Genomic DNA, 144,179 nt, shown 5'->3' with positions numbered 1-144,179 from the left:
GAATACTCGACGTTTCTAGCGCTTTCTTACACACCTCTCTTCTCAGCGGCAGTGTACTGACTTTTGATTCGTTGAAACGTCACCACGTGCCGTGGACTAACCATTGAGAGAAGAGTTCGCGTCACAAGCGATGAGAAAAGAGAACGCTCGCTGGTGAGGCAGCTCACTTTTCCTGTATGAGGTGAGTGGGTTGCCACGGTGTGGCAAAACAAGACCGATACGTTAGCTTCTGTAACTTCAGAGCTCAATTTCATCAAAGGAAGTGCAATATGTTTTATTTTGCGAATTAAAAGTTAAAATCAAAGATTACATTTATTTTGTGCAATAAATTGATGATGCCAGACGTAATTTAAGGTGACAGATTTGAAGATGTATGGGGAGTTTTTGAGATGAACATGGCAACCCGCTTCTTCGGCAACCGTGATATTATGAGAGGGCGGGGCCTCAGCACTGTCGTCTCATAGTAGTTTCTGGAACCTCATGGTTACACCATGGAGAAAGTGAGTATCGTGAATTAGCCTTATTCTCCAAAAATAAAATTCGCATTATTAACAGACGGCTTCACAGCTTATATCCATAATCTAATTTATTTGATACTGGTTAATTATTCGTATCTTGTATCAATTGACTAGCCTGTAAAACACCGGGACTGCAGTAGTGCTCATTGTTAGCCACGATGCTAGCTTACTAGCTATAAAATATATGCTTAAAAGAGATTTAAAACCGCAAAATTGGCTTGCTAGTTTCTTTAATTCCAAATTAACAAATTATTATCCTGAATGATAATTCGCAACTAACCCAGCGTGTAAATACTACATAGTATCACCTACATAGCAAAGCACATACGAGCCTAGGTTAGCTAACTAGCTAGCGCATTTCCCGACATGTACAGGACTGAGAAAACTCACAAGTGTCATTGTATGAGGTCAGAGCTCTCTGTTATAATCTATACATTTATTTATAGCATATATACATGTGGGAATTTCTAAATTTCAAAAACAAAACAAGCACCTGCGAATGTGTCAGGCTAGCTAGCTGTTCGATTCATCTGGAAGTTTCTAGATGGTCCAGCTATTAACCAGATGCTGAGTTTTCAGGTCTAGAGGTCATCTTCAGGAGTGGATTCGACATCATGTTCTGTTATCTTAATGAGATCGCGGTTCGTTTCTGTCTTGTGAGGCTAAAATAGCTGTTTGTTAAAAGGTATACAGTTTGTTAACTAACTAGATCCTGGCTAGCTAGTTTACTTAAGTTAGCCACGTGCAGTAGTTTACCAAGACAGGCATGGCATAGTATAAGCCTGACAATGTCAGACTTTAGGAGAAGCACAAAAGAAGATTTTGCTTCTGTTGTTATCTAGATTGATCAATTATCATCTAGCTTACTTGCTAGAATGTGGCTGCTGTCAGTGGTCAGCTGTCGGTGGCATTTTTGACACACATGGAGGAGCAAGTCCTGCACCTGACACTCAAAATAAACACTCGTTACAGCGTGTTTTGTTAAACTATGCATACAATTTAAAACAATCTCTATAGAACAATACATTGATGGACGATTAAAGCACAAGAAAGTGCTAAAATGGTCTAAGAACAACGCAACACTCATCGAAATTGCCAGAGCTATGAATATTCATGAATATGCTAATTGGGAACGCCCCTCGTTCTCCTGTCTCTACAAATAGCAAACCAACGAGTCTCTATATGCATTGTTATATCCGATTGTATTTATTTAACAGTAACAGACCTATCAACTTTTGATGTAGGGGCGCCACATTTTAACATCAGGGAACGCTAGTGTGAGTTCAGAAATGCACAAAAGGCAGTCCTGTCATCACACCGAAGAATGGCCACTCAATATATGAATCTGTAATGCGTTGGTGTTTTGGATTTTCTGATATTGAGTGGCACCTCTGGAAGCCCCAGCCTTCCTCCATCGCCACTAGCTAAAAAATTAGTAAAGGTATGCATACGGCCATTTTATCGCTGTACTATGAAGTCACCAGTAGGCGTTCCTAGTACTGGTTGCTATACAACCCCCTGGCACACTTCGAGGATGTTTACCCGGCTTTTTTTACTTCATTGCAAATAAACCAATCACAGATATGACACAAAATAATTCTGTTTAATAGCTGAACATTCTGGCTTCGTGAAACACACCTTAAATAACTTAAATGAAATGATTTTAATTAATGGCAAATTATGGAGTCACTAAATGTTGAGGAACAAATTATGGAATCACCTTGTAATTTGCATTTATACCAGAAATGCCAGCACAAGTCTAAACATGCAAATTAGTCTGCAGTTAAAAGAAAGTTCTTACAGACCTTGGAAACAATGGCCTCAACATAAGAGTTTTCAGTTGAAACAATTGGAAGATGATTATTTAACTCCTTCAAGAAGCAAATGCAACACAGCAAAAATGTGGCAAAAGATGTTGGTTGTTCCCAGTCAGCTGTGTCTAAAATTTGGTGCAAGTATAAACAAAATGGGAAGGTTATAAAAGGAAAACATACGGATAGACCAAGGAAGACGTCAAAGCTTCAGGTAGAAAACTCAAAGCGATACACCTTGAAAATAGAAAATGCACAACAAAACAAATGGGCGGAAACAGTCAGTGTTTGTGATAGATCTGTGAGAAATCGGCTGAATGAAATGGGATTTATGTATAGAAAAGCCAAATGAAAGCGGCACTAACACTTAAACAGAAGAATACAAGGTTACAGTGGGCTAAAAAGAAGCAATCATGGAGTGTGGATCATTAGATGAAAGTGATATTCAGTGAGATATTCAGTGATTAATCATGAATCTGCATTGGCCAAGGAGAGAACTTTTGTCTGGTGCCGTTCTAATGAAACATACAAAGATGACTGCCTGAAGAAAACAATCAAATTTCCCCACTCATTCATATGTGGTTGCATGTGAGGTAAAGGACCAGGGGAGACCTCAACAGTCAACGTAGAACGCACCAGCTCTCAATGGAAGTGAATGGTCTCTGGTCAGTTTGTTGCTGCGAGTCGCTGTAACGAAAATAAATAAAAACGGCCTCAAACTACGCTACAATATTTTAGACACTTCTCTTCCAGTTTGAAAGATGTGCTGATCGCTTTCTGTCTAGACAAGTGTAGAATGTTTTGTGTCCATTGACATGAAATAAAATCATTAGATGTTCAGCCTGGCAGACATTAGACAATTATATAGTTAACATCAATTAATTTTTTATTAATGATGCAGTGAAACATTGGCCGCTGAAATTTTTGGGCTGGAAATGTGCTTGTGGTTTGACTGGGGGGGGGGGGGGGGGGGGGGGGAGATAAAATAAAATTTCACACGAACATTCTTTAAGGTTTTATTAACTAACAACATTTAGTACATTATTTCACATTAGCAAGTCATGAAATTTATAATTAGTGTTAATGAAATAAGGTAAGGCATGTACCTGAAACACACTGTTGATTCAAACCACTGCGAAAAATAAATTTCCACTTAAAATTAGCAAAAATTTTGTTACTACATGTTGCTAAATGTTGAGAATTTATTGAACTCCTCCTGTTATCCATGTGTAAATATTAATACATGCTTTTCATCCTCACTTCTGAATTTTACCATTAACATGATAAATATTGTCAGTCAACGGAACCTTCATTTTACCAAAATGTGACAGCCACCAAGCTTTATTTTATAATCTACTCTGGAAGAGGAAATGACCGTTTCTGAGTTCTGCGCTACATTAAAGCGCATTTCAGACATCCAGTAGAGACGTTTAATCAGTCCTTTTCATGCACTGTAAGGTCTGCAGTCAGAGGCCTCTCTATCTGACCTGTTCAAATTGCAGTGCAAGAGTTTCTCAACGTCTGCCATCGTACACTTCATGTTGGCTTTAACGTGGAGCTCGGTAGAAGTGTTGGAAAAAACTTCGGTTTGAACCTAAGTGTTATTCTCCTGTTGAGCTTGTGGCCATTCAGTTTTATAAATTCTAGGAAACAGTAGCTACTTGAAGCTTTCTCACCTGTTTGGAAAATCGCAGTTGTTGAGAATAGCTCAGTGTTTTGTACTATCACAGCACCTGTTTCTACTGGTTACGTTTGTACATTTAGCTGCCTGCTGTAAACACTGGATTGTTTGCTGTCAGTAGGGGTGACGGATTTGGCATAAAGATCATATTTCGATAAATAAAGTTGTTTTTCTGATACATAAGGAAATACAAAAACTTGAACCACAAATTTGCTGCTTTGTTGACGGAGTGTTGATGTACCGATGATACATCTGAGCATGTTACAGCGATGTTTTAACAATTTGTAATGTTTCATCTGACACAGTTGAAATATATATTATATGCCTGTTGACAGGTTTTAAAAAAAATGTTGACATCAGTACTTTTGCTCCATTATATCACCCTAGTCTAACATTAGTAACAATTTTTTGGCTTATTAAAGAATGTCAAAAAGGTAAGTGAGAACAGGAAACAACTTAAACATAAATATAACTTGATAAAAAGTATTACAAAAAGGGCATGCTGAGCTTTAATAAATGCTAGTTGAATTGTTTGACATATTGCTGTGGTACAAGGGGAATAAAACCCTTAAGGTGGTGCTGTTACAGGGAAATAATCAACTTAAGGGTGGTAGCAGTGTCTCCACTTCACGTTGGGCTACATTACACCATCCCGTCATTGATTATTTTCCTATAACAGCATGCCCCTACGTGTTTTACTCCTTATTTAATTTAAATAAAGATAATCATCATGAATTAATGTTTCAGGTTTATTTCCAAACTACACTATAACACAAATGAACCATCACCTTATAACAGAGTAGTCAAGCTTTGCCTATTCTGCTTGGAGCATGTTTGCTGTTTTTTGTTTTTTTAGCATTTTCCCCATGCAGTTGAAATATTTTGGAAAGCATACTTATAAATCACCCACAGAGTGCAATGCACTCACAGTTAATCTTTACTTATTCTAGCAAATGCAATACAATACATGCTTCTTTCTACCCTCAGGTATCTCAGCTGAAAGACCAGGGTAATAAGGCGCTGAGCGCAGGGAAGATCGATGAAGCAGTGCGCTGCTACACTGAGGCTCTGGCATTGGACCCAAACAACCATGTCCTCTTCAGCAACCGATCTGCTGCGTACGCCAAGAAAGGCGACTACGAGAACGCCCTGAAGGACGCGTGCCAGACCATTAAGATCAAGCCAGATTGGGGCAAGGTAAATGATGCAGTTAGTGCATTTGAGGACTGTTTAGCGCTCTGTTATATCAGCTCTCAAGAGCCTAGCAATGGTAAAAGCACAATGGCTTTCATTGTAGTTTTCCCGAGTATAGCTGCTTCATTCCTGTTTTCTGACACAGCTGACATCCAGTGGTAAATGGTAAATGGCGCACTTATATAGTGCTTTTATCCAAAGCGCTTTTTTTGTCTCTCATTCACCCATTCACACACACTTGCCCACCAATGGTAACAGAGCTGCCATACAAGGCATGGCATCGGGAGAAACTTGGGGTTCAGGGTCTTGCCCAAGGACACTTCGGTATGTGGAGTCATGTGGGCCGGGAATCAAACCGACAACCCGCTCTACCACCTGAGCCACAGCCGCCACCAGTGGTCCATTAGCAAGCTGAATACAGAGGAAACGTATTGCTCCTTAATGGTTTGACCCTAGATGATTAATTCAATTCAATTCAAACAATGGAAATGGTCTCAAAGCAGCTTAATAGAAACATATAAACACAGGATACCGATTTTAAGTGTGTGAACTTATCCCTATTGAGCGAGCCGGTGGCGACGGTGGCAAAGAAAAACTCCCTAAGATGATATTAAGGCTTTATAGTCTCTTACTAACTGTTACGACCCCGGTCTATGGTCGAGGTGTAACATAAAAGAAAGTATAAACAAAAACAGTAATGAGGTTGACACCGTCTTTCAAATCTTTGATATCTACAAATTTAATGATTACAAGAAAGAAGGGCAAAAAAATCCAAAACAAACACACACTACGAAAGCAAATGTCTTCAGGGCTGGGCAAGGCCAAAATAATAAACAGAACAGTCGCTATCTTGTCCCATATCAATTTAAATAACCTAACAAAAGAAGGGTATTTAAAAAGAAAATACAGAGTCTAACCTGACTCCCTAACTGAGGCAAAAACAGCAAACAAAAGATAGACCCAAAAATAAATGGCACCCAACCCCTACAGCTTTCGTGATAATTGGAGAAGAAATATTTACAATAGAAGATATATTTACAATAGAGGCGTTCACTTAGCCACAACACGACAAAACAGGGGAATGGGACAACACAGTATCCTACCACTCACTTCTTTCACTCGTACACAATACAACAAGCAAGCGATTTCACTCAAACACCGGAAAAATATTCGCTACTCAATCGTACGCACGCAATCACAGACACACCACACATCCGCATTCCTGCCGATATATCGTTCTTCCGCCTTTTTAAATGACCTACAATCTTCTCCTCTCCAATCCCGGTGCAGCACGTCAGCACGTTGAGTTAGGGCGGAGCGACCTGTGAGAGCGAAACAGGGAGAGAGAGCACACACAATACGTCTCCTGATGTAACACTAATCTTAAAGGTGTTTTAGATACAAAAGCGATTTGTCTTGCCATCTAGTTGAGTATTTTCGATTGCACAGGGACATTTGGTGCAATAAATGTGAACTGTATTTTTAATTTGATTACCAGTCCACTTTTCATTATACACTACCTGTCAAATATTGTTGACCTCCCTGTATTACCATTTTTGGTTAAACTTCAAGAAATGGGTTCAAGAAAATGTAATAACAACTAAGTGGATTTTTAATTTCTTGGTAAAACACATGGAAAAGTCCAGTCTGGATCATAGCATGTACACCTTTAACAAAGAACTCATTTAGAGTCTCATAAAGTCTGAGAGTGGAAAATCACGCTGTCCTTAAATGCAAAGCTTTTGACATTTGATATGTTGCTTGTTGAATTCTTTCCCTATCGACTTGCTGGCAGTGGTTAAACTGTAATAAAACCAGTGTTCAAAAACGTTCAAAGGTTGGGTAGGGAATGCAGAGACGGTACTGACCGTGCCCTTTGGTGCTAGAACGTGATGAAATTCAAAATGTGTCTCTTTCCTTAATCTAGTCCTCACGACACAATAACCTTGAGGTTATGATGATAAAATATTAAATCTCATGTTTTTTGTGCTTTTAGCAGAAGAGAGAACTTGAACATATTTGATTGCTCTGATGTGTTTATTTCAGGGTTACTCACGAAAGGCTGCAGCCTTGGAGTTTCTGGGAAAGTTTGAGGATGCCAAAGTAACCTATCAGGAGGGTCTCCGTCAAGAGCCGTCCAACCAGCAGCTAAAAGATGGTCTTCAGAACATCGAGGCGCGACTAGCAGGTACACAGACTTATGTGATTGTAATAACGGAGTGCTTTAATTACATCCCACATTACAACTGATGACTGATTTTGATTATATGGTGTGTTCAAAGTTGTGATTTTGACACTGGAAGTTTAGCACAGTACTCTCATGGTTGAAGTGAATAAGGACGTGAGAACGTTGTTGCTAGGCAACTGGGTGGTATGAATGCCTAATAAGGCTAATCATTTTGCTGGCAGCTGTTAACTTTTTTTCTCTTTTTACGGACAACGTCAAGGTGTAGTGATGGTCGGGATGAGACAAAACCATGCAGAATATAAACATTTTCCTCAGATGAGTTGGAAAATTACTATGAATGAACGACCATGCTTATGCTACACTAGCATTGACAACTAGCCCGACTTTAATTAACCGTATTGAGACGCGCGCAAAAAAAGAAGCATCACATCTCTCGAAGTCAGGTCTATCAGAAAGTTATTACATTTTAAAAGGTTGTATTTTAACAAGTTGTATATTTGTCCTCTTGTATATTTTGTCCTGTTGCTTCATTCTTCAGTAATCTGTTTTTGATGTGTCCCTGTTTTATAGAGAAGAAGATGATGAACCCCTTCGCCATCCCCAACTTGTATGAGAAGTTGGAGGGGGACGCCCGAACCCGAGCCCTGCTGTCCGACCCCAGCTACAGAGAGCTGCTCGAACAGCTCCGCCAGAAACCGTCTGAACTCGGCACGTAAGTGTTCACTCGCACCGTTTCAATATCTCACTCTGACAAGTTTGATCTGCAGGATCGTGCTAGCTGTCTGTTTTCACATCTGTTCAGGCTACGTTGACATGTGAGAAATCTTTCTTTCTTTTTTCCCCTTTAGTCCTTTTTACTCCCGTCTTATTTTCCCTCTCTTCTTTTCCCCCCCGACACTACTATCTGTCTAGCTGTCAGTCCCACAAGCCTAAGCTTTGGTGCTGTCCTCCTTAATTACTCTCCTTTTCTTGCTAGGCATTCAGTTCTCACTGCTGTCTAGCTCATCCACTCACTTCCTTTTAACTTTTCTACATGCTGTCCATTCCAATTTTCCTCCATCATTCTCTCCCTTTTGACTTCTGTCTCTGTGTGTCAGGATCTTCTTTTTTTTTTTTTTTTTGTCCTCGGTTTATAGTTATATATATTTCTCTGTAGGAAGTTGCAGGACCCACGTGTGATGACAACCCTTTCAGTGCTGCTCGGATTCGACCTGGCTGGCATGGATGAAGATGAAGAGCCGACTCCACCCCCTCCACCTAAACCCAAAGAGGCAACCCCGCCCCCTCCCAAAGAGGAAGATCTGCCAGAGAACAAGAGATTGGTACAAACTCTAAACATTACATAAAATGTAATGAGTGAGTAATTGTTTGTGCATACGACCTCCCCCAGTGTAATTCCAATAAATCCTGCCTCGTGCGCAGTGATTATTTCCACCACCAGTGCTGTTGCCTAGCAGTTCTTACTCAATCATTTCTCACTTATGGACACACAGGTGCCAACATCTGTAGCACTTTATGATTTTGGATCCCTTGCTAGATGCCTGAAAGTATGCTTATCTATTTGTTTGCTTGCTTAGGTAAAGAAGTGATCAGATCAAACAAAACTAAACTTTTCCCACTGGAAGTCCCAATAAACAATAGACATACATTTCCTTTTGGTAGCGGTTGTTTTCACTCTGTGTCGACTTTATCTAGGCTGTATTTGACCCATGAATTCACAGGACTGTCTTATTAGCCAGTAGAAGCTAAGTAGGCGGGACTATGTCAGAAGGGTATTGATCACACCAGACTTTGCCTTACTGTTTTCTGCTTGGTACACATCTTTAAAAAAATTAGACATCTCAATCACACACACACACTAGGGCTTTTGTGGTAAAATCGATTTTTTCACTCTGCCTGCTTGGATTTTCTTGTTAATGCTGTTGGCACCTATGTGAAGGCTTGAGAACCCAGATCGAGTCAAAATGGCGACATACATCCAACAGAAGAGATTTGTTGGATTGCTGCAGGGGGGAAAAGTAACACATTAATGTGTTTCAAGTTTGCTACGGTGACGTGCAGTATTTCTTAACTGGCTGATCTGCAGACTGAGGCGGCACAATCGTGTCATTTGTCATCTGGAACTTCCCTTTGGGCGTAGCTTCGATAAAGATAATGTCTGATGGAGTCTTGATCTCTCTTACAGGCGTTGAAGGAGAAGGAACTTGGCAATGCAGCATACAAAAAGAAGGACTTTGAGACTGCACTCAAACACTATGATGAGGCGTGCAAGCACGACCCCACCAACATGGCCTATCTGTCCAATAAGGCTGGTATGAGAAACACCCACACCTCTTTATCCTCTTGAATTATTCTTATCCTTACACTTACAGGCTTACACATAATATATGCTGCAGCATGACCATGATTTTCCTGGCCCAGTCAATTAATTTAGTTATTATGAGAATATGCTCTAATTCTTAAAAAAAAAAAAAAAAACAGATAAGAATTTGATCATCATTGGTTAAGGTTGTGAAGTTCACTAGAGCCCTTGAGCAAGGTTCTTAACGCCTCACTGTTCAGTTCTTTTATTGGATTATACACCGATCAGCCATAACATTAAACCCAATAACCGGTGAAGTGAATAACATTGATTATCTTGTTACAATGGCACCTGTCAAGGAGTGAGATACATTTAGGCAGCAACTGAACAGTCAGTTCCTGAATTTCATGCGTTGGTAGCAGAAAAACAAAACAGGCAAGCGTAAGGATCTGAGCGACTTTGACAAGACCCAAACTGTGATGGCTAGACGACTGGGTCCGAGCATCTCCAACATGGCAGCACTTGTGAGGTCATGTTCCTGCTGGACAAACAAGTCCAATCCATGGAGGCCGCACCTCTTACAGGACTTAAAGGATCTGCTGGTAACGTTTTGGTGCCAAGATACCTCAGTATATTAGGCGGGTGGTCTTAATGTAATGACTGATGAGTATATCTCAGTCATAAGTCAGAATGAGCATTTTTCATATGACTGAATGTAAATTTGACGGTCAGGCTAACTTGTCTATTTGTGCTACCCAGCAGGAGAAGCATGATTAAATTATTATGTGGCTGTGTTAATGGAGAATGGAGTTGTTTAGCAAATTGCATGGGGCTAAACAGGTCAACAATGGTGTTTATTTAATTGTGTTTATATTCTGAGCGCCTACGCTATTTGGCTCTGCTTCCTGCACACAATCAGAGTTGAGCAAGTGGATATAAGGGGAACTAAGTAATGCTTAAATCATAATCATAATCATGATTTGTTAATGTAGGTTACTTATAAGGTAGTATTCTATCACTTGCCCACCGTCTGCGGATGTTTGATTTCATTATGATGCATGCACGAGCACATAATAAAATTAACCAGTTATATCACAATTTTCCACGCTTGCGGTTGCATAAAAGCCATAAAAAGTTCAGCCATGTATTTTACTTGGAAATATGTTATACAAGAAAAAAATGCATTGATCGCCGTGATGTCTTGAAAAAATGGAGGCTTTCTGGATTAATTTTGAACTCTACATGGTGTTTATTATTGTAATGTATAAAAATCTACCATTATGTTATTAATCTTTAATAACAAGCCTTTATTAGATCTTTTCTTTTTCTAAACAGTTAATATGACCTCATTTATTGTAAATTTATCTGAATTTCTCTTATATTTACATACATTAACCCAGAGCTTGTATCCTGTTTCTCTTCTTTTTCTTTCAGCTGTGTTCTTTGAGAAGGGCGAGTTTGAGAAGTGTAGAGAGCTCTGCGAGAAAGCCATCGAGGTGGGCAGAGAAAACCGTGAGGACTACAGACAAATCGCCAAGTAAATGTGTTTACGTTGTGTTTCTCTTGAACTCCAGCGCTAAATTGCAGTGAGTTGAGTGGTTATATAATTCCAGTGTTATTTCACAGACTCGCGTTCTACCCACACAGATATGCCTCATGAGCAACAGCCTATCTATATTTTGAGAAAGCTAAATTAACCACTCAAGTTATACTGGCAGTAAATTACATGGTTCCCACACTATTGTACATGTGTTTTCAAATTTTCTCTCAGGGCCTATGCCAGGATTGGGAACTCTCTTTTCAAAGAGGAGAGGTATAAGGAGTCCATTCAGTTCTTCAACAAAAGTCTGACTGAGCATCGCACTCCAGAGGTGCTGAAGAAGTGCCAGCAGGTGGGTTTGCAGTTTGAAAACACATCCAGAGAATACTGCTAGGACTTGCTCAAATAGAGCACTGTAATGGGGAACAGTTTTTCAGAACCATCTGAGAAAGGGAAGGGGGAAAAAAAGTGAGTCGTTAATTAAATGAATTGATTGCGTCTTATCTCAACAGGCAGAGAAGATAGTGAAGGAGCAAGAGAAACTGGCTTACATCAACCCAGAGGTGGCACTGGAGGAGAAGAACAAGGGCAATGAGGCTTTTCAGAAAGGTGTGTGCATACAGGAGTTTGAAATACTGCTATTTATTTATTTATTTATTTATTTATTTATTTATTTAAACTTGAACCTTTATGAAGGCTCATCTTGATTTAGATGTCTCTGAACTTACTTTCAGTGCTAAAGCATCCTGATTCTAGGTGAAACTGTATAAATTCCATGTGCTGTCTGTGTGTGTTGTGTAGGTGACTACCCCCTGGCCATGAAGCACTACAGCGAGGCCATAAAGAGAAACCCCAATGATGCCAAGCTCTTCAGCAACAGGGCAGCCTGCTACACCAAATTACTGGAGTTCCAATTGGCCCTCAAGGTGCATTACAGGAAAACACCCTAATGCTTAGGGTTTTGAGCATTTTTTTTTTTTCCCACCAATTGCACATATGCACACAATATCTTTTGAGACGTGAAGTTCTGGTTTGTCTTTTACAGGATTGTGAGGACTGCATCAGACTGGAACCCAGCTTCAGTAAGTCTCCTCAGACAGGTTTCAGTGTTTACAGTGAGAATAACAGGAACCAAGTTGTTTCACAACATGAAATATAGCTAGAATCAGTTAAAGTATGATGTTAATAAGTTAATAATATAATTGTTGGAAAATTGCTGCCCTACAAGAGGAATTGATGTGAAACACTTCAGGACTCACTGTGATAGAAAAATAATCAACAATGGGGTGGTCACACTAACTCAGGATTTTTTTTTTGGGGGGGGGGGGGGGGTCATGCCACATCACACCACCTTGTCATTGATTATTTTCCTAAAACAACACCCCTAGAAGTGACACGTTTGCCTTGCACCTCTCTGGGGTTGGGGGTTTGAATCCCGCTTCCACCTTTTGTGCGTGGAGTTTGCATGCTCTCCCAGTGCTTCGGGAGTTTGCTCCAGGTACTCCGGTTTCCTCCCCCAGTCCAAAGACATGCATTGTAGGCTGATTGGCATTTGCAAATTATCCATGGTATGTGAACGGGTGTGTGCGATTGTGCACAGTTGGGTTGGCACCCCGTCCAGGGTGTTACCCGCCTTGTGCCCCAGGTACCCTGGTATAGGCTCCAGGCTTCCCTGTGACCCTGTGTATGATAAGTGGTATGGAAGATGAATGGATGGTCATTTCTGTTTGTGTGTAGTTAAAGGATACACACGCAAGGCAGCAGCACTGGAGGCGATGAAGGACTACTCCAAAGCCATGGATGCCTATCAGAAGGCTTTGGAGCTGGACTCAAACTCCAAGGTACAAAATCAGGGAAAAACAAAGTTTTTTTTTTTATAAAAAATAAAAAGGAGAACAGTCACTTCAAATTCTTGCTTTTATGAGATTTCACTGGTAACTATAGCAGTTTGAATATGTGTAACCCAGGACAAATAAATACAGTCTGGAATACAAGAGATGGCCGCTGATAAAATCACACTGGAAGGGGCTGTGTAAATAAACACGTGAAGGATTAAATTTATGAGCTGAATTTTCCTCTTGATTGAGACATTTATATTTAGAATTTTATTGTGACTGTATCGGGATTGGTGGAAAGACCAGCTCTGTCACTGCTTATTTGGAACAGACAGTTATTCTATATTTTAGTTTCTGATTTTTGTGTGTGTGTGTGCGCACGCACGCGCGTCCATGCAGGAGGCCACAGAGGGGATGCAGCGCTGCATGGTGAGTCATTCCATAAGGAATGATAGCCCAGAGGACGTGAAGCGGCGGGCCATGGCTGATCCGGAGGTGCAGCAGATCATGAGTGACCCAGCCATGCGCATGATCCTGGAGCAGATGCAGAAAGACCCACAGGCCCTCAGCGAGTAAGAAACATACACATATAATAAACACACACTTCTTTCTCAGCTGGATTTAAAGCTGCTCGGTTTCTTCATTTATTCCTATACAGCCAGATTGTATTCAGTATGTAATGGATCTATTTATGTAGGATCAGCAAAACCATTGTTATACCCTATGTAATGCGCACGTATAGTAAATATGAAGGCAATTTGGAAAAAAGTGTACATACAGTATTGAAATAATTCCTGCAGTACAAGTAATAGAATTTACAGCAGATTTTGACATATTTAGGAATCTTAAGAAACAACAGGAGAATTGGGGACAGCAAATGTGTTTTTTTTTTGTTGTTTTGTTTTTATGCAGTACGAGTTTGTAGTGTAGCACTACTTCTAATATTCAGTCTGACAAATATTCAGTTTAAATAGCAACTCTTAAGTAATTAAAACTCAAGTGCTGTTTTGTAGTAATTGAATAGTGTTTTATCAGAAATTCTTGGACATGATGAAGTAATTTAATTTCCTCAAAACAATTTTTACGTTCTGTGCATTGGTGCAGAATTGTTCAAGGGAATCACAATGCACCTAAGAATAGATATTGTTCCATTTCTAATATAAAATATATAGTCAGCATTACCTGACCAGTCCCCTTCTGCTCTATACTGTTCTTCATATAAAGTGTAGGCTGTAAACATTACTGCATATGTGTATATTGAATGTGTAACAAGTTTACTTGTAACACGGTCTTTGCACCACTTGATTGTTCTTGTCTCCTGTCTGTCCCTCACTGCAGCCACCTGAAGAACCCAGTTATCGCTCAGAAGATTCAGAAACTTATAGACATCGGACTCATAGCCATCCGGTGATCGTCAAGAGAGCAGAGGAGAACCAGGGCTACCACCATCCAGATCAACACCACCACAAGACCTCAGAGGAAAGAAGACTCCATTCCAAAAAAAAATAATAATAATAATAATGTTTGCTCACCAAATTGTACAATCACCCTCAATATGTCAAAAACATTTTATTTACATGTAAGGCCTTAGCTTTTCATTAAATGTTATGTGAATCATAACATGCAACGCGACATTTGCTTCTTAGCACTCCAGTACCAGCGACATTTGTCTAACATCTAGTCAGCAGCTTCTAATCATTAAAAGTCTAATTTTCCTCAGAATGGCATATTTTAATAACCTTTATGGATTCAGTACAAAACGGTGCAACCATTCTGAGATTTATATCATCATGTTGTGTGTGTGTGTGTGTGTGTGTGTGTGTGTGTGTGTGTGTGTGTGAGTTTTGATGCCTATAGATGCAGAACACTGCAAAACACGACAGCAAATCTCATCAGATATCTTGATGACAGTCAAATTTATTTAGTATTTCCTATTGTAAGTTCGCAATAAACCAAATATAAGATTAAATGTATTTCTAGACATTTTCACTTATTTCAAGCTTCAAATCGTGTGCTATTGGCAGATCATTTGTGCTTCTTTCTCGAAATGATGCTTAAAGTTAGCAAAATTATCTGCCAATAGAACAAGTCTTACAAGCTTGAAATTAGTTTAAAAAAATGTCTAGATTGGTTTAGTAATCTTATATTTGGTTTCTTGTAACCTTTATAATAGAAAATACTTGATGGATTTGATTATTGAAGGTATTAAATTGCCCCCACCCCCCGTGAGGTGCCAACATTGCTAACATTGCATTATAGCAGATAAAGAGAAAAATCTGAAATTTACAACAAAACGGTTATCGTGTCTGGACGAGATGGTTCAATACTAACATCATAAGGGGAAAAACAGCACATTCTACCTTGCACTTTTGCACTGATTAGAGACCGTAGCCCCACTCTAGTTTTCTGTTCGTTGACAAAACCGTGAAATTTCACCTTGATGAAGTCGGTATGAACGTGAAAGTAATCGATAGCAAGCACAAATGTGTTTTGTTTTTTTTTTGTTTTGTTTTTTGGTTGTTTTTACTTCTGGCCTGCTTTCCTCTAAAATGAATTGGATTTTCTGCCAGAATTTCACGTTTGGTCTGAACACTGCTTCAGAAGCAGTAAAGTGTCTACAGTATTGCCATAGCAGGGGGTCAGAAATCATTAATGCTACAGCTAAACCGAAGGTGTTGGTACCTATGTTGAGGAATTTTTGAGAAAGTGGCCCCTACTTCTCACAGATTTGAGTGATTTCTATCTAACAGGTCTGGGTAAGAGTGCATATCTTTGATCAGCTCCTTATATTTACAGGGAAATTAATGCTCAGTTGTGAGTAGTGATGAAATGAGTTGTGCTTCTTGCTCTGGTTGTCTGGATGGGGTTGAAACGCACTGTGAAACTGCACACATTCTCTTCTAACGGAGAACAGTTTGACTCCTATCAAATCCACTTGCAGTATATCTAGATATTTGATGTGACGCAATTAAAAATGCTTGTTTCTCAGAAAACGCTGTCCATTCTTAAATGTTTATCGATGCAGTATGTTGGAGATTAAGCTGGTTGTAAAAAGCAGAACCTGATCCTAGATTGGCACTCTTAGCGTTGTATATCTGCAATCCCAAATGTTCATATTCGGCCATGAATCAGCCATGATATGATGATGGGATAATACTATATGCAAGGCTGGGTGGTTGCTGAAGTGTTTTAAGGAATTACGCATTTTGGCACCAGTTTACATTGTGCCATCGAGTCTTCATTATTTCCAAATGCAACATCAAAGTCTTGGTGCCTGCAAGTCTGCAAACCTCTCGCTGTTGTCACTCTCATCTGTGCTTCAATACAGGGCATAATCTGACATGTGGATGTCTTTGGCTGCTTTCATTCTCAGTGTATTTTTCCACTTCAATAAACTCTGATACATACCACACCATCCAGTTGAGTTGCTCCTTCCACAGTTGATAAAGCAGGGCATAAATGGCTGCCACTCAATTTATAAACCTCTTACCAAGTCCTAAAATAGAGCTGTATGTTGTGATACATATGCATAAACTAGTTTTAGGATATGTAGATAGATGGACAGCACTTGTCAAAACAGAGTTGTATTTTAATTATGTAAGCGAATCAGTGTTCTGGTAAAACAATGTAACCGCAAATGCTTTTGATCATAATGTATCTATTCTGGAAAAGACATGACCCTTAAACTAAAATGTTGATGTGTCGTAATTGTTCTGAAAAATATATCTGAATGTGTTTCTAAATCAAACTATGGTTCTTGTCTGTTTTAGATCTGCATCCCAAACTTCACTATCTCAAAACAGATTGTAATGCTTAGGGAACATGGCAACATTTCCAATAATGTTTGATAAGATGTGAGAGCAGATTGCAAAGGAACTGAAAGCATTCTACCATCCAGACAATCTCATGATCTTTGAAATATCAAAGACTCAATATAGTTTAATTCAAGGGTTTTGAGGGTCAGTGTAAATGTCAGTCCTAAAAATGGTCAAGCAAACTGGGTTTAAGAAATGTTTCTTAAATTATGGGTGAGTGATTGATAAGCATGGATTCCATGATTGGAATATCTGAGTATGGGGCCAGGTTTCTTATTTGGTTCATCAGTGTGATGGACACTTTATATACAGTAAAAAAAAAGGGAAAAAAAAATCCCAGTGTAAACTAACACCCTTCTACCCTTAGTAAATACCCCAGGAGAACATCATCTCCCCCCCCCCCCCCCCCCCCCCCCCCCAAAAAAAAGCATATAAACTATTATGCCCTGTGGAAAAAAATTAACCATCACAGAAATTCTAATGGTTTCCACTATAAATAACATTACAAACCATCAGCTAACCATTAAAAACATTTCCATTATGATTATTGGTACAGACCCACAGGGACATTACAGATTCCATTAAAATCAAGACAATTACCGTTATAACAATAAAAACCATTACAAATTCTATGAGGGTTTCAATTGTTGCTTGATATTTTTTTTCAGCAGGGTGAGTTCATAGGTGCATTGTATTTAAAATAGTACAATAAAAGCACAATTACTTACAATGAGTTACAATTAAATGCTTACCGCCTCAAGCACCACAGATGGGATGCTTTCTGGAAAGGCTGACTAAATGATCACAGATGACTTCAACCAAATTCTTTGACATTTTGCTGACAAGAGAGTGGTCTTCAGTCATATTCACAGAGGGTGGCTCCTAATTGACTGGATCATGGCTAATAATATTAAAGATCAGTGCAGAAACATGCTAACGTGGTCGAATGAAAGTTTTATCCATCATGCATATGAGAGAGAACTTAAAGCTGCAGTATCAACCTTTTTTTGGTTAAAAATGAATAAAAATCAATTATTGAGCAAGTACGGAAAACAAAATCAGTGTTCAAAACTGTGTCCTTATCTTACCCCCATTCGCACCATTAAGCTTATAATAATGATTTATAATTCGAGCTGTCGGATCGGATTTCACAAGAAACGTCAGTTTGGCGTCATTTGCGTGGCCTTAAAAAGAAAGAAGAAGAGCCGGCTACTATATTATGTGTGTGGGGGCTGAGGATGGTGTGTTTGTAGCTTGTCCTTGCAGCAGTTGCTTAGAATTTAAACTTGTCATCTAGTTGGCTGTTTTTAATCTGGATAGTTCTAAACAGTCATCGGTGACATCTGGGGAATCCACTGTTGTCACAACCAAGAAGTCTCGAACTGCGGAGAGCCTGCAGTCAAAAAGGGAAAGCGACAGAACCCGAGCTAAAACGAGAATAAATATCGGCATAACTTTTGAGAGGTGGTGAAAACTCCGAGATGTGACGGGATTGAAGACATTTCAGTGGCCTCATCTCAAACCATCAGATTCATCCGTGCCGAAGCACAACCCACGTTTAAAATTAAAAAAAAAAAAAAAAAAAAAAAGTCCACAAGTAACTTGCAGTTTTATTTTTCAAACAGAGATGGCGATAGAGAGGCAAAAGTTCAATACTGCAGCTTTAAGCAGTGTTGCATTGTGTCTGCTTTATTTGTCTGGCACTTCATATTTTGTCCAGCAGGGGGCAGTACATTGCCAAATCAAATTTCTTGCCTCTAATCTGATGTCACTCATAGTGTACTTGTGTGTTACAGTAAATTGTCTTTTTAAAATTAAATAACTGAATAACTAAATAATTGTCTTTTGTAAATTCAGTAGCAGTTTGCTGACTGGATTAGATCTTGTACAGTGTTTCTGTCTTGCATTACGTGTAACCAAGTATGTGCAATTTTTGTTGTTCATGGCTGTATTGTTTCTCAAAGCTGTACACAAAACAGGAAAAGAAACCCTGTTCTATGAACAGCATGCTTAAGAAATGAGCTAAAAGAGGAACAGTGTACTGTGTGAAACCATTGCTGTGGCGCGTGTGTGTGTGTGTGTGTGTGAGTGTGACAGACAGTGCAGGAAAGAGAATGACAGAGAGACAAGAGGAAGTGACAGAAGAGTCAAACTGTGGAGGAGAGAGTGACAAAGACCAAGGGCGTAGTCTGTTAAATACGACTGTTGAGTACCACAAACAAGGTAAGAGAGAAAAAATGGTGTGTATGTGGGTGTGTGTGTGTGTGTGTGTGTGTGTGTGTGTGTGTGTGTGTGTGTGTGTTCAGTAAGAAGAGGAGTGGAAAATTAGTTAGGCCTTGAATACCTCATGGACAAGCACTCTCAGTACAAGTCACATGGTGGTTCATTTCAATGAGTTGAGAAAAGTAAGAGGCTTTGACCAGGTAATCTGATGATACTGCAATAAGGCTGTGAAACAGTGTGATTTTGTGGTCTTGAATTCAACACTGCAAAATCCAGTCTACTCTGAAACTACTGGATTAGCAAGGCCAATTCATTTGTTTGTGCTATACACCAAAGACATTTGGGTTTGAGATCTAAAGATGGATATGAGACGAGAATTTAGGATTTCAGATTTTATTTCCTGGTGTTTACATCTAGACGTGTTAAACAACATAAAACTGAACCTTTTGTATCAGACCACCTAATCTTTAGGTGAGCAAAAATACAGGAACAGATAAGTCTTGAAGTAAATGAAAGTAAATAACACTTAATATTTGGTTGCATATCCCTTGCTTATAGTAACTGCATCAAGCCTGAGACTCAGTGACATCACCAAATTGTTAGTTTCTTCTTTTGTGATTCTTTTCCAGGCTTTTACCTCAGACTCTTTCAGTTGTTTTTTGTTTCTGGGAGTTTCTCCCTTTAGTCTCCTCTTCAGGAGGTGAATATCTGCTCAATTGGGTTAAGGTCTGGTGATTTGACTTGGCCAGTCTAAAACCTTCCACTTTACCACCTGAGAAAGTCCTTTGTAAAGTTTGCCTTGTGTTTTGGATCGTTGTCTTGCTGAATGATCGTTGTCTTGCTTTTTTATTTGTTCTGCTACTACCATCATGAGTAACATCATCAATAAAGATCAGTGAGCCTGTTCTAGGAGCAGACATGCAAGCCCAAGCCATAACACTACCTCCACCATGTTTCACAGATCTTGTATGTTTTGGATCATGAGCAGATCCTTTCTTTCTCCACACTTTGGCCTTTCCATTACTTTGGTAGAGGTTCATCTTGGTTCCAGAACTTTTGTGGCTTATCTCTGTATTTCTTTGTGAAATCTGGCTTTCTGATTCTTACTGCTGATGAGTGGTTTGCATCTTGTGGCCTCTATATTTCTGCCCTTGTAGTCTTCTTCAAATGGTGGATTGTGATACCTTCTCCCCTGCCCTGGCTGTGGAGGTTGTTGGTCATGGATTGTTGTTTTTGGGTTTTTCTTCACAGCTCTCACAATGTTTCTGTCATCAACTGTTGTTGTTTTCCTTGGCTGACCCATTCAGTGTCTCTTGCTCAGTACACCAGTGGTTTCCTTCTTTTTCAGGACATTCCAAATTGTTGTATTGGCTATTCCCAATCTTTGTGCATTGCCTCTGATTTTCTTTGTTTGCTCAGCTTCAAAATGGCTTGCTTTTCTCCCATAGACAGCTTTTTGATCTTCATGTTGGCTTATCCTTTTTAACAACAAATGCAGTCTTCACAAGTGAAACTGAAGGCTAAAACCAAGAGCAGATGTTCGGAGCTTTTTTTGCTGTTTAAACAATCAATCTAAAAGGACACACATTGGTAACAAGAAACATCTGTCAGTCGCAGTATTTTTGCTCGCCTACAAATTGGATGGATACAAAATGTGCTGTGTTCTATGTCGTTTAACACGTCTACATATAAATACCAGGAAATAAAATCTTAAATTTTAAGCTCTCTTCTCATACTCATCTTTTGATCTCAAACTCAAATGTCTTCAATCTACGGCAAAAAACATGATTTGTCCTTGTCGTTCTGATAGTTTCAGAGGGGATTGCATAACCAATAAAAAACCTTTATAGAACATTTTCGTTCTATAACAACTTTACTTCTGACATGACATGACATTATTAAGGCATAAATGTTTTTTGTAGGTTTAAGAAAGCTGAGCCTACTGTATGAATATTGTAATTGATTATACTAACAGAGATATAGTATAACAAATTGTGCTACAGCACTGTTAAATCATCACATCTGATTGGTCAGAAAGTGTTGATTAATTTTCTGTAAGTCAAGTTTCTGTACTGATAGCTAATTCACAAGCCTAATAAGAAATGAATTAAAAACATGTTATTTACCAAAACCTAGACTCGTTGATAGGGTGAAGTTTTCTGTAAGGAGATGTTTATTTAACACTTATGGAAGGTGTCAGTGCTTTTGTAACAGTCCGAGCTGTTCCTTTAAGTTTTTCGCCACTGCAAGATGGATGAATTTGCATTTTGAAGTTTCCTTGGTAACATTACAAGCTTTTTTTGTCTTATTAATTTCCGAGTGAGAGAAATACAGAGAGGCTGGTGAAGGAACAGCTGTTTATAGTTGCTGTAATGTAATAATAATAGAAACTAATGTGTTTTAAGGACGTTCCACAATATCAGGGCGTATCACACCACCCCATAGTTGAATATTTTCCTTACATGGTCCACTTTCACTTCGTTCTGCCTTTCTGACCCTTTCTTTTTCTGTGTGTATGTGATTTTCTTGTATGGTGATGCTTCTCAGCATGGCAGTGTGGGATCTGTCCATCAACGTAGAGGAACTGGGATCAGAAGCTCCACCTCTTAAAATCAGCGTCACATCTGACCTCCATATTGGAGGTGTCATCCTTAAAATCGTGGAAAAAACACGTGAGAATTTTAATGTCCTTATAATCACTGACCATAATTATGTAGGTTTACAGTAAGCTGCAGAATTATTAGCACCCCTCTGTGAAAATGAGCACATATGCAACGAGTGGGTTTGGTTTCAAAATTTTCAGTACATCATCAGTTAATACCATACCTCTACTATGCTAATACCTCTTAGTGTAATGTCTAGCAAGGTGAAAACACAAGGTCAATGCTGACCTTCCACCTTCAAGCTCTACTGTTGTGCATGTAGATTTCCTTCTTCAATTCATACCACGTTTTTTTTCATGTCCTGGTGCTGTGCTGTAGAGATTAAGAAGGACTGGTCAGATCATGCGCTTTGGTGGGAGCAGAAGCAGCAGTGGTTGCTGAGGCCGTCGTGGACGCTGGATAAGTATGGGATCCATGCTGATGCTCGTCTTTGCCTCACACCCCAGCACAAACCCCTGAGGTTGGTTTTGCCCAATAAACTCACCCTCAGGCTCCTCGTCTGCTTCTCTGGCCCAATGTTCCGCAGTGTGATGGGCATCTGCAAGCTGCTCAGTAAGTGTGTGTGTGGGTGAAAATATAGAAATACAGATTTTGTTTTCATTGCATACATGACATTTCAGCTTTTTCTTCTTCTCCATTTTCTTTGCATGATCACTCTCTCCTGCAGATATTCGTCATCCAGAGGAGCTTTCACTTCTCAAGCCAGCAGAAGAGAAGAAGAAGAAGAAGCAGAAGGGTGAGGAAGAGCAGGTGTATGACATCACTTGTGCACCCTTGCCTACAGGTATCTATATGTCTGTCTGTCTGTCTGTCTGTCTGTCTAAAGAGACATAAAAATGATAAAATGCCACATTTGTATATATATATATATATATATATATATATATATATATATATATATATATTTTAACATACACTATTTGACCACTACTTGTGGTGATCTCTGAAATCTGTCCTTAGTTTATACAAACCTTTGCCCTCAGTTGTTCAGCCATGATGATAAGCAAAGCATCTCAGAAAATCTCAGATGTATGAGATGTAGACATAAATTTCTCACTTAATATGTACTTTTTTCTATAAACAATGACATCATATAATATTTATGCATATTAATATTTATTTTTTCTAAAATGAAATGACATCTTTAAATGTTGACCCTCGTGTACTATTTTGTGTATATACCAGTGTACTTGTGTAACAAACTGTAATGCACAATCTAAATAGTCATAGATTTTCCATTATATGAGCTATAGATGGCAGCTATTTAGAGCTGTGTGAAATGTTACTCTATTTCTGCTTGGGATTTTGCAGGTTCTATTGTAAAGCTGGCCAATGGCATGCCTGTGTTCTTCGCTGAATCTCCTGAGTCAGAGGCAGTGTATAAGATGATTTCAGTGAGTCAGCCAGCTCCAGCCCCTGAGACCATCGCAAAAATGTACAAACCAACCAGCAAGGTGGATAAAGCGCAGGTTAACAGCAGGTTGGCAAAAACGCATTTAAAACTGGATTTATTAAAGAATACTTGTTAAAAACGAGTTCCATAATATAAAATGACTGATGCAGCTATGTAAAGAGCCGTGTGCAGTGGTACAGAGTCTTATTGGGTTAAGTGTTTGACTAGCCCAGCTGAGTGCTTGGAGGCAGCAGGGTGTTGAGTAATCTGACTGCCTCAGGTTAGAAACTGTTGCGGCGGATTCTGCTGCTGGTGGCATGGTTGCTGCTGAACCTTCTGCCAGATGGCAGGAGGGTGAATAGTCCATGAGAAGAGTGAGAGATGCGTTGCGGATGTAGCGGTTGTTGAAAGAGCTGTCGATGGTGTGTAGAGAGACTCCAATGATCTTTTCAGCTGTCCTCAGAATTGACTGTAGGGTCTTACGAGCGGAGGCTGTGCAGTTCTGAAGTCTATGAACAGCATTCTTACGTCATTGTCCTTTTTTACCTAGATGGGTCAGAGACAGATGGATGGTAGTAGATATGGCGTCCTCTGCTGAGCAGTTGGGACGGTAGGCATACTGAAATGGGTCCAGTGTTGTGAGAAGACTGCTCTTTATGTGTTTCAAGACTAGTCGCTCAAAGCACTTCACAGTGATAGGCGTGAGTGCAACAGGCCGGTAGTCATTCAGTTGGGGGTTTGAATCCCGCCTCTGCCCTGTGTACGTGGAGTTTGCATGTTCTCGCTGTGCTTTGGGGGTTTCCTCCAGGTACTCTGGCTTCCTACCCCAGTCCAAAGACATTTCCAAATTGTCCGTATTGTGTGTGATTGTGCCCTGAGATGGGTTGCAACCCCATCCAGGGTGTCCCTCGTCTTGTGCCCTGAGTTCCTTTGCCCCCCCCGTGATCCTGTGCAGGATAAGTGGTACGGAAGACGGATGGATGGATGGATGTGTGATTTGCTTCTCTTTTTAAGGGATTCTGTGCTCTCTGCTTTATCTTAAAACGTTGTCCTTCATTAAAATGGAGTGTATCATGCATCCATTCGTGTATCATGACGATTATTGGTATAAATGGCGTATTGTTTTTCCTTTCTCAGGTGGCTCGATTCATCTCGCTCTCTCCTGCAGCAGGGCATCAAAGAAGACGACAAACTCCTTATTCGCTTCAAATACTACAGCTTCTATGACCTAGCACCGCAGGTGGTTTGAAAATGCAAACCTGCCGTGTTTTGATGAAATATTAAGCTCGCATTTTTTTTTTTTTGGCCTTGAGAGCTTATGATCATGTGTGCTGATTGTGTGTGGTGTGTATCTCTATATGCAGTTCGATGCTGTGCGTTTGACTCAGCTGTATGAGCAAGCCAGATGGGCCATTTTGCTGGAGGAGATTGACTGCACAGAAGAGGAGATGATGCTTTTTGCTGCCTTACAGGTAGAAACAAAATGAAGATTCATCACAGTTCTTTGTCAACTTGATTTTAAACTGTCAACAACATTTTAAATTGGGAAATGTATTTTAAAACCCAACAGTTAGCATAATAGCAGTGTAAACAAGGCTCATCCTGGGTGTGTGTGCGTGTGTGCATAGGTATGATGTATCAGGAGTCTATGCGACACCTCATATGCTACAAGTTTTATTTGTATTTCTTATTGTATTCAAGTCAACATTTTATGAGAGTTCTTGAACCAACAAGTTGCACCAACAAGTTGCAGTGGTAATGTTTCTCAAGTACAAAGTGGCACTAGCGATCCTTGCAAACTATAATTAGCAACAGTGATTTCATACAGTCATACAGAGACTTTTAGCAAGTTACTATCATCTCGGAGGAAAACATTGATATTCAGTGTTTTCTGCTTGTTTGTACTGTCTTTGTGCCTTTACATTGTACATACAAAAGCCACATGCTAAAGAGCTAGCTAAATTGTTAGCCTCAGATACTCTGAATATTATTTGACTATTAATCTTAAAGCATATTTATTTTTCAGCTAATACAGAGAAACTAATAAGAAATGTATCCAGTTAGTTAAGTAAGAAATATACACTCACTGACCACTTTATTTGCTCGTTCATGCAATTATCCAGTGTGGCAGCAGTGCACGGCATAAAATCACGTAGATATACGTCGAGAGCTTCATATATGTTAATATCTCCAGGTTTACGTAAACAGCCGTAAGTAAAAGGCTGATGTCATTTATTAGCTCTCCAATCATAGACTTCAATCAAGGTCTTTTTAAGAAATGTTGCTCTTACATATGCACTAGCAGCTCCATACACCGTGCTAGTCTGAGCACAATTCAAAATCTGGGAAAAATGCATCCTTTTAAAAAAGAAAAAGAAAAAAGAAAGCATTCTATCATTGTATCACTGTATCAGAAACTCTTTAACATTTGAAGTCAGCAAAATGCATTCACAAGTACAAGCCAGACTATGTTAAGTACGGTTTTACTGATACAGTGGACGTGAAACCACAGCTTGTCGAGTGTGGTGAGGTTTTGGTCAACAAGTCAGTGAAGCATCCAGCATGTGTGGGTAAACCAGTGGATTTTTTTTTTTTTTTTTTCTTATGAAAGCAGGCCAAGGTGACAGTTGGGCCATGGATGACTGTCATTAAAAAAAAAGTGTGTCATAGTTGAGAAACCCTGCTTTAGAAACTGCTGATCTCCTGGGATTTTCCCACAAAACAGTCTCTAAAGTTTACACAGAATGGTGCGAAAGACAAAAAACATCCCGTGAGCATCTTATCAACGCCTTGTTAATGAGAGAGGTTAGAAGAGAATGGCCAGATACGCTTTACAACAGTAGTGAAAAGAAAAGCATCTACAACACATTGAACCTTGAAGCAGGGGGGAAAACAGGTGATGTGTTTTCCTTATAATAGTGTTCCTAATTATGTGGCCGTTGAATGTAAATCTACACCTGCAGACCTGTAAATATGATCTTTACATTATCTGACACTTTCATTGCGGAGCCAAGCATATAATGGTTCTGCATTTTAGTATCATGTTACATTTCACAAATTAAAACCTGTTAATTTTGATCCAAAGTTAAGAAGATGTTAATAATAGTGGAATAAATTCTTTCACCCTGATACATAATTATTAACCTCATAAGCTTTCTATGTGTGTTTACCCCTCTAGTATCACATAGGGAAAGCATCCCTGACCGAGCAGTTGGTTGAGTCTTGTCCCGCCATGGATGACCTGGACTCAGCACTGCAGTGCCTGGAGGTCAAGATGGAGGCAGAGAGCAGTGCAGAAGAGATGCTGGTACATATAAACTACACCACTGCAATGGATTTACAATATGAATATACAATAAACTGAGTATATGTAACCAATGCAAGAGTGCTAATCCAATGCTAATCCAAATTAAAGAAATGGATGCAGAAGATGTAGAACAGCACAATATTTGATGTCCTTTAAGAGCTTGTAATCTCTGTATACAGTGATATGAAAGCTATGATGATGCTAAAACAGTTTACTTAAGAGGATTGTTTATAAGGCTATATGACACATACATATATATAAACCCTTCATGATAACTAGAGTCTATACCCCGATCAGCCATAACATTAAAGCCTCTGACAGGTGAAGTGAATAACATTGATTATCTTGTTATAATGGCACCTGTAAGGGGTGGGATATATTAGGCAGCAAGTGAACAGTCCGTTCCCGAAGTTGACGTGTTGAAGCAGGAAAAATGGGCAAGCGTAAGGATCTGAGTGACTCTAACAAGGGCCAAATTGCGATGGCTGGATGACTGGGTCAGAGCATTTCCAATACGGCAAGTCTTGTGGGGTGTTCCCGGTATGCAGTGGTTAGTACCTACCAAAAGTGGTCCAAGGAAGAACAACCAGCGACAGGGTCATCGGCTCCCAAGGCTCAGTGATGCGTGCAGGAAGTGAAGGCTAACACATCTGGTCCAATCCCACGGAAGAGCTAATGTAGTACAAATTGCTGAAAGAGTTCATGCTGGCTATGATAGAAAAGTGTCAGAACAGACAGTGCATCGCAGCTTGCTGCGTATGGGGCTGCGTAGCCTCAAACTGTTCAGAGTGCACATGCAGTCCTCAATCCGATTGAGCATCCGTGGGATGTGCTGGACAAACATGTCCGATCCATGGAGGCCCCACCTCGCAACTTACAGGACTTAAACAATCTACTGCTAACGTCTTTATGCCAGATACCACAGCACACCTTCAGAGGTCTTGTGGAGACCATGCCTCGATGGCTTAGAGCTGTTTTGGTGGCACAAGGTGGACCTACACAACTTCATGCAGGTGGATTTAATGTTATGGCTGATTGGTGTATAAACATGTATGAAGACATCAGCTGTCCTAACGACCACTTTTGTCCATTTTAATCTCAAATTCAAGCTGCTGGATGTAAGATTTTGGAATTTTCCCCTAGTCGAAAAATACTACGCAAGTGCTAATTGAAAGATTGCTTCATGACATGGTTGTGCTCCATCTCATAGCTGTGAATGTCACATCAACATACATTCAACATGAAGACTATTCATGAAGACTATATCAAGACTGTTTGAAACAGCATATGATGCACAAAGTAGTATAGAAAGGAAACCAAGGTGTAGCAACATATTATTTATTACTGAAGCATGAGGTTTGGGTTTTGTAACTCTGAGGATATGTATAACCTGCTGTCGTATTGTGAGGATATAAACTTTACTGTGCACATTAATATGACTGTCAATTTTTGCAAGCGCATGAACAGCACATAGCATACAGAATAAACCAGTCACCTAACGTTAAATAGCTAGCTACAGTACATGCTCTGGTTGAAGAGAAAATGTTGGCTTGGCTATACTCTCACAGTGCAATGTAGAGCACCAGACAGCTATCGTTCACCAGCTTCCTGCCATACTAGCTAACAAATAAATGCTATCTCTGTTGAACATTTTTCTCTTTTTCTTTTCTACTCCCTTGTTCTTTCTTTCATCCTGATACTCTTGTCTGTCACCATGTAGTGAGACGTCTTTCATGCCTAAAGTTAGGGTGTAATGACATTTCACATCTGTGCTGGTGTATGACATGTGAGCACAAATTACAACAACTTAGCAACTCTTGAGCATCATAATGCAAGTTAGCAAGTTAGCGCCTTGCACGGCAGCTCTGCTACCCTTGCTCTGTGTGTGTGTGTGTGTGTGTGTGTGTGTGTGTGTGTGTGTGGGTGGGTGTGAATAGCTGAATGTGACACAGTGTAAAATGCTTTGGAACCACTAAGGTTAAAAAAGCGCTATATAAGTTCAGACCAGTTACCATAATATACAGTATATTATACAGTATTGTCCCCTAACTCAAAAATCATTCATGTTGTAGCTTTAATATAAACAAGTACATTTAATATGACAAGTCAAGTGGCAGGGTTTTGTTGTTGATTTGTGTTAGAACATTATGACTCAGTTATTCTGGGATGTTATATTTAGATACTGGTGAAGATATGACGTGTCAAACATCAGAACCAAACTTGACATTGTATTATGTTTTATGGAGAAAAAAAAACATCTCATGAGCAGAAATGTGAAACGATTATTTCGAGCATGTATATAACTGCGATAATTATGCACGTGAATATTGTAGCTGTTAAAATATTGTAAAATATGCAACAGAATTGTCAATGTTACCACCAAGTGCAATGTAGAATTATTTTCTTTCTTTTTTTTTGTTTCTAATTAACAATACTTCCTGTTAGTCGTCATGATGTTTTTTTGTTTTTTTTTTAATGTAATGCTTGGATAGAACTGTGAAAGCCTTGAGTCAATCAAGTGTTATGTCTAACTAAACCCAGTCTTTATGTAGCCTTATGAACACTGGCCTTAATATCATTTTGCAATATACAGTATAACTCCTTAAAGAGCCTGAAGAATGTAACACTGGGAGTGTGCAGTAGTCAAGTGGGTCACCTTATTTATCACTGTGTCAAATCTTTGTGTCAATGCAGGATACTATGACAGCACCGGAGCTGCATGACTATCTAAAGATTTTCAGGTGAGATAAAGCCACCAAACACATTTTCATAATGGAGGAAGCATGTATTAGCCTAAATAAAGAGTCAAGGAGTAATTCCTTTAACAGTTATATGTTTATTAATTATATAGTTATTAATAATATCAGTAATCAATTAATAATGATGTGAATTCTCATGCATGGATATAAAATATAGATAATAGACATTTTCAATGACAATAATTGTCTGGTTGTTCAGTTATTTATCCTAAAGCAGATACTACTATTAATTATTCAGCAACTCAAGTAAAACAAACGGGAATGGGTTTTTTTTGTTGTTGTCATGGGTGAGATGAATGAAAGTCAGCCCCCCCCCCCCCCGCAAAAAAAAAATTAAAAATCAAGCTTTGATTATCATATCATATCATGCATGTTCATTTCTGTCTAGACCAAAGAAGCAGACGCTAAAGAAGTACAAGCAGTTCTGGTTCACCTTCAAGGACACGTCCATTTTGTACTATAAGAGTAAGGAGGAGAGCTGCAAAGAACCAATACAGCAGATGAATCTTAAAGGTAAGAGTGTTTGTGACTGTAGATACAGACACACACGATCCATGCAGTATACACTCATAACACACTTACACACACACACTAATAAAGCCTCTTCCTGGCAGTGGTGGCTCAATGGTTGAGACTCTGGGTTAGTTATCAGAAGGTCAGGGGTCAAGCCCCAACACTGTCATGCTGCTACTGTTGGGCCCTTGAGCAAGGCCCTTAACCCTCTCTGCTCCAGGGGTGCCATATCATGGTTAACCCTGCGCTCTAACCCCAACTTCTTAACAAGCTGGGAAATGTGAAAAAAGAATTTCATTACAGTACAGTATATGTGACAAATAAAGGCTTCTTCTTCTTAGGCTGCGAAGTGGCTCCTGATGTAAGCGTAGCTGCCCAAAAGTTCTGTATCAAACTGCTGATTCCTGAACCAGACGGCATGAATGAGGTCTACCTGCGCTGTGACAATGTGAGTGTGTTAGAAAACTTGCAAATTAAATGCCATAGCCAGAGATAAATACCCATAACATTGCTGCTAAAAAGTATTAATCTCCATAAGCGGAACAATTCAGCGTATTAGTTGAATTATTTGAAATGTATAGCTGAAATGTATAGCTATTCATGATTTGGCTAAAATCCGATGCTATGATTAATGCTAATAGTACTCGTGAATGTATTACATAAACTAGAGAGAGATTCATTTCAGTGGGATTTGTTTACTGGTGCTTTGACATGAAGTACAAACCACTTTGGTTCATGGGAGCATATTTTCTAGGTCATTGCCATGTGACACCTCATTCTAGAAACCCTCATATACCACAGCAATTTGCCAACAATTACATTTTTTAAAATGAGTAAGGAACAACGTGTGTTTTAAAAAATCCGTTTATAGCTACCTTTAATGTTGTGGAGCATCCAGAAAACAAGTTAATTCCTGTTATAACTGTTATCAGCTAGTCCCTCGCCAGAATCGCTTTTTTTCTTTCTCTTGAAGTTAATAAAAGAAAAAAAAAAGATGCTTGTCCTGATACCAAGAAACCAGAAAGCACAAAGTTGTCAGTCTTGAAGAAACTTTTTGACTGTCAGAAAGCGCTGACACTGGAGATTCCTTCCATTACTTTTAAATAAACATCGCCTTACAGAAAACTTCACCATATCAGCAATGATGTTTTTATTTGTGAAATAACAACATATTTTAAAATTAGTTTATTATTTGTTTTAGATTATGTTCAGGAAGATAGATGTTAGACAGACGGACAGACAGACAGATAGGTAGATAACTGGACGGACAGACAAAGACAGACAGATAGATAGACGGACAGACAGGCGGACAGATAGATAGATAGACAAACAGACAGATAGATAGATAGACATAGTTAGATAGACAGCTAAACAGATAGATAGCTAGACAGACAGATAGATAGATAGATAGACGGACGGGCAGACAGTTAGATAGACAGCTAAACAGATAGATAGCTAGACAGACAGACAGACAGATAGACAGACATAGATAGATAAACATAGTTAAATAGACAGCTAAACAGATAGATAGATAGCTAGACGGACAGACATAGTTAGATAGACAGCTAAACAGATAGACAGTTAGACAGACAGATAGATGGAGATAGATAGACAGACATAGATAGATAGATAGACATAGTTAGATAGACAGCTAAACAGATAGATAGCTAGACAGATAGATAGACGGACAGACATAGATAGATAAACATAGTTAGATAGACAGATAAACAGATAGATAGATAGCTAGACGGACAGACATAGATAGATAGATATACAGACAGACAGACAGTAAAACCAGACCAAAATGTTACTTGGAAAAAAAAAAATCTGTCAGCAGAAAATGTGCTCATTTTGACTGTCTATGGGGAAATGTTAACCAAATATGGAAGCTATCAGGAGCCTACTTCCTCATGTACAATTACCCTTTCCACATTTTATAATACCCACATGGGACAGCTCTGTGATTATCGTCATTGTTGCGTATCTCTGTGCAGGAGCAGCAGTACAGCAAATGGATGGCCGCATGCCGTTTGGCGTCGAAGGGAAAGACCCTGGCTGACAGCTCTTTCTCTAGTGAAGTCCAGAGTATTCAGTCTTTTCTGGCCATGCAGAGGACCACGCCAGGAAATAAGACAGCCCCGAATGACGAGAGCATCAACACACACAGCCTTGTCTCTCCACGCTACCAGAAGAAGTACAAGCCCAAGCAGGTATCACCACATAGCCTTGTTTTATCTTTCTAACAGAAAAAGTCGTATTTTTCATCATTATTGACTTGCGGCCACGCCCACACCAAACAACGTTCTCACCTTCCTACCAGATTTCCCCTTGGGGATCAATAAAGTTCTATCTATCTATCTAGCTAGCTAGCTAGCTATCTATGTGTCTAGCTATCTAGCTATCTATCTATCTGTCTGTCTGTCTGTATCTATCTATCTATCCATCCATCCATCCATCCATCTATCCAGCTATATACACTCACTGGTATTTTTCTTGCTTCCCTTCCTCACATCTGAGCTCTTTCATCTAAAGACAATTTATTTAGCATTTTGGAAGAAGTCTTCAATGCCAGCGCTTTGCAACAGAAAGAAGTAAAGCTGTAACTTTATGTCTTCAGGACAGGACCTTGTGTTTGCAGTTTGTAAAAACGAAAAGCTGCATTTTTGTCAAATTAACTTGAGAGAAAAAGAGAAGCTGGTGAGGGAACAACTGTTCATAGCTGTGATAACAGGAACGATAACAGGAACAGCAGACAAGTGTTTCTATAAATGGATAACAAGTATGATGTGAAGTAGTGCTGACAGACTGCTGTGGTATAAGAGGAATAAAAACACTTCAAGATGTACTGTTATATGAAAATAACTAACTCTGCTTCAGGTTGCATCACATCAAGTGTTGTTGATTATTTTCCTATAACAGCATGCCCAGTTGTGTTTAATGCCTTACTAACTGAATTTGTTGATACAGAAGTAGACTTACTCTTTCCTCTACACTGTTTCTCTCTACTAGCTGGCCCCTCGTATTCTGGAGGCGTATCAGAACGTGGCACAGCTCTCACTAACGGACGCTGTCCACAAGTTTCTGCAGATCTGGCAAGCGTTGCCTGACTTTGGGCTCTCTTATTTTGTGGTCAGGTAGGCCAACTCAAGCACTGCATAAAACACATGGGAGACAGATCAAACAAGAGGATGAGGTCAATTTGACAGTAATACACTGTTTTCTTCATTTTCTTCCTACAGGTTTAAAGGGTGCCGTAAAGATGAGGTTCTGGGTATCGCCAATAACCGCCTGATCCGCATCGACCTGACTGAAGACGAAGTGATGAAGACATGGCGGTACAACACGATGAGACAGTGGAACGTCAACTGGGACATTAAACAGGTGTGCTGCTCTGCTCCATTCGCTCCATGTCTTCATCCACACACTATCACTTTGAATGAAATCTCCACTACCAAAAAAAGGGGCGTGTCTGAAGTAAACTCTTTAAGTAACTTTTGGATTCTGCTTCGGATTCCAGGTCGCCATCGAGTTCAACGGTAACGTGAACGTGGCCTTCAGCTGTGTGACGGCAGATTGTAAGATCGTGCACGAGTACATCGGAGGCTACATCTTCATGTCCACAAGGAACCGGGAGCAAAATGATACGCTGAATGAGGAGCTCTTCCACAAACTGACAGGAGGCCATGAAGCTCTTTGAGAAAACAGACAGTCAAATGATGAGACACCAGAATTTGTCAGGAAAAACTGCATTATACCCTGAAAATGGCTTTGAAGTCATCATGAATGACCTTAGTTAAAGCGAGCAAGCAAAAAATTGATCATAAGAGATACATTTTCTGCATCCAAAAGCTTTTCTTTTTTTCTGTGACCCACTAATCCAGCAACACTATTGATCCTTGTTTGGAAAAAAAAAAGAAAAGAAAGAAGTTATTTTCTGTCTTTTCAGGGTCACTTTTTGTCATCAATTATGGAGCTGTTGTCATCAGTCATACCGAAATAAAACCATAAACCACCAAAGCGATGTTTCTGTAGGTTCCTGTGGGTATTTTGTATTTAGCAAACTCGCATCTCAAGATCTAGAAGAACTATATCGAGCATCTTAACAAACTGGTCTAAATAAGAGATCAGAAAGAGTGAGTTAGGGTTCGGCAGGGTTGTATGAGCTCCGAGCGAACGTGTGAACAGGAATATGTTGCGGTGAAAAGGTTGTTTGCTCAGGAAACCACAACGCTCAGCAAAACACCCAGCTGCGAAAAAAATAACACTGCGCCCCCTTGTGTGTGTTCGCGTATAGACAATATTTACACCCACTGGCCACTTTATTGGAAACACCTATATACCTGCTCATTCATGCAATTATCCAATCAGCCAATCATGCGACAGAAAAATGTATCCAAATTATTCTAATCTAATACATAAGGAATACAAAATGATGGGGTGTGCTGTTAAAGGACACTAATAGACGGTATGGTGCGGATCTACCTGACACAAAACAGTTAATGTTAATGTCACCCCAAAGTTGATTATTTTCCTATAACAGCATGTCCCGAAGTGTTTCATTCATCTTATACCACAGCAGTGATGGGCTCCGACAAATAAAGTCAGTTTTCAAACATTACATGCTGGTAATCTTCGCTAACCCTGTACTTGTAACCAGTTCCCAGACTTTTATTGTACTGTTGATATTATACTTTCAGACAGATGAACTGCACACAGAGATTCCCCAAACACATTTTCAGCAACAACAGATTGTTTTACTTGTCAACAGTTATCAGTACCGTGATGTATTAGCATACACTGACCTGAGAACAGTGTAGGTTAATAAATCTTGGTACTGTTCTCAGGTCAGTGGAGGTTAATATATAACTGTACTGTTCTCAGGTCAGTGTAGGTCAATATATCTCTGTACTGTTCTCAGGTCAGTGTAGAATAATATATTACTATACTGTCCTCAGCTCAGTGTAGGTTAATATATATTAGTACTGTTCTCAGGTCAGTGTAGGTCAATATATCTCGGGACTGTTCTCAGGTCAGTGTAGGTCAATATATCTCGGTACTGTTCTCAGGTCAGTGTAAGTTAATACATCTCGGTATTGTTCTCAGGTCAGTGTAGGTTAATATATAACCGTGTTTATATCTTGGCCCAAATCTGCTGAAAATTTGCAGTAATTTTGAAAAACTGCAAGCTCTGAATATTGCGGAGGTTGCTTGATTTTACATTAATTTCCGCGATAGCAAAATCACTAAATCCTGGAGGGACTGAATAATGCACCTTTAACAGAATGAAAATTGCACCTGTAAAGCCATATTAGAAGTCACAGAGGACTAACGTCACTAACACAACGCTTGTTATTACAGAACAACCAAGACATCAAGGATGACTCACAACCTCTAATATGATCTACTAAAGATGAAAAATTTATAATGAACTAATGAGATTCAGAGGTATTTCACATGTGATCAAATTACAGCTATATAAACGTTCCAATGAAAAGCGGTTCCACCTTGTGGCATTTAATGAAGACTATAAAGAGAATTTACATGACACTTCAATGGGAGTGAACTGTGTAAGTGTAAATAGGTGAGAACAGAATATTTCACTGATGACACGACATTAAAAAAAAAAACTGCTCAGGAATAACTCCTTGTAATCAATATAGTTAATATTACCGGGGAAGAAACACGAATAGAAATCTTTCATGTTACAGATCTCTAATCATGGACTAGATTTTACAGAAAATAGACTTTACCTTAAATTAAAATACTATGCCACGAGTGTTTCACGGTTTACATTCAGTTTTTTTTTTAACCATTTAAAATAAAAAAAAAATTATAAAAAAAACAAACAAACAAACAAACAAAACCCAGCTGTACACGCATCCAAATTTACATTCTTGTAACAGTTCGACATGGCTTATTTTTTACGGACACCCCCATGCAGTTTTTTTTTTTTTTTTTTTAAATTCCCCTACACAGAGATGCAAGTTTAAAAACATCCTTTACAAAAGAAGAGAACGGTGTATGTTATGTACAAATACTAAAAAAACAAACATCAGGTTAGCTTTAGCTTGACGTTGCTTGTGCGTAGAATCCACAGGTGGCTGTGCTGGTAAAGGTAAAAAAAAAAAAAAAAAAAAAGAAGAAAAAAAAAAAAGTTACTGAGTCATTTGATTCGACACTCTCTTGTGAGTGCATAGGAGGGGGGAAAGTGTTTTTCCTGGTGAATTAATTCATAAAGACCCAAAGCACGGACGAATGATAGGACCGACCTGTGAGAAGGTGGATGAATCTGAAACACCTCAGAACAGCGAATCCACTTTCTCTGCTCAAACACTAATTTGAGGAAAAATTATAAAAGGGTACACAAGGACAAATCTGATGAATGGTGATCACATAAGTACGATCACTAGAATAATGGGCAGTAACAATTTTTTTTTGTATTTTTTTTTTTGTCTTTAAGTCATCTCTGATTAGAACAAAAAGTGAATCAGGGCCGGTAAATTTACTCCTGCAGTTTAGTCTATTAAACCTTGCAGTTCTCCAAGCTTTAGTCCCAGAGGTCACAAATCTCTACCACTTGCCCCTTTTGCTCCAGTCTTTCGGGGTAAAATGCAGGCATTTAGGGTCGATACGAAGGTGTCGCTTTTGCATGGCACGTTCATGACCATCTACGATGTCCTCCGAGAGCGTGAGAATGTACTGCCCCTGAAAAAGAGTTGAGAGAAGAGCGAGTGTATTAATTCAATTCAATTTCACGCTTTTAGCAATAGTCCGGATATAGATTTAGATCGCTAATGAACAAGCCAGGGGTGACCGTGTCTAGGAGAAGCATCCTGAGAGGACATGAGAAAGAAACATTGTCCCTAGATCTCATCAACTCTCAACTTGAACACTTTTAATTTAATCGGGCAATTTTAACGTTTCCACAAAGTCAGCGCAAGAAAATGTGATTTCCATCAACTACAGAGTGAAACTACAATATCCAAAGTTTACGCCTGTAACGTCCAGTGGAAATAAACAAGGAGACAAACCAGCAGGTTTTATACACCCAGGTATAAATTGTTTCATATGACATTGTGGATGTTTTTAAATGAGCATTAAATGATTACCTTGTAGTAATTGATGAGGTTGAGATACTGTAGAGTTGATATTACATCCTCTTTCTTTACACTGGTTATCTCACTAATTTCACTATGAACAAAATAAACAAAAATGCATCACTATTCACATAATCCAACAACACTACTGGAATTAGACCAGAAAGTACTCAGTATCATCTGGTGCTGCGTCCCAATCCTCTTACTATCCGTAAATAGCATCAGAGATTAGAATTGGCGTGTCCAAAATCGTAGTATGTTGAAATGAGTATACCGAAACGATGGTCCACTATTTACTATCTACGGTAGATTTTTGAAGTGTGGATCTGTGAAAACTTTCAGCCAATGTTGCCCAAAACTCCTTGCACGAGGGAGGAGGAGTTTTATGACCGTTTGCATCGCCGAATTCAACCTGCAAACATGGCGGACGAGTGTAACTTCGGTGATGCGTATATTAGAGAGGTGTAAATGAAATGTGTAAAAAATATTCCTTATATAAATAACATAAGGAATTATGAATGAAGAAAAGCTTAAATGCAACGAGGAGTTTGTTTACGGTGAGTGAGCATAACTACGGGAACAACATTCTCTTCGTCTGGTATGTCCCAGTACTTGCATACTCTTTTTGCTACACACTCAAATGTATGTCATTTTTCTTCACAAAAAGAGTAAACACTTTTAGTGCATAGCATAAGTAGGTGAATTGGGACGCAGCACGGTTCTCAAAGTGGATCACAAATAGGGGAAGGAACGGCTTACTTGATGGTGATTTGTGGTCTTTCTCCATTATCTGATTTAAGGTCCATGAGGATCTCGAGAATAGTCTGAGACCAATAAGAGCGGTATGATAGCAGGCCCAGATCAGACAGGGGCTTCTCCGGGGTTCCCGTCTTACCTTCAACCTTAGAAAGCTCATAACCTGAGAGACAGACAGAGAGGACATGTGAGCAATTTCATATTTGTCCTTAACAATTAAACCTAATGGACACGGCTTCTACAGAAGAGGACATGAATAAGATATGTTAGATTGCAGAGAAATTATTCTGCAACAATCTGGTGTGACTCTACATTATGGAATTTAATGTTAAGAATGTTATTTAATGTTAATGTTATTAAGAATGTAAAGTAAGAGTAATAGATGGCATCACAGGCACTTGTATATTTCACACTTAATCATAATATCAACGTTTAGCCCATAGAAATCATTTTCATTTTTGAGTAAACAGCTTGAGTTGTGGAACTTACTGAACTCGATCAGCAGTTTGCCGTAGCCTCTCCTCTGATATGGTGGTAAAGTCAGAATACAGGCTACGTTATAATCCTCAGTCGATTCTTTTTCCTTTAAATAGTAAAACAAAAAAACAAAAAAAGAGCATGGTTAAGACTCCACCAGCAGGCTTACCCAGTATTTTAAACATGCAAAAATGTTTTCATTTGGAATACAGTTTCAATCACATGATTGAGTGGAGTTTATTTTACTTTCTCTAAATTCGCATGATATACTGTTTGGGTCAATAAACTCTGCAAACTCTGTGCAACCTCTTTTGTGTAGTAATTCTTTTTCTCCATATTTTCTTCCTAATTTTGTCCCACCCACAAGCCAGTTCTCCCCTACCAACCGGGGTGGGTGAGGGCTAAGACATACATCCTCCAAGACAGGTGAAGCCAACCAACCGCATCTTTACTAACTGGTGCTCATGCTGTGTCACAGAACAGTGTAACACACTTGGAGGAAAAAGTTATCTGTCCTCTGTCACATACATGAGCTCACCGGCATCCACAATTGGCTAGTATCACTGAGATTGACTGGGGAGAAAGAGCATGCCATGCCATACCATCCCACCCACACAGACAGCACAGCCAATTTTGTTCTCTTGGCATCATTGTGATTGTGCAGTAATTATAATCGGTGTTCTTTAACTTACCTTAGAAAAGTAGCCAACTATATGGAAGCCCTTGGAGTCATACTCAGTCATTACATAGAAGAGGAAGGGATCTGTGTCGTAGTACAGGGTCTTATGGTCCAGAAAGCATTTTGCCAATAAACACAAGTTCTGTGAATATGACTATAAAGCAAGAGACAAGGGAATACAATGTTTATAAAAATGTATAAAGCGGTGAGTTTTGAAACCACAACATACACTTTCAAGTCGGCCTGAGCGATGTTAATATTTTCAACAAAATTTGTTTTACATGTCGCCAACCGATCTGCCTGGCCAAATTATATGGCTACAGTTTATGATGAACTTAGATTAATTTTGATTTGGATGACAAAATCTGGTAGTACATTAGCTGGTGATATATTACAAGGCATCAAAGAAATATTTTTACCTTGTTTTTCCTACCGTCAATCTCAAAGAAGGAGATAGTCCCTTTGCGGTAGATTTCATTTCCAGGAGGATGTCGGAGATTGCATTTTGTCTGCTCACAACAAAAACATAGTAAATACAGTACTGTGAAAAAGAATTTGCTGATTTCTTCTGGGGTTTTTTTTGTGTATATCACACTAAACAGATTTAGATCTTCAAACGAAATACAACATAAAGCAAAGGCAACCTGATTAAACACACAATACAGTTATTTTTTTTTCACCAAAGTGAAAATCTAATTGCCCCCTTAAACTTAAAACCTGGTTGTGCCACCTTTAACAGCAATAACTGCAACCAAACACTTCCAATAACTGGACATCAGTCTTTCACTTACTTCTAGGACTAGGACTTACTCCTATGCTTTGGATCGTTGTCTTGCTGTATAATCCAGTTGCTCTTGAGTTTCAAACTTACTGACTGAAGACTGGACATTCTCCTGTACAATTTTCTGGTAGAGAGCAGAATTCATGTTTCCCTTGAATTACTGCAAGTTGTCCAGGCCCTGAAGCAGCAAAGCATCCCCACACCATCACACTTCCACCACCATGCTTGACCGTAGGTATGATGTTCTTTTTGTGGAATTCAGTGTTTGGTTTATACCAGATGTAACGGGACTCCTGTCTGCCAAACAGTTCCATTTTCGACTCATCAGTCCACAGAACATTCTCCCAAAAGGTTTGAGGATCATCAAGGTGTGTTTTGGCAAAATTCAGATGAGCCTTAATGTTCTTCTGGGTCAACAGTGGTTTTCACGTCACCACTCTTCTATGGATGGCATTTTTGTCCAGTGTCTTTCTGATAGTGGAGTCATGAACAGTGAGAGGCCTGTAGGTCCTTTGATGTTGTCCTTGGCTCTTTTGTGACTTGCTGGATGAGTAGTTGCTGTGCTCTTGGAGGAATTTTGGAAGATCGGACACTTCTGGGAAGGTTCACCACTGTGCCGAGTTTTTCCACTTGGAGATAATGGCTCTCACTGTGGTTCTTTGGAGTCCCAGAGCCTTTGAAATAGCTTTGTAACCCTTCCCAGACTGATGTATTTCAATCACATTCTTCCTCATCATTTCTGGATTTCTTTCAACTTTGCCATAGTGTGTTACTGGGTAAGACCATTTAAATGCCTTTATGCTGTTGAAAAAGTTTTATTTAAGTGTTGATATGACTGAACAGGGTTTGGAGTAATCAAGCCTGGTCACATCTAGTCCAGCTGAACTCCAGTATGAATGCAGTTTCATAGATTTGGGAAATTAGTAACTACAGGGGCAAATACATTTTCACACAGGCCCAGTTGGCACTGGATAACTTTTTTGCTTCAATAAATAACATTATCATTTAAAAATTGTATTTTGTGTTTACTCTTTGCTTTATCTTAGATTTTGTTTTCATTTCTGAAACAATTTAGTATGAGATCTACACAAAACAAAAATCAGCACTGTACCTTTTGACCATGGATAAAATGAGCAAGCAGCACATTACTCAACATTAATCTAAATTTGAGTAGATAAAATGTTCTAACTAAAACTACACAGGTTAAAACCATTTAATTGTAATCCAATATAAACATCAAATATTACTGCAAGCTATTTTATTTGGGGTGAAAAATATATTTCCTTCTAATGCAGTTAAATGAGTCCAAGAGCTACATTTTTAGAAAAATGGGGGGGGGGGGGGGGGGACACGACAGACACCTGCACAGGATGTTGACCAACAGCAGAGTATATTTAGCACATTTTAACATTAAAATAATTTAGTAGCTGCAGTTTTGCACTGCTGCCATGACTGGTTCGTGGTTATTACGTTTTTTAAAAATATCATGATATGAAATTATGGCTATATTGCAGGTAGGCCACACTACACTGATTACTGCTCTATAAAGGTCTTTGGCCATTTTGAATTTCTCTTAACAGTAAATCCAGAAGACTGGACTTGTGTTATTACCCCTCGGATAAACAGCAATTTATTTTATTATAACAGACATCGAAACATTTTAGCAGTATTATATGAACGGTACACACTAACTAGATAGATCAAGAGTAGCATTAAGACAAATCCCCAATTCAGTAAAGCTTTTGTAAAGTAAAGCTTTTACAAACATACCAAATGTCTCTGCAGACACTTTAGGCTCTTGAGGTACTTGAGGCAGAACTCGCAGAGGTAGAGGATGGGCAGCGTGGTCAGCTCCTGCGGGTACGGGGAAAAATACCAGGGCTTGAGTCGATGGCGGCCTAGCTCAATGCAGTCGATGTTCTTCATGCGCGTGATGATATCGTCATGGCTGCGGTCGGACACCAGGCTCCCGGTCATGCGTGGCGCAGAGGGGATACCATCCGAGCTGTCCTGCGAGTCCTGACATTACACAGTGGGGAAATTAGAGAGAGGACAGAACACAGTGTGACCACAGCAAAAAATAGCACCACCTCCACAATTTAAGAAACGGCTGACTCAAATTAAATATCTCTAAGACCTCGGGTTTACAGAGATCTTAAGATCCCAGGTTTACGGCAGTCTTAATTCTAACTATCCTACCTGCTAAATTCAGGGTACAATTTGAGCGGAATAAAATAATTTTATGATTCTCTGCAACGAAAACTTATATAATGTTAATTACTTCAATTAATAAACTGTTCATTTCCTCCTAGCTCTTGGTCGTGCCCCCTAACCCTTAAAAAGATGGTATAGCCCTGCACTTCATTTTGAAAATCATAAGTTTAAGGTCGACGACACTCAAACGAGACGAGCAACTGTCCTCTGACGTTAGTGGATCCATCACGTTATTACAGAGCCCTGTTCACTACCTTCTGACTGTCACAAAGCAAAACAGACAATGATAAATAAATGAGACGGACCTCTCCTGGCGGCAGAAAGCCACTGGCGCTGCGAGGGCTGTTATACTGGAATACCTTTATCATCTATTAGAAAAACACAAGGGGTTGCAAAAGGCTTTGGGACACTTGCATTGGACACGGGAGGAAGAAAGGTTACAGCATAACAGATTGAAATTTAAAAGAAACCTCCTGCATTTTTTTGTGATTAATCTCAATCACACGTGTAGTGTTTGTAAAATTACAACATTTCCTGTTTACTCAAAACTCAATTATAAAGTAGGTGTTATATTTTGTAAGTAAATGTTTAAGCCAAACATTTTTTTTTATAAATCCTTCAGTAAAACAAATTTGTGAATTAATCTCAAACCAGTATAATTTGTTCTGTTAGATGGGACTTTTTTCTGAGAGAGAATAATTTGTACTTTAAATCAACATAATAAAATTCATGTCATCATAAATAACAGGATTTATTTTGTCCTGTAATGCTCCAGTTTTAAATAAAACGCCACAGGAACAGATTTGGTACATCACGGTACCCTCTAGAAAACTTTAAGCCCTTTGCAGAAATTTGTGTTATGCAGTTGTTGCATTTTAAGCGTTTACTCACAGAATTAAACGTGAGTTTAGAGTTGACAGGTTTTTTTTCTCAATACTGGAAAATGTGTCAAAATTAATGTATTTAAATCAGTCATAAACTTAACAGGTAGACTGAATTTTGTTTGGGGAAAAAAAACAAAACGGAATATTCTTATAAAATAAAACCATGTCACAATCTGGTAACGTCAGAATGGGGTTTGATTTCTGGTCTTTATTCTCAATTGATTCTTGTATGATGTGTGAGATTTGATTTCAGGCATGTTGTTAGTCCTAGGCAGGTTTTACGGCACATGGTAGATTTAACATTGTGTTTAAGCCTCTCCTGGTGCTCAATGTCTAATCTCAACCTTAATTCTATTTGTCCATGGTTTTCTTGGGGAATTTAAAACTTTTCAAATGTTGCCTAGAGTTTAAAACTCAGTGTTGAGTTGATGGATGAACGTCTGAAATGGTAATGTAATACTTGATGTTTAAAAAAAAAAAAAAAAAAAAAAATACAATAAGACTTCAGTCACATGAAATACGCTTCAGATAAAATAAACATGACATGCAGACATATGGGCTTAAATGGATAATAAGGTATTTATTTAATAATGATGTTTGATGAGGAAATAAAATGTAAAGATTGCTGAAGATTGGGGATTTGGACTGCGGTCCTAACCTCATCCGTGCCACAGTTTTTCCTCTTCCTGCCAGGCTGAGACGGAATGAGACGACGCGCTGTGCCATTCTGCTATAGAAGAGAAAGCACACACATACAGACACGCACACACACACGCACACCCATTTCTTTTCATTTGAAATAAGTGAAACACTGTAATATGTCACTTCAAAACAGTTCTGTGAAGGGATAGTGAGATACTGTACTAATCTTAACACACAACACAGATGATATAGGGTGTGAGTGGATGCACGAGCAGAGCAAGACAGACAGACAGACAGAGAAAAGACAGTTTGAACAGGGTATTACCGTGGTGAGGGAGATGAGCGGCTCGTGCTCATCTCTGGATTTGGTACTGAAAGTTTCCCGGACTGTGGGATACACAGATGCCTGTGAGACCTCTGTTGAACTTGGAAGTGAAGGCACTGATGTCGCGGCAGTAACTTGCGATGCTAAGGAGACTGACTCTGCTTTCCTCTTCTGTAAGCCAAGCAGAAATAAGATCAAAACTAATTTTGTTCCTGACAAACAAGTACATGTTCACACATTTCGTTACCCTGACAACATCTGATTATTATAAATTTTTTTAACAATTTGCTAAAACAAATGGAACAGACTATATTACTAAGCGTCATGGTTAATAAACACTGCTAAACTGCACAAAAACATTTACACGTTGGCTTTCTGAATCCTGAATCACTCTCAAGAATGTTTCCACTGCTTTCAACATTATCAGCCTATCTGTCCAGCATAAAGGTGCTTCCTCCATTTTCTGATAGCAGTGATTAGTTATTATGTCCAATACAGTCTCATCATAGAAAGAAATAGTAGGGCTGTAAACCTTTGGCTTGTTGATTATACAAATTCCTTGAACCCCCTTGAATGTTTCCACATTTTGTAGTGCACTTAATTGGGATTAAATCCCATGAATCTGTACAAAATATCGCATAATACTGAAAATCAATACAGTTAGCAAAATGATTTACAAATAAAACATGAATGAAACTGCCTATAGAGCAAAATGCTGTAATTGCAGCCATAACATGGTTTTACTAGGTATTAACCTAGGGCACGAATACTTTTTTTGTTGAATTACCCTTAAAAAAAAGAAAGAAAAAAATCAATACATTTGAATGTTAGACATACTGTGTAACTAGCAATTCAATCCTTATCAGTTCCAGGTTGTAACGCTAAAAATACAGAAACGTTCAAGGGGGTGAATACTTGTCTAATATTAGTGCACTATATCTAATATTAGCATATTAACATTAATTCAACATGACCGGGAAAATTAATCCGTTTCCACAATACAATATTGCTCACAATTTTTCCTCCCACAATCATAGCCATAGGCCCGAACAGGATTCAAACTCGCAACCTTCAGACAAAACTGTAAACATCTGCACCACTTGTGATCCCCAACTCAATAGCACTGATGAAACTATATGAAACACTTTTACAAATAATCCAAAATAAAACAAGGCAAAAGTCACCATGTCACTTTAATCACTTCCCACCCACGTCATGTGTCAAAAGTCAAGAAAATATTTCATTAGGTCTTTTTCTTTACTTTTTTAGCACCATATTATACCGAGCCCATTCCTATTTCTCACTTTAGTTGAAAGGGTGTTTTAGTGTAGAATGGGCAAGATTTGGCTGTACCGGTGTGGGTAGGGTTTTGCCTCTGGAAGGTGCTGAAGCAGATTGAACGTTGAGATCTAGACTCTTCCTCTGAATTTGAACAGAAAGGAAGAGAGCACAGTTAAAGGTTACAAATCATGTTTCTTTTTCTCTGACAATCTGATTTGCCTCAACAGAGACCAAGACAGGAAAACATTGGCAACTGGCAAATGTAACAATTTCACAGTGTTTTGGTGACTACAATTTTGACCACTTCTTCTTTTGTAAGATCAGAGTCTAGAATTGAGCCCCAAAGCTGGCCCCAAGTTAGTGGTGCTCAAGAAGTGGTTAAAAATAAAAAAAGAAAAAAAAAAAACAGGGGGGTTGGGGTAAGGGATTAAAATAATGTAGGCAATGGGTCAGCAGTGATCTATCATGGCCTTTCTTACCACATCTCGCTCTGGCGAGCTGGGCCGAGATCCAGGTAGGCCGTTCTTCGTGGGTGTCTTCGCCTCCTTCTTAGGGAACTGGAGCTTTTTCATGTCCAGCCGGTCTGGAGTGACCCACTCGTCCAACCGCTTGTTGACTTAAATCAAATAATGTGCATTAGCTAAGACGTCACTGATAGGGTACGTAGCAAGTCTCGGCTGAATTTTATAACAGACTATGCAATAACGTGTTTTCTATGTCACATTATACAATGAAGACCCTCTAATCATAGACCTTCAATTAAAGTAAATTGCTACATTTTACATCCTCAATCAGTAGGTCAGTGAGCTTGCCTCATTATGAGTTCTAAGCCTGCAAATCACCAATCTCAACTCATGAACAAAGAATTCTACTACACTGTACGATTTTTGTCTCTAACAGCAAAACCAGATCTTTATAAGTCAATGCTGCTACAACAACAAAAACAGTTCTTTTTTTTTTAATGAATCAGCACAAAAATAAGCAAGTATGTGTACATCCTGAAAAAAGGTACACAAGGTACTGTACTTAAAACACCTCCATCCTAGTCATAGCTAGTCAAAGATGTTATCTGGCTAGGTTTTTTTTTGTTTGTTTGTTTTTTAATGTACTTACAGTCAATGTAGTGAACATAGTAGAGCTTTTTCCCAGGGACCTCTTTGACACTGAGAATTTCCGCCAATGCTAGAAAGAAATAGGATTAGACAAAACATAGGATTACTAAAAAATTCAAACAAGCTCCCGTATTTCACCCCAATTCAATTTCTGACTGATTTTGTGGTTAAAAATAATGAACAGTCGCTCTTGAATGACCCAGATGGGTATCAGTAGTTATTGGGTAACTTGTAGCAAGAAGAAAGTAGATTAATGATCGCTGTTAATGCCTGTTGTACAGCTAATATGGATCGCTATGTGCTTTTTAAAAATAGCAAACAAGGTGACGGTAAAGGAGGACGATTATGTAGCTGAAAAATTCATCAGGGTTTCCCAGGTGCTACAATTTAAGAATATTTTAATCATCAAAGTTTATTAATTCATATACTGGTCGCACTTTTTAAATCATACTAAAAGTTTTGCTTAAGGACACAACCGTGGCAAGCTGGCGGTGCTGGGTTTTGAACCCACAACCTTCTGATCAGTAGTCTATAGCCTTACTCACTGCCCGATCTCTCTTTTGCACACTCTCTTTTGTTAGAGTGCACATTTTAACCAGATGTATAAAATAGCCTACGTGTACTTTCACATCGACTCTGATCAAGCTGAAATATACTGCTTTTGAGAGCTTTTCATATTTGGATTCATGAATATGAATTGATTTCTAAATTTCTAGGGTGGAAAAATAATGACGTTTTATGACAAAAGGAAATCTAATTAAAAGACTGCTTCCTTGTTTTCCCAAATGATTTAAAGTTAATAGTAATTCACTGCACTATGAACTATGATGAGCTTATATTTATTAAAGGCTTTCAATAAAACTTCGTAGCGTTTATTTTCTCATGACAGCAATTCTAAAATAATACTCGCACCTCATACAGACTGAATTTCGAGTCAAAATATATGCACTCTCTTCAATACCGGTCTTTTGTTTACATTCACAGGCGCCCGTGTCCGCTTCACTGTGCGCCGCCATGACAGCTGCTTTATTATGCAGCTAGCGTGTTAGCATGAAGGCTAGCAGCCAGTACTTACGCCACTCGTCTTCGTTTTCTTGATTTTTTCTGAGCACGGGAAGACGACAGCCCTCTACAATTTCCGGCTATCAAGAAATAACACGTTAAAATGTAAACCAGCCTTGCCACAATTAGGTATTTATCTAATTAAAACCATCAATTCGGCTAAACAAAAACAGGGATTCATCGAACACTCACCACCGAGTCCGCCATTTTGGTCAACAGTGTGAACCTAGGCGCGCAAAGAATTGTGGTATGTCGGACTGAAGCCAAGAAGAGGCTAAAGCTGGAGAGAATTTCTGAAGCAGCAAATATAATACATATATGTACACATTTATCAAATGTAAAATTCAACAAAAGAGCCGAATTAAAAAAAAAACTGAATTAATCCTTGAACCTGAATATTAAATTTGATATGAGAATGCGTTAAAAAATTCCAAACACTTATACATCTACTGAAAATTATAACCCTTGCAGTGTACATTTTATGCAAAATGTAGTCTATCATTCAAGTTGTGCTGTGTATAACACGAGAGAGAGAGAGAGAGAGAGAGAGACCTTGGATCAGCAGGACTGACCTCGTTAACCTCAGGTTCACCTGATACACACGCTCAGTGCTTCAATAATAAATCTTATTTTTATATGCTTTACGTGACAGAACTAAATTGAATAGTTGTTTTTTTTTTTAAAACAGTTTGTGGATTAAGGATTTTAAAATGTGGGCGGAGCCTTAATTTGGACACTCGTCCCCTGACTGACATTTACTAAACCTTTGTCTGTGTGTTTAACCCTTGACATGCATCAGTACAGGTGTTATGTCAGATATGTTTCCCCGTCGGGATAGGTTTCCCCCGACCCCGAGATGCTGTGCTGGTACCCCTGAGGTACTATGGAAAGTTTTATCTGTAGAATGTTGTGTTCTTGAAGTGACAGGTATATTTCATGACTGTGTAGTTATATTTTGAAAATTGGGTAAGAGAACTTATGTTTGTTGCCTTTTTTTATGTCTTTATTAACACAAACACATTGTTATTTCTTTCAATAAATAATGTTATATTTGAGAGAGAGTTTTCATTTTGAATATTGTAGACTTTTGGAAGAAATGTGTGCTCACTCACATAATTGATTTTCTAGGCTTTAAAAGGCACCAAACCTTACTGATCATATTTCTCTTTTTTCCCCTTAGTAGGCCTACAGATTTTTAAAATATTTTTTTATACAAATGTAATTGTGTGATTTGGCCACAAGAGTGCTCCATTGTCCACTTTAGTTCAGCTGTTTGTTAGTACAACTCTGGAGATTGGGATCTGAGACCATTCCTCCATACAGAATCTCTCCAGATCCTTCACATTTTGAGGTCCACAATGGTGCAGTCTGGATTCGAGTCCAATTATGAACGAAGTCAGACTTGTCACGCACTCGTAAATTTGTACTCGAACTTGACACAAACCTGGACATTTTGGACCCAGAAACTTTTCAGAGTACATTTGAGTCCGCATCATGTGTAACACCTCCATGGCCCGGACCCAGTTGCACAAACCCTCACAGACAGACGAGACATTTTTGATCAGCACAGGTTGAAAATCAGGATTGTCAATAAACATCTCACGGAACTTCTTGATGTTGGCGGCAGGAATGTTGTCTTTGTCAAAGGCTTTGAGGTCTTCCAGGAACTTTAAGTCTCCCAGCAGCTTCTTGGATGGCTCTTACCAGAACCTCCAGGATCAGGTTTCCTCTCAGATTTGAAGCCCTTCATTACACAGATGGACTCCATGATGAGTTTAACAGAACCAGGTGGGTTGTAATGTCATCAGGTTTCAGTGTGTTGAGAGCCAAAAGCTCTGAACACACATATGGTTTCCTCACCTTAAAAACCTCTACCTCCACCTGAGGCGAATTCAAATAGTCTGCACTGAGTTAATTTTACCCAAGGAGCTGGGCTGATGTGTCGGGGTGGGGGAGTGGTGCATTGATTCAGCTGTCAGTAAGCTGGTGTCTGGCTATGCATCTCATTTGCAGCAGGTCATAACAGCAAAAGGGTGCTCTGCTAAGTGAAGATGCTTGCCATGAAGGGGTTGAATAACATTGAGACTGGAGAAGTCATGATAAGTTGTATTTTCAGTTGAATTTGGGGAAACCACTTGAAGCATTCATTGTGTTGAACTATTTCAATTGCTTTTGTTTGATTTGTTCATTGCAAACAGCTGAAAGTCTGACAATAAACCTGATTTGCAATGCGGGTTGAATCATTTTGATTGCAGCTGTATAGTTCGATATACTGCACTATTAGCGTCAACTAAATTAGATTTTGCATTTGTTTTTGATAACTGCTGAAATAAAGAATAATTATTGATCGTGGTAGAAAAAGACACTTTTCTTATACACTTTTATTTCCAGTCCAGGATTTTGAGATTGCAGAAATTAATGCAAAATCTATTTTTTTCTAAACTACTGCAGATTTTCCACAGATTCGGGCCAAGGCGTGTCACGTAACATCACAACGTCCATTCAGTAAAAGTCGTCTTCGATTCACATGCTAACAGATCAGCTGGTGAATAACAAACGGAGGAAGAAAAGTCCCAGAAAACGCGGAAAAGCATTCACAAAATATATAAACAGGCTTCTAAACAGACGAAAAACGGAAATGTAAATATGTGTTTAGTAGTCGAAATTTATGCTTAGATAACAAAGCAGACTGCAGATACGAATAATTTGCCGTTTATTTGTAGAGTAGGCTCATATAAAATTGCATTAAGGGCAATGAATTGCTTTTTCGCTGCCAAATGTGATAATTTCAAGCCAGTTCTTATTAACACTGAGAGAACTACTCATATGAACACTCATGACAGAATAATAATAATAATAAATAATAATAATAATAATCATCATCATCATCATCATGATCCTCGTTATTATTATTATTATTATTATTATTATTATTATTATTATTATTATTATTATTATTATTATTGTTGTTGTTGTTGTTATCATCATCATCATCATCATCATCATCATCATCATCATTATTTTCTTACCGCTGATAGGTCTACTGATGTTTTTTTATATATAGGCCACTGAACATGTAGAAACAAACAGGCAATTGCATATCAAATTGTAACAAAAAAGGCAGACTTAACAAACATTAACAAACATTCGTTGAAAAAAAGTTAACATCGCTTCTTTTTAGTGCTGAAAATAAATAAATAAATAAAAGGGGGAGTAATTATATTTGGGGTAAGGTGATATTACAATAGTATGCTCTTAACTTACCAAAAATAATTTTAGTGTTGAAATGATAAGGGCGTTTTCAATCAGTTTATAATTTATATGCTTCATATGAATGTTATTACGGGTCATCCAGCATAACTGAACCAAAAACAATTTTACACAACAACCCAAATCCCAAAACTATAACTGAAAAAAAAAGGATTGCCTTTTGAAGGCTGGAACTCATTCATTACTTTGAAGTGGAGTTCTTTCATTTTGGAGAAAAAAAAATGGAACTCTAAGATAATTCGTCCTTATTTCGTGTACCTACTGATGTGAACATCCGAGACAGGAGCGCATTCTTCTTTAATTTCGCGACTCCAACTCATCTTGAATTCTACGTCACATTAACGCGCCATTTCCGTTTTGTAAATACTTTGTTTTGTATGTGGTTGGTTGAAGGTGATTGTGAGTTTATTATTTGTTGTCTGCTTTATCACAGTTCCGAAATACAAGCACTAAAGCACACTGTGTACACACTTACACACAATTATCTTTACAGATATACCATTCTTATCAAAGCATGCTGTGATATAATGTAATAACAATAATAATAATAATAATAATAATAATAATAATAATAATAATAAGTATGCTGTAATAATGCTCCATTCTGGTGGCACATGCGATTCACACCAGAACCAGATGTGTCAAAAGACATCGTGGTGAGGGCTAAAGAAGCCTTTAGTTTTCGAGGTCATTGTTGTTTTTTTCAGTAATATCACCAGAGGAAAGAGGAAGATGCTTTCCTTTAGGTAGATTTGCGTTATAGTTTACAGATTGCAATATTTTCTTATCCAATACTGTGTGTACTAAGGATTGTCTTTGTCATACAGGATTTTTTTTAAATACTGGAATAAACATCAGCATATGGCACACAGGTCTTTAACAAAACAGGTAAGAAAATATACAAAGACGTGCATGAGGCAACAAAGCAACAATTGAGTGATTTTTCCTTCTATTAAACTTTTGGAAAGCTTATAATCAAGGTAATAGAGTCTCACGATCAAGAAGATATGTAAAAGATGTAAAAGATATCAACTAAAGGTATAAAAAAGCATGGGTACCACCCCAGTGACAACCAAAGGTACTGCATAATATCCCCTTTTAAGATATATATATATATATATATATATATATATATATATATATATATATATATATATATATATATATATATATATATATATGTGTGTGTGTGTGTGTGTGTGTGTGTGTATAGTGTAACTATACTGTAATGACACCAATTCTTAGTGGGTTTTTGGTTTGTTTTTGCAAGTTGTTAGAAGAGAAGTAGGTTTAGTGCTAAGATGTTAAGATGTTTGTGGTGTTTTGGTCATTGTAGTGCATTTGCATTTTGGTCATGAGATTAACTGATATAATAATATAATATAATATATATTATAATATAATATATATATATATATAATATAATAATAATATAATATATGTTTTACAAAGAGGTAAGATTTTTGAAAAAGCGAACTTAGTAATGACTAATGCTTGATAGCCAGTTTAGGGTAACAGTATCTACAATTCATCACTCAAGCTTTAATACCGTCTGGATTGCTGTTGTTATTTTTAACCCCAGAATTTCACCTGTTTTAACTGTTACTTAACAAAAACCAGATTACTGACCTTCTACTTCACTATTCATAAGCTCCTCTCTTAGTTTACACATTTAGAATGCTAGTCTATACTGTATATAGTATAATTACCCAGGCTATATAATTCACATCTGTGAAATAAACATCTATTGTTACTCTCCAATGATAACTAAGCTTATGATTTCATTGAATTGTAGCAATAATTGTTGACAACAGTTACAATTCTTGTTAAATTGTTTGACTGTAACACACGATGCGACTTTTAGGTGAATAGAATTTTATTGTTCAGAAAAGTATCATTAATTTTGTTTTTTAAAAAAAATGTCAACTTGATTAAGTTTTGTCCAAGAAAATGTAAGAATGTACATCATGATAAAGCATACAAAATAAAAACAGCAACAATTTTGTGACATGAAATAAATACATTTAATAAATAAACCAATAAATAAATCATAAATAAATAAATAAATAAATACACCATTATCCAAAGCACAAATGTACATAACGCCTATAAACTACAGCTTTTTGAATGCGTTGACGTGTCGCAAAGTCAAGTAACAGCCTGTAATAAAAAATAAATTATTACAAAGCTTTTTTTTTTTTTTTCTTTGAAGAGTTTTGGATTAAGGCACAGTCTGAGATGTTAGATCTTAGATGTTGTGTGTGAGTAAAACCATCTGTCTGCTTTCTGTTGGATGATGTTTGTTGATGTGCCTCGTGAGCCCTGGAGAGGAGAAGAAGTTCTCTCCGCAGAAGCGACACGGAAACACGTCGGGTGTTTTAGTAGCGCGCGCTGCGCTCGGAAGTTTCCTGGAAAGTTCCGGAGACTCTTCCTTTGCCAGGACGATAGACTCGGGTAGACTTGCGAGGTTGAGATCCTGCCGTAAACCTGCAGCTTTCCGCTCATGAAGAGCGAGGTGTTTCCTCAAGTAAGCCTGTCGCCGGAACTTTTTGGCGCACTGAGTGCAACTGAACTGCGCTTCATCCTCAGAGCCAGAGTCGGAGTGCTCGGATTGGGTCGTGGCGCTCGCGTTGCTTATCGCATTCGGTTGATTTTCTTCTCCTTTGGGTTTATGCCAGCGGCGATGAGACGCCAGGTTAGCCGGGCAACTGAATGTTTTGTCGCACTCGGTGCAGCGGTACTCCACGCGCACGATGCGCGAGCACTTGTGGTGCGCCAGAGTGAGCGGGTCCGAGTATCTCTCTTTACACAGCTGGCAGATGAACTCACCCAGCTGTCTGCTCGCACTCTGCTTCGAGACTTCAACAGGATCTTCTTTAATGCGTAGACCCAGAACTGGAGAGGTGGTAACTTCGTCTCGACTAATCGCTTTTCTCTCTTGAGGAGGTTTGCGCTTTTTGGATTGGCTGCTTTTGGAGTTTGGTGGTGGTGCGGGTCGTTTCGCAGAGTTGGGTACGGAGTCGATTTTCGTGCTCATTTCAGGGAGAGACGGTGATACCGGAGATCCGTTGACCGCAAAACCCCCGAGAATGGGCTCGAGGAAAAGCTCAGCCCGACTTAATGAAGCAGCAGAACCCTGATCATTGTGGTGCGTTGATGGATATTGGTTTGTGTAACCCTCGCCGTCTGGACGTGTCGGACTGAGAGAAGGAGCGCAGAATGATTCAGGTAGGCCTCCTAAACACACTCGATTCGGTGTCCTTTGAACAATGACTGAGGGAAGAGTTGTAGTGCAGAAAGAGTGAAACCCTGGACACGGGAGAACATTTGGAGTCGCCTCATCCTCGTCCCGCACTCTGTAGGACACTGCTCCAGCCTTTTTGGAGCGTTTTATCAGGAAACCCTTTGGCATAGTGGCGGAAGACGTCCAGTTAAAGTTGCTCTGTGTCGATTTGTTAAGAAGGAGCCAGTTGTGTGAACGCCTCGAGACTTTTCTGAACCGATGCTCGCCGTCTCGCCCTTTTTAAAGCCACCGGACGCGTATTGTGCGTCAGTTAGGACGCAGATGGCTGCAATCCAGACGTCAATAGCAGGACCTGGCAACATGATCCACCCTGGGGTCTCAGAGAAGAGGAGCGGCAGATGTCAGCTTCCCCCCTCCCTCCCCTATCTTCCCCTCCTTGTCGGAGCCATACACTCTGTCCTCCCCGCCACACACACACACGGCCACCACCCCACCCCCGACCACTTGCCCCGTCCTTGACGGTCCCTCACCATTATGTAAATCAGGCACTGCCACACTCCAAGATTATACAACTTTTTTATTCAACGCTCCCCTCTGGGAGTCTATTCAACGTACACGTGCCGAACCCCTGCGTCCATTTATCTTAACAGAGGAATGTGTGTGTGTGTGTGTGTGTGTGTGTGTGTGTACGCAGTGTAAATATAAAAATGACCATTTTAAAATTAAATAATAGCACTTAATATGAATATTAACTGCTTAATTCAGTTAGACTAGAATAAACTATAATTAGTAAGATTGTTTATATAATTAAATTATAATTGAATTAATTATTCGTGCAAGCATGTGAATAAGTTCAATTTGTATGGAAACTTGGCCAAATACAATATTGTTTTTCCAATAATCGAAAAAAACAACCCTCCACGACACACACACACACACACACACACAATAAAAGAGCTACAGGGAACCAGATGTACTTGTTATATTATAGATCTAAAGCATATCTTATGTAACATAATAGTAGGCATATGGCAGTTTTGTAATGGTGACACATTCATTCATTTTCCAGTCACTCTTAGACCAGACTAAGCTTAATGATATTACTTGCTGTAGTAATATCCTAAAATTAAATTATAATTCGATAAATATTTTATTATTAAATAATGCATAAATAAACAAGGTCTGGAGTGCGAGGGGGAAAAGGTAAATTGGACAGAAAATAGGCTTACTGCTAGTCCATGTATACATTTCCATTCAAATATTTGTAAAGTGAGTGAGAATGGAATCATGACTGAGGAGCAAAAACGTTGGAAAATTCCTCAGCCAACAAACACAGACCGCTCCATCTAATTTCACACCCCCAACGCCAAACGTCTGATCCGGACAATGGCAAGGGTCTGTCATCTTATTGTGGCCGAAATGAACCATTTTCATCACACGTCCACAATCTGGCGAAGAAGGCGGTCACGCGCCCGTGGCTCCGCCCACCGTTAGTGACTCTTCGATCAGCTCGCGCATTGCGACGCTTCTCAAGTGCGCCGACAAAAATAAGGGCTGAGATCGATTAGCAGGCGGGTTCAGCGTGATGAACGGCATTGCTTGGGGTTCTTTTTTTGTGTCGACTTGAATCAATGAGCATAAATCTAACGAAATGTGAACGACTGTCATATATTATTCTTTTCAGTTATTCATGCTGTTCGCCTGGTTATGTCTTATCATACTCGGACTAATCTAATCTTATCTAATCTAATCCATAGCCTATAGGTTAAAAAGTAAGTACTAAGTGTCTTAAGGCAAAACAGTAGCCTACTGGAGGGATGGAAAAAAAATTTGTGCAAAAGATTATCATCTGAAGGTTGACATTGAAACTTTCATAAGATAAAGACTGAATTATTTTATTGATTTACACTGAACCTTCCTCAGATCAAGTGGACCCAAACATGCCCCTAAAATGTAGTGAAATAGAACAGATTTATAATAAATTCAGAATTTGCAAACAATTTGATAGTTTTAGTATTATAGTACTATTTACATAAATTGTTTTTTATTTGATAATTAGTCATATTTCTCTTTTATTTGTGATCCAAATATCATTGTCAGTTAAGTAATAAGCAAAATTATTTACACACACACACACACACACACTATATATATATATATATATATATATATATATATATATATATATATATATATATATATATATATATATATATATGAATGATTAAATGCTGTGATTGTAAAAATAAATTGGCCCTACTTTATATATCCATGGAGCCAAGCACCACATTCTCACCACTGGTTGAAAAACCCCATATTTTTCTCCATTTAAAAAATTATAATTATAATTATTTTTTAAAATAATTACTTCATTTTGCATTATATCCAGACATCCGGAATTCTATAAACAATATATTTGTGCAATAATTTTAGTGGGTCTTCGGATTGACTCATCCATGAACTCTAATGAAAAGCTTCTGAAAAGCTCCTGAAATAAAACACACAACAATGTTTCTGTTGTTTTAGAAGCCAGCCAAGGTAGCATTTCAGGGATGAACCCGCATGTTTTCGCAGGATTCCCCTTTCCTCCCTCCGTCTTCTATCAGTTGCTGCCCGTTGACCCCGACACCTCCTTCCCTCATCCACCGCAAGCGCGTTCTGTCTTTCCGCAGCCGTTACGCGCGGAGTTTCCCCCAACCAGTCTGTCGTCTCGAGGGAACGCTGATTGTTATTGGATCCCCCCTCGCCCCCAGATCCCCCCCCCTACTTTTTGGCCTCTGGGGGGGGGGGATCGGGAAACAAAAAGACGGGAAAGAGAGCGCAAGCGATGTGCGGAGTGTGCGTGTGTGAGCGCGCGCGTGTATGGGTGCGTGTGTGTGTGTGTGTGTGTGTGTCGATTCCCGCTCCCCATTCTTTCACTTTTTTTCGCCTTTGTTGGAATCGGGAGGCTGCGCGTGTGCCTTCGAAGCCGCACGCCACGCGCGTACCCTGACCTCCACGACCCGGATTTGCATAAAGCTGGAAAACTGAATTGGGGGCCGGGACACACACACACACACACACACACACACACACACAAGCTAATGCGCCCTTTCAGTACTAACTTAATGAGCAGGCGGATGTGATTTCTATAATTGAGCAAAACTGACAAAATGCTCTGATTATAATGAATCGCAGAGAAGGAGCTTGGAGCATTTTACTTTTAGATTACACAAGTACGAAACAACAGAACAAAATACTTTATAGCTTTAACACACACACACACACACACACAGGCCACGTAGCACACAAAATCATATACATTACAGAATAATAAACAATTTTCTCTCAAATATAAGCCTATATTTTTCTATAACCTACCAAATGTAACTTTTTTTATTGAACTGATTTTCCCTCTGCCCTGCTCAGTGGTTTTGAAAGAATGTGTGTAGCAGCTCTTGACTGCCTCGGGGGAAACCAGACTGCACACAACAGATTGATAACACACAAATCCCTTCCGTTAAATGCCTGGGCTGGGTCTGGTATCTTGCAGATGGCTCAACACTGTTCATACTGTTTTTATTTATTAACATATAAGTGTGTGTTGTATTAAAATACCTACTTTCTAGAAAACGGATAGGCTTGTCTACTTTTATACCACATTAGATTAGATTACTCAAGACTCTTCAGCCGCCATCTTTTTTCCTTTTGGCTTCACCAGTATGTCTCCAACTCACCTAAGACAAAAGTAACTAAGCAACTAAACAAATCTTTTCATATTTTGCATTCCAATTCCAGTTGGAACCAAGAAGGGGTTTTTCAGCCTGATGCCATAGGAGAACCTTTTTAAGTTGCACAAAGAACCTTTTACTCTCATGTTCTTTAGCGAACAGTCTATTTACTGGTGCTTCAAAGAACCCACAAATGATTCTTCACAGCAGTGCCACAAGAAACCACGTTATCTTAAGTTCTCTTAAAAAAACAAAAAAACCTTAGTCAGTGCTTTAAGGAACCAAGGTAAGATTCTTAAGAGTGATTCCAAGAGAACCTTTTCCAGTCCCACAACGAACTACATAGGGTTTACTTTAACTTTTGTTAAGGGATAATACCTTGAAGAACCAATAGAAGAAATTAAAAAAAAAACAAAAAAAAAACGAAAAAACAAAACCATATAGCTCAATTCAAGAACCATGTACAATGAAAAATGGTTCTTGACAAGAAGAAGGTTCTTTGCAGAACCTGTGGTGCTGTAAAGAACAAGTGAAAAACCACTGAAGAAGTTGAAATAGAAATTATTTACCATGTTACAGTTGTACAACTATAACATGATAAATCATACATAACCAATTCGAAGAAATCAGCTGAGGTTCTGCTGGGGAACTTTTCTTTTTTTTTAAACCCTACTTTCGTTTCGGATTCATTGTACGGTGAACATGTAGCAGGTCAGGAAGCGAGTTTTTAATCTTTCTTCTTCTTCTTCTTAAATAAATATTAATGTCAGACGTGAATTTGAACGAAAGCAATTGCTAACTGTTTACATTGTTTACATAGCTACAAAATCAACATGGTGTCTTGTATAGGCTATTTTATCTATATGGCTACCAGCATGTCAGAATAATATGAAAAGAATGTATAGGTAGCCTATTGTGTATTATAGTTTTGTTTACAAACTGAGAAAGAGAGAGAGATTTACACCTATCCCTGTCCATCATTTTACACTGATTCGAATAAATAGTAAAATATAAGTGTTCGAATTGTGTCTTATTTAACTAGAATTGTATTGTTTTTTACTTATTTAACTAGATTTGTATCTTATTTAACTAGAATTGTATCTTGTTTAATTGTATCTTACTTATCTTATTTATCAATTAGAATTGTATCTTATGCTGCATAAATGACGAAACAACGAAAATGAATATATAGACTACAGAACAGGATTATATATATTTATTCACAGACTACAACACGACATTTCATACGCGCCGGGCTTCATTATGGGATGCCGGTGTCTTGTTGCTACGGGGAACGACGCCGTGAAGCGCTCTGATTGGCCAGCAGCGCCTCGCGAGCCATGTGCGTCCCGTGCCGTCCTTCATTTGCATACAGCTGTACTGTAGTTACCGCGCGTGAATACAGCCTGTGGAGAACAAAAGAAGAAGCAAACGGACAATGAGCTGCTCCGCAATCTGCTTTGGGTTTTCTACAGGAGCCCGCTGAAAGGGCTAGAGTACAGAAGGAGGGTGTGTATTGTAAAGCCGCAAATTGTGATCAATTAGGAGGGGCTGACAGCGGTTACGCAAGTTGCCAAGATGCGTGTTGGGGAATTCTTATTTGGATTCCGGTGATGAAGGGCCGGGAGGAGGGCCTAAAGCCGTAGAAACAACCACCACATAACAAGAAATAGTACAATTTTAGAGGGGGGGGGGGGGGTCGGGGGCGTGTTCCTCGGGGTTATTTGGATAGTCTTTGTTTCCTACATGGAGCTTTTCCTGATAGGGAAACCCTCTGTTGTTTTATATATAGAGTCATACATAATGCCTTTAAAAACCCTTCAGCGAAAAGTTTAAATGAAGCAACATGTTCACCCCATTTGTTGGTCCCACGTCAGTTTTCAGTTCAATTTAAAAACAGCCCAAGCACACCAAAGTGCTGTACAGCTGAGAGGAATCAAGGTTAAAAAGATGCTTAAACATTGCAGCCCAAACAAAACAAAACACTCTAATAAATAGGGCTAGATACAGTCACATGCCAAGGAGAAAGATGGATCTTATGGCAGGATTTAAATACGTCAAGGGTTGAAGCAGATCTTACTCTAAAAGGTAGAGTATTCCACAGTCTAGGGGAAACCAGACTGCATTAGTTGGTCAAATAGCGCTCAGATGCAGACCTGCCAGGAGCGAGATGCAGTAGTCCAGTCTCAAAATGACAAGGGACTGAACAAGCACCTGACTGGCTTGTGTGGATAGAAGTGGATGAATCCTTTTGATGTTGTAAAGGAGAAATCGACATGAGCGCGTCAGATTAGCATTGTGAGAGTCTCACAAATAAGATAACCAACAACAAATTTTGAAACCACTGTCAAGCCTATTTTTTCTTTCCTAAATTCAATTATTACACACAGTATGGCCATCCCATAAAAACACAAACAAGCAATCTAGAGGTAGTGAAGCAGTACTAATTTATATCAGCTTACATTATGCCAAGCATTTAAAAAACACCAGAAGTGCAAAGCTGCCAGTAAATATCTACTTTTCACTCATAAAAGTACATTAAATGCAGAAGAGAGGTAACAAAAGATTTTTTTTTTGCCATTTTTCATGGACCTATCACTTCAGACATGCCAATCAGCCTACCAGGCATGTCTTTGGACTGGGGGAGGAAACCACAGTACCCAGAGGAAACCCCCGCAGCACAGGGAGAACATGTAAACTCCACACACACACAGGGCCACAGTGGGAATCAAACCCCCAACCCTGGAGGTGTGAGGCAAACGTGCTAACCACTAAGCCACCGTGTACCCCAATGTCTAATATGTGTGTTTGTTGGGGTTTTTTTAAAACTTAAATACTCAGGTAGTTTAAAAAAATACCAACATACCTGAGATTTAACCATACTATATTTCATACAAATATATTAAAGCATATTTAATTAAACTTATTTTACCCCTATCTGTCATCTCAGGTTGACTGTGAAGTGTGACCACTGCACCAGAGCTAGTGCCAGGTTAACTCTCTCCACCTTATTGTGAAAAATAGGAGAAAAAACTTTGAGAGGAAAAGGACAGTTGAATATCCATGATTACCCCAAGGTTGCATGCAGTAGCCAAAGGTGAGATCAGAGAGTTGTCCAGGGAGATCACAAGATCCTGACATGGGGATGAATCACCTGGATGAACAGCAGTTCAATTTTGCTGGGATTACAATTCAGCATGATGAGATGTCTGCCAGACATGCTGAGATCTGAGTGGAAACATGTGTGTCTGATGGAGAAAGGAGAGGATGAGTTAATTGTCATCTGCATAGCAGTGATATGAAAACCCACTTGAGTATATAACTTCACCAAGAGATAGAGTATAGAGGGAGAACAGAAGAGGACCAAGTACTGAGTCTTGTGGGACACCAGTGAAGAGTCTGCTGGAGCAGATATGGATCCCGTCTACATAACCTGATATGACCAACCTTCCAGGTAGGAACCATACCACAGCTGTGCTGTGCCACGAATTCCAAAACTCATGAGGATGAACAAGAGAATGTTGTGGTTGACTGTGTCAGAAGCTGCTGAAAGGTCAAGGAGGATGAGGACTGATGACAGTTTGGCTGATCTAGCAGCATGTAGCTTCTCATTGATGGCCAAAACAGCTCTGAGGAATGTGCTGCTTTGAAGCCAGACTGGTTAGGATTTTGGAGGTTGTTCTGTGAGAGACAGAGAGACAATATATTGGAGATAGTGTTTTTGAGGATTTTAGAAAGAAAAGAGAGAAGTGATACCACTCGGTACTTGCTTGTCAGTACTACTTACTTGTCTGAGAGATCCAGAGAGGGTTTCTTCAGGTTGGGAATAATCCTTGCTCTCTTGAATGTAGTTGGTATATGACCAGATAATATGGAGCCACTGTTGATAGTAGTGATGAAGGGGAAGAGGTCTTTGAGAAAGTCTGGAGCATTGTGGAAGGCATTGGATCCAATGGCCAGGTGGTAGGATTGCAGGACAAGATGACTTGCATGATATTTTCTGTTGCTAGATTAGAAAAATGTGCCAGTGAAAGAAAAGGAGAATCCTGAGTAGCAGTGTAGGAATTGGGCGAGGATTGAAATTCTGGTAGATTTTTCAATATTTCCATCATAAAAGATGGCAAAGTCTTTAGCAGTCAGGAAGGGCCAGTGAGTTAAGTAGTGGAAAAAAAAAGCTGTGGAGCTTGCGAGGATCTTGTGCAGAAGTTTCCAGCTTTTCTTTGTAGAAGGCAGTCTTAGCATAAGTCACCTGTGTGGAGTTGTGATTTCTTCCACATCTCTGTCGTTCTTCATTTTCTCTACATAGAACCATGCAACTTAGTTTTTATCTCTCAGAAAGGGTTTAGAAAGTTAAGAACTACTCAGAACCTTTAAGAACCTTTAAAAAAGGTTCTTTCCCCCCTAAGAATGTTATGGAGCTTTGAAGCTGACAAAAGAATTCGAATTTTGTACATTATGTGTATTATATGTCAAAACACATGCTTAAATGAATTCTGTTGTCTGACAAAGTAAAAACTGAACTAAAACTGAAAATCATCAAAAGCGGAACTGTTTGACCTAAATGGGAACTAAATGCAGCATGTCGAACACAAAAGGAACACATGAAGCCAGACTGGTTAGGATTTTGGAGGTTGTTCTGTGAGAGACAGAGAGACAGAGGGACAGCTGATTGTAGATAGTGTTTTTGAGGAATTTAGAAAGAAAAGAGAGGTGATACCGGTCAATACTTGCTTGCCACTTGTCACTTGCATGATCTTTTCTGTTGCTAGATTAGAAAGTAAATGCAGCATGTCCAACACAAAAGCTACACAGGGGAAGCTTAACTGAATAGACAAACTTGGTTAGAATGACTTGTTCAAATCTACAGTCTTCCCTATATCACAAAAATGTGTGCCATGAAACCAAAACTACCCATATTAGTTGCTTTTTGGTCTGACATGCACTGTGAATTGTGGACCTTATTCACACAGGTGTGTGCTTTTCTAAATCATGTCTAGTCATTTGAAATTGCCATGGGTGAAGTTCAGAAAAGTTCAAGAGACATCTGAGCTCAGTCTGGAGTACCTAAATGAGATATTTTGAGGTTTTGATTTTTGGTAAATAAAAATAAAATAAAAAAAGAAGTAACATTTTTGCATTGTCGATATGGATTGTTGTGATTGTGTGTTAATTAATGACCAATTAAAACACTAAGTGTAATCAATTTTAAATTAAATATATAATACAATAAAGTGTCCAAATAGTGGATTTTCATGTATGCCATAATGAGAACCTGCATGAAGAATGCATAAAAGGTTATTTCTTTATGTTCATAAAGATAATTCCAGGTCTAAATATAAATTTCAATTTCAAAAGTTTTGTGACAGAAAAATAACGGGGGAAACGGATTTCATTAGCGGAACGAACAATTTTAAGAAAGAGGCTGTGAGAAAACAGGGCGATAGTCAAAAGCATTAAAAAAGTTCATGATTATGTAATCGCAGAGTGCTCCACAAAAAACACCGTTAGCACAAGCAGTGTCTCATGCATGTGAACTACATGACGAGACAGAATGGAAGGAGTTAAAAATAAAATTCAACACCACCTATATGATTGCATGTGAAGAGCTGCCTTTCAACAAATTTACCTCTCAGACATTACTAATGAAGGAAAATTGACTGGATGTGTACAAGACATACGTCAACAACACAGCATGTGCTTTGAGCAGGATGCATCTAGTTGAGATATTGCGTGTCCTACCAATTTTGGCTGTTCAGTGTAAACCTGGCTTTTCAGCTCAAAACTGGATAAAATCAAAAGTGCGCAATTCAACCTCGGAAGACTTGATCAGGATCAGCACAGAGGGCCCATCCCTTGAGAAGTTGAGAAGTCTGCCCATCCATTGAGAAGTCTGCAAAACACCTTTTTGTTTATTATAGGAGCCACTGGCTCCTTAATAGAATTTTTTTTTTTTATCTGGAGCCCTGCTTTTTACATAACACAATATAGACAGCTGCATGTTTACAGTTCTGGTTCTCTCTTGGCAGTTGTGACTCACATGAGCAACAAATTTATTCATTTCATTAAAACAAATCCAAACATTGAACGTGTTTTAAGCTCTAAAATAAGCTCAAAATAAAAGTATTTTAGATCATATTGCTTGACTGTTGATTTTGTTTACATATGTGACCTTGAAGTAACCCCAAAATAATCAGATTACATTACTTTCATATTGTGATACATGGATTACGTGACTGATTACATTTTTTATGAAGTAATTTGTAACTGTAACAGAATATATTTTTAAAGTAACCTTCCCAACCCTGTGTACCACCATCCTGCCAGCCCACAGCTCCAGGGCCCCTAGTTTGATCCTGAGCTCGAGTTACTGTCTATGTAGAGAATTGCATGTTCTCTCAATGTCCGTGTGGGTTTCTCTTGGGTTCTCCGGTTTCCTCCTGCTGTAGATTGGCTGAGATAAAGCGTCCCTAGGTCTGGGTCCACCAACCCTGAACAGGACAAAAGCGGTTACTGAAGATACGGAATGTAAAGGTGCAGTACCAATACTGTCCGCTAGATGTCGATTATTAAGATGACATTATTTTATTTACAGTAATGCCAGAGCTCGATCAAAACGTGACTGATATAACATGCAACAAATATATAAACTATATAAATAACGACACAAATGCTACAAACAACAACAGCTTATTATAGACCTTTGTTTTGTGGTGATACTCGCAAGAATACCGTGTCGACTTGTTTTTATGCCTTTTGACCTGCAGAGGGAGACATAACGCCATCAAGAGAGTTCAACAAAAACCGGAAGTAACTGTGGCTTAAATTCATGTTTAAATTCACAGTAAAATCTAATAACGTCTGTAGTACTATTATAGGAAATTAATCCTGTGGAAGAAATACAAATGTTGTATATTGCTTAGTATTGTGCATATCCTGTTTTATTTTAATGTACTTTGATACACAACAGCAATCAAAACTCAACCGTCAACTTAATATTTTATGGTAAGCCTTCAGAATAGTAGACAATGTTTTATTAAATATTACCCACTAATTCTGATGTCTCTTAATATCAGTAAACCCAAACGTTTTAAAGTAACTGTGTCAACTGACTAGTTGATTATAAGGGAAGATAACTGAACTTTCTGACCACAGATTCCCTAAAAGATTAGCCAGCTAGCCTCTTCTTACTTCCATTAGTGCCTTTGTTCCCTGATCATATTTGTAATATTAATTCTCCTTGCTAATTCCCTTTTTATACAGTTTGACCAGAGTGTGGTTAAACATGATCAGTTGAGACAAGCGAGAGAAAATAATGCAGTCAAATACTCTAAAATGTCTGTTTTACTGTGAAAACTGTCACCACAAGAAAAACTTGCTTCAAAATCGCAGGTTTGTTCCAGTTGCTAGCGGGTGTTGTATATGTGTGCCCATGTTATAACTGCATTAGCAGTGCCGTAAAGAGAGTAAACCTCATTGTAAGTATCATTAAGTATCATGTGTTATGAGCCACAAATTACAATTCAGACACCAGCCTCTCTCACTTCTCTTTTTTGTTTGACAGCTCTTATCTTTCTTATCATTGAGTGTCTAGAGCTGGAAGTAATAACAGCCGGATATTCTTTGGTGCCTAACGTTGGGGGTGTGATGAGGTATGTTGTATCTGTGATGAAATATGACATGTCTGTGATGATGTATGAGCATGAAAACTTCTGACAAATCCAGCCTGGCACCTGACAGCTTTGATAGTGAATTCTGTTACAGGAGTGCCAGGATGACTTACAGCAGCTCAGGAACATCATAGCTTAGAGTATATTTTCCTCTAAACCAATGAGCCTATATAAGAACCCAACCATACAACCAAGAAACATCTCCAAAGCATCAATGATAACAATATTTTACATAGTCCCCCCCCCCCCCCCACACACACACAGTCCCATTTCTTTGCGTTTCATTACAGTAATGAAATTTAGCTGTTTTTTAACTACAACAACAGACCAGATGAAACTTGGTAATGTACTGTATTTTGTAAGATGCTCTTAGGAAAGCTTGTTATGTGGTGAGTAATCACTGATTTTGACAAACCTGACAAACCAAGAATGAAAAACAATTGTGCAATTCTGAAACTTTGGGGTCATCTTTGGGGTGGGGGTTGGTATGCTCATGCATCCAATTGATGGAAAGTCTCACAGAAAATGGAAAACCTTGACTGTGATGACTGCCATTAAAATTGTTTCTGTATTTTTTATTACTTCTCGTTCAGGTCAGCAACCATCTGTTCCTTTTGTTTTGTGCTTTCCGAATGGTAATGGATGATGAAAGAATTTTACTCATGTGCAACCACATATTTGGCCAAAGGCCACAACATTTTCAAGAATGTTTTCCAAAAAAGCAATTTCACACACACTGTACTTACATCTAATTATCCATAAGGGTATAAAATATATAAATGTGCATAACTTTACATATTCTTAAGGGGTAGCAATAAATTTGCCTCTGTTTTTGAGATAAAACGCTATTATTAAAAAAGTTTTGAAAATGAGTTTTATTAGATTAATGCTCATTAGTTTCTTCAACCCTTTTAATGATCCATTTAATGATTCATCTTTGTGGATAATGTATATTTTATACATTAATTATTAGTCATTCTTTTGAAGGGTGCCATTAAATCTGGAGTCACGGTTCGAGATGTGTGTGATGTTGCTTCTTTTGGTTTGCCTCATTTTATGCTCCTGTACGTTCCTGTAAACATAATATTTTGTCTCATTGTATACACTATGCATGGGTATAAATGAGACGACAAGAAAAATTCTAGTACATTCTTTATAAAAAATAATCCGCAACTGCGTTTATGTCTGTAGAGTTTGGAGGTGAACGACAGAGAGGACGCTTCCGTTAAGCTATTGCATATAATAAATGTTACTACACTGTGACACTGAGGTGTGCTGAGACAAAATGCAACAGTACATTAGGTGAATTTTGGTTCAGCCTGAAATATGTCTGTTGTGCCCCTGGTTGGGGCAAACCATGCCACAGAGAGAGAGAGAGAGAGAGAGAGAGAGAGACAGGGAAATATTTTGGAGCAGGAGTCTGGAAAAGACAAATTAAATGCAACATAATCCTCCGTGGCGAACGGCTGTTAATTTGATGTTGAGAAGGAGGCGGGGTGGAGGGCGCTCACAGAGGCGTGCAGAATTCTGCACACACACGCACACACACACACACACACACACACTGGCAATCTGCTGCTTGACTGACACCATCGCTCTGGCATGGTGACACAATCAGAGCAGGGATGCACACTATAAACCCTATACACCCTACACCACACTCATCTTTATGGATAAGGAATAGATAATGATTTTGCTGATAGGATTTAAACACACACACACACACACACACACACACACACACACACACACACACACCTATACACCTTTACCACATCTCACAAGCTTTTACATTAACACACATACAGGCATGGAAATCTTAAAAAGGCTTTAAAATACATGTGTATTGTGTGCACTTAGTCACAATGTGATTATAAATCAATTCCTAAAGCATCTTGATCTTATTTTAATTTCCATAGCCTACATTATGTTTTCCCCTGTATATGTATCCACTTTGTCTGCTTGAACACATATTATGAATATTTTTAGTATTGTCATGGGCAAAACCTGTTCAAGCTTTATTATAGCTTTTAATTGTGCAAGCAAATTTTTATTATTATTATTATTATTATTAATAGTAGTAGTAGTAGTAGTAGTAATAGTAGTAGTAATAGTAGTAGTATTGAAAATTATTATTGTTTGACTAAAAAAGTTGTTTGTTTTATACAAATTAGTTTTTGCTCATCCATTTAAAGGATGACATGGTGCCCATAATTACGAATTATGGAGCTGACTGTATATAGAATGAAGAATGCATGAAGATGAGTAGAAGATGGTGGATATTTGATCCAAAGGAATGTTAAAAAAAAAATATCTGTAACATTAATGTTCATGATTTATTGATGAATCATAATAATAATTGACTCCTTGAGATCTTCTTTGCTTAAGAAAGCTTTTTCATCTTTCTTGATTTAGGCACGTAAGACTAGCGTTCATATTTATAAAGGTACAAAATTATAGGCTCAATAATGCTGTTAAATACTAAGTATTAAATACTAAATAATACGTTTTATCATGATGTATTGAATGCATCGAATGTTGAATCTGTCAAGATCGAATCCTGATTAATCCTTTGAGAAGAATTGACTCATTTCTCATCAGTATGAATCATCAGATCATTCGTATAGAAAGAATGAAAGAGGGAATATAGATAGACATTGTAGGTAGACCTTTTTTACTGGTGTCTGTTGCAATTTCTGTCTCTAAGAGAGCTACAGAGAGAGGGAGGAACACAGTGAGAGAGAAAGAGAGAGAGAGAGAGAGAGAGAGAGAGAAGCAGGGAGGTGGGGGAAGAGAGCAGCAGGGGATGTAATCACAGCAGCAGCAGGAGGAGGGGGTTGGTCTTAGTGTGATGTGAATGGAATCAGGAGTGAGAGAAAGAGAGATAGAGAGAGAGAGAGAGAAAGAAAGAGAGAGAGAGAGAGAGAGAGAGAGAGTACAAATCAACCTGCCTCAGTCTGAACAACGGGGACACAATAAGCCAGGGAGAAGGCTCTGAGCAGGCAGGCAGGATTTTCTTGTTCTAGAGACAATCACACTCAAAAAGGAGAAAAGAAGACAAGACAGCAACATAGAGAGAGGTAGAGAGAGAAGGAGAGTAGATAGCAGAAAAATGCTGTCATGGAAGAAAGAGGGGAGACAACAGAGAACAGCAGGATGGAATAAGGACAGGGCAAGCAGACATGCAGAGGTAAGACCATTTCTATTAAACACACACACACACACACACAGTTTGTAAGCTGATCTGGGACAAGACGCTTTGCTCATTTTTGCTGAGACCCCAATTACTTCCCCTGCCTTGTGTGTGTGTGTGTGTGTGTGCGTGCATGATTGTGAAGCAGAAATAGAAAATAAGCTACGAGAATCGAAAAGAGGATGTGTGAAACACAGTGAGGGGAAATGCTTAGGAGGAAATGATGTCGAGGGCTCAGTGCTCGCTTTCGCACTGGCTGCTGTTGTCTCAGAGAGAGAGAGAGAGAGAGAGAGAGACATACACACACACACACACACATATACACACACACTCACACACCGACACACAGCACTTTTATGACATTGACACGGAGCCACTGCAGACCTTGCCGTGAGGACTGCAAAGCTGCAGGACCTGAGGACGTGGAGCAGGTGAAGACAGAGAGAGGGAGAGAGAAAGAGAGAGAGAGAGAGAGAGAGAGAGAATGATAGAAACAGAACCAGTCCCACAAAGGTAAGATGGATATTCCTCTCTTTTTGTGCTTGCACAAAGTCAAATCTTGCAGATGGAACAAGGGATGGAGGGATGAATGTGAAGGAGGTGTAAAATGTAAAAACTGGGGAAGGCAGTGCACATGACATGCAGAAACAATAAGAAATGGAGAGATGCCGCTAAATCACTTCCGCTCTTCTGAAAGATGAGGGTGTTGTTTTCAAGGTGGCACATAGAGGGGAAAAAAAGAAAGGATGCAGATGTATTTTATTTCCCCCCACCTTTTTCCTCCTTTTCTCTCTGGAATGCACTGAGGAAAATAAAGATATATTAAAAGACGGAGGGATGAATGGAGATAAGGAGGCATCTTATGTAACCAAGAGCAATAAAGACTAGAGCAAGGGTGCATGCCTTTTCATAATGGCACTTCACGCTGTATGTGTGGGTGTGCGTGTGTGTGTGTGTGTGTGTGTGTGTGTGTGTGTGTGTGTGTGAATGCGTGTGTATGTTAGATGATGTGGTTGTAGTTCCACCGCACAATGACATGCCATTTCAGGATAAATGCATTAGCCTTTGGCGTAGGTTTGTTAACAATATAACAACCCTCTCTCTTTACACTATACATCATCTCCTGTAGTGCAGTGGCCTTGTGTATGCACGTCTCATTCTCATTTCTTCCCCCTACACCAAACCACATAAAGCCTGATCCGAGATCAGCTCCAGAATCAAACATTCCACTCACAAATGAATCATTTATCTCGCAGCAAATCAGAGTGTGTGTTAATCTGCAGCATGGCGTCAGCTCACTCAGCTGGGAGCTCTGTGTATCCTTCCGCATTTATCGGAAGTGTTGAACATATGTCAGTCTGCGTTGGTCGCGATCCCCTGCTGCTCACAACATCTCCGTTCCGCACTGATCAGGGATCAGCGTTTTGTCCACGCTCATGTAACGCACCAAAGCAAGAGATGCTGATCCAGGATCAGTGGTAAAAGGTGGAGAAATTCCATCCATCCATTCATCTGCTTTGTGGGAAGCGGCACTACAGAGGTCATGCTTGAAAAACGTGTTGTTAACCCCGGAGTTAATGTGCGCCTGGCTGGATTGATTAGATGATGGAATGTGAGCAACACAGACATTATGCATGTGCATGTACAGGCTTACAGATTGCATATACATACACACATATTCCTATCGGTTGAATTGTAAAATACTTGTAAGGAGGATAATGGGTTAAATGGTGATAGACCCACAGTCTAACCCTGAGGGATTCTACAGGGCATCCCAAAAGTCTCCATACATAGGAGACTATGTATTCCAGCACCACGTCGGTTGTGCTTCCGTCAGTGGACGTCCGCTTCTCGGTCGGTCCGTAACACTTCCAGTCTTTTTGAATTTGTTAACAAGTTTGGCAACAATGTCGTGTGAGATGTGCTTGCCATTTTTCCTTGCAACCTTGCGACAGCTTCCTGATCCAGCCATGCAAAAGTTTTCAATACGTTCATCTTCATTCTTAAAGACTCTCTGAAAAAAAAAAATTATGTAAACTAAGTATGAAAAAATTGGGAAGACATTTAGCTAAAAAGTGTTTATTTCCCCTGATAATGTATGGAGACTTTTGGGACACCCTGTAGAAATGTAAATGTGCATTGGGTGAAGTTGAGTAAATTGGGCCACTTTTTTTTTTTTGGTAGATTTCTTCACCAGTCTCCAAAAAAAGCAATGCCATACAGGTTTTTGAGTGGTGCAAAAGTAGTGTGTTAACCCTATCATCCAGTATATCATGGGTTCAAATCCCAACAATGCCACAGCCATCTGTGGCTGGGAGCAAAGTGGTGGAAAGGATAGCCTACTCTCTCCCTTTCAATCACAGTGACACCAGCCAATTGTGAGCATCTGTGAACTTATGTATGTAGAAGAGGGTTGACAGCACTTTCCTGCAGTATGAGCAGCAGTTTGAAAAGATGCTGTTGGTAGCGATTGATCGTTCATGAATGATTTTGAACGAATCTTTTATATGATTCGGGAATAACGAGTTGTTTCAGAGAGTGATTCGGTCAATTTGTGTTGGCCGTGAACGTGCAGCATCCTTCCGCTCATTTGTAACGTAAAAACCACAAAGGATCTGTCCGAGTCTTTAGAGCCTCAGCCTATGCGGCTGTCAAGTGACAAAAGAACGAACGTCTCGGACCAGAAGACCCAGTTGATTGGTGAATGAATCATTTCTGTTTCTCATAATTTGTCCTTGGTTGCTTTATAATTTTTTTCCTTATTTGGAATATGATCAAAGCTTGTGTAAGTAGACGTGTTGGGGGAATTTGGCTATTGAAAATGTAACAATTTAATTTAATTGTGCTCAAATGAATGAAATGAAGGAAATGACGAATAAAGATTTGTTTATTTTGCTGAACAAGACTCAAAGATCCAAGTCAGTAAAATGCTCCAATCTTCCCATCAATAGCTATTGGTTGGCTTCATGTGTCTTAGAGAAAGCACCTGCCTTCACCCTCCCTAGTTGGTAACTGAGCACTGGCTAGGAATTTGCAGGAGCCTAAACTGGGGGGGTTGAAGCAACGCCACACTACAGACCATCAAATCATTTGCTATCGAATACTGTTGCAAAATTCAAAGAGGACGCTTGAAAATTATCTTGCCCATTTCACCTGAAATGGCCTTACAGACAATTAGTTTGCTAGTTAGCAAGCCCGATGTATTGAACGTAATTAAATATTGCATAATTTAAAAAAACCCTCCCAAATTTTAACCTCAGTTTAATTGCTTTTGTAAGTACGTCTTTAACCAACCTGATCTCATAAGACCTTTATACAAATTTGAACAAACAAGAGTGGTTGAAACACTAACTCTGCCTACAACCCTAACCCTAACCTTAACCTTAACGTTAACCTTCATATAATTTTAGATGAACAAGTGGTGTGAATTTTACAAATTTGCAAGTGAGCATAGAAGTATTGAAATTAGCTTTTTCTCTCTTAAAAAAAGTTTATACATTTTATTTGATCGACAAAATTGCTCAATATAGTCCACTGCCTTACCAATAAAACCCTGAATTTTAACATGGCCGCCTCCTTAGTAGGTGCATGTGTGTTTTACTCTGTTACAAATAATGCGTGATACCTCGAATGCAATTTGATTTCAAAATTTGATTTAAATTTTTTTTATTAAAATAATTACATCATTAACATTTTGATTTTTGTCCATTTTTTTTTTAAACTGGGGAGAGGACGTTTGCTTGCACCCCCCCACCACATCATATTCCAACCCTACCATATTCCCACAGGGAAATGCCTATTCGCAACATCAATATTTTTTTTCTTTTTCTTTTATTCACAGTTGTATTCTAATTATTTAGCTCTAAGATTTTACAGATCTGCTTCCCACATGGAAAATATGTCATGTTATACCGGCAGTGGAAATATACTGTAGGTTGGAATGCTCTACCTTTTAAAAAATATTTTACACAAATAGAGAATTATCTTTTCCAGGTTGTAAAAGTAGAGCATACTTACATAAAGGCTCACGCTAACATTGTCACTTTCCACTCTGCAGGAGTAAAATAAATAAAAATAATAATAATAATAATAATAAAATGTCAGTCAGTAAATAAAGAAATAAATAGACACACAGACTGATAGATAGATAGATAGATAGATAGATAGATCCAAATACATCTTTACTTCTTTAGGTTGTAAAAATATGATATACTTTAAAGTAAAATACCTAACATTTTCTCAATGCCTCATTTTCACTGTGGTGAAAAAGGTTCCACTCTAAAGGAGCAAAGAAACACCAACAAAAATAAAACATAGTGTTTCAGGAAAGCACTACATCAGGCCTGTGTCAAAGCTGAATAAGGCCTACTGGGCTTTAAAGCAAGCTTTCAATTTACATAATAAATGAAGCCAGTCAAAAATGTCAACAGCAGCAGAGTGTTAGATAAGTGCAGAACCTGTGATGTATGGTCAGCTGAGTGTTAGACACACCTACTGCTACACATGCGCACACACACACACACACACACACACACACACACAAAGAAAACCAGAGTTTTTCCCCATGTAAATATCTATCCATGATGAATGCCTGTAATGTCTTCTTTTCTTTTATTAAAATCCGCACCATTAGCTATTGCATTTGTAATTCATGCTGTAAATTTCACCTCAGCGACACTGATGTGGCTCGAGTGTTTTTACAGCTCAGAGAAAGAATTTGAGCAAATGTTCATTGCAGGCTGAAATTTATAAGAAGTGCTTACATTTCTCCCCTTATCTCTTGTTATACCTGTGAAAATGAAGTCAGTGTTCAAATGTAAAAATACAGTGAGCTGTAATGGAACTTCCTTTTACAGGAAATGTTATGCCTCACTGTCTCACGCCAGAATTCTAAACTTGGTGTGTGTTAAAATGGCACGCTTAAATATTAGATGCTTTGACCTAAATGATGGGAATCGGTGCAGGCAGTACAGTACAGTAAGGCGGATGATAGAGACTTGTGTTTTATACACTATAGTGTGTTTTCTGTTTTAGACAGTTAGACGGCGGGCTGTTTGAGCTGCAATATTGCGTTAATGTGTGTCTGTTTAGGCATATGCACTGTATGTCTCACACTCTCCATCTGTCTGATCAGACATATCATTTTCTGTAGCCCAAGCTCCAGAGACAAACAATCGCCCTTTGCTGTTATAATAACCTCCACTCTTCTGAGAAGGCTTTCCACTACATTTTGGAGCGTGGCTGTGGGGATTTGTGATCATTCAGCCACAAGAGCATTAGTTAGGTCAGGCAGTGATGTTGGGTGAGGAGGTCTGGGGTGCAGTCAGCATTCCAGTTCATCCCAACGGTGTTGAGGATGAGGTCAGGGCTCTGTGCAGGACACTCGAGTTCTTCCTCTCCAACCTTGGCAAACCATTGTTGCATCTCAATTCACATAGTCATACTATGCACTAAAACTATGTACTCTTTTTGTGAAGAAAAAGTGCATACTGTTGCGTGTGCAGCAAAAGAGTATGGGACATACTAACATGTCATGTAAAGGAAGAGAACGTTGTTGCATAGATACACACACTTTCACCATAAACAGATCCCACGTTGCATTTCAGTTTCTTTCCATGCATTATTCCTTATATAATTTCTAATCTATAATTTAATTTACCATTCCCTTGGTTTATTTTTCCACATTTCATTTACACCTCTCTAAAATCTTCATTTACACCTCTCTCTCTAAAATGGCAAAGCAAACCATCACAAAACTCCTCCTCCCTCGCGCAAGGTGTTGTGGGCAATATTAGTTGAAAATGTCTCCACGGATCCACACTTCGAAAATCTACAGGAAATAGTAGACCATTCAGGTACCTTTGGGATACTCATTTCAACATACTACGATCTGGGACTCACTAATTCAAATCTTGGATACTATTTAGGACGGATAGTAGGCGAATTGGGACGCTGTGCATGTCTTCAAGGAGCTCGTTTTATCTACAAGGGCATAGTCATGCTGGAACATATTTGGGGCCCCTTAGTTCCAGTGATGGGAAATTGTAATGCTACAGCATACAAAAACATTCTATACAATTGTGTGCTTTCAACTTTGTCGCAACAGTTTGCGACCAGTGTGATGGTCATGTGTCCACAAACCTTTGACCATATCAACAATTACATGCATTTTTAATCTGTTTAATGATGAGTATCCACCACAAAATTCCCCGTGTAAGTTGTTACTATAGAAACAACACCTTTGATAATATATTAGAACAAGTGCATTATTGAAGTTTATAATTTCTGTATAACAGCATATAACAGGTCTGAAGTGTGTTACCCTGCATATACCACAGTGATTTCCCAACGATTACAATGCTTCTCTGTCTTGAAGACTTTCCCATTGCTGGGAAACGTTGCAAAGCACCAGGGGTGTTACAAAGCACTGAAACCTGAAACTCTTTCTATAAACGTTAAATAAATATGTACTAGCAAAGAAAAAAATGTCTCCACATGAATTATAATAGCTTTTCTTTGCTAAACCACATTAAAAATCTGTTTATTATTAATCTTAGATTATGTGGTGTCTGCCATGCAAGCCCCTTTGTATGAGAAACAATAGCGAGTGCATTAATATAAACGTATTGCCGGATTTACTGTCTAAGCCATGCGGTAATACTAAAATAATGCACACTTTCTGCCCAATCAGATTGGACAATTCAGCCATGCAGTAGTATAATATAAACCTGTGACTTTCCTTGCAACCAGCAATATTGTCAGAGCTTCTGTTATGAAAAATGTAATCAAAAATCATATTCCAAAATTCAACAGCAATACATATTGTTCAGTGTAGACCCAAATCGATTTGTGTGCACACGTTGTGTATCAAGATTTCCAACCGCCTCTTTAGGGTACATTTCTAGACCCCATTCTCCACTCCTCGACCTTGAACAAAAGCGAAGGCATGCTGCATTAACTGAAGAAGAAAAGACTCCTTCCATTAGTGCAGCGTTTTCCCAAAGCGCTTGTTTGCTTTGCGGACCAGGATTCTCTACCTTGTATAAGCCAGAGTGGAGCATTATTGCAATAAGGATAACAGAGGCTCGTTTGTAGCTCCTTGCACAGCAATAAAAAAGCAATGAACCATGGAGCGGAGGGGAAAATGAAGATCTTTTATTGTTTTTTTTGTTTTGTTTTTTTTAATACAGTACATGGTATACCCCTTCTGATGGGTTTGCTGCTTACAAGGATAATGGTTCATCTCGTATGGGATTTGCGCTCCAAGCTAGCTTTATTAAATACACTGGATGACTTTGGATGAATTTACATATCAAATCACTTCCATGTTCAAGCTTCCGGGTAGCTGAGTTTTGCATAAAAGCCGCCACTAAGAGGAATTTTCCTAGTGATCCCATCAGCACAAATAACATGCGTGTCTTACTGTAACTATACCCGCAATAGCCTTTCGACAACTACTTCTGTTACATTACAGCATTTAGCAAAGACTCTTACACACTGAAGAATGGACATAAAAAAGAGAATCATTAAATCCAATGCCTGCAGAAGAGTTAGAGTTAAGTGTAAAAGTTTGCGCTGAAATTTAATGCTGTTTTTCTAATCTTGTTTTTAGATGCTTTATACACATCTAGCTTTAATGTTCTTATTCGACTGGCAGATAAATTTGCTTCTTTCTATAAATAGATGCTTAAAATTAAGCGGCTCAGTGGCTTAGTGGTTAGCATGGTTGCCTCACACCCCTGGGGTTGGGGATTCGAATCCCGCCTCTGCCCTGCGTGCGTGGAGCTTGCATATTCTCCCAGATTTTCAGGGGTTTCCTCTGGGTTCTCTAGTTTCCTCCCCCAGTCCAAAGAAATTTGTTGTAGGCTGGTTGGCATCTCTAAATTGTCCATAGGGTGTGAGAGTGTGTGCAATTGTGCGCCATCCCACCCCATCCAGGGTGTCCTCTGCCTTGTTCCCCGAGTTCCCCGGGATAGGATAAGCGGTACAGAAAATCGATGAATGAATATAACACTAGATAATTCTTACTATATTCAAGACAGTTTCACTTAAAAAGATGTAAAAAATTTTTTAGTGTTGAACTGATATCATTGAACTTTTTGTTCACTCATAATATTTTAACATACATGTTTTTCACCACTTTTGTGACTTTTCGTTGTATATGCCATAGTAATCTCTTTATCTTTTTTATTTTATCACAAGGGGTATGCAAACCTTTGCACTCAACTTTATGTGTTCTGAAATGCTATTCCTATTTGTGACTGAGTGATAACTAGTTGGTGCAGTAATGGCAGTACATCCCATCCCTCCACACATATATTCACACACACACACACACACACACACACACACAACCGTACTGGATTACTGAAGAGAGAACAAAGCTTTCCAGAGCGGCTCAGATGGAGAGGATCAATAAAGTCGATCAATGTCACTTCATCAGATGTGATCGATGAGTTTCATTTCTGCTTATCTCCAACCCCCCACACCTCTTCAAAGCTGAAATGGTTACAGGAGATTTGTGTGAATACATTTCATGTGAACAAAATCAAATCGTATGCAAAAATCACATGAAAATAAATGAATTACGTGTAAAAGTCACACGATTCGTTTATTTTCAGGAAAAAACATAACATGTAAAGCATCTAAAATGTTTCAGTTTGACATGTTAATTATGTGCTCATTCATTCATTCATATGACTCTTCTGTAAGGGTTAATTTAGGAATTTAAGATTTGAATAATTGGAGGCTGTAATTTAACTTTAACCAGAGTACTGATTTAAATTAGTATTTGTGTATTTGCTTATTCTTTTAGTGCTTATGAATGGGTGTTATGTACTCTGGCAAAAGAAATGTCAGAAAGATGAATTATAAATTCCTACAGTAGCAGAATAAGGAGTGGTGCGAGAGGTTTACTCTTGAGGACAGAGCTGGTGTATGAGCGAAAGCGTCTGGAGAGAGTGATGGAGGAGGTTTAAGTCTCTCCACTGAGACCCTAATCGGCTCATGGTGACACGAATGCCTGTGTCTGCTTTTGTCACCAGTCCTGTGGCACCGTGTTACTCAAGAGAGCTCAATTCCCCCCCCCCCCCTCTCTCTCTCTCTATTCTGTCTCACTCTTTATCTGTCTCTCAGCCCTCTCAATCTCCAGCAAGAAAGCTTTCCAGTCTGTCTGTCTCTCACTCTTTCTCTCTGCTGTGTCTGCGGAAGTCATCCTCAGATTTATGTTCATCCCTTAGCACCGGCTGAGCATAGAGCCTGCATAATGGAGGCTGAGGACAAAAAGAATAGAAGAGACAGAGAAGGACAAGGTAACGATAGACAAAAAGTGAGAAATAGCTGATTCTTATTATTTATGTATCTTATTATCTGTATCTATGTCTATGTATCTATCTATCTATCTATCTATCTCTATCCATCCATCCATTTATTTTCTATACTACTTGTCCTACAGGGTCTGTGAATGTGTATGTGATCCTACAATCACATACACATTCACACACCCATTCACACACTATGGACACTTTAGACATGCCAATCAGCCTACCATGCATGTCTTTGGACTGGGGGAGGAAACCGGAGTGTATATATATATATATATATATATATATATATATATATATATATATATATATATATATATATATATATATATATATATATATATATAAATGCAGTTTCAACCAAACAGTAAACAGATCTTGCAATCAGAAATCTAAATTATGTTACAGTCTCCTATTCACACATTTGGTGGCAAATGAAACAAATCCAATGCACACATACATTTTAATGGCAACAAAGGCAAAGTTGACACTCCAAGCTTCTTTGTAAAATTTAGATTTTTTTTACTCAGATCAGAACTATCTTTCTTGATGGTTAACATTCATAATTGCATGTGACCCATATCTGTCTTTAATGTGAATGCGCAGTCCCCTGAAACACCCTCCAATGGCACATCAATATCATTATTTGTGAAACAATCCACCATAGTACAAGAAACAAATGGACACACTAGCGGAAATGGATATACTAGCGCAAGTCTGTGTCACAATTTGCTCTGGAGATCATAGCCACATTCTTTTTGGCCCTTTCTTGGATAATTGTTTTGACACTACACAGTTTTGGTAGCAATCCATTCATTTCCCCAAATACACTATATAGCCAAAAGTATGTGGACACCTGACAGTAACACCCAAAGAGGGTCTTCTCCAAACCAATGACAGTGCCCCATGCTAGGAGTCCAATCTTATCCGCAAAGGACCTGTGTGGGTGCAGGTTTTCATTCCAATCAAGCAGGAGCCACATCTGATTAATCAGTTGATCTTGGCTTTCAATAGACATAGGTGTGACTTCTGCTTGGTTAGAATGAAAACCTGCACCCACACCAGCCCTTTCTGGATAAGATTGGACATCCCTGCTCTATGCATAAAGCGATCTCCATGAAGACATGGTTTGACAAGGTTGGAGTGGAAGAACTCGAGTGGTCTGCAGAAAGCCCTGGCCTCAACCCCACTAAACACCTTGGAATTAATTGGAACACCAAATTCACACCTGGCCTTCTTGCCATCACCTCTTGTTGGTGAGTGGGCACAAATTCCCATAGCCATGTTCCAAAACTTATTGGAAAGCCTTCCCAAAACAGTGGAGGTTTTTATAGCAGCAAAGGGGGACCAGCATCATATTAATGCCCATGGTCTTGGAATGGGATGTTCAATGATCAGGTGCCCACATACTTTTGGCCATATAGTGTATCTAGTAAAGCACTAATTTCCCCAGTGCAGTGTACACTATTGCTGTCCTCCATTGTTGTTCTGCCATGCTGCTGACAGTGGATGATGACAACAACAGTGATTTGAGCATGCGCATTGGGAAAAAGCCAAATGAGTGGCTATCTGACCATTCTAATTCTTGTCACATGGCCACATATTGGATATGTGTCCATTCTAGGACCACATAGAAAAGTGGCCCAGGTCTGATTTGGATTTTTGTGTCCACACATTCCTGAATAAAATAAGATCTGTGTCACATTAAAGTGGAAATTTTGATTTTTGTCACTTTAACCTGGTAATGTGAACATAGCCAAAAACTTAATGTATTTCTAGATAGTGTAATATTTCATTAGAAAGCCTGTGTAGTGGGAATACACAGGGCCATTTTCATCCCACTGGTTTACATATTAATCTGCATTCAGGGAAGTAACCTTGCTAGTTAATGTTTGAGAAAGAAAATACTGGTTTGCTAGTTTCCGTGTGTGACACCACACTACACTGTTTAGGCACTTCTCTGAATATGAGGCAAAAAAAAAAAAAGTCCCTCGTTAACGTGACCTTTTCGACAATCGGGCACATCAAGAGGCAAAATGCAATGCAAATGCCTTTTTTATCCGCTGACAAATGGCCATTATTGTGGTAGAGCTTCAGCGCAGTGAGGAGGAAAAGAGATGATGGTTATTGCAGCAGCATCTCGTAGCATCTCACATCATCACTGTGTCTCCCTGCTGTCAGCGAGCGTGCGATGATCAAAACCACAAAATCACACTGCAAATGTGTCTGAAAGGGAAAAACAGAGACATCACTTTCAATTGAGAGAATCTGCAGAGCGTTCAGTATTAGCGCTTGATTCCTGTACTGCAGCTGAGAGAGAGAGAGAGAGAGAGAGAGAGAGAGAGAGATGATGATGTCTTCAGTGAAGAAATGATGTCTGTAGTAATTGGCATTTTAAAGCCCTCGGCTGAATTACTAAGAATAGAGAGCGAGAGAGAGAGAGAGTGAGAGAGAGAGAAGAGAGAGAGAGAGAGAGAAGGGTAGTTTAGTTGCACGATGGTTTATATTTGAGCTCTGTCCTCTCTATGCAGGAAATGCAGACAGGATGTGACCTCGTTCGTTGGTGGTTGAGCACTTTTGGTGTGGCCTTGGCATTGCCCAGGCCAGTTTAAACCTGCAGACTGAGCAGAAAGCTTTTTTTTGTGCTTTCTTTCTCTAAACCATCAGTTACTACTCCATTTCTACATCTGATCTTCCTCCCAGTTTCTTTACTCTTCTTTTTACTTGTTTATTTTTGAAAGAGGCCAACATTTCATTTTCAATATCCACTGACATCTAAGTGTATAAATACTTACAGTTTCCTCAACATGTACTGATGCTAATTATTCTTGTGTTAAGATTTATTTAGTTTTTCGTGTTTTGGGGGGGGGGGGGGGGGGCGTGTTGGATCACAGGTTTTTCAGCTGCGCTCATAACAGTTGTGGTTGCATCTGGGCAGCGTTAACAAGTCTATTTAGTTTTGCCAGACATATGAGCTAATTATGTCAACGGTTTGGGGCATTTTTGCATATATTAGCTTAGTTGTGTAAACAATAAAACACTCCGTTGAATGCTTTTATAAGAAAATATCAAAATTTCACAGTGCGAAGAGTTTTCCCAGGCTGCCACACATATTATTGTAGTCACCAATCCAATAATCACATTTTTCAGACTAGTGCTACTTTAAAGGCACTTAATTTAGATGGAACACATTGGAGTTTTTTTAGTTTTTGGGGTTTGTGCTTGCTTTGGCCTACAAATCTGGCTCTGGAGCTCTAGATCTGGCAAGCTGTTCCTAGATCAGCACTCTTCTACATTACTCGATGTATCGACACAGCTTCCACTGTTAGCAGTGTCTAGACATTACATTATGATCTCATTTAACATTGATTTCAAGAGGGATCAATGTGGTTGCATTACATTTTTACTTTTGCTGCCTAGCGGCACATAGATACAGTGACTCGAGAACCAAGAGAGTGGGTTTTCTAGCTCAGGCTTATGCTAAATACCAGAGTACACACACACACACACACACACACACACACACACAGAAGGCGTTTGTGAGCCGTTTCAATTTACTTCTGTCTGCCTCCTGACAATTGCCCGATTGTTTAAGTTCAGTTATGCTGCTCTCGAGTCCAGCTGTGATCTGATAAAGGTGCTTTTCAAGAGTGGCCAGCCGATTAAAGAGATGGAGAGAAACAGAGGAACAGAGTAATTGACAGACACAGAGAGATAGATCAGGCTTTAGTTCGCCTGTATCTTGTTAAGTTCCCACCCACACTGACAAATCACACAACTTGTACATTTACATACGTGTTTATCAAACCACATAAATAAAACACTCAGATCTGATGCTAATAGATTGCATGAAAAGAAAACAGTAGCACTGAATCTTACAGTTAGATCAGAGAGTAATACAGAGCACAGTTCATACAGTATCCATGTATGCATCCAATCAATTAATTTATCAATGAATCTTTATAATAATCTATCCATCCATTCGTCCACTTATCCTACAGGGTTGCGAGGAACCTGGAGCATATTCCAGGGAGCATGGGGCACAAGGCAGGGTACACCCTGGACAGGGTGCCAAGTGCCAATCCATCGCAGGGCACTGTAATAATATATTCCCTTGTATTTTCTCTACCTTTCTTATTTCATTTCAGTAACTTTAAGTGCTTCAAAATGAAATGTGCATTGCAGTCAAAAAAACAAACAAAAAAACCCCAACAAGCAACATAATTATTTCACATATAGGCATTATGTACTCCCAAGTGTCATAATTGAATAACCCAATGGCCCTGAGTGAAAAAAAAAGGCCCTGGGTGAAAATATATTTTAGATGCTTCAATCTGCAGCTACATTGAGTGAGTGGTATGGACAGCTAAGTATAGACCTCACTTTCTAGGTTACTTGATGGATAAATATGTCACTAAATGCTTGATCTCGACCTTTTACTGCGGTAACAATGCAGCTGTACAGTATGACATTTTGCTCGGAAAATTTTTACTACCACGTCAAGAAATTATACAAAAGAGTTTAAAATCCTTTTAATAAATGACCTATTAAAAATGCTCATTAGTTTCTTGTACACATTGCAAACACATTACAATTTCAGCATTCACATCAAAATTAAGCTTGTTGACAATTATGGCATCCGGATAATTCTATCAACAAGACGTGGTTTAATTCAGGTTTTTCTTTTATTTTGTGATGTTCAATTTCAGATTAGTAGGTGTATCCCATTTCACAATGTCCTCAAACCCCCTATATTCCTATATCTTGTACAATTTTGAGAATATAAAATATTATATACAATTCAAGAGTCACGACCAAGGTGGAAACAAAATGATCCTGGCTTTGCACAGTATTCACAATTGAACTGAAGCAATATACTTTTGTTGTTATTAATTTCTGACTCAATACTTCATCCTGTGTTTCATAGTTTCCAGTAACCATGTTGCCTTCCTACTGTGTTTACTGTATAATTAGAGGAATCTGCTTGTTATCAATCTTTTGCTGTCATTGTCTAACAATGGCCATATTTCATTGCTGCATGCTATCATTCATTGTTTCCAGTAGCCAGTGTGTGTCATTCGAGAAATATTCTAGCCGGCTGCAGTGGCATTAAAATGGCGCCGATAGAAAAAAGCAAGCGCCAGTGTTCATATATGAAACAGTCTATTCATCAGACTCTTCAACTCCTCTGGCATCAATGCTACCGCATGTAGTGGCAGCTTAAAACAACCAGTAACTAATTAGTTCTTATAAATCACTCCTAACACCTCTGTCTTCATCAGGAACCATGATTGATCTGAGATTAATGAAACTCAAGACAAAGCCAAAATGAAAATTTCTTTGTTTTTTAATTTTATTTCTTTGCTCATCACTTGTTCACCATCTGTTTGCATAACGATGGATCAATGAATCAATACCTCTCCGTGGATAAAGAACAGCTGCTTTATTTAAAGCTTTCACTAAGTAAGGTTTCAGGAGTGGTCAGAAAATGGTGGTGAATTGTCCACATGGCAGCCATTGTTATACGTAGACTGCCAGGTGCAGACACATTTAAGGAAGTGAAAAGAATAAAGAGATCTGAATTGTACGATAGGAAGGATATGCAAGCTCAGGCATGGGCACTATTTCTGGTACATGTATTTGAAATATTTAAATGCTGCTGGTGTTTCTGAGGGACTTTAGCGAGGGCACAAACATTAAAGACATATGAAAGCTAGCATCCATCTGTCATGTTATGCTATTAAATATGTGTAATTGTCAGTAAAGAAACAGAGACATTCAACCATAACTGTTGTATATTTAATAAATGTTTAGACTTCAAATAAATAGTATTATTTGCTAGCTAGTGGTGCTGATTGTGGGTTTGTATGCTAGCTTGGGAGATGGATATTAATTTGTATGCAAGCTAGAGAGCTGAATGTGAGTTTGTATGCTAGCTAGTAAACAGGATAAGTGTTTGTATGCAAGCTAGCGAGCTGAATGTGAGTTTGTATGCTAGCTAGAAAGCTGAATGTGAGTTTGTAGACTAGCTAGTAAACAGGATATGGGTTTGTATGCTATCTAGAGAGTTGAATGTGAGTTTGTATGCTAGCTAGAGAGCTGAATGTGAGTTTGTAGGCTAGCTAGTAAACAGGATACAAGTTTGTATGCTAGCTAGAGAGCTGGATGTGAGTTTGCATGCTAGCTAGAGAGCTATATGTGAGTTTGTATGTTACCTAGAGAGCTGCATGTAGGTTTGTATGCTAGCTAGAGGGCTGAATGTGAGTTTGTATGCTAGCTAGAGAGCTGAATGTGAGTTTGTATGCTAGGTAGAGAGCTGGATGTGAGTTTGTATGCTAGCTAGTAAACAGGGTATGAGTTTGTGTGCTAGCTAGTAAACAGGATATGAGTTTGTATGCTAGCTACAGAGTTGGATGTGAGCTTGTACGCTAGCTAGCAAGCAGGAAAACACTATGATCTTGTAGTTGTGTGAAACTCTTTTCAGCACTCAGGTGAAAATAACGGCAATTAAATTTTGTGTGGTTCTCTAATTTATTAGAAACCAAAGACAGAGAATGCTGTATTTGGCTGTATAAAAGCCTCTTCCTGATTTTGTTCAGATTATCTGTGTAGATTCTGAGGGACAGCAGCACAAGTGTTAGCTATCAAGGCACCACAACCATAACATTACCCTTATCACCTGAAGTGGTACTACTTATCTCATGTCCCCCCCTTACAAAATGTATTCTTAAATATAAAATGCTATATTTTGTTAACTGTATCATTATCAATAAAAATACATTTTAATGCATTTTTCCCATGCCTGTGTTGAATAAGACACTATTGTACTGAAAAACAGTTGACAGGTACCGTATATTTGGCTCCATATCTATCTTGCATAATTGAAAGAGATATTGAGGCTCAGTGTTTGCACGATATTTCAGGACACAAACCCTCACTTATCTAAACGACTACTGATAGAGCTGAGAGAGAAGGGAACCTGGTAGTACTGCAGTAATTTATTTTTCTGTCTGGCTTTCATAGTCTTTGCTGTGGACTGTATCATGCTGAGAACCAGTGGTCCATTGGCCTTCGTGTGTGTGTGTGTGTGTGTGTGTGTGTGACTGTGTGGGTTGGTTTCTTTTTACAAGTGTGTGTGTGTGTATTGTTTAACAAGGCCAGTAGGTGTAGGATTGAATACAATAGTGGTGTGGCTATTGAAAAGGGAAATAAGTTAGCTCACAGTTCTTGATGTGAGTAAAATAGATGACGAAGAAGAGGGAGGAGTAATTCAGATGGTGTCTTTCTGTAGGGCCCAGCTGCAGAGAGACGTTTTCAGAGACACAGCGCGCAGTGTGGCCAAACATAATGGTCCCAGTGATCCCAGTCTCTCTTTCTTTCTCTCTCTTTTCAGTGGGACAGCTGTTCTTCCTGCCCCCATGGGCAACGGGCCACATGTCTGCAGGGGTCTAGCACACATGCACAGACACACTGCAATTGCACAGGAACTTGCACATGCATGCACATGCACAGAGAGGAAACACACAGCCAGATTCAGACACAAGAGGAAGTCAGCGAAACTCATCCAGACACAAAGCACTCGTCATGCACATGGCCCTTGAACTTTATTATTTTTAACTTGGAATCAGTTCTCACCCGATTTAACAAGATAACATGTGTTTAAAAGAGTAGCTGATCTAATAGCCAGTGCTGTGTGACCGCATAGGGCTGCTAGACTGACACGACTCCAGCATCATCATTCGCTTCTCTGCCTAGTGATACACTCTTAAAGAGAAAGTGTAGCCTTGGCACTGAGATCACAGGAATGACAGCGAGGCACTGCTCCACAAACAACGTGAACGAGCATAAACACAGAGGGATATACACAAGTGCATGCAAGGACATACAGATACGCTTACAAAAATCTATCTATCTGCCCTAAACCCATAATTGGATTATTATTTCATCTCTTTGTTTGTTTGTTTGTTTGTTTGTATATTGACTGACTGACTGACCAATTGATTGAGTGATCATGGTGGTGAAGATCATGCTCAAGCACTATAAAGGTTGCTTTTGTTAATTAATAATTGTTGTTATTAAGTTATTACAGTTTTAAATCTAATTTAATGGTCACTTGAATTGAATGGGTTTACTCAAAAGTTCAAAAACGTTTATATATAATGTACTCTTGAACTGAAAGACCAATAAAACTAAGAAAAGTGCTGTTTATATGATATGTGCTGTTTATATCAAAAGCATTTGAACACCGTGTAATAGTGTTTGGATTCTGTGGGTGGAAAGTTCAGGAATAAAACGCTATTAATGGCTTCTAAAAATAAATGATGGTATATATTTTCCTGCCGTGACTAATGCATATGTGTTTGCAATCAAAAGGGCTCCCAGGATGATCTAACAGGAAGTTGGTTAGAGGTTTTCCTGGATGAATAGACGTAGATCGATAGATGGATGGATGGATGGATGGATGGATGGATAGATAGATAGATAGATGGATGGCTGGATGAATGGATGGATGGGCCTGGGTGGTTGTGTGGATGAACGAACGGATAGATGGATGGATGGATAGATGGATGGATGGATGGATGGCTGGGTGAGTGGATGGATAGGTGGGTGGGTGGTTCTGTGGATGGATGGATGGATGGATGGATGAGTGGGTGGTTGTGTGGATGGATGGATGGATGGGTCTGGGTGGTTGTGTGGATGGATGGACGGTTGGATGGATGACTAGTTGCATACCCAGTAAATAACTTTCAATGGAATGGGTTCAGTTGATAGGAGCCACACCAGTTTACCCTAATAGACTCAAAAAATCTAGCTAAAATACATCTAAGTAGAGGAAAGACCCATGCAGCCTAGCTAGCATACAAATGGAAACGCATAATTAGTGTGTCATAATGTAATATTGGGACAATCCCTCAAGCTTATTACTTTATTAACTCTTTTCAGGTGGTAACACTGGTTATCATACATGTTTAAGTCCACATATCTTATTGTAATTACATACTGTTCACTTTGTGGTTTCTGGAGTTTGAAACTACAGTATGAGGAACTAAGTACTATTCTGTATTACCAGTCAGAAGCCTGTGTTTCTTAACAACCCATGTCAGTCATAATTTTTTGGTTTGACATGACAAACTTCTGATTTATATCCAATGTGACTTGGTGTATCAATGGATTTAAAATACAGATAAGGCACATCTCTTAATTGATATGTAACAATGAAGCTGAGCATTTTCCAATTACAGCACGTTTTATTCATTTTAGACCAAACCAATTTGCAGGCGTTGACACTTTTTATATATTAAAGAATGCCACATCACACATTTTGATGCATTTATAGTTATGTTTAATGTTGTGGAACATCTGCGAGGCAAGGTACGTTAAAGCAGCTATAAACATTCTCTCATCAGGCTCAGTGTTTTCCCTTTCTTGGAGTTAATGAGACAAAAATGCAAGTAGGCATGTTACTGAGAAACTGCAAAGCCCTCTGTCCTGAAGACTTCCCCTGTTGGAAAACTGTTACAAAGACCTGATACTGGAAGCTCCTTCCAAAATGTTAAATAAACAGCTCTTGTCAGAAATTATCTATATCAATTATGTTTTTATTTATTTATTTTTTTAAATCTGTTTGTGTGGGACATTTGCCATATAATTCCATGTGTAATTTGATACAATACAAACAACAAAATATTAGAAGGAGAGCATTAATATAACCATGTGATTAGTTGGAACTATTGTCAGAGCCCTAACCTTGTTTTTATAGTAAATAAATCAACACCTTCTGCCCAATCATAATCAAGAAACCGTGCTGTGGCATAAAATCGCACAATTACACTTTTGCAACCTTTGCACTAGATAACACTGAGCAATAGGCTGCTTCAACTTCCTGTCCTGACGTCAGGATGTTGGTTTTATCCTTTTTGTATGTTCTTACCTGTATGTGTTTCCAGGTGCAGGAAAGGTATCATTTACAGTAAATCGATACAAAGTGTACATATGTTCAGTTGCACCATACGTGTCTTTCTAGGACTTAGATCAGTTATAGTGAAGTAAAACCAATTCCACATACCCAAATCCTTAATTATTATAGTAAAAAACAGCCATACTGGTCTTAGATGAGCTAAATAAACAATATAATTCTGAATTTCAGTGTAGATTCACACTGCAGCATGAGAAGGCTAAATCTCTGTTTTCTGAGCTCACCAATCGTGCATCTGTTTCCCTGAATGGAGACTTGGCTAGTCTTCCCATGAATAATTGAGAAATGTCTAAACCATGCCATGCTTATTAATTATTAAACCACACCAGATGTATGTCCAGGTCTTTTACTGAAGGACAGATTTTGGGTCAGCTAAATTATTGGGGTGCATTTTTTTTGTCTGTCATCAGCAGATGTTAAAAAACAGCATAGCCTAAAGGTGGGATTGACCTCGGTCTGCTGTGGGAGCCTGGCCAAATGGCTGGGTTACTGCCATGCGACACGCAAAGCTGCTTTCTCCTTGGTCATGTCCTATAATTGTTAGAATGCAGCGCACATTTTGTAAAGGTTAATGGTAAATTGAGACTTATAGTGAGACAACGTGAAGGTATTCAGGCCTTGAATACTTTAAGACCAAGTTCTTTGGTGGGGGGCCGGAGAGGAAATGCATGTGTGTGCATGTTCATTCCTGACTCACCCTTGGAGATCAGCCAGAGACTCTAGAAAACAAATTACTGCCCTTATTGCTGCTGTGCTATCTCCAGTCAATTAGCTCTGAGATGAGTTCTGTAAGGGTGTTAAGGTTCTCATTAAAGGCCATGATTGATAAAATCCCAGCTCTGGATTCTGCATCTTAGCAGCCATCTTTATAGCACTGACTGCTTTTAAGAAGGTACGATTTATGCAAATCATATGTATGTGCTTTTAATATGACCTGCAAGTGTGCGCTCTGATTAGAGCAAACCGGTTACACATATGCTCAACAACACTCCAGGAAGGGTCACAAAACATTATTAGTAATATAATGTCAGGACAGGAGAGCGGATCCAGTGCAAAGTCACCTCTAACTGGACATGTAGCCTCTTTTCTTCCAGGCAGAGGCTTGCAGAGGAAGAGAAGCAGAGGGCATGGGAGAGCGATATGTCAGCCAGACGGCCGCCGCTTACAGTACAAAATAAAAAAGAGGCATATCAAATGAATGACAAAGAGGGAGAGCCAGCCAAAGCCAATTACTTAACAGTCTTTCAGCCCTGGCTGTAATCCAAGAGATAGAGAGAGCGTGAGAGAAAGAGAGAGAGAGCAAGACAGAGAGAGAGTAGGGCCTTGCAAGCATTAGAGAGAAACAGCGAGAAGACAAATGTATTCATTGCTTTGCATAATGTCACTCAGTGTGATATTTGGTGTCACCTTCTTTCCTCCTGCAGCACTTCAGCTCTGCTTAGCTAAAACCATAGAAAAAAAAATACTGCAATACATCTTAAGCTCCATGAGCTAGTGGAAAGCAGTAAACCAATCAATATTGGGCCTTGGGATTGGCTGATGGGAACAGGGAGAATCACACTTTGTTTAAACAATTACCAAAAATCAATGCCTCTCATTGGTCAATATGGGATTCTAGTGAAGGAACCCTTCCTCATGCTGTCCAATCAGTGCTTACAATGCTGAAGGGTGTATCTAATCATCTCCCTGATAACTGGGATGACAATTTCCAACAATTTGTCAAAGGATAGCTCCATGCCTCCTACTACTTGGCCTCTTTCGGAAATTTTTGTAAATTCACCATCACGTGTTTGTACATGATCTTGTTTTTTTTTGTGGGTTTTTTTTTTTTGGCTCTCAGCTGAACAATCAGCTAATATTTTTTGGCTGCTGGCCCAAACCATTCAGGTCCCTGCTCTCTAAAGACTCCACTTTGCATAACCTCTCATGGGTGTGCATGAGTTATGCTTGGAGTTACCATTTCTAACAGGGCATTTATCACACGACAGGAAAGGAAAATCAGAAAAGAGAAATCATTAAGGAATGAAATAAGATGGAATGAATAAGGAGACTTATAATAACTTAAGGAGCCTCCAGAGCCAAACGATCCCAGTCCTCTCATCTCTTAACTTTCATCAGATATTTCAGCAGTCACAAATCATTTTCACATATGCTAGGATAATTATTCTCATGCTTATCTGAAGCTGACAGAAGAAGACTAACAGTCTATAGATTATGATTAGAGATGCATCAATGACATTTTTATCAGACTGAGTATGAGTACAGGTACATGTTTTTTGGTACTGGTTCGTACCAGTACTGATGCTTATACCAAAATGTGTAACCCTCTTGGTATTAAACAGGCATCACAGAACATTTTATTTAGCCCTGAGGTTACATAGTGACCATGAACAGTGCACACAGCTAATGTTAGCTGGTTGATATGTAAGTTAATTGAAGTGCATTAGCTAGATACATTAGTCATCTTGGATCGAGGACTGTTGCAGTGAAGAAGAGTGGGTTTTGTTTTGCTTTTGAAAGGCACCTCTTTACAGCTGTATGCTGTATATTGCTTATACTGTAGAAAGATGCTGTAGTGTATCTGCATGACATTTTCTCACAGCACAGTTTGTAGTCTACTTTGCTTTGATTGCAGGTATTAGGTTCAGGAAATACATCTAAATTTCTGTCATATCGTGTCTGTTCAGAAATGCTATGATGTACACAAGTCTTACGTACACGTAAGTACACGTAAAATGAGCTTGATATGGGACTGATACAGATACCGATGCATCCTTTATTATGATTAGAAATACTGTATTACCCGAGCCAGGCTGTTTGAATTATTTTATACCTCTGTAGTCTTGCTGTAAGTTAATATATGCTTATCTCCAGTCTCCTTTATATAAGCTGTTAGTCCTGAGGAATTTTAGAAGAAAGTTGATATCTAATTGAATTATCAGATCAGTTAGAGTCACCTTAAAGTCTTCTGATCAGTATTTAAGCAGCAACACTGTAAAAGGATAATGGCAGCACTAAATGGTTCATAATATACTGCAGTTTCATGTATGCATCCATAATATCGCAGTCATAACAGACAATATGAAATATTATCTAGCTTGTCCTGTTTAAGTCATTTTTATTGAATTTTAGAGGACTGGCTGCGCTGTAGCTCAGATTTACTCTCTGCCATTCCACTTTTATTACATTATAACTGTAATTATACACACCTCTCCACTTTGTGCAACTATTATTCACAATACTCAGCATGTGTGAGTATTTTCATACCAAACTCTACCAAGGCTATGAAAATAATTCCTTAGCCAAATAACATTTACAATGGCAGGATCAAGCTTAAATCATACAAGGTCTTTGTACCTTTCCATTATCTCTAAGGAGATTCCAGTTTTTTGTGCTGATACAGATGAAGGAAATAATGCAGATGTGATTGAATTAATATGTTCTGAATTCTAATCAATTATGAATGATAATCAACCTTTTCAGAGGTACGACCTTCTTATAAAGTTTTATATTAGTGTTAGTTCTGAAAATTCAGTCTTGTCAATAGTTGTTGTTCTCAATGTTTGCAAACCTTTGCGGTCTACTTTTTATAAGACTGCACTTACACAGGCACAAACCACTTGAATATGACACCCACTAAACTGTTGTGTTTGAAAAGTAGCATACAACTATTGAGTAATACTAAGAAAGGATTAAGAGAAGCCCATTTGATTCGGAAACACCCACATTTGTTCTGCAAGAGAGGTGTGGGTTACAGTACCTTGAGCCTTCCTTTGGTTTGTAAAAGAGGACATGATGACATACTTTTCATCTCACATGTGACATCACTTCCTGTGTAGGAAGCCGCTCCTACAGGAAGCAGGGGGGATATAAAGTAGGAAAAGAAAAAAGGTACAGCAAGAGTATGTTCCCAGAGATGAGGCTTCTCTCACTATAGCAACCCACCATGGTGCCCTCTGACCCCATTTTTCCATTGTTCCATCCTGACAGAACAAATGGTGCACACTCCGGCCTTGTCCGTGGTTTCATGCGTGAACCAAACAGGAAGATGACTGAAATCTTCCTGCAGACTCATTGTGGCAACCTCCATACCTCTGCAATCAACGTTGGCAGGATTTGGCCCGTGTGAGAGTGCAGGTCAGGACAAATGTTCTAAAGGAAGGGAAGAGGAAGGAGAAAAACCTATATGTGATGTCATAGGCAGTGAGTTTAGGTCAGTTTATACATTACAGATTGAAGTTTAGCAAGTTCACTTGCTATATTAACCCTTTCCTGGAGTACTCTGGTGTTCCATTCCTCCAGCGGAATGAAAATTGACTTATTAGACATTTTCAATCAAGTCTGTTAAAAGATTAGTCAAGATACTGTTGGGTTTCCATTTGTTGAGTATCGTGTTTACTTGCTGGTGAGCAGGGCAATGGGAAATGGGAAGGGTGTAAGCCCTCTGCTGGGCAAACAATTCACACCTCTCCAAAATAACATTGATTCAGAGATAAAACAGACAGCACAACTGAAACTTTTTGAGAGTAAAAGATCATATAGAACAGCCACAATAAAATTATAACATTTAACCCTAGTAGAATAGCCCTGAATGTTAAAGCCCTGCGTGTCTACTTTCATATGAGCCATTAACAACTACTGTGTAGTGTGATATAACAAATAAATTCAATGCTGAACTTGGGCACTCCCAAAACAGGCATTTTTTGGCCTCTTGTAAAATGAGTTAAGAGTAGATCTGCTCTGATGAGCACCAGTCATCATTGTGAATGCTCAATACTGATGAAGAGTTCACATTTAAACATTTCACTCAATGTCTAATCCAATTTTCAGCACAACACCTGATTATTTACCATATAAATTGCCAGGCAAGTTGAGTCTTGCAAGTATGATTTCTGCACTATCCTAAGAAACTCACTATCAACCCTTGCACTGTACACTACATAAAATAAGGGCTCCATCTTGCCCCTTAGAAAAAGACATCAACAAGGACAGTCAGCCAGGACTGTCTGGCAGCTTGTGTGCGGTGGTAGAAAGTACAGCCCAAAGAGTTCACTAATAACCTTCCCAATCTTCTGAGAGTCCAGTTTAAGCCTCTGCCTGCTGTCCAGCCTAATCTGTCTTCCCTTAATCTCCTGGCAGAGTTGAGGGAAACGTTGCGGTTTGGATCGCTTTTGATCTAATAACGGTCTTCTGCAACAGTCAAGGTTTGCACAGCCTTACTGTAGACTTGTCAATCAATCAATACCATATAGTTATAGATGGCTGTTTTGTGTACAAAACAAAACATGACTGAACATGCCGTAATTGTAAAATAATCAAAAACAGAGTGGCATGATTATGGCCAGAGTCACTGCTACCACCATAAAGTTGATTCCTTTTATACCACAGCAATTTGTCAACCCTGAGCAATTTCTTATTTATTAAAAATGACACATAGCACATTTGGTGCTATTTAACCATTTAACATCCATGAAACAAGTTAGTTCCTGTTGTCGCTTATGTTATAGCAGCTATAAACCTTCGTTCTTTCACCAGCCTCTCTATTTTTCTCTCTATTGAAGTTAATAAGACAAAAAATGTAGCTTGTCATGTTACCCCTGAAACTCTTCTGTCCTGAAGGCTTTCCCATGTCGGAAAACTTGAAGGACCAGCTTTATGTCTGACAGTTACGAAGTGCTGACACTGGAGACTCCTTCCAAAAATGCTAAATAAACATCTCCTCATAAAAAACTTCACCATATCGACAAATAAACACATACCTGTTTATATATATATATATATATATATATATATATATATATATATATATATATATATATATATATATATATATGCATAGTCCCTGTATACGTCGTATATAATTGCTATAGAAACTATAATATATTAGAATGAGCACAAAAAATAGCAAGTTTAGCTTGCACCTTCAGGGTTGGGGGTTCGAATCCTGCCTCCATCCTGTATGTATGCTTCAGGGATTTCTACCAGGTACTCCGGGTTTCCTCCCCAAGTCCAAAGACATGCATTGTAGGCTGATTGGCATTCCAAATTGTCTGTAGTGTGTGAACGGGTGTGGGATTTTGCCTTGCGATAGGTTGGCACCTTGTCCAGGGTGTCCCCGCCTTATGCCCTGAGTCCTCTGGGATAGACTCCGAGCTCCCTGTTATCCTGTGTAGGATAAGCAGTATTTAAAATGGATGCATGGATGGACAGTTTGTCTTGCAGCCTGAACTGCTGTCTGAACCGTGCTGTTATAGAAACTCAACATCTTTTGAAAAACTTGACAACTTAACAGCGCTGTGATATGTGTGTATAAAAGTTGATGGTGATCTGTATATATACACTTATGAGATCCAGTTAACACATTGATTGAAATGGAGTCAAATGGACAGATTGGTCTCGTGTGAAAGAGGAACTGGCTGAAAAATAACCTCAAAAAAATGTATTTATGGATGTGACAGTCATGTTCATCAGTGTGGATTTTTTGTGTCAGAAATGTTTGTGAGAAAGTAATTCTATCCAGATCATCATGTGTAACAGGAACTTGCACATGGCCTTTGGTGCATTGTGAGAAACATATATTAAGTGTGGTAAAGATTTGTCACTCTAGTTAGTGACAGTGAATTTGCTGTAGGTTTCATCCAGTATCTCTACATGTGGTACTTGAGTCTGAGACAATAATCCTGTTCTGCTTATATATGTAACATTCTGCATTTCATTCTAGCTCGTGCATTCATTTTCACAGTGCATGTGTCATTCCAAAAATCTCCATTGGGTATGTGTGTTTAATCTCCTGCAATCTCTTCTGGTAGATTGAAACTCTGATGTATGTTCTGTTACTCATGCACAGTAAATTGCTAACTGGTGTGTTTACATGTCAAATGACTTGAGATGAATTGAGAAAATTACAATTGCAAATCTGCCACTTGAATGCAGTCATTTGTTTCATTTATGCAGCGCTGAGGAAGCACAGTGAAGTCAACCAGCCGGCTATTTTACACCGTGACAAAGCTGCTAAAATCAAACCATAGCAAATCTTTTTACTCTGTGTTGCAAAGTTAAACAGGTGGGTTAATGTTTTGCTTCCTGAGACCTACGTGAGTGTGTTTACAGCAATTGTTCAAACAGAGAAGTCTGACCTTTTGAGCTGACAAGCAAATTATGATTTGAGAGATTTTAGATGCAGCGAATACAATGAAGGAGTTCAAAAATACAGTACTTGTTCTCTTGATTCGAGCTCGTTATTTCTGCTTGTGCGCTCTTGGACTGGAGGAGGAAGGTCAGGGAAGACTTTTCTTGAAAAACCTATTGTACTTGCAAAGCTATAAACTTACATAGAATACATAGGAGAGCAGCTAAAATAGCCTGATAGTGCTGAAGAAAAAGACTTGCTGTAGGCTACAGGAGTCCATTTAATGGTGTATGGTGGGCTACAGACAGGACCATTTTAACACTGAGCTTGCAAGGAATGCATGCTTTTAGAACAGCATTCTTGTTAACCAGTCATCACTGTGTGTTCCCACTTCTGAACCAAACGAAAATTCCCTCGAGAATGCACCAATTTGGAAAGCTATTCTGTCATTCTGCATTTCTGTGTATAATCTTAAACAGAGTCCCTATTTGATTAAACGTTTATAGCTTAGCATTGCCTTAGCTCACTGTGTTACAAATTTTAAATTACTATAAGTACTAGATGTGATTAGTATTTCTGGATTTTGTTCATCTTTGTAACCAGAAATCTGCAGCAACACAGTGTGTTACCTGCCTATAAAACTGCACACACACACACACACACACACACACACACACACACACACACACACAAACACACATAAAAAAGACACAATTTGAGTGAAATAGTTTAATGACTCAGCCAATATTAGCTAGCTACACATTCAAACTACTAAGAATGTGTGTTTTGTCTGAAATGTTGTGAAATTGAACTGAAATGAACTGCTGCTAAGTATGGGCAATGTTTCAGTTTAAATTAACAAATGATTTTTGCTTAAACGAATTATAAAGATGGAAACACAAGAACATACAGGTAACTGGTGCATTTTTTGGAGTAATGTTTTCCACTGAAAACATGGTTTAGGAGTAGGACTTAGACATCAGATGGCGGTGATTGGTTAAAATGTCAAAATCCACAGCTGAGGAAATTATGTTAATTGACAGTGAGCATGTTTGGGCTGGATGACCATGGGAGTTATAAAATATTCCTGACAATTGCATCCACAAATGTTAGTCAAAACTGAGAAGGTTTTCCTATAGAGGCTGTTCACAAATATCCAGGTTCTTTCCAAGATACAAATGAAGACATTAACAAAGATGTCATCAAGTGGTTTAACCTGGAATCAGATTGGGGAAGTTAAAATGAGCATTTAACACGTCACTGAGATCAGTATTACTGTTCAGCTAAAGGCCACAACATATGATGAATAGTAGGATAAGTTTAGTCCTAAATGCTGGTCTAAAAGCATGATTACACATTATACTTTTTTTTTCTTTCTTTTTTTTTTAAATATATGGTCTTATGTGCGCCTGTAAATAATAACTTACTGCAAATTGCTGTGGTGTCAACAATGATAATTTTGTTTATTAAACCACAATGTTTTATAATTTGGTTTCATTGAGTTGAGTTTAAACCACTTTTCAGTCTGATCTTTGCCACATTTGGACTAGATATTAAAACAACACTTGGACCTGCACCAGGTTAGGGTCAGATATAACAATATCTTTGTTAACCTGGGCCAGTTCTAAATCTGTTTTGGCACAGATGTATAAAAGCCAGTTCCTGAAATGGGTGTCTGCTATGCTGAATGAAGCAATTATATATTGTTTCAGTAGGCTAAATGTAAAAGCTATATCATTGTATACATTGGTACTGATAACCATGGAGTGTCTTGCAATCAGTGTGTATTTTAGTCTCTCATAATCATCCATCCATCCATCCATCCATTTTCTGAACCACTTATCCTATACAGTGTTGTGGGAAACCTGGAGCCTATCCCAGGCACAAGGTGGGGGACACCCTGGACAGGGGGCCAATCCATTGCAGGGCACAATTGCAAACACACTCACACTGTGGACAATTTGGAAATGCCAGTCAGCCTACAGTGCATGTCTTTGGACTCGGGGAGGAAACCGGAGTACCTGGTGGAGACACTGAAGCATGTTGAGAACATGCAAGCTCTGTGCACACAGGGCAGTGGGAATCAAACCCCTGATCCTGGAGGTGCTAGGCAACCATACTAAGCCACCACAGTGGTTAGCGCATTTGCCTCACACCTCCAAGGTTGGTGGTTTGAATCCTGCCTCTGCCCTGTGTGTGAGGACATTGCATTTTCTCCCCGTGCTTTGGGGGTTTCCTCTGGGTACTCTGGGTTTCCTCACCCCAATCAAAAGACATGCGTTGTAGGTTGACTGGCATTTCCAAATGTGAATCGGTGTGCAATTGTGTCTTCCAGGGTGTCCCACGCCTTGTGCCCCGAGTTCCCTGTGCGGGATAAGTGGTATGGATGGATGGACAGCTTTAGCATTATACCATAGTGCAACTCGAAAATGCTAATTAGAAATACTAATCATGTACTAGCATCCTTAGCATGCAAAATTCTGATATAATAAGTAGTGACAAACTATGAGCCTCATTCTAATAACCCTGTCCTGCAGTCTGCATGAGACACCATCATTCTCAAAGTTGGAAGTGATTCACACCTTAAATATTGCTGTATTCAAATGTATTTGTTTGCTCATTGTGTTTAACGGCTTACTTTTGTGATATTTATAACTTTGATACCATATCAAAGTTCAAGACTTCCAACAGAAAGGTAATATAGTGGTAAAATGTGGTGGAAACCCATAGTAATATGATTAGCAGCAAATGCTAAGTGCAAATGCAGTGTCATTTTAGTAAAACTGAGTCTTTTTAAACTAACTTATGTACACATCTGAGGTAAATGTTGATATTCTCAATATTTTTGTAATATTTCCAGTGTCATTCCACCTATACATCATCTAAATTAAAGACTTAACAGCGTTGTGCTACCTAGCTAAACTAATAACCTCAGCCATTACATAGTTTTCATACTTGGTGTCTTTTTTTTTTTTTTGCTGTTGCTTAGCAACAGTGGGCTCAAGACTCTTTCATTGCTTGTGTTGGCTGGTGGGACGGCTTTTTTGTAGCATTAGTTAGACAGATGACACAATAGATAGGATGACACAGTATAAAATAGGATTTTTGAATGGTATTACATTAGTTTGAATGTTTAAGCCACTTAAAACTCCCATTTGTAAGTCCTTACTCTCACTCTCCTGCTTTAACATTGTATAAGTTGGAAGAAAGTGTGTTCCCTTATGGAAAAGAATGCTACAGTATTACACAATTAGAAACCGATATCATGCGCCTCTACTCTAAGGCCCTCCTGTGAATTCTCAGGTTCATACAGATATGTATCTAATTGCAAGCCATCAAATTAACTTCAAATTAATGTAGGCTTGTAGGCTTGCAGGCTTGCAATAAGCTTGCAATAAGCTGTTCTATGGTTTATTTCCGCCAAAAATGACTGCTTGGGATTTTTTTTTTATTTTGTTTTGTATTGCTGAGATTTTATTGTCTTTTATGGAGGATGCCTGGTGGGTGCACTAATGGGTAGGCTATTTTAAAACTGACTGAGGAAAGGCTCCAGGAAAGGCTGATTTGATCATGCAATATAAGATCACATTATGAGAAGCAATATAAGACGATACAGCCAAGAATCAATATGAAATGCGTCACACTGGGGGACGCAAAACAGAATGGGTCACATGTGGTGTGGTTGCTAGGCCTTTTGTGGCATGCTAGTGCACATCTATGACTCTGTAATGTGTGTGACACCTACACACACTTAGAAACACATACACACACGCACACACACTTACATGCACTTGCTGCACTAAGTGGGTGTCTTTGTGGGTATACAATTACTCAGTGTAGCTCATCTGTTCCTCTGTGTAATGAGTCAGTCCCCTCTATGGAACCACTATAGAACCTAAACTCCAAATCATTGATTTTAAGGTCAAAAACTTCTTCTTTTTTTTTTATTTCTGTATTTTTATCCTGGGCCCTTGCCAAGAACCCAGTCTTTTTTTTCTATATGACTACTCATTGGTTAGAAATTCAATCCCACAAACTAGTAATTTATTTCAGATTCTGTGACTTTACATTCATTTGCTTGTGGTTTATTAATTTGATTATGCTGATAAGTGTTGTGTGTGACTTGCATAATGGCTAATTATGCAACCAGTGCTCATGTGGCATTTCAGTGATGGGCTGAAAGTGGCCTTGTGAAAAGCTCTGATCTATATCCATATATTACTGAGATACAGTCTCATCAAGGTTGAATTGTGGGTGTGTTCAGGCATCCAGCTTCAGATAAGGGCAGTATGTCCAGAAAAAGTGTTAAGTGTGGGCAAGCATGATTTGTTATAAGTAATGGTAGTGTGTGTTGTCTTGGTATGAGTGTACCAGGGGTAGCAACAATGTTAGGATTCTTGCTAAGATTGGATACACTCATCTCATACTGGCCAATTTATTGGATATCTTCTTAGTCACCTTGTACATATATGGTAATAATTCATATTTTTCCATGCTCTATTTTTGAACATTGCAACACTGCTGTACTATATACACTTTTACCAGTACTACACATATTAATATAGCCCCATGATACCATGGTGGAAAGTGTTGCCTAATCAAAGCTCCAGGTCCTTGGCTCTGTCCTGAGCTCAGGGTACATTCTACACTCTCAGAAATCCTTGTCTCTAGGGGGGTGCTATTAAGGGTAATCTTTTGTACCTTCTATATATATATATATATATATATATATATATATATATATATATATATATATATATATATATATATATATTACCTGGCAAGGTACATGTGGAGTACCTTTGAATACATTTTAGAGTAAAGCTTTAAATGTACATCAGTGGTCATTAAAATCCAATTATGTACATTTCATTGCTTTTTAAGGTACACTATATGCAACTTTTCAAGGAGAAAGATATAAGCTGCATCAGAATATCCCTACTACCCTACGATAAAGTAGGTGAAAAGCAGCAAAGGTTTAGTATATCCAAATTCTCAGTATTCATAAAACAGTAGGCGAAAAATACCCGGATGACCTACTGCTTCCGCTGAGATTCTTCAGTATGGAACCAATGAGCACTGTGGATACTGCATTATCTTATAACGCAATAGGACTGGCATGGAAGAGCTGTCAGAACCAAAAATGGTGGGCTCTTTTTATGTGTAAGTGCTAGGTATTAAACATTGTTCCTTGTGGTTAAAACTGTACTTGTTTAACACCACCTGAGTAAATTGCTAACTTGTTGAAGGTTTCAACAAGAAAAAACAGTTGTGGTGCAGGTGCTCTAATCTGGCGTGTTCTTTAAAAAATTTTTTTGCAGTTATGATGACGTAGTTCGCATGACAATGCCAACATTGCATTCACATTACATACATATACTGATCAGTACATACCTTGCCAATGTTCGAGCAGTAGGTACTGAATCGAATGCAGTATGTACTGTCACAGTATGCGATTTTAGACACAGACTACAGGTACAAAAAATGTATACTGTATACTGTATATGGTACCACCCCAGAGATATAGAAAATTCATCATGTCTGTGTGGGTTTCCTCTGGGTTCTCTGGTTTCCTCCCATTTCTCAAAAACATGTGTATGTATGTGTATGTGTGTGTGTGTGTGTGGGGGGGGGGTCCTGGTGGACTGGTCCATCACATCCAGGGTGTATTCCCTTATTCAAGAAAGACCATGTGATAGAAAGACTCATAGAGAGACAGGGAGGGAAAGAGAAAGCGAGAGAGAGAAAAGGTGAGGATGCCCTTTCACATCCTTTCACTCTATAGACTCGCGCGCCGCGCGTCTCTCTGAGGAGTTTCCGTGGTGCGCGCGCAGCAGCCGCAGCAGCACAGCTGCACCTGTGCGCGCGCGCGAGCGACACCGCGAGTGTTTTTCGACGCGAAAACGAAAAACCGGGTGAGAACAAACCTCATAGACGTGTATCTTCCCCCCTCACACGTAAATACTGACGTGTGACTTCGTGTTTCATCCGAATCGACACATGAAGTGAAAGAGACAGCGGAAGAGAGACAGACAGAGAGAGAGAGAGAGATAAAGGTTTGTCAGAGTGTCAGACGCCGCTATATTCAGCTCGAAGCCGTTTCTTTTATCATTGCTGCTTTAATTAAATACAAACATGTCTCTTTTGTGACAATAACTGAGGACAAGTTTGTCTCTTGGCGGATTGTTTTGTGTTATTAACTCTGTAGGCTGTATCTGGGAATGTCATTACTAAAGATGAGATGGATGAACGGTTTGCTTCTTTACTTTTCTTCACTATAAAGGTAAGTAAATAAATAAAAAAACACACAATATTGTCCCAAACAGCGTCTGGACTCCTGTCACAGCGCGTGTAGGTTAAGTCTAATCCGTGTTTATTTGCCTGACAGGTTACCGTGGTGTAACACTATCAGTATTTCACTTCATTTATGTAAGAAAGGGTTCTAGAGAAGGCGGAAACGTCGACGGAAGTTGAGCCTTTATGTTTATGTTGGAAGGAAGTTTTTTGGAGTGCTTATGTTGTGTGGCAGAAACAAACAACCCAGGGGTGCTCAAACTTTTTTGCAGCTAGCAGGTACCTATTAATTATAAAATAAATAAACACAACGGTTCGAATTAAACCCATTATTCAAATGTGTGCAGTAATATTTTGGCCATTTTTGTGGAACTGTAGTGCATTTTGTTTCTGAAACGTTCATCAGGTCCGTGGTGCCATTATTTTTTAGACTTTCATTCATTCATCTTCAGTAAGTGCTTTATCCTGGTCAGGGACGCAGCGCAGTGTATTCGGAGCCTACCCTAGGAACACTGGGTGTAAGGCAGGAATACGTCCTGGATGAGATGCTTGTCCTGTGCATGGCATCATGCACAAACTCCACAGCTAAGGGCAGTTTGACACAGCCAGTTGGGAGGAAACTGGAAAACCCAGAGGAAACCCATACAGACACATGGAGAACATGAGAAGCTCCAACAGACCGTGTGGAGCATTGAAATGGGGATCTGTGTAGGGATTGTGATTTACACAATTCCATCCATATCCTTTTTCTGCACCACTTATCCCGGAGCCTACTCAGAACTTGGTGCAAGTCGGTGAACACCCTGGACGTGCTGCCATCCCATTGCAGGGCACAATCGCTCGCACACACACACACACACACTCACACCCATTCACACACTACCGACAATTTGGATATGCCAATCAGCCTGCAACGCCTTTGGATTGGGGGCGGAAACCCCCGAAGCATGGGGAGAATTCCACACACACAGGGTGGAGGCGGGATTTGAATCCTCAACCCTGGAGGTGCTAACCACTAAGCTACAATGCCCTCCTGATTTCCACAAATGTACAATTTATTTTATTTATTTTTTTTAAATCACAGACCCTCTTGGCTATACTTCACAGACTCCATTTTGAGAACCCTCAACGTATGTGATATAAACCTGGTCAGTGTGCTTGCAGGTGTACAGAAAACGTTGCCACAGCTTGCAATTTATGAGGCGATTTTTGTGGGAGATTGTTTGACCCACCTAATTAAGACATGAACCCCTCAAGGAATTAAACAAAAAAGGTTGTAAAGGATTTTCATAATGAGAAAATATTTCTTCAACCATTTCAAAAAGGTACAAGTAAATTACACGTTTTAAACATCTTATTCAATAATAATACAATTAAGTAACCTTTTGTGACTAAGAAATCAAGGCAAAGCTTTTCCATGAAATAGCTCTTGAAACTTGAACTTTGCCTACACCCGAAACCACAATTTATTCTCTGAATAGTGCTCTAATTAAGGAGTCAAGCCATTTTTATGGAGAATAATCAGCATTTTCCTCAAATCCCTCAATGCACTACAGTAGGTGACCAAATACTGTCGTCTAGCTGATGCAGAACAGTCAGTACACTTTGTAACCTGTAGGGAATAGGGAGTAGATCACCCTTGGCAAAACATAATGTACTATTGAGTACCCTAGTAATGTGGCTGAAGATAGAGCAGGGGGTGATGTCAAAGTTTTTGCATACAGTTTTGCAGTTCACAGATGTATATGTCATGCAAAGGGTGCCATTACTTTATAGTTTATCTTAACTTAATTCTGGATTGGTATAAATTTATTGTCAACCATATTGTGAATTCCTAGATGTGCTAAATGTGCTCCAAAAATGTTCATATATGTAAAAACAAATATTTTCATGCATATGTAAATAAATGTATATGTACTAAAAGTATATACTGAATGAACTAAATGTATATATACATTTAGTTGCACGTTAATAAGAATGTGCATATGTTTGGCTGAGCTCTGTCTTATGTTCTGACAATAAGAAACTGGAATGAATTTAAAGTCTGATGCCAGTGGTGTATGTTTTATATCACATCATAGTAAACTAATATCTGTTTTTATGTTATGGTTATTATAACCTGTTCTTTCTTTCTTTCTTTAGGTTACTAGATTTTTTTTTTTTCTTAACCTAATGACTGCATGTGTGTGGTCAGAATGCACTGTTTATGTTATATTAATGAAAGCTTCTCCTATTTTTCTACTTTTAGCAAGCAGGCAATCTAAAGCGAGTGAAAGAGAGAAAGAAAGATTGGCCAGGTCTCTATCATTGTGTAGTTTATTACTGTTTTTGCCATGCTGCCGTAGCCGTGCTCAGGAAGCTCCCTCCCCTGTGAGAGGAGCTGCCATTGTGCAGGCCGCCGTATGACAGTTGGCTAGCGCCGGCTATTTTTGTCAAGTGGAGAAAATAATAGTAAAGAACAAAGGTAGCAAAGTGAAGTGGAACAATGAGTCCGATAGGCGTGCTTGACTGCAGGTGAAATTTTTGCATAACACACTGTATGTGTATCAGTGTTTGTGTTTTCTTTGGCTGGGTTACCTAAGGAATATTAAACCATGTCTTAGTAGCTCTTGCTTGTTGTCGGGATTAAGCTGTAATTGTAACCTAATCCTTACTGCATTAGAGTAGTACAGTAATAGTAGTTTAAATCTATAGGGATATGTTAGCCCCTGAAGGAGAAGTGTTCTTTTAGGGTTTAAGATACGGCAAAGAGTAAGCTGGAGTAATGGTCTTACATCACTTAGATTGTGTTTCAAAATATCTGTGTCTTCAGTTAGTTGTGTTCGCACACTGTTCTAGAAAATTCTTAGCACAAAAAAGTCAGACTGAGCATTCTGACCTCTTACTCTTTTGTCTTTGTTTGCAGGATGCTGAATCCATGAGTGTCTAGAGAAGGAGGCTGACAGCAAGGACTTAAACTGAAATTGCATTCTTCTTGGCCCTTGCTTCATTCTAGTGCTCTTTTACAACCTGTGTTAATTCTACGTTAAGAAGGGATGAACATGAAGCCTCCTGTTCAAGATTGTTCCAAATGATGAAAGCGAGCTCTCGTGTTCTAACATGCCCAGAATGACTTCCTGAGTCTGCTTAGTAGTGAGACACTGCTGCGCTGGATGAAGACGCTGATCAGGACTGTGCTGGGCAGATAAGACGTCTGCTAAGTGATTGAGTTATGACTTCTCCTTTGCAGCTTGTGTGCTTACATCAACCGTTTAGATTCTCTGAAGCTACTCATCAGTCATCCCAGACCAAGAGAGGAGGTTAGTGAGGAGAGAAGATTTAAAGGAAGAGCGAGAGACCAAGGGAGAGAGCATACAAGTACACCATGCAGTCAGACGACCTCTTCATCCGCAAGTTCCGCAGACAGAGCCCACGTCCCACCCCGGTTTTTGAGCCCAAGCGGGTGGAAGTGGCTGAATGGCCACCCAGGAGGGAGGGTGAGGGAGCAGAGGGTGAGAGTGTGACAACACCTAGCAGGGCAGGGCTTAATCAGCGTGCAGTTGCTCGTGGCCACATCATGCAGCGCAGCAACAGCGATGTCACACTGGGAGATCTGGACTCTGCGGCAAAGGCAGGTGCAAAAGCGGCCAGGTCGGCAAGCGAAAAGGCCGGGCAGGTGGGACAGGGCGAGTCTAATATAGTCCTCCACCGGGAATATGGGAGTCTCTCCTCATTAGAAAAACAGAGCCGACCTCCAGAGCCCTGCAGTGAGGAGCAGACCATTCTCAGTCCCAATGCTCTTCGCTTTAAAGATCCGTTCTTGCTGCTTGGACTCCAGGAGACACCGCCTGAGCCAGATGGCTTTTTCCGCTCCCTGGAATGCCCAAAACCAGCCAAACCCCCAAAACCTGATGCTCTAAACAAGAAATCAAAGCCATCACCCCTTCAGGTCACTCCCATACCATGCGATCAAACATTAGGAGGTGCATGGGTGCGCAACTTTGCCCATTATGACGTGCAGAGCATCCTGTTTGACTTGTGTGAGGCGGCCACTAGCCGAGACAGTGTCGGCCGCAAGAAGAACATCACCTCAGGGGCATCTGCTGCCTCGCAGCTCCGGCCTCTTGCCCAGCCCCCACCTGCCTCACCATCTCAGAGTTTGGGCAGTGGGACGGTAGGTACAACTAGCACAGAGGAACCAGAGCCGTGCCTACTGGACGAAGGAGACGGCAATGACAATGATTTGCTGCTCAGCTGCCCGCACTTTAGAAACGAGATGGGAGGGGAAGAGAGGGCTGGACTGGGGAGAACCCAATGTTGTAGCGGGCGATGGAGGAGTCTACAAAGCCCCAATGATGCTGTGTCTGTATTAGAGGAGCCCCGAGAAAGCCATGTGCAGCAGCAGGGAAAAAGCAACTACTTCATCGAGCACGCAGACCTGGGGGCACGGTACTACCACAAGTACTTCTACATGAAAGGTGAGAAAGAAGATTTTTGATTGATTTGACGAGCATGTGAGAAAGTGTGTAAAGTACAGAAGATGCTGCTTTTCTGTTCAACGGATGCACATTTTTGTTACCATAGCGATATCAGTACTCTGTGTACTGGCTCATACCTGGTACAATACTGACATCCTGTTAATAAAGTCAACACTCTGCAGCCTTCTGTTGTCAAATATCACAAGCATGATTCATGCTTTAAGACAGTTTGTGTTCTTTGTTGCGTCTGTGTGCTGTCAGCCAACACAACGCACTCTCAGAGTATAAAATACAGTGGAGTGGATCTGCACAAATGACAAATCCATTCCAAGACTGATTCACAGTTACTGATAATCAGTAATGGAATCACACATTCCTAGTACACATCCCACATTTTTATCATAATGACAAAATAGTCATATAATGACATAATTCCACATTATCAGTTAAGATTGTGTGGTCTGTCCATATAAGTCTATGTGAATGTCTATCTATCTATCTATCTATCTACTATCTGTTTATAAATTACGCAGATCTTATGAATGGGGGTCTATAGACATCAATGTCTAATTAGTTCACCTTAGCAAAGCTAAGCAATATCATGATTAGAATTTGATTCATTTGTCTAGACATGAAGCTAAGTAAGTAAAGTACACATATCATATCGTTTGATGAGGGAGCAGAATATAAACGTGTGTTTATGTGTGCATAACTGCCTTTATGTGGCAAATGTGTTTTCCTCTCTGTACTTCCCCTCTCAGTATCTGTGCGTCGTACGGTTGCAGCTCTTAGACTCGCTCAAAGGCTCAAAATGGGGATGCTGTGAGGTTGAAAGTAGGACAGCATGCGCTGAAGTCTGCGTAGAAGCTTGCGTCAGTTTGTACCTTGTGATGCAGCTTTGTGACATGTTTTATCAGTCACAGTGTATCTATGACTGTTCAGCTTCCTACTCTTTCATTCTTTCAGTGTTTACTGCTTACTGTTTACAGCAATCTCTCACTAGAAGTGAATAGAGCTGGGCGATATATCAATATAATATCGATATCATGATAAACGATTACACAATACATTTTTCTGAGATATCGTTGGTATGATGATGTATTTTTTACGCTTAATAATTACAAATGAAATGGTACTGAATGGATGCCGTTGATTTGATGTAATTTTTTAAAACTTAATCTTTTTATAGTACTTTTAAGTTTTATAGTCAAACTCAGTTTAATGTTTATTTCATTATTGTTTTGCACACAGTTTGTTAGCTACATTATATATCATGAAATGCATCGTTTATTGTCAAAATGTCAATTATCATGATATGATATTTTTGTCATATCACCAGCCCTAGAAGTGAATAGTTGTTTGAGGTTTTTTTTTTTTACAGTTTTATTATATTTCTATTCCTTTTTCTAAATGAACGTGGAACTATTGACAGTGGTGTTTAGAGCTTACACTCATGTATTAACATAGAGTGTCATACAAAAGATAAACATCTAGGCCTAATTTTCAATGCTAACCTTTTAGATCTCGATGAAGTTATACCGACATTTAAAATTTTGTTATTCGTAGGAAAATGTTTTATTTAAATATTAAAGCATATGATTCTGTTGCGTAACTTACTTGGTGCACTACATTATATGGTAAATGGCTGCATTTATATGGCGCCTTTTAACCTGAGCGGTTCAAAGCTCTTTACACTGTTTCTCCTTCACCCATTCACACACTCACACACCAATGGCAGCAGAGTTACCATGCAATGCTCTAGCTAGCCATCGGGAGCAACTTGGGGTTCAGTGTCTTGCCCAAGGGCACTTTGGCACGTGGAGACATGTGCGCCGGCAAGCGTACCACAAACCCTATGATTAGTGAACAATCCGCTCTACCACCTGAGCCACAACCGACTAAATATGTACAGTGGAATGGCATTTGAGATTCAGAATTGTATCCATATTATTGTGGATGTTGTGTAAATGTAACAGACTAATAGACGTACACTAGAGTATACATTAATGCTATGTATACAGTAATGCTTTGTGAAACAATGGGATCAAATTGTTGGGGAAATATAGGTGTATAGGAATATAGGGAATATAGGTGAATACAAGAATAGAGTAATGCAGTGTTTTTTGTCCTTTCCTGCAGACCATCAGAATTTCTTCGGCATGGATGAGCGATTGGGGCCGGTGGCCATCAGTTTCCGTCGTGAGGAGAAAGAAGGCTCCAGTGGCGCTCAGTACACGTACAGGATCATATTCAGGACCACAGAGGTGAAAGAGTTAATACTCCACACATTTCATGTATATATTTTTCTATTGAGATCTCTCTATGGCAAACATATTTCTTTTGCTCAGTGATGAGTTTATATAATAGCTCATCCATAAAGGGAAGTTAAACTCAACCGTTTTGTGTAAGTTTCCACTTTATTTGCATTTCCTTCCCTCTCTTTCACCGGGTCATGTTTTATGTTCTTCTTTTCTAATCTGCCAAACCACTCACCTAATTGTCTCTAACGCCATGTCTCTGTCTGCATCTCTCACTCGAATATTTCCCTCTTTTTTTATTACCTGTCAGTCTCTTCCCTTCTCTCCATTTATCACTGTTGACTCCTCTTATCCTGAAGTCTTATGTCTGCCTCTTTGCTCTACATTAGTATTGTATCTCTCCTTCTTTCGCTCTGTCTCTCCTCATGTCACTCTGCAGTGCTATCATGTCTTGTTCACGTCTCTTTTCTATGCGTCTCCTTTCATCTTATCTCTCTCTACCCTCCTATTAAGCGGTCTGACACATAAAGGCAGGAATGCAACCACCTCCCCACCGCACACACACACAAATTTTATGAATAATTGGCTGTGTAAAAAAAGGGTGTAAATCTTTAAAAGAATATGCTTTCTGAGAATTATTCATAGAATTATTTATTTTTTTAAACACAATTTTGATGTTGGAAATGTAATTTAAAAAATGGAAATTCAAACAAAAGAATCAAAATCTTCAAAACAATGGTTAGATATACAAATAGTAAAAATATCTGTCAAAGAAAGAACTGTCTCCTGTGTATCTGAATGAAACTACACCTTGATATACCTTAACCCCTTAGACGTCCAGTTTATTATTTAGTTATTTACCATAAAGCATATTATTCAGTAATTACAGTAAAATTACTGTAAGTACACATGGGTGACTAATTAATGAAAAAATCTGTGGCTTTGTTATGCTGCTGCATTTTGCTGGCATGGTTTTGGTTTGGCTCCACTTAAAGTGAACCTATGATGAAACATTTCAATCCTGGTGGGTGTGGTCTCTTCCAAGATGACTGTCCCATCCACAGGCCATGACTGCTCACTGATTGGTTTGATAAGGATGAACATGATGTAAATCATATGCTATGGCCTTCACAGTCACTACATCTCAACCCAATTGAACACCTGATGGAGATTTTGGAGTTACATATTAGACAGCACGCTCCACCACCAATATCTTGGACGATCCTGCCAGTACAGCTCCAGTGACGTGTAGAACCTGTGCCAAGGCACACTGAAGCTGTTCAGGCAGTTTGTGGTGTCCAAACATCTTATTGAGACATCTAAATTTTTCACCGGTCTCTATGTAGTATAGAGCTGTAGAGTGAGGAACGTAAGTCTGAACCTATTGGCAGGTACTGGGAGTTTAATGATGCATGAAGATTGTTGAGCTAAGAGTCTGTTTGTTTGTTTTTTTTTTTCTTCACATATAGCTCAAGACCCTTCGTGGTTCCATCCTGGAAGAGTCTGTACCATCTGCAGCGCGACACACAACCCCAAGAGGGCTTTCTCCCAAGAGACTTCTGGAGTTCATCCTCCCTGATCTCAACCTGCACTGTCTGAGGCTTGCCTCAACATCTCCCAAAGTCCGTGACACATTGCTTAAGCTGGATGAGCAAGGGGTGAGCGTGCTACTCCCACACCAGTTTTACCAGCGGTCCTAGCCGCAGCATGAATCCAAAACAGCTTGATGTTATATCCGATGTCGAATGCTGAAAGCCATTTTGACTACAACCTACATTAGCCATTAGGACTTTCTCTGAAAATAGCCGCATAATGAACTGTTTCTTCTCTTGATAATGTCTCTGGCTCTGATCAGGGGTTACCTTTAAGCAGTGTTCATTTACTTTATGGTCTCATAATATATACATGTGGATGCTTTATTAAGCTTTATAGGTGCTTCTATGTTCTTTATAAGTGCTTATGTAATCTGACTAATGTGCTTGGGTCATAAAAGTTAATCTTATTATTGTAAGTATCTGGTGATGAAATAGCTTTGATTACCTTGAGAAAGAACAGTATGTTTTCCATTGTGAAGAAGAAACCTAGGGTAGATAGGGGTATGTGATATGATATGATATGATATGATATGGTGTGGAATCAATATAAATAGGTGTAGCTACAGAACAGGCAAGGCGCTTATTTCCATGCAGGAACCTTCAGAAAACCTTGGGTGAATATTATACAGCAAAAAATTTAAGGAAGCCCCCTAAACTGGACCCTGTTCACTTGGGTGAGTTTGTTCAATTAAATGTGTACGTGATACTATCATAGATGGCTTACCTGTAATGAAGTAAAAGAAGAAATTGGAAATGAAAAGAGGAACAGAGGAAGCAGGACAGTAGGAAGTAGTAGACATAACGACGAATGATGACAACTGTAAACCAAGCTAATGTGATGCTAGTGAAACTTTGGAGCATAGTGGTAATATACAGTGTATACAGCATGATAGTAAAAGCTAAGTGTTAGAAAACATATTTTTCAGAGAGAATCTCAGGTGTTGAATGACTCTGACCAGCAGCCATTTTAAAGGAATGTCAACTTGAAACAGTTGCTGTTCAAACCAGAAACTGGTTCAACAACAGCCATCTTATTGTTAGTAAACATATTTTACACCAAAGTGAATGTGATACAGCTCTGACATTAGTGCCGGAAGTAAATCAAATGATGGTTTATATTAATGTGCTCATTCTAATATGTTATTGTTTCAATAGTAAGAACTTATACAGGGACTTGTAAGGTAGACAATCTACATAATCTAAAGATATTAACGTGCATAAAAATGTGCTGTTATTTGATAAAGAAACCTATAATTGTTTATATGGTGAAGTGTTCTGAAAGGAGATGTTTATTTAACATTCATAGAAGGAGTCTCCAGTGTCAGCACTTTGTAGCAGTCTGTATGTTTTCCACAATGGGAAAGTCTTCAGGACTTTATGGAGGAGCTTCAGCTTTCTGCTTTCTTGGCAACATAACAAGTTGTGCTTTTTTTTGTCTTACTGACTTCAAGAGAGAGAAAAAGAGAGGCTGGTGAGGGAACAACTGTTTATAAGATTAAATATATCTATAAATGGTTAAAACGCATGACATTTATTTATAAATGAAAAATTATTTCTCTTAGAAGAGGAATAAAATACTCTGCTTCATGTTGGGGATTATTTTCCTATAATGGCACACCCCATGATGTTTTCATCCTTACTTAAGAGTCAGGTGATTTCTCAGGCATTGTATCAAAATCTGCCTGCACTAATTTGTAATGACATAGGGGGGGATTTTGAAATGAAACAAAAACATGGGCTGTATTCCAAATGGCTCCCTGCATTGTATTATCACACATCCCTAGGGGTACATATGTTATTAAACATATTTTCTGCCTAACGTTATTGTTATTAATATTTAACACCTACAAACAATCCAGCCGCTGATACGTTTATGCACGCTTGTGTGTTTATGTGTGTAGCTAAATTTCCAGCGTAAGGTAGGGGTGATGTACTGCCGGGCGGAACAGAGTACAGAGGAAGACATGTATAATAATGAGAGTGCCGGGCCGGCGTTCGACGAGTTCCTGGACCTGCTGGGAGAGAGAGTGAGACTGAAGGGCTGGGAGAAATACAGAGCACAGCTCGACAACAAGAGTGAGAAAAATGCAAACATACACTCACTACTACAGGAATAACACCTTAATGTCATGTTACATAAGGCACAGATGTATGTGTGAACATCAGTGGTCAACAGCATGCATTCACATTTTGCCTAAGAAGAGTAGAGAAGTGCTTGGATGATCCTAAATGTGTATGCGTTTACAGACTTTTTCCTTCTGTTTTCACAGCGGATTCCACCGGGACACACTCTCTATACACACGTTATCAAGATTATGAGATCATGTTCCATGTGTCCACCATGCTCCCATACACAGCCAACAACACACAACAGGTAAACATGGCACAGTTTAAGTATAAGATTAATAATAAAGAGGACCATCCTAACAGATCATATGACAGCCAAACAGTGAGCAAATAAAGAAATGAAATATAACAAATAGCAGATATTCTCACTAAAGTCTCTTTTATAGAGTGGGGTTTCAGCGGTCTATGGTTATAACATCACACTGTACAACATGATCCCAATAAAATCTTAGCCAAATTCTATAAACAGATATAAAAAAGGTCCTCTAATGACAGACTTGAAATTAAAGAAAATATCGACGTTTTACTTACGTCGTCAATCAGAGTGATCCGGACTGCAAAAGAATCTCGTAAACAGAAACAAGTGGTCGGTATACTGGAATCGTAGCAATTATGTTTAGGGAATACACATCTTAAAGGGCAAAGAAGAGGAGTTTGGACCCGTTTGTGGCTGGATAAAAGAGGACAACAAGGAATGTTCATTCTTCCAAGTGAGCTTAATACGGATATTTGTTCCATCCATTAGCTTTGCAACTCACCTGCCACAGGCATGTAGGCTGGTTATATAAATAATGTGAGCAAGTCAAACAGAAACAGTTCCTTTTGCGTTTCTGTCATCCCATGCTGTCCTTCTGTTGTTCGCTTTTAGACGAGCATCGTAGCGGTGCTCACATTGACAGAACACTGTCGTTAAATCAGCCACCTGTGAGCACATCACATTACGTGTTCTAAGATCGATATCTCCACCCTACACTGTAAAACCGGAGAAGTTCATTTAACTCAAAAAATTTGAGGAAACTGATTACCTCAAAATTTTTAAGCTGATAACTCAATTTCTTTAAGCCAAATGCACTTAAATATAACAAAAATGTATTTTAAATGACAAAGTTTGAGTTAAATTTTTGTTATATTTAAGTGTATTTGGCTTAAAGAAATTGATTCATCAACTTAAAAATTTTGAGGTAATTATTTTCCTCAAATTTTTTGAGTTAAATGAACTATGACTAAAATAATTCTGTTACAATATGTGTTTTTTTTATATTTTTGAATGTGAGAATAGAACTGGTGACAGAACATCGGACAGAAGTATTGGTAATAGTTGCTGGATGCGTACCAAAAATGGAGCTAAACACTTTCCCCTGAATAAAGGCTCTTTGACATGCACATTCTACCTTTTTATGATATGATCGTATTAATCCTGAGCAAGTTCATGTAATACAGTGTAATGTTTATCTTGTGCATTTTAAGGTCAACTTCTGTGCTGTATTAGCTAACATCTGTCATTGTTTTTCTTGCAGTTACTGAGGAAGAGACATATAGGGAACGATATTGTGACAATAGTCTTCCAGGAGCCAGGGGCAATGCCGTTCACCCCCAAAACCATCCGCTCTCACTTCCAGCATGTGTTTATCATCGTCCAAGTGCACGAGCCCTGCACGGAAAACACCTACTATCGGTAAGAGCGATCAGATAACAAAGTCCACGACAAGCCATAGAGAGTAGAAATCAATGAAAACTATTCACAGCAGACTGTAGTGTGAAACATATCAAACTAAAAACTATTGCAGCTATTTTCTTTGTGTGTCTTAGACTAATTAGTACAAGATGCACAAATTTGGGTAAGTGAAATGACCCAAAGTAGGTGGTGTTATCCTCAGATATACAGTCAGCTCCAGAATTATTGGCACCCTCCTGAAGGATGGGTAAAAATAAAAAGGTTACGAGAAATGTCCTTGTGGTTAATTAGCTTAATCTCACAATGACAATATGTGAGAAATCTAATATTTAATTCAAGTAATGTGGATGTTGGAAAGGTGTACTTGGCATTTGAGTGACCATTGCACCGGTAATAACCTGGTGAGAGCAGTGTAATTGTAAACAGGTTCGGGTGAGAATAAATTCATTATTAATCATTGAAATGGCACTGGTGGAAATGGAAGCGTGACATTACAGTCTTTTAGTGTATTTTTGTTTCCTCAAACATGTGCGAAACTATAGGACATAATATTTATATTGACAAATTTATTGTTTCTATGATACATTGACAAGTTTTGACAAGTTTGGTATTTAATCATTCATTTTTTTTAATTGGTTCAGTTAATTATATGATGTTTTCTGTCAACACACTGTCATGATCTGATTCAAATTCAGAAGCTAAAAGAGTTCTGGTTTGATATCAATTATTTTGTCTGTATTATGTAGTTAGAAGCTGTGTAAAATAGCATATTTATATTTCTATAGGGTGACGTAAATACTGTACATCCAAACCTGTGTTGGTTTTGGACTACAGAGGGGCTGCTGATAGGTGGTAAAGTTATCCAAAGTGCATCAAATGGAGTTTGAACATATCTGTGGTGACAGATTTTGTTGTCACACCCCTTGTTGTGTCAGTGGACATTAGTATGGGTGCCTTCATTTGTGACAACAAAAACAGCATCTGGCCAAATAGAGGGAAAAAATTTGGTTTCTGCCAAAGTAAATTAGGAATGCACTGGCGTTATAGTGCTTGCACCTACATTAAAATAGAGAGCTTAGATTATTTATTGCTACTGATGGCTGCCCAAAGTGTAATTAATGGGTCAGCTGCTGACCCACTGTAATTTAAATGTTTATTTCTACCAAGTTAATTTTATGCTCTGTATGTTTTTCCCTATGCATTTTTTTTTTAGAGTTGCTGTTACTCGCTCCAAGGACATCCCTCTCTTTGGCCCACTTTTCCCCAAATTTGCTCGCTTTCCACGTTCGCAGGCTTTCCGCGACTTCCTGCTCGCCAAGGCCATAAACGCTGAAAATGCAGCTGAGAAATCAGAGAAGTTCCGCTCAATGGCCACACGTACACGTCAGGAATACCTAAAGGACTTAGCAGAGAACTACGTCACCACCACGCCTATAGATTCATCCACCAAGTTTCCCCTGCTTTCCCTGGGAGGCAAACGCAAAGACAAGCTCAAGGGTGCTAAAGGAGCAGAGCTTCACAGTGCCGGCGCTCTGGTATGGGCCGTCTACGCCAGCCAGGATGACGACGGGCACAAACTGGCCTGCCTGCTGGGCGTCTCAGCCGAATCTGTGGTGCTGATTGAGCGCTGCAGCAAGCGGGTCGTCTTTAACTGCTCATGCCGTGACGTGATTGGGTGGAAGGCAGTGACCGAGACCGGCATGAAGGGTGGGCCTTGTCTGGATATTTTCTACGAGAGGGGCGAGGCCGTCTCGATTACAGTGTCAGAGAGCCAGATGGAGGATATTAAAGAGGTGGTGCAGAGGCTTGAGGTGAGGATTGATGCTCATTAATCATCTCTGGTACTGAGCTGATGACTCTTTTTTTAGACCGGTGCACACCTTTTCAAGCAGCAAAAATTTTTCTTCAGTGCTAACCTAAAGCTGCGTACATATTAGCAATCAGCAAAAAGATCGATTTATTTCCAGTGGAGCTGCGAAATAATTCAGACAGAATGTCATTTTCAGAATAAAAATTAATTATGATGTGCTAAAGTGACAGTAGGGGGCAAGGTGGCTTAGTGGTTAGCACGTTTGCCTCTCACCTGCAGAGGTGAGGGTTCGATTTCCACCGTGGCCCTGTGTGTGTGGAGTTTGCATATTCTCCCCATGCTTTGGGGGTTTCCTTCGGGTATTCCGGTTTCCTCCCCCAGTCCAAAGACATGCATAGTAAGCTGATTGGCATGTCCAAAGTGTCCGTAGTGTATGAATGTATGTGATTGGCACCCTGTCCAGGGTGTCGCCTGCCTTGTGCCCCATGCCCCCTGGGATAGGCTCCAGGCTCCCCGTGAACCAGTAAGGATAAGCGGTACAGAAAATGGATGGATGGATGGAAAGTGACAATCCAAATGATTAAATGAGGAATGTTTTCCACTTAGGTCATATGCTGTGGGTTGTCCAGTTTCTGTTCTCAGAACTAGTTCCTGTCTGCTTTTACATGCACTTAATTTTCAACAAGAAAGGAGAAGCAAAACAACTGCCATTTTGTATAATAATAATAATAATAATAATAATAATTGTTATTATTAGTACTAGCAGTAGTAGTAGTATTACTATTATTATTAATATTATTATTGTTGTTGTTTTTTTCTGTGAAGAACACTTTAATATTGAATCCAACATCTCACAGTGCTTTACATATATGACATTTAAAGATTAAACATTAGTTATTATAAATCAAATTAAACTAGCTAAAATCATTAATGAATTGACTATAAATTGCTGAGAAAAATCTCACTCATGCATTCATCTTCGGTAATATTTATTCCGGTCACATACACACATTTTTCACATCTAGACGAAAAATGTAAAACATATATTTAATAAGATAAAATATCCAATACTTATAAGCAGGCCAGTTATGTTTTAATCTGCATAATCCATCCATCCATTTTCTATACTGCTTATCCTACAGGGTTGTGGGGAACCTGGAGTTTATCCCCGGGAGCATTGGGCACAAGGCAGGGTACACCCTTGACGGGGTGCCAATCCATCGCAGAGCACAATCACGTACACACTCACACAAGATGGAAACTTTAGACATGCCAATCAGCCATACATGCCTTTTTGACTAGGGGAACCGGAGTTTTCCGTAAACCCCCGCACCACAGGGAGAACATGCAAACTCGGCATACACAGGACAGCAGAGGGAATCAAACCCCCAACCCTGGAAGTGTGAGGCGAACGTGCTAGCCACTAAGCCACCATGCGCCCTTAATCTGGATAAGTAATGTTATCCAGACATTAGATTTTTTTAGAAAACAGTAACACGATGGTGCACCAGGTAGTGTTGTTGCCTCACAGCTCTGGGGTCTGGGATCTGCCCTCCTGGGTCCTGTCTTTGTGGAATTCTGCCTCTTAAAATTTCCTCTAGGTGTGTACATTTGATGACAGGTAGTCTAATGAGATTATTATGATTATTGTGCTGTAGCTGGTGACACGAGGTTGTGAGGCCCGGGAAATCACCCCTCTGAGGGACAACACAGGCCAGCCGGGCTTCCTGATGAGCGCAGAGGGCTTCGTGACGGAGCTGCAGCGCTTCGGTTACGCCGAGAGTGGAGGCCTACAGCTGGGTGCTCGTGTGGTGAGACTCTGCGGCCACACATTCGTCCACCTCAGCCAGGACGAGAGAACGAGGCTGCTGCGTACGGCACCCAAAATACACATCACCGTCATCCCACCCGACGGGAACGGCAAACCTCGCAGGTGAGAGAGATGAAGGAGAGAAGGAGGGAGAGAGGAGAGTATGAAGGAAAGTGCGAAAACTGAAAAAGGTGAATGATTTTGGAATGGAGAAATGATCTTGACATAAAAATGCAGATTATTATGATCAGGTTTTTAAAAGATGGATATGAATGCTAATGTATTGGTGAGAGAGAAGGAGCAGAGAGACTGAGAAAAAGAAGAAGGTAATATGCAAGAGCATGGTTTCTGAATGAGTAGATATGAATGATGAACTGCACCACTGAAAAAGGGAGCAGATAAAGAGAGGGTGATGTGGAGATGCATAAGAAGGATGTGAACGGAAGCGTAAAAGAGCTGGAAAGAATAAAATATGGATGATTCTATATCAGGGGTTTTAAATGAGCAAGTGGGTAGAGCGTATAGAGCGTAAATGAGGGATGAAATAACCCAGGACAACAATCTATTTTACATGGTGTAAGAGAGACGAGAAAACAGAAAGGCGTGATGGAGGGACTGAGAGGATGGTGTGATGGATGTCACTGCGAAAGTGTTAAAGTAGATATTGGGGGAGAGAGAAGTGATGGATGAGAGGAGGGTGTACCCCGAGGTAAGAAATGTATAGTCAGAGTTTTGAAAAGAGTGTGTGCGCTGTGGAGGAAGATGAAGTGGATGATAGAGTGGATAAGATTTGGGATTAGGTGGAGAACTGCTCAAATGACGGAAGAGGAGAGGACTGGTGGAAGGGATATTCATTTTGTGCTGGAAGAGTGGTTTGGAAATGATAACAGATGAGAAAGAGAGCGAGAAATCGTATTGTGTATGTGGAACACTCCAGAAATGAAGTGTGTGTGCAGCGTTTTGGAGGACGAACATGACTTATGGAACTGAATTGAGAATTCGAGACAATGGAGAAGAGAGAAAAGGACAGATAGAGGGCAAACGAAAGAAAAAGGCAAAGGAACAGATGGAGAAAGAAGGGAAGATGGACAGCTAGGGGTCAGATCTCATTTTGTTGCTAATGATGTGTTTGTATCGCCGTTCCACCAGCTGCAGAACCAACAATCAATTCTACTAATGATGCTTACCAGAGTTCACAACTCATGTAAACACACACACACACACACACACACACACTGCCAAAAAAAAGAGAGACTGCAGAGAAATTCTCCTGTTGTTGGGCAGATAGACAAGCCTAATGCATCCCTTGTGGTGCAGAGTTTTCAAATTACGAAGCCTGACAAAATGGTGACAGTTAGGATAAAAATAGCTACACACTTCCAGCAGTGAAAGGAGCAGCTTAATATATCTGGGTAAAACTGACTCATTACGGTGCGTAAATGCAGAGACACTATATCAGGAATCCTTACTAAAAAAAATCTTTGTTACTGTTTGAATGCCAGTGAATGGCACACACTTCCTTCATTCAAACAATGTATTGGCTAGCTTTTAACAGTACGTGCCAAAATAATCTTGGTGTTATTTGTTTTGTCTAATTTTAAAGTGCTGAAGAGCTGGACATTTCTGCAGAGATTCCCTCGACACCCTTAACTGACTGTTTGGAAAGCTTTTCATTGTTTGAATGAACTTGACTGCAGATCGAGCATGAACAACATTTAACTCTAAAATCTCTGCACATGTGCATGTTACGTAAGGAATAAAACATGATGGGATATGGTGTTAAAGGAATATAATCAATGCAATTTGATGTGAAGCAGGATTACTGTTACCACTCCAACATTGTTTTTTTTCAATAATAATAAGTATAATAATAATAATAATAATAATAATAATAATAATAATAATGATAATAATAATAATAATAAGTATTTTCGCCCCTCTTATAGCACAACTTGCCACCACTACTAATTTATTATTTATTAAGGATATGGCACAGACATGGCAAGTTGTATGTTTTATTTATTTATTTACTGCTTTACTTCTGACTGTCAAACAACTGACAGTGGAGACTCCTTCCATAAATGCAAAATAAACATCTCCTCCCAGAAAGTATCACCATTCCAACAATTAGAAATTAGAAATGATAACATATTAGAATGAGTGCATTGCAGCTGGAACTACTGTGAAGCTTCAGTTATAGAAGTCTGACCAATCAGAATTGAGATTTCAGCAGCGCTGTGGAATAAGTAAGGGATAATCAACGGCTAGGTGTGCATTACACGATTTTAATGCACAACTTGGTGGCAAAGAACCACCATACGCACTCTGTGGAGTGCATTAAAATAGCGTAGCGCACACCTAGCCATGGATTATCCGCTTATACTATAGTCACTTGCCAGCATTGACAAGTTAATGCTGTCATTGATGTTTACAATGCAAAATTTGACTGAAAGGATAAAAATAACGGTTCATTTTCATTTGGGATTTTATATACGGGTGGTTAGATCTAGAATTCTGCCCACTCTAAGTCATACACAGAGATAAACTAGTGCGATAAGATTACATTTTTTGAATGAATTATAATAAATAGTTATTTGAGAGAGAGAAAGATTGTGCGTGTGTGAATTACCTGCGTCTGTGCTGCGTCTCTACTAATAATGAAGCTGTGAGTTTAACTACTGTATGCAACTGTAACTGTATGTTACTATGGTTACAGTTGGTTATAGGCAGCGCATTCATTTAGAAGGGGGATTAAACTGACTGGAACTACCTGTGCATTACACTGCTTGAACACACACCTTCCAGCCAATCAAAATCGAGTATTCAGACAGACCATGGTATAATATTAGTTGTACAACAGTTCGTTTTGGTCCACTAATTTGATTGGACGAGTGATGTTCCAAGAGCGCTGATATTTAGTATAAGCACTGGTCCATTTCCTTGTTGCTTAATTGCATTGAAACTGTTACTACACATACTACGGGCTGTCAGTCAGACTGTGCTTGCATGGCAGTACGCAACACTTCTTTGGTAACTATTTTTATTGGCAGAACAAAAATAAACAGAATATTTGGCCATATTGTGTCGGAAATGTCATTTAATCAATATTATTTTCTTGTTTTTAGAGCTGTAGTATAAAAGTAATATCACACTACCAATCATGTTGTTGTAATGAATATCAGCACAGCTGGGATTCGGCCGTCGGTAATCAATAGCTGTGCTAATATTCATCAGCTGACATTACTAGTGTTTCACCTGGTCTTTGTCAGTCTTAGCAAAACCTCCTCAAAATGTCCTTATTGAACAGATTATTAACATGGTATAACTCAGATTATTAACACGTTATTAGGCTGCATGTAAACATCCTACTGTTTGTTACTATTAGTGTGTGTTTGTGTGTACAGGAGCTTTTCTGAGCTCTATCAGAAGTCCATCCAAGATGCAGAAAGCAAGTCTGGCGAGGACCACTCGGGCGAGGCCTGGGTCCTAGACGAACGAGACGAAGAGGAGGATGGGAGTGAGGAGGAGGGGACAGAGGGGGAGCGGGAGCAGGGCGAAGGGGAGGAGTCCGATAGCGTGACCCAATCAGACAGGAGGGAGGAAGAGGAGGGTAGAACTCCAGGCATGAGTGGCTTGCTCTCTCCACCCAGCCTACCTCTTCTCAGAGCTACATCACTGCAGGACAATCCTCCATCCCAGGCGCTGGAAATCACTCCCTCCTCTCTCACACGCAGCTACTCACTCGAGAGAACCCTGCCCTATCAGGACATCTGTGATGGGTATACACACACACACACACACACACACACACACACACACAAATGACTGTTCATTCACTTAAATAAATATCTTGCAAAAAATCTAATTCACACAATGTGATCATTACCCCTAAAGTAGTCAGTTTCTAAATTAAAAAAAAAAAAAAAAACTTAAATTTTTGTTTCAGTTTAATGTCACAACCTCACTGACATTTTCTTCCCATATATACATACCGATATACATACATAGCGTAAGGATCTGAGCAACTTTGACAAGGGCCAAATTGTGATGGCTAGAGCATCTGGGTCAGAGCATCTCCAATACGGCAGGTCTTGTGGGGTGTTCCTGAAATGCAGTGGTTAGTACCTACCAAAAGTGGTCCAAGGAAGAATAACCGGGGAACCGGTGACAGGGTCATGGATGCCCAAGGCTCACTTATATGCGTGGGGAGCGAAAGCTAGCCCGTCTGGTCCGATACCACAGAAGAGCTACTGTAGCACAAACTGCTGAAAAAGTTCATGCTGGCTATGATAGAAAGGTGTCAGAACACACAGTGCATCTCAGCTTGCTACATATGGGGCTGCATAGCCACAGACCGTTCAGAGTGCACATGCTGACACCCTATCCACCACTGAAAGCACCTACAATGGGCACATGAACTGGACCATGGAGCAATGGAAGAAGGTGGCCTGGTCTGATGAATTACGTTTTCTTTTACATCATGTGGATGGCAGAGACAGTGTGATGCTCCAGGCAATGTTCTGCTGGGAAACATTGGTGTTTTACTGGTATTCATGTGGATGTTACTTCATGTGGATGTTACTTTGACACATGCCACCTACCTAAACATTGTTGCAGACCAAGTAACCCCCTTCATGGCAATGGCATTCCCTAATGGTAGTGACCTCATTCAGCAGGATAACGCACCCTGCCACACTGCAAAAATTCTTCAGGAATGGTTTGAGTAACACGACAAAGTAGTTACTTTTGGTAGCACTATGGGGACCTACACAATATTAGAAAGGTGGTTTTAATGTTATGGCTGATCGGTGTATTTGCCCACCCATCTTAAATGTCTGGTGAAATCTGCATCCAGTTCTTTAAATGCTGTTGTGGTTCAGGTCACAGTGTGACTTACTCACAAAATCTCCTGGTCTCTAATTGTCACTGAAAAGCATTTCTTGCATAATGTTTTTATGTAAACTAGTCCTTTGAGACCATCATCAGTGCCAAGAATCAGCTCACAAGTGTGAGAATTTAAATGCTCTTTTAGCCGAAATAAAACAGCATGTCAGTGACCTGCAATGAAGGCATCCTGGAACAATACGGAAACAGCTTCCGTCCCACACAGGATGTGAGTGTTCTGCTCGAACACCCAACAGATTACACCTTCACATAGTATGCTTTTTCAGAGAAGCACATTAGTTTGAACTTTTGATGCTCATTTTAGCACCAAAAGCAGAGGAAGTGGTCTTGTTGAATCATCGAGTTGTTTTCAGTATAAGTTGTGTCATTGTGGTGTTACACAACTCATCCACTCAGCCCTTCTGTTCCTGCTCGGACACATACAGTATACTACTATCAGATACTACTATGATAGATATATGGTTCTGTTTTGCATTTTATATATCACACTTAAAGCTACGTAAGAGCATCCAGTTAACCTTAATCATGCAGGAATAAACCTTTCAGGTTGAAATGTCACTTTAGATAATGGGCGGCTGTGGCTCAGGTGGTAGAGCGGGTTGTCCACTAATCGTAGGGTTGGTGGTTCGATTCCCGGCCCACATGACTCCACATACAGAAGTGTCCTTGGGCAAGATACTGAACCCCACGTTGCTCCCGATGGCAAGTTAGCGCCTTGCATGGCAGCTCTGCTACCATTTGTGTGTGAGTGTGTGTGTGTGAATGGGTGAATGAGACATAGTGTAAAGCACTTTGGATAAAAGCGCTATATGAGTGCAGGCCATTCACCATTATCTATAGTGTCCAGGTTGGAATGAATAGACTCCAAGGTTAATAGCAACTTATTATTTTTTCAGTCATGTGTATGATAACGTCGGGGTGAAGCTGAACAGTCATATCTACGAGAATCCCGGAGAGCTGATCGACACGACTCCTGACCTCATACTGGCTGTCAAACCAAAAGTTCCACTCCAGGAAGAGGAACAGGTCAGAATGTGCTCACATACACAAATGCACATGAAAACACAAGTATATGCCTTTCAGAAAGGTTCGTCACTCACATGAACACTCACAGGACATGAGCGGTGGTTCTTTATGGGTACAAAAAAATTATAAAAATGTGATGCAACATGTAGAACTGGGTTGCTAGTATGTTCATCTTCATCAGAAGGCTTAGCTTTTAGCACAGAATGGTTAATGGTATACTATATTTTAAAAGTACAGTTTGTGTTTCTTTTTTACAGCTTGTGTCTTTGGTAGCCTAATATAAAACTATAATTTGAATCATAGGGCCAGATGTACTGGTAGGGTAAACAGATGTTCAGATGTAATTAGGTGGCATGTTACATGAACAATCTTGCATGTTATTTACAAAACTGGTGTACAAGTCTAAACACACAATTTAAGCGCTGTGCACATGGAAACATACAAAGTACACATTCTCCCGCTTGCACTTGTGGGAGGATCACGCAAAAAGTTGGTAGTCAGCACAAAACCGGCTGGAGAAATGAGAAGTAAGACTGATGTACTAAACTTTGGGCAAACGTTTCGATGTACTGTTCTAAATGTTTTTTTCTGGAATTATTTTTTTTCTAAATGTTAAAGTGCACACTTTTATATGTATTTACCATATTTACTATTTGTATTACTTTATTAATTATTATTTTATATATTATTTCATATAAATGGTAAATAATTTAGTTAATAATTATATAGTAAGATAATTGTTATATATATATATATATATATATATATATATATATATATATATATCTCATTATATGATTATTAACAAAATTATTCACCATATTTATTTATATATATTTATTACAAATCTTTTCATTAAAACCAGTTAGTAATCAAATGGTATATCTGTTTTCCATATGAATGTCTTTCACACCATTTATTTGTTCTGACAAGAGTCTTTATTTAAGGAGAAATTTGCACTTGTTTCGAGCTCTGTTGCCTCACATACACAAAGTCAAAATTACAGTCAAAATGAAAACTCCAAATCAGAATAGTTGTTGGTGCCAGATGGGATGGTTTGAGTATTTCAGAAACTGCTGATTTCCTGAGATTTTCACATAACAGTCTCTGGAGTTTGCATAGAGTGGTACGTGAAACAAAAAACAACCTGTGAGCAGAGGGTCTGCAGGCTGAAACACCTTGTTGAAGAGAAAGATCTGAGTCCAGAGTGAAGTCCAGACTGATGTCCAGACTGGTTTGAGCTGACAGGAGTCTATAGTAACTCATATGAGCACTCAGACACCCTGAAACTGGACAGTTGAAGATTGGAAAAAGGTGATTTCTTTTCCTGAATCTTAAACTGTCCAGTTTCAGTGAGCCTGTGCCCATGGTAGCCTCAGCTTCCTGTTCTTGGCTGACTGGAGTAACCCATCCACTTCAACGAGGCATTTTCACCCACAGAACTGATGCTCACTCAGCATTTTTAGTTTTTTGCACCATTCTGTGTGAACTCTAGAGACTGTTCCAAGGAGATCAGCAGTTTATAGGACCAACATCCATGCCACAATCGAAGTCACAGTGATCACACTTTTTCTTCATTCTGTTGTTTGATTTGAACATTAATTGAAGATGTTGGCCTGTATCTGCATAATTTTATGCATTGTGCTACTGCCACATGATTGGCTGATTAGATAACTGCATTAATGTGCAGGTGTACAGATGTTCCTATTAAAGTGGAAGCTGAGTGTATATTATTATTTGTATTTTTATTGATTGAGGATTGTCTGTTATTTAAGAAAGGAATGTTACCACACCATTGCTTTCTTAGGAAAGCTAAATTTTAGTATTTTGGGGAGTGTAGAGTTAATATGACATGATTGAACATATTTTTTTTTTTAGTGCCTGATGCATAACAGAACATTAATCTGCTTTTTGGTTTGTGGCTAAATGATAAAAGACATATGAGGCAAGACCAGTTGAGAAGCACTGCTCTAGAAGAAATAAATACATGCTGTCCATGCAAACTTGGCATTATGGATTTCCTCTTTCATGTAATCTTCCATTAACATCTGTCTTTAGACAGGTTATATTTAGATGTTATGTTTTTAACAGTGGGTGGAGTGGTTCATTATGGCAGTCATTATATTTAATATTTAATGAATTTTAGTGCAAAGCTTGAAGCACTGAGTTACACAATACGCACTACTGATGATTTATTATGAGATAAAACTCTTTCACATCTCATACAGGAGATTCAATAAATAATCTATATTTAGAATGTGATTCATTCTACAAACTTTTCTAAACTCAGAGCTTTAAACACGCTTACTATCTCTCCCACTCGCCCATTCTCCTCTTCATACAGTTCACCCTTTTGCTCCCTCTCTCTCACTCCCACTCCATCCTCTGTTTTGCTTCAGTTCATAGCCCTTGAACTATCTTTCTCATCTTTCTTATCTGCTCTACATCTCTTTCCTGTTTTCTCCCACTTTCCTTCGCCTCTATGTGTCACTTATCGCACAGAGATCATTAATCATCAGAAGACATTCATCAGTATATAGCACCTACTTTAACACTTTATTTTTCTCTCTCACTATCTCCCCCTATCTCTCTCTAGGTTGGGATAGATGTGCTGAGTGAGGAGAGACCATCAGGGAGTGAGGCACCCCTTCACTCAGCATGTATGGAGAGGAACTCCAGAGCGGAGAGGAACTCCAGAGCACTGAGCATCCATAACTCCATCACCAAGAGTAAGTGCTGCTGAAATGTAGGTCAGTTGTCAAGTATTGTCATTCCTCCGTAAAATTTGTATACATTGGAACAAAATGGCAGGACCATAGAGCAACACACAAGGTACACATACTGCAAGTGCAAATACATTAAATCGAGACAAGTGCAAAATATACGATAAATATATCGGACAATAAATACACAATATTGTTGGTCATACCAGGATCTGACTAGAAACCAGTGCAAACAATTGTCTGTAAACTATACATTATAAAACAGTTAGACTGGAAAAGCTGTCACCGTAGCAGTGATGCACTAGGAAACTGTCCCAGTAGTAGTACAGAAGCAAAAAGCAAGTGGGAAAAAGTGTCCCATATACTCATGTCTCTGGGAGCATGATACAGTCCATGAGATAATGCTATAATGTTGAAGTACAGGTATGTAGGGATGGCCAAAGAGGTCTTGGATCATTATGGGCATCAGTGAGCTCATGTATATGTAAGAGGACAGTTAGCGCTTTCCTCTTTGTGTGTTCAGCTGCCTTGTGATGTATCATGAGCAGCAGCTGGAAAAGACGTGGTTGGCTGGCTTCATGTGTCTTGGAGGAAACATGCTAGCCCTCACCCTCCCTGGGTTAGTAGCTGTTGTGTAACACAGGGGAGAGTTAGCTAGTGTGTGGGAACTGGCAAATGATCAAAAAAAAAAATGGAAGTGATCATTCTAGGGCAGGTGTTGGGGGCAGTATGTTGAATTATCTGACCACCTGAGGGAAAACTATTGCAGAATCTGGTAGTGGTAAAATGGATGCTCTAGTATGTTCTGCCAGATAAGGGGAAGAGTCCATGAGAGCTGGTAGTATCAGTGGTTTGTAGAGAGAACTTGAAGATCTTCTCAACTGTTCTCACACATTTGCTATGAGATCTTTGGTCTGAGACAGTGGCGTTCCCATATGTAACATTAACACAGCAGGTTAGGAAGCTCTCTGTTGTCCCCTTTGTAGAAAGTGGTGAGGATGGCAGGAAGTGAAGACACGGTGGGACTTTTTTGGCTGAGTAGGTGCTGTTAAGGGTCCAGGTGAGGTCATCTGTGATGTGCACACCAAGAGACTTTGACTCTGTCAGAGTTTTGCCATTGATGTGCAGTGGAGTGATCAATCCGGGGTCCACCTGACTCAACAATATATTTTTTTTGTTTTATTGACTTTTGTTTGATTGACTGTTGGCTCCCAGTCTGCGAGCTGCTCCATCTCCTCCCTGTATGCTGACTCATCATTGTTGCTGATGAGGCTCGCCACTGTGGTGTCATCAGCAAACTTCATGGTGTGGTTTGAGTTGCGCTTTGCATCACAGTCTTGAGCCAGAAGCATAAACAGCAGCTGACTTAGCGCACAGTCCTGGTTAGCGCCGGGAGTCCGTGTGGTGGTGCTGGGTGTGGTGTTGCTGAAACTTGACTGATTGTGACTGTCTCCTAGTCAGAAAATCCAGGAATGGCAGAGGATATGGATATGTTGACCTGAGGTGGGTCCAGTGTGGTAGGCAGACTGCTCTTTATGTGTTTCATGACTAGCCACTAGGCACAGATTCATGGAAACTGGACAGTTGAAAACTGGATAAAGACAAGGTGACCTTTTTTTCAATCTTCAACTGTTTATTTTCGGTTAATGTACGTCCACTGTAGCCTCAGAGTTCTGTTCCTGAATGACAGGAGTGGTAGCCTATGTAGGAGTGGTATCCTATGTATCCTACTCTTCTGCCCCAGTAAATGTCTGTACACATACAGTACAGTATGCAGTGTCAAAACAAAATTATTAAACAAAATTTTTGTAAGCCTCTGGTGGTAGTTTGCTCCACAGTGCCTCGTCCCAGCATGCTACTTTGTCCTGCAATAAATATTTATATAAATTCTACATGTTTAAATTTAACAAGAAGGCTAATATTACATGGTAACATTTCCCTCGTAATGTGTGTATGGTGTCTTGTATCATACTGCCCATGCCTGAAAGCACAGAGTGCAGACACGTGGCTTGGGATAATAGTGCTACTCATTGTTAATTGCTGTAAATGGAGCCTGCAATCTTTGCACACTGTGTCTCTTTAAGCCCGAATAGCAACTTGGCCAGAAACAATGCCAATCACCCCATAAAATCATTACTGGTGTTATTCATCCCAAATTGTTTGCTTTTTGCCTTTCAGCACCTTTCTTTCTTCTCCTGAACACCCCCATATTATTCTCTCCTTACTCATATCTTCTTCTCCCCATCCTTCCCTCTTTGTCTTCTCCTCTTTCATTTTTGCTTCGTGCCATCCTTCAATTTTGTTTAGCTGGAGATGCCCCTTTTCCTCCCCCCTTTTGCTCTTTGCCACCCCAGACCCAGAGGACAGATGGGGGCTTGGTGAGGTAAAAGGGAGGGAGAGGATTTCATCCTGCCTCAAATCAAGATACTCTGCCTTCACCATCTGCTGTGTCCCTGGGCTCTTTTTTGCAAGCCGGACACTCTTCTCTGGACTCATGCACGTTTGGCCTCTTATACTTGTGCTAACAGCTTTTGTTAGGATAAACGTGTGGAACTGAGCACATTGGACACTCGGCTGATGCTCTTAGCCATTTGTATAATTTTTGGGATGGCAGCTAGAGGAGCAAAGTTTAAGTGCCCCCTGCTGGATTTATTTAGTCACTGGTTAGATTTTCAGCGTTGAAATATTGCATGCTGATGTGTTAGTTTGATTTGTCTATATTGTGAAAGCTCTGTGTTTGTGTTATTGATAGATAAATTGATGGATTTAATTGTGCTTTAGTTCTTTCAGAAACAACAGATTCGTCAGAGGAGGAATGGCAGTCTATTTCTGACATCGCCACAGCATGCAAGAATATACTAGAAGCCCTATCACGAGAAGGTCAGGAAATATAAAGACTACAATGAGCAAATGATCTTCTCTGAGCCAATAGGCATATAGCTGGGTAGGCAAAAATAATGCCATACATTAAGAGTTTATAAAGTTATAAAAGGATATGGATCAAGCCACGTTCTAGGCTTAAAGAAACTTTCCAAAAAAAAAAAATAATCGAATGAGATATTGAGATGTATTGTCATGAATAGTGGTTGTCGTGATAAGCAATTTAATTTGCTGTTGCCCAAACTGTCAGCCTATATTTGCTGTCAGCCTATGAACTTTCACTTGATAGCCGTCTTATACAGCAGCTCCTAATAATGATGGAGAGGCAGATTAAACATAATGAACTAGAAGCTTCACAGATCAGCAGCGAGCAGCCAGGACTGTCTGATACTGACAAGTGCCAGAAAGTGTGAAAAACACTGTGACTGCTATTGGCAGTCGCTGCAGAAGTGTGGGCAATTTATTTCATAATGCCATATTTAAATATTTAATATTGCTCTGAAATGGAAGTTAGTAGTTTTAATGGTGTTCATTAAACAGGGTTAATTATTGCAGTTACAACAGTTAGGGATGCTGGACATAATAGATACATACATACATACATGCTGGACTTAATACATACTAGAGCGCAAAAGGAAAGCACTTTTTTTTTAGTTTAAAGTGTGAAGAGCAGATAATTATGAATGTTTGTATATAACCAAATGTATGTTATGTTTCTGTTAATGAAAACTAGTAGGTAGCATTTCTGAAAGACATTACTATAGTAAATATGTAAGAGTTTTCTGAAAATTTCAGGATTATTAGACCTTCCTGAAAGTATATGCATCATCATTAGCAGGTGGGTAATAAGAGTGAAATAATGTGTTTCAGATCGAAAGGCTGGTGATGGCACTCAGGCAGGAGCTGACACAGTGACGCAGACAGATGCCAAGTTCAAAGATATTAAAGACAGGTGAGCAGCAACTAATACATATAAGTGTCATTTGTATTGTTTATTGGATAGGTTATAGTTTTATTCTATATGTGTGTATTTGTTGTATTTTTGTCACTGTACTTATCCTCTCTTCTGATTCTTTGAGAACTATATTTCATTCCTAACATTACATCTGTAATGACAGTAATGCCTTCTTGACTTGGTATTGCACTAATTAACTGATTGGCATGTCCAAGTTGTCTGTAGTGTATGAATGTGTGTTCGATTGTGCCCTGCGATGGGTTGGCACCCCATCCAGGGTGTTCCCTACCTTGTTCCCCGAGTCCCCTGGGATAGGCTTCCCCACAACCCTTTGTAGGATATGCAGTACAGAAAATGGATGGATGGACTGTGTGCTGTTTGTGCATCATGCCATACATACCTTTTAATGGACTTTTCTTTTAAGCCGAGGTCAAAGCTACATACTACATACATACTACATACTAAAATTCATATATTCACATTTACCATGGAAGTTTACTTCAGAGTAAAATTCAGAGCAAAAAACTCTAAAAACCCCACGGACACACCTAAAAATAGCCCTCTCCCTTTTATTATTATGATTTCTTTGTCTCTCTCTCTCTCTCTCTCTCTCTCTCTCTCTCTCAGTGACTCACCCAGTCATCTGGAAGAGAAGGTGTCCCAGTTGGAGGCCATGCTGAAACGACTACAGGATGACCTCCAAAAGGTACTTCCACTTCCTTTGCAAAATCCCATTGAAACCCTTTGAGTGCCCTGTTCCCACCCCTGCAGCCCACACAGTGACCTTTGAACTTCCCCATAAATATCCCATCCTTATCGCTCATCCTGTCCATGTAACTCCCCCTGCCCATCCCTCACTCTCAACTACCCCAGAGCTATTTCACAGAGCCAGTCAGACTGAGGGATGATAGAGGTAGGGCGGGACAAGCCAAAGAAACCTGTCTTGTCATTGGGCAGGGTGAACAGAGGAGATGAGAAGATGGCCAGAGGGACAGGCTCCCTCTCTCAACACTAAGCGACCAATGGCAGTCGAGGCAAGTACAGCATGAAATTTTTCCTCCGTCACTCCAAAAACCGAATAAAACAACCGAACCCAACCCTACAATCTCATGTAACACCTTTCGATTCTTAACCTGTGAAAGCAAAAATGGGTGTTTGAAACTGGTAAAAGGGAATTTGTCCTAACATGCAGGGTGTGTGTAGGTAAAAGCTGAAATCGTCATCAGTCCACGTCTGTAGTGAATACACTCTCAAATGGAGGTCCTGAACGCAAGCTTATACCCAGGATAAAATCAAAGCAACTCAAGCTAAATTCTATAACACACTGTGATTGGTACCTCGACTGAAGAGAATGAGAATGAAGAGTCAACAAACAATTATTTTATCTGAAGGAGAGTGAAGAGAGGAATAATATCTGGACAATATTTAAAACAATATTTAAAAAACACATGCTAATAGTAAGATACCTCACATTCAATTGACTCACTCCAGAATTCTCCAGAGATGTTGCAGTAGCATCTCGTGGGATTAAAATGTGAATGACAATCTGTGACAACCTCCATAGAGAAACAAGACGGGGTCTGATCGGATCCGAAACCTAACACGATAATCATGTGTCTTGACCTCATAAGCAATGACGTCTTCATGTGTATCTCTTTGTAACTCCTCTTCCTTTCTTTCTCATACTCATCATTAACCCTCAGCTGTGTTATCATCAATCTAGAGAAGTTCACATGACCTCACATGGACCACACACTCTTCCCAACGGTTAATCATATATGAGGAATGTGTGAGGATGACTTGGTGTGTCGAAAGTTCTTAAACACATTATTTGTCACCATGTGTGTAAAAACGGTTTCGCTATTTGATGACGCTGTCTTTCATAATGAACATTTTTATTTTAGATATATTTTGTGGGATAAATTGATTTCTAGGGTGCACGGTGGCTTAGTGTTAGCATGTTAGCCTCACATCGCCAGGGTTGGGGGTTCGATTCCTGCTGCTGCCCTGTGTGTGCAGAGCTTGCATGTTCTCCCTGTGCTGCGGGGGTTTCCTCCCCCAGTCCAAAAACATGCATGGTAGGCTGATTGGCATGTCCAAAGTGTCTGTAGTGTATGAATGGGTGTGTGTGGGTGTGTAATTGTGCCCTGTGATGGACTGGCACCTTGTCCAGGGTGTACCCCACCTTGTGCTCCATGCTCCCTGGGGTAGGCTCCAGGTTCCATGTGACCCTGAAGGATAAGCGGTATAGAGGATGGATGGATGAATGGATGGAAATTGATTTCTTAGTAAATTGAATTGTCACATTCTTTGCATCATGAACCAACTCTATACAATTCTTTAGTTCAGAGATTTTTAATGTGAAATATTACCTTCCCATTTCCAAATCTATTTCCTGTATAGGAAGGAAACTTTGCTTTATACCTTCCAATAAACAAGTCAAGGAGCAATAACTAGAAATACAACACTATATTTAATGAAGGTATTTTGTTTGGTTGATGATAATACCATGTATACTATTCACATAGCTCAATAAGTATGACAACATGTAAATATGCATAAACTGAAAATGACAGCTTTGAAAGACAAACCTTTAAATGACTGTTTTAGTGAGTATGTGCATGTACAGCTAGTGCTCTGGAGCCTTTTCTGTCAGTATCTGTTTTTATCATGTCGTCCTATTGCATATGGTGCCTCATGAATGCTTAATCTAGCTGTCATAAGCTGTTTATGTATGTCTTATGTTGTTGCCCTTAGTGCGCTTTGTGATGAACGTTCATTTCATCTCATCTTTATATTATGATTAACTAACATATAACCTCATCTAACATTCCTCCTGTGGTTATAGCAACAGTCTAGTTGAAACCATACAAACTGCCATCTGCACCTGAACGCATTTCTCTGTATCTCTTCATTTTCTCCTTCCAAATAGCTATGGATATTTTATGCCCTTGGCAACTGAGTTATCAGCTCCCGTTCTTCTTCAATCACAAACAAAACTGATGGTTTAAGTGAACAGTGAAAATCACATCAGGCTGTTTTTTAAGGGCATAAAATTCCATTTACCTCCACTGAAGATGGTAAGAAAAATACAGTAAGAAAACCATGGGGTTGTAAAAAAAAAAAAAAAAAAAAGGCTTTTAACGATCTTTCTTCAGCAATGGGTTCTAGTGATTATTTTCATCCTGTTTTCCAGTTTTAAATCATCAATAGTCACTTTATAAAAGCTCATTTGGCATTCTTTTATAAATATCATGGGTGTTACTCCAAATCAGCATTGGTTCAACCAAGGAAACTGAGCTCATTGTAACCTAGACATATTAAAATTTTTTCCTCATGAGCTTCCCCACCCCCAATTACTTATAAAATAGAACCACAAAAAAAGAGTATTATATATTTAGATTAAGATTCAATACTTCGACTTAGACCATAGATAGAAAGTGAGGCCACCGAATCAGTGTATCTTTGAAGCATTGTGAGCACAGGCCACAGTTCCTATGAAAAAGGTGTAAAGGTTAGCCTGATGTAGTCTTTTAAACATGCATTGTTTGTATTTTCCATCTCACCATCTCACCCACACCCTACAGTCTGAATACCTCTGGTTTAACCCTTACATACATACAGTACCTCAGGTCACTTGTGACACATGACCTTATTTCCTCCCTTTTACCTTCTGCATTACTATAGTTTTTGCTTTGAATAATTTTTTACAGAATACCAAAATATCAATACCGAAATACTAAAATGAGATGTTCTGTAATTTGGAGCATAATTTGTATTACAACATATAAAGTATCAAAATAGAACAAAAATCCTTATTATTTGACTATTTGATTATTGTCAATAACAATTTTTATATTGCTATTGAAGTTTGTAAAATAATATTTGATTTACAATTAAATGTAAATGCTGATTTGCTAACACCCTGTGATACAGTATATATACATGGTTGAGCAATGAGTTAAAACAATCTGCAATTTTTTTATCTGCATTTCTCATCACTGAGACTGTTTAGATGAAACTATATACTGAACTGTGAAAGTGTGAATTTGTATTTATATAAATGAACAGCTGGACAGTGTACCATGGTTAATTTTTCTATCCATCTTCTATTCATCTTCGTACGTGTGGGTGTGTGTCTGGTTTTCTAATCAAATATACAAGTTACAGTACATATGATTTTTCTGTGCACTGACTTAAAATGTTTGTGTTTGTTAGTTCTTGAGCTCATACAGTAGTGTCTGACTTTGTCTTCATCCACAGTCCTTGAGAACTTTAGTATAATCTAGAATTCTGTAGTTCTACAACTTTCTTTAGTCGATAATTGTGTTTAGATTGTTTTTTTGGGCCGGTGTTTATGCCCGAGTTGAACTACGCATATTTGTGCATGCATCTTGCAGTCTTTGGCATCCTCAGAATATTATGCTGCAATAACAATACAATATAAATAGTAGGGGCAGTACAGCAGGATGTGAAGTGACGTGCTATTAGTGGCAGATTTGAACATACTAAAGAAAGCTGTGTCTCAAATCACATACTTGTGTAGTATTCTAGATGATATTTGAATATATTGTTTTAAAAAAAAAAGTAAATGCACAGTGTCCTCCACTAATATTGGCACCCTTGGTAAATATGAGCAAAATAAAGGCTGTGAAAAATTGTCTTTATTGTTTAACCTTTTGATCTTTTGTTTTGAAAATTCACAAAACTACTCTGCTCTCATGGATATCAAACAATTGCAAACAAAATACAGGTTTATCAAAAAATGATCTTTGTTAAATATATGTGTGCCACAGTTATTGGCACCCCTATGAATTCATGTGAGAAAAATATATTTGAAGTATATTCCCACTGATATTTTACATTTTTTAGAACACCTGAGAGACTAGGAATAGGAAATTGTTCAACCATGACTTTCTGTTTCACAGGGGTATAAATATGAGGTAACACATAGGCCCTTAGTCATTCATAACAATGGGTAAGACCATGGAATATAGCTGTGATGTGCGGCAAAAGGTTGTTGAGCTTCACAAAATGGGAAGTGGCTATCAGGGCAATAATTAAGACGTTCCAGTCAACTGGAAATGTTATGAATCATAAGAAGATGTGTGTCTATATTGTCTCAATGTACTGTGAAGAGGATGGTTTGAGGGGCCAAAAAAAATCTCCAAGGATCACAGTTGGAGAATTGCAGAAGTTAGTTGCGTCTTGGGGTCAAGAAGTATCCAATACTACAATCCAAAGTCTCCTACATCACCACAAGTTCTTTGGAAGGGTTTCAAGAAAAAAAGCCTCTACTCTCATCCAAATACAAACTCAAGCGTCTTCAGTTTGCCAGACACTACTGGAACTTCAAATGGGATCAGGTTCCATTGTCAGATGAAACCAGAATAGAGCTTTTTGGCAATAAACACCAGAGGTGGTTTTGACGAACACAGAGAGGTAGCCATATGGAAGAGTACCTCATGCCCACGGTTAAATATGATGGTGGATCTTTAATGTTTTGGGGCTGTTTTTCTGCCAGAGGACCTGGACATTTTGTTACGTGGCATCATGGACTCTATCAAATATCAACAGATATTAAATGAAAACCTGACTGCGTCTGCCAGAAAGCTTAAAATGGGCCGTGGTTGGATCTTCCAGCAGGACAATGATCCAAAACATACATCAAAATCAACACAAAGATGGTTTACTGTCCACAAAATCAAGGTCCTGCCATGGCCATCCCAATCCCCTGACTTGTAACCCATAGAAAACCTGTGGGGTGAACCGAACAGGAGAGTCCACCAGCGTGGACCTCAAAATTTGAAGGATCTGGAGAGATTCTGTTTGGAGGAATCGTCTCAGATCCCTTACAATGTATTCTCCAATCTCATCAGGCATTATAGGAGAAGACACAGAGCTGTTATCTTGGCAAAGGGAGGTAGCACAAAGTATTGACAAAAGAGTGCCAATAATTCTTGTACATATATATTTAACAAATATATGTTTTGATAAACCTGTGTTTTGTTTGCAACTGTTTGATATCCATGAGGCAGAGTATTTTTGTGATTTTTTTTAACAAAAGATCAAAAGGTTAAAGAATAAAGACAATTTTTCACAGCCTTCTTTGCTCATATTTACCAAGGGTGCCAATATTAGTGGAGAGCACTGTATGTACTAATCTACATACTCAAATTTTTCAAGCCAGGGACCCCTTTAACTGTAAAATAAATTCCACATACACACTCAGCACAGAATGATTAAAATCAAAAGAATCCAGTTATTCAAATATCTGGCTCCTTATTTCAATCTGTATAGAAATATTTTGTCTATTTTTGGAACTGTAATTTATTTCTAAACTATCCACTGACAAAACATGTTAGGACCATGTTGGGTCCAACAAATTTAGGCTCGGATTGAGGTTTCGATTGGATTTGGATTGTTGGATTCTTCCAAGTGACCGGGAAATCAATAATAAATATATAGTATTCATTATTGATTTCCCGGTCACTTGGAAGAATCTACTTTAATAATGGTAGGATGTTATTTCTGCCACTGTAACAAAAATGCAGACCTCCTGGCTATGCCTCATCGACTCCTTGGGGTCTCGGACCCCACTTTGACAGCAAGTTTTCTGGATATTCTAGATTAGTAACCTACTAGTAAATGTTTTGGAAGGTCATAGTAGGCCTTGCCATTTGAGACACAGCTTATGACAATGGCAGAAAATTTCAGAGGTGAGCTAACAAAGCTTGTTTGCATATGTATGAGTCCAAGAATAGTGGAAAAACTGCTGATCATGGATGATTTAGCTTTGACATGCCCCCTAGTGGACAGCTGTATGTGAACAACCATGTGTGCACATGTATGTGTATTTAAACGTCAAGTATAACATCGGCCAACAAATTGTATTCTGTATGCTACCTTTCTAAATGTAGTCATCTAAGATGTCTAACCTTATTTTCCTCCTAATCACCTCCCAAACACTTCCCCCAACTTTTCCCCCTACCGTCTCCTCCAAAATCTACCTGTGCTCCAAGAGAGCATCCTGTTGATCAGTTGTGTTGTGTGTGATGCTGGCAGGAGAAAGAGGACAAAGCCATGCTGCAGGCAGAGGTGCAGAGTCTGAGACAGAACAACCAGCGGCTGCAGGAGGAGTCGCAGAGCACCGTGGCGCGTCTCATCAAAGTCACTGAGCTGCTGTGCAATGTCAACAAACCCTGCTAGTAGAACAGGCCAGCGAGATACACCCAGACCAATGAAGATCAGCAACAAATGCTAGCAAGATGCCAGCAAAGCAATCCAGACAGACCTGCAGGACCCAGAGCCCATGCATAGACTTATATAGACCACTGAGGAATGACACAAACGTTAGCAAGATGTAAGTAAAGTAATCTAGACAGAGCTGTAAAACCCAGACCTCAGACACTGAATCATATAGACTGCTGAGGAATGACAAAAAAATTAGCAAATGTTACCACGCTAGCACAGCAAGTCATCCAGTGCTACCTGAAGGATAGTCCTAGATTCAAACCTTGGAAGATGTTGGCATACTAGCAATGAAGACCGTCGATAAGAACACACCAAACGTTAGCTAGCAAAGGAAGACCTCATCTAGCTGTAAGGTCAGTATATGCACACTTATGTGCAAGCCTCAAATAGATATAAAAACAATCAATGACACCTAGCATCCTATGTAGAAAATCATTGCTTTTTGAACTTATTTAGTTTCCTCTGTCAGTGAGGTACAGCCTATTGGCAGTACTAAATAAAATTCATCACCAGTGCTAATATTACAGAAATTAGTCTAAGCTTCTTTGCTAACTTGCATTTTACAGAACCAAGAGCAATACCTTGAGATAGTTTATCATCTCACATTCTCATTAGGCTTTTCAGATCCTGCTAGTACCAAGAAGAACCAGTCTTGTTGAAAGCGAGACCATAATGGGCAAGACAGAAAGGCACTGACATTATTGTAAGCCACAGCAGAGCACAATCTTAACGGCATGATTCCTGTCTAGCAAGGCCAGACCCCAGAGGATCAGTACTCTCGCCTAAAATGCTACCATTTCTAATGCTGAATAAAAGTTAGTGGTGTCCCTTTAGCATGATGAGCCAGCAGTAGCTTTCATTCATTGTTAGAGAAGTTAGCATTTTTGGAATGTGGCTTAGACCTCCTCTACAGATTTTGACAAATCCACAGGACATTGATGAAAGATAGATGTTTAAAAACATGGCTAAGAGATTTCCTTCAGGTTTTTTTTTTTTTCTGCACCAGGTTAATCTCCTAGCTCAATACAATATGCTCCATATACAGTGCCAGTCTCACTCTCAGTATTAGGAAAATTCCTGTTCACTGCTTTTGAAAAACTTGGGGCATGTGATATTTGATTAGTGTGTGTCTGCGGTTATTGTGACTTTTTGTTTTTTTGTAAGTCCCTGTTTTCAAACAACTGGAAAACGTGATCTCAGAACTCTGTAATTATTATAGAAGACCAAGGAAGTTTGTCGAATTTAGATACGTTTCAGTACTGACTTTGTGGTGTTTAATTCATATACTATACACACAGACATTGCAGTTATAAGGAATAACATAAGGGGTGACATTTATTCAGAGCAGAAACTCAACCTCAACTCCTTTTTCTACATCATCGACAAATTCTGCAAGCCTCATATTGAAGGACTGGCCTCTTTTTTCTAATTTAATGTAATGTGATGACTATTCAAACAACTACTTGCAAAAAAAAAAAAAAAAAAAAAAAAAAGATTCAAACTGAGTAGGTGGAACTGTTGATGCTAGCTCTGTAGCTGGAAGGAAACCGGACCTGAAACTCCACCTGCTGGACATGAAGGGAACTGCATTACATCGTAACACTGGAATATGGTGTTTGACCGCAATCGGAAACTTTGACTTGAAATAGGTTGGATTCCTGCATCTAATTATAAGACTGAGCCAGTTTTTTTATATATATAATGATGAAGTCTGGTCGCTGTATTCAAAGATGTTTGTAAAAACCAGTGATTCACCGATAGCTGGGTTTAATAAGTGACTTCTGGCTGAAGAAGGAAACACCTCCACTCCTGTGTGTGCTGAGAACTGGGACATGTATGTATTTACGACTTATTCTCATCCACCTCTTGCCTCGTGAAGGTCTAGTAATGGTGACATCACAGTGTGTGTGGAATTTTGGCTCTGGAGAAATCAGAACGTACCGTCAATCAAGGCGTCAGTTAAAAGTCACCTGGAATAAACTTAAGTCACAAACACACACACAGCCAGAACCTGGTCAATATTACTGTATGTTGTACAAAGTCTTTTATCTTGCTCTTGTAATTTTTGATTTTATTTTAGCGTCACTGTGATAAGCCGGTACCAGCAGATTCTCATATATGAAGATTAAATTATATCTTTATGTCTACGTGATGTACAGCCAAACTGTTTCAGTGTTACTTCCATCTGAAACGTTCAGCACTTCAGCATCCTCAAACTAAATCTGGCCAGTTTCTGGTCAACTGTGATCAGTGTGCTTAAAAATACACAACGGGTTTAAACTCCACTCATCTCAGTTGTGAGTGAAATGTTTGGGTTTTTTTTCAGTATCATGACCAGTCGTTAAGGGTTTCGACTTGTTTCTGCGTGAACGTGAACTCAAGTGTGCTCAGGCAAGTTTGATGCAAGCGGTCTCTAGTGATGCATTGTGGGATATATTTAGCCAAATGTAAATGTAAAAAGAAATTCTTGTTCTGCTGTGTGTTGCATAGTTTTAGAGAATGTAAGGGGTCATGAAGCACGCGAATGCACCAAGCAACTTCTACTCCCCCTTCTGTATGTGTGTATGTAAAAAAAAAAAAAGAAAACAAATAACTTATTAATCTTGCAAATGTGGATTTTATTGTTTGATGTCTTTGAACTAGAGGTGAGGGGAAGATCATTCTTGAACTACTGACTCGGCAGGTATAAAGCTATATTAATTTTATTTTTATTTAGTAGAAATTTTATTTTGTAAGCGCTCAAGCATACAACATGGCAGAGTTTAAGCACCAATAACAATATCAGTTATTATAAATGGAATTGGTCCATCCAGGTTTGTATCCCACAAGGATTTTGTATGCCTTAACAGGAAAAGCTAAAGTAATCCTGTTGAAAGGGATAATGCGACGCTGTGAAGGCTGAGATTAGGTTTTTTGGCTTTTCATGTATGGAATTACTTAATTTCCTGTTTCAGATAGTCAATCCACATATCTTGTTATGTCTTCTTCCGCCATTAGCACCTTCTTTTTTTATTATATAAGACTCATCCCCTGTATGTTATTAATATTAATGTTTTAACATACCCTTGTCAACATCCCTACCACTTGGAAATGTATATGAGCTACATGTGGGGAAGGAAAAGTCCACCCTGAAACACATTAAATATGTTTATATTGAAATATTTGTGACGTGTTTAGTGAGTCTGGTGCTAATTTGTTGAACGTTGCTGTCTATTCTATTCATTATTACTGTGAGAAGTTAGTGGATGTGTATCACAGTGGGCGCAATTACAGTGGCATTTAATAGAAGGGGAAAAAATGAAACCTTTCAACTGTTAGCTCCGAAGAATAAAGAAAAAGGGCTTCTTTTCCCACTTTCTATTTTCCAGAGACATTCAATGTTGTATTAACGAAAAATATAAGTAGAAGCTTAAAGCGCTGCTGCATCTCTCTCTTTAGGTAGAGATGAATTCACACTGGCACCACTATCACCAAGCTGGGTAATGTAGGAAAAGTGAAACATGTTGATGAAAGAAGTTTAATTAAAAAATGTCAGACCATACATTGATTACTTATATTGATGTGCAAGTCTTTCAGGGTGTATTTTACCTTTAAACAGAGCATTTTGAAGTAACTTTCTCTTTAATTTCTACAGCACATTTCTTCTAACCAACATTTAGAGTCCTATTGGCTTCCTAACAAACTTGTATACTAACTAAAGGCCTTGAACCATGTGCTAATAAATTATTGAAACAGCTCTTAAGATGTTGACGGGGATCCATTTTCAGATTCATCAAAGGGAATTTAAGTTTCAAAAGCAATTGTTTAATGCACTTTAAGAGTTTGCACGCGCTTCAGCGTCCCTGGCATTTTTAGATAAAATGATAGTCACATATTAGCTGTAGTTATGGGACCGCAAAATGTGAATGCATTGCTTATGTCGCTTTGGTCCTTTGTGGATCAAAACTGCGCTTTCTTTTTTTATTATTATTATTTTTTTACCTCATTTTCTTAAGCTTTGTTTTCTAGCATTTGATTTGATGTCATTGTAAATTGCATTGTATATGTCCAATAACCAACACAGCAAGGCATTTATTCTAGACTGTAGAAACTTGATGGAAAAGGCTTAGAAACCACATGCATCTACCCGTATAAAACCCGTAAGCTAACACACTCGCATACTCACTCACACCTGCACTATGCATACTGGCCTGTGGTCTGCACAGGGGTTTGTTAACAGGACTAAAGGCAGTGGAATGTACAAAAAAAAACACAAAGTGGAGGTCAGTGGTTCAGCTGCGCAAGCCCTGTGTTTATTTAACCCTGTTTGTGTGATGGGTGTAATGACTGAGTGTTGTTCATCCATGTGAACCAAAGGGATACTGGCAATAAAAAAGAAAAATACATCTATCTGTATAAAACATAGTCTGGGCTCTATTTTTTTCCAAGCATGCATTTAAATAAATAGTTTGGGGATTAGTTCTGAGTATTAGTTTTGGATTTCAGTTTAACATTTATGTACAGGATATGACAAAGTGCCACAAATGAGCTATATTTGAACTCATTCGTCCAAATCTATGTAGATGAACTAACCCCCCCACCCCAATGAATTGGCAACTCCATAAGATGCCAGCAAGACAGTCATTAGTGCACTGTTCATTAGCTTTCTGCCAGTAATAGACCGAAATCCTGCAATGTAGTAGTAATAAAAATGAAGCATAGTACACAATATTACCAGAGAAACATAATGTTTTGGGCAAATGTCCTTTATCTACTGTGCAAGTAACATGCATCTGAGGCTGTAGGATGTGAAATCAGGTGAAATCTTTTTATGTAAAATGAATGAACCCTACCACTATGCCCTCTGGATACACTGGGGGGAAAGACCCATAGGTAGAAATGGTAACAGTGTCGGCATGGTGTGTGAATTCTGGCCTCAACATCTTCCTCAACTGTTTCTCAACCTCAGCTACAGATGTGGCCTTTAAGAATGCACGTTCTTCCCTCTCTCCAGGGCACTAAAAATGTGAGCGGTTGTTGTGTCAGACCACTGCAGCGCATTGCGAGTCTCAAGGCATGTTTTCAAGAGGTGGGAGAAAACTGGAGAACCTGTAGGAAACCCACACAGGCCCAGGAGGAACTGTGAAACTCTGTGAACATTTATAATGGCTTCAAGCCCTACGAAGAAATATTTGAATATAAGTTCATGACCCTAACTGAGGAAAAGCCAAAGAATTTCAAAGAGATAAGGTGAGATTAACCAGCATTTCAGACATCTCAAATGTGGAAATGGGTCAAATTGACCCATAACATAATAGGAGGGTTAAATGTGTATATGAAACTGCACATAGGGAAACCTGAGCACACCAGAAAGTTTGACAGTGCACAATTTCTATTAATTAAACAATAAAAACCAGTCTAGTATGTACTAAATTGTCATTTTCATTATTAAGTCACTGTGCATCGAGATGTATTGATTTATTGTCATGTGCACAGTAAAAACACCACGGTTTAGACCACACAATGAAATTCTTACTTTGCAAGTCTCCCTTACAAAAAAATATACAATATAGTATATATACAGACTAAATACACAAAAATATGCAAATATGTTCACAAATAAGCAAATTTACCTTGTGCAACAGTCAGTGAGGGTAATGGGGAGTGAGGTAGTTAGTGTTTAATGTATTGTTCAGGAGTCTAATGGCTTGTGGATAAAAACTGTCTGTGAGTCTCTTTGTCCTTGATTTCACACTCCTGTACCATCTCCCAGACGGCAGAAGTGTGAAGAGGTTGTGTTATGGATGTGTATTGTCCCTGATGATGTTGTGGGCCCTCCTGATGACCCTGGTGCTGTAAATATCCTGAAGTGATGGGAAGGCTACTCCACAAATGAACTCTGCAGTTTTTATCACACGCTGGAGAGCTTTCCTATCCTGAACAGTGCTGCTTCCATACCACACTGTTATTGAACTAGTGATCACACTTTCAACTGAACATCTGTAAAAGTCGTGGAGGATTCCGGTTGCCATGCCAAATTTCCTGAGCCTTCTTAAGAAGTACAGTTGCTGTTGGGATTTCCTCAGGAGCGCCTGAGTGTTGTGAGACCAGGCGAAGTCCTCGCTGATGTAGGTTCCGAGGAATTTAAAGGTTTTCACCCTCTCCACCTCTGTCTCACCAATGTAAATTGGGGTATGCTGCTCAATCCTCCTCCTCCTAGGATCAATAATCATCTCCTTGGTCTTATATACATTTAAGGAGAGATTATTTCCCTGACACCAGGCCATCAGTCCTGCCAGCTCTCTTCTGTATAATGTTTCCTCTCAACCAGTGACTGTAGGGTCATCTGCAAACGTTATAATCCTGCATGTTCCCAGCTTGGGTAGGCATCTGGTAGACATACTGCACATTCATATTTTCTTTTATTATTAGAAATGGACTCCAATTTAAATGTAACTCACAAATGTGAGTTAGACAGCGTTCTGAAAACAGTGCAGTGGGATTCAGTACAGCTATTTTCTCTACCTTATACTGTATACTGTGCCTACTTATACTGTCACTTTACTGGTAAACTCTAAGTGACGTGATTGGAAAGTGGATTATTTAGGAACAATTACAGCTCAGTTATAAAATGGAAACATTCTCTAGAGTGGTGTTTATTGGATTTTAAGGAATGTCTGGAGCGCACCACCTGCCTCATTGTGTGAAGCCAACTGTAAAGTGTAGAAGTGGTGGAATAAAGGTTGAGCTCCTAGTACAACAATGTCAAATTTTAATGTACAAATACATACCTGTATACATATATACAGTGATAATCTACACAGTTCATTGATTAACATTTGGTGACAAGCATTTGGGGTAGACCCTTTTCCTAATCCATCATGACATTACCCCAAGTGAGGTCCTGACAGTAATACATTGTGTTGCCAAGTTTGTGGACACCTGATTATAACAGTTATGTGCTTGTTGAACATCCCATTACAGATTCCCCCCCTGCTGTAATAATAACAACCACTCCTCTGCAAAGGCTTTCCACTAGATTTTGGAGAATGGCTGTGGGGTTTTGCTCATTCAGCCACGAGAGCATTATTGAGGTCAGGCACTGCTGTCATGTCAGCATTCCAGTTCATCCTAAAAATGTTCAATGGGGTGGAGGTCAGGGCTCTGTGCAGGCTACTCAAGTTCTTCCACTCCACCCTTGGAAAACCATGTCGTCCTGGAGCTTGCTTTTCAGTGAAGGGAAATTGTATTGCTACAGCATTACAGCTTACAGTGTTCTTCCAACTTTGTGGCAACAGTTTGGGGAAGAACCACATATGGGTGTGATGTTCGGGCGTCCACAAACTTTTGGAAGTTTGGAGTGGAAGAACTTACTAAGGCACTTACTTTTGGCATATTTTTGACAGAAACACCAAGGCAAGGGGAGACAACTGTTCCTCTGATTATAGCCTCAATTCACAGGGCTGGTAGGACCTAATTGGCAGATTTTTGAAGCAGTCAGGGATGACATTTAGTGTTGAAATTGAAGAAGTGTGTAAGGGACACACACTGTGTCAGAAATCACTCCCTCACTCACTCTTTTATTATTTTCTATACAGTATAGAGTACAATATAGAGTATTTCTATACAGAGTACACAGTATAGAGTTCCATATAGAGTACTATATAGGGTGGCAGTAATGGAGACTCTAGACTGAATTTAGACACTTACTGACCTGCTGCTACATAAAAAAACGGAACCACTAAATTAATGAAGTATAATAGGGGAGTTTATTTATTAAATACACATTATAAAATGGATAGTTTTGGTTTTGGAGGGCTTTGGCTGAATGTGATGACGTCACATGGTGCATCTTGGCCCAAATCTA

General features: G+C 39.2%; 5 protein-coding genes across 13 annotated transcripts; 3 read left to right on the top strand and 2 right to left on the bottom strand.

The window, feature by feature from the left end:
- The first annotated feature begins 416 nt into the window (after positions 1–416).
- stip1 (stress-induced phosphoprotein 1) lies at positions 417–16,479 on the top strand. Its single transcript, XM_053618364.1, has 14 exons — positions 417–500; positions 4,998–5,207; positions 7,251–7,392; positions 7,963–8,104; positions 8,549–8,714; positions 9,578–9,704; positions 11,129–11,231; positions 11,466–11,586; positions 11,747–11,843; positions 12,036–12,160; positions 12,280–12,316; positions 12,972–13,075; positions 13,469–13,641; positions 14,408–16,479. The coding sequence occupies exons 1-14, from the start codon at positions 492–494 to the stop codon at positions 14,478–14,480; spliced, it is 1,629 nt and encodes a 542-aa protein (XP_053474339.1). The 5' UTR covers positions 417–491; the 3' UTR covers positions 14,481–16,479.
- A 2,273-nt stretch (positions 16,480–18,752) lies between these two features.
- Positions 18,753–33,924, top strand: im:7154036 (fermitin family homolog 3). The gene is made up of 15 exons (XM_053618094.1): positions 18,753–19,107; positions 21,655–21,779; positions 22,089–22,322; positions 22,438–22,554; positions 23,082–23,250; positions 24,301–24,403; positions 24,528–24,635; positions 26,342–26,470; positions 29,165–29,211; positions 29,618–29,742; positions 30,084–30,190; positions 31,737–31,952; positions 32,752–32,876; positions 32,982–33,123; positions 33,260–33,924. The coding sequence occupies exons 2-15, from the start codon at positions 21,656–21,658 to the stop codon at positions 33,437–33,439; spliced, it is 1,926 nt and encodes a 641-aa protein (XP_053474069.1). The 5' UTR covers positions 18,753–19,107; position 21,655; the 3' UTR covers positions 33,440–33,924.
- Positions 33,925–34,283: 359 nt separating this feature from the next.
- On the bottom strand, positions 34,284–47,303 carry kat5b (K(lysine) acetyltransferase 5b). Of its 3 annotated transcripts, none has more exons than XM_053618095.1 (15): positions 47,245–47,303; positions 47,066–47,132; positions 45,992–46,060; positions 45,358–45,494; positions 44,951–45,019; positions 43,598–43,768; positions 43,289–43,360; positions 42,052–42,114; positions 41,303–41,551; positions 39,171–39,260; positions 38,765–38,905; positions 38,085–38,178; positions 37,599–37,758; positions 36,852–36,933; positions 34,284–36,447 (listed from the first exon to the last, which is right to left on the bottom strand). In XM_053618095.1, the coding sequence occupies exons 1-15, from the start codon at positions 47,257–47,259 to the stop codon at positions 36,313–36,315; spliced, it is 1,614 nt and encodes a 537-aa protein (XP_053474070.1). In that variant the 5' UTR covers positions 47,260–47,303; the 3' UTR covers positions 34,284–36,312. The 3 variants fall into 3 exon arrangements, with proteins under 3 accessions (XP_053474070.1, XP_053474071.1, XP_053474072.1); XM_053618096.1 differs by having other exon boundaries at positions 43,289–43,357; XM_053618097.1 differs by lacking the exon at positions 44,951–45,019.
- Positions 47,304–52,570: 5,267 nt separating this feature from the next.
- Positions 52,571–54,188, bottom strand: LOC128603306 (insulinoma-associated protein 1-like). The gene has a single exon (XM_053617614.1). It carries the CDS (start codon positions 53,732–53,734, stop codon positions 52,571–52,573), a length of 1,164 nt encoding a protein of 387 aa, XP_053473589.1. The 5' UTR covers positions 53,735–54,188.
- Positions 54,189–67,718: 13,530 nt separating this feature from the next.
- zmp:0000001168 (signal-induced proliferation-associated 1-like protein 2) lies at positions 67,719–139,492 on the top strand. 7 transcript variants are annotated; one of them, XR_008385007.1, is made up of 17 exons: positions 100,198–100,847; positions 103,764–105,315; positions 107,455–107,579; positions 109,043–109,231; positions 111,070–111,244; positions 111,439–111,542; positions 112,813–112,970; positions 114,184–114,781; positions 116,439–116,713; positions 119,995–120,369; positions 122,392–122,521; positions 125,118–125,250; positions 128,026–128,124; positions 128,995–129,076; positions 129,707–129,785; positions 130,037–130,113; positions 136,145–136,232. XR_008385007.1 is itself a non-coding variant. In XM_053617726.1 (17 exons), the coding sequence occupies exons 3-17, from the start codon at positions 104,223–104,225 to the stop codon at positions 136,286–136,288; spliced, it is 3,759 nt and encodes a 1,252-aa protein (XP_053473701.1). In that variant the 5' UTR covers positions 100,198–100,620; positions 100,773–100,847; positions 103,764–104,222; the 3' UTR covers positions 136,289–139,492. The 7 variants fall into 7 exon arrangements, 5 of the variants coding, with proteins under 5 accessions (XP_053473699.1, XP_053473700.1, XP_053473701.1 ...); XR_008385006.1 differs by having other exon boundaries at positions 129,953–130,113; XM_053617726.1 differs by lacking the exon at positions 130,037–130,113 and having other exon boundaries at positions 100,198–100,620; positions 100,773–100,847; positions 136,145–139,492.
- The last annotated feature ends 4,687 nt before the right edge of the window (positions 139,493–144,179 follow it).

The sequence above is a fragment of the Ictalurus furcatus genome, chromosome 28 (assembly GCF_023375685.1).
Source record: "Ictalurus furcatus strain D&B chromosome 28, Billie_1.0, whole genome shotgun sequence".
Classification (NCBI taxonomy): domain Eukaryota; kingdom Metazoa; phylum Chordata; class Actinopteri; order Siluriformes; family Ictaluridae; genus Ictalurus; species Ictalurus furcatus.
Note: the sequence above shows the minus strand (reverse complement) of the source record. Positions and strands in the feature narration are given on the sequence as shown.

Coding starts and splice junctions, on each gene's coding strand:
- zmp:0000001168 (XM_053617724.1), top strand. CDS start 104,223: ATGCAGTCAGACGACCTCTTCATCCGCAAGTTCCGCAGACAGAGCCCA. Junction 125,251..128,025: donor CCATAACTCCATCACCAAGA/GTAAGTGCTGCT, acceptor ATTGTGCTTTAG/TTCTTTCAGAAACAACAGAT. Junction 129,077..129,706: donor TTCAAAGATATTAAAGACAG/GTGAGCAGCAAC, acceptor TCTCTCTCTCAG/TGACTCACCCAGTCATCTGG.
- stip1 (XM_053618364.1), top strand. Junction 7,393..7,962: donor CATCGAGGCGCGACTAGCAG/GTACACAGACTT, acceptor CCTGTTTTATAG/AGAAGAAGATGATGAACCCC. Junction 8,105..8,548: donor AAACCGTCTGAACTCGGCAC/GTAAGTGTTCAC, acceptor ATTTCTCTGTAG/GAAGTTGCAGGACCCACGTG.
- LOC128603306 (XM_053617614.1), bottom strand. CDS start 53,734: ATGCCAAAGGGTTTCCTGATAAAACGCTCCAAAAAGGCTGGAGCAGTG.
- im:7154036 (XM_053618094.1), top strand. CDS start 21,656: ATGGCAGTGTGGGATCTGTCCATCAACGTAGAGGAACTGGGATCAGAA. Junction 21,780..22,088: donor TAAAATCGTGGAAAAAACAC/GTGAGAATTTTA, acceptor GCTGTGCTGTAG/AGATTAAGAAGGACTGGTCA. Junction 31,953..32,751: donor AGAAGTACAAGCCCAAGCAG/GTATCACCACAT, acceptor TCTCTCTACTAG/CTGGCCCCTCGTATTCTGGA.
- kat5b (XM_053618095.1), bottom strand. Junction 42,115..43,288: donor AAAACTGTGGCACGGATGAG/GTTAGGACCGCA, acceptor TTTTTCTAATAG/ATGATAAAGGTATTCCAGTA. Junction 41,552..42,051: donor GCTTTCTGCCGCCAGGAGAG/GTCCGTCTCATT, acceptor GTGTAATGTCAG/GACTCGCAGGACAGCTCGGA.